At 47.3% G+C, this 143,294-nt stretch overlaps 4 protein-coding genes and 2 long non-coding RNA genes across 8 annotated transcripts in view; 2 read left to right on the forward strand and 4 right to left on the reverse strand.

Moving 5' to 3' along the window:
- LOC102165195 overlaps positions 1 to 964 on the reverse strand; it is a 3,265-nt gene extending 2,301 nt beyond the window's left edge. Inside the window, exon 1 of the long non-coding RNA XR_002336434.1 lies at positions 431 to 964. This is a non-coding gene — a long non-coding RNA (uncharacterized LOC102165195). The remainder of the gene's footprint in view (positions 1 to 430) is intronic.
- Positions 10,361 to 20,694, reverse strand: NET1 (neuroepithelial cell transforming 1). Its single transcript, XM_003130825.6, is given in 11 exon segments — positions 10,361 to 10,773; positions 11,100 to 11,286; positions 12,197 to 12,367; positions 12,788 to 12,885; positions 12,888 to 13,044; positions 14,002 to 14,078; positions 14,434 to 14,530; positions 14,850 to 14,912; positions 15,284 to 15,451; positions 15,868 to 15,975; positions 20,484 to 20,694. Coding segments are annotated over 11 exon segments (1,632 nt in total). The 5' UTR covers positions 20,577 to 20,694.
- Positions 24,028 to 52,443, reverse strand: LOC110255724. The gene is made up of 4 exons (XR_002336435.1): positions 51,777 to 52,443; positions 41,404 to 41,470; positions 34,751 to 34,810; positions 24,028 to 26,320 (listed from the first exon to the last, which is right to left on the reverse strand). It is a non-coding gene; the product is annotated as an uncharacterized LOC110255724 (long non-coding RNA).
- On the forward strand, positions 58,563 to 69,682 carry TUBAL3 (tubulin alpha like 3). The gene is made up of 4 exons (XM_021065058.1): positions 58,563 to 58,612; positions 64,221 to 64,461; positions 65,351 to 65,499; positions 66,817 to 69,682. Exons 1-4 carry the CDS (start codon positions 58,610 to 58,612, stop codon positions 67,759 to 67,761), a joined length of 1,338 nt encoding a protein of 445 aa, XP_020920717.1. The 5' UTR covers positions 58,563 to 58,609; the 3' UTR covers positions 67,762 to 69,682.
- On the reverse strand, positions 73,579 to 78,227 carry UCN3 (urocortin 3). Its single transcript, XM_003130826.4, is given in 3 exon segments — positions 73,579 to 74,272; positions 74,275 to 74,548; positions 77,887 to 78,227. Coding segments are annotated over 2 exon segments (495 nt in total). The 5' UTR covers positions 74,543 to 74,548; positions 77,887 to 78,227; the 3' UTR covers positions 73,579 to 74,045.
- The window catches only part of AKR1CL1 (aldo-keto reductase family 1, member C-like 1), a 13,385-nt gene continuing 11,946 nt past the window's right edge, over positions 141,856 to 143,294 (forward strand). The window contains 1 exon segment of one of the 3 annotated variants that reach the window (NM_001038626.2): positions 141,856 to 142,180. In NM_001038626.2, coding sequence (NP_001033715.2) covers positions 142,100 to 142,180 — 81 coding nt within the window. In that variant the 5' untranslated portion in view covers positions 141,856 to 142,099. 3 annotated transcript variants of the gene reach the window in all.

A 143,294-nucleotide genomic window follows, 5' to 3' on the forward strand; every position in this document is an offset into this window, starting at 1 on the left:
ACCTGGCTGTGTGGGTTGGGCACATGGGCGGCCCTCCCAGGGCAGGGCGAGCTGGGGTGGGGAGAAAAGAGGTCTGGGCTAGAGGCCTGTTACCCCTTCGACCCAAAGGGCAGGGCTGGGCTGTTCGCAGGCGGTGGAAACCTAAAATGGGGTGTGTGTCCTGTGCTTTTTTAAGGCTGCACCCGCATATGGAGGTTCCCAGGCTAAGGGTCAAATCGAAATTGTAGCCATTGGCCTACGCCAGAGCCACAGCAACACCAGATCCGAGCTGCGTCTGCAACCTACACCACAGCTCACGGCAACACCGGATCCTTAACCCACTGAGCGAGGCCAGGGATCTACCCGCAACCTCATGGGTCCTTGTAACCACTAAGCCACTAGCGGGAACTCCTAAAACGGTGGTTCTATGTTGTTGATCTACTGAGCTCACCTGTCTACGAGTCCTGCGTCATTGTCTGGGTCTCGGATTAAGATGCTCAGGAACTTTCTGTGGGGGAGGGGGGAAGGAGGGAGCTGGCAGGGGAGGAGATGGGAGGGAGGTGAAGTCTTTCCTCGGTGTGGCTGGTGCCACCGACTCCAGGGACACGTCAGGCTGCGGCCGTGAGGTCAGGAGGCTGAACAGAGGCGCCCGAGGGCAGCCCATGCGCTGCGTCCGGGAGAGCGGGACTCAAGGACAGAGGGCGGCCCGGCCCAGAGTGGGACCCCTCCCCCGCCCGCAGCCTCAGCTCCTCTTCCCGAGGTTAACTCGTCCCCTCCGTCTGGGCTGAGCCCCAGCCTGGGCTCTCCCTGCACCCCCACAGTAGCTCCAGCCCAGCTGAGCGCTTGGGGACTGTGCCACCTGCTGCCCGGTCCCCACCCCGTGACAACCCCCAGCGGGCCAGGCTCAGCGTGCGCAGTAGCCAGACGCCGAGGAGGAGGAGGGCCTGGACCCGAGGCGGCCAGCGACCACGAGCCGGCAGACAAGCCTCACTTCTGCCCGCACCCTCGGGCCTGGAGTATTTATGGGGAGGGATGCGGGGCTTGCTGGCCCTGGGCAGCGTGGGGACCGGCGACTGGAAATAAGAGAGAGCTGAGGTCACGGATGTTTCGCGCAGGCCTAACTGGGCTGCAGGCTTCCTCTCCGGATGCTTGTTCAGAAGATGGAGATAGCAGGTCCTGGAGGTGGTGTCTGGCCCCTCTGAAGTCAAAGGTGCATGACCAGTTGGAGGCTGGGGTCCCAACCCGTCTTAACTGGCTCCTGCTTGAACTAGACCCAGCTGACTCAAGTTCCTGGCTAACAGCTCCGGCAAACATCTTATTGTTTTGGCTCCGTGATGTATGGAGGACAAGCAATTAAGGCGAGTGCCCGTGAAGGCAGGTGACAGGTGTGATGGATTTAACTCTCGGTTACCCGTGGTTTCAACACTTTAACAAACGCGCGCAATCTCACAGCGGCTCAGGGAGCAGATCTGGGGGTCGTTCTGGCCCAGCTGCTTTGATGGGCTGCAGTCAAGAAGCCCATGGCTGGGCTGCATCATCCGAAGGCCTGGCTCGGGGCTCGGGGTCTGGCCCCCGGGGCTCCCCTTCACTGTGGACGAGCTGGTGCTGGCTGTGGGCAGGAGGCGTGGTTCACAGGGCAGCGTGAGGGGCCTCACCGCGTGGTGTCCAGGACAGAGCAGGGCAGAGTGGCTTGGCAGTCCCATGCTCTCAGGCCCATCGTGCAGACTAGCCCTGATGCACTAAGGTGTGGCTTCCAGGGCGGGCATGTCGCAGGCCCGGCAGTCACAAGCCCTCGCAGGGCTGCAAGTCTGTCTTTGACCACTGACTCTCGCTAAGGCAGAGCTGGGTGACAGCCTTCATGGCTCATTCAGCAAACACCCTGAGTCTTGAAGATGACGCTCTCGCGAGAAAGTGACACGAGTCACAGGGCAGCGAGAGACCCCGGGCGGTGGGGGCCGGGTGGGGGTGTGTCTACAGGGCAGCCAGGCCGCTGCCGAGAGCTGGTGAGGCCCAGCTGGTGGGTCTGAGGGCTGGAAACCGGGTAATCATTAGTTCAGCCATCGCACCTATCGCCTGCCGGTACCCATCACGGTGGCCTCTTTGTTGCTATAAAAGGCTGGCATGTCCTTCAGGCTCACGGAGCCCAAACAATAAGGCGTTTGCCTGAGTTGTTTTCCAGAAAGTTGGGGTCGGCTGTGTCTAGTTCAGCTGGGCAAGACTCAGCTGTGTCCAGTGAGAGCTGGGCTGGCTAAGACTGGATGGGGCCCCTGACGCTTCGGCTGGGCAGGCGCGTGTCCACTTGGGGCCCTTTTGAATGTGCACAGGCCTGTCGTCTGGTTACGTCTGTGCGACGACAATCATCGCATCTGTTCCCAGTCACCGTCCCCACGCTCCCTACTTCTTTAGGCTTCATCCCATAAGCAGCCTGAGCTGAGCCTGATTTGAGGTTTCTCTGCCTGTTTCCCTGTGTGGCTGCCCTGCCAATAAACCCTCTTTGCTGCAAACCTGGCATCTTGGCCGTTTGGTTCTGCCATGTGCAGGACAGAGCCAACCTGGTTTAGGATAGCGGGAGATGGGGACGGAAGGGGGAGTGGGGGGGGAGGAGGGGAGTGGGGAGGGGGAGGGAGGAACAGCTTCCAGAGTTGGGACCAGCCTGGCTGGTCAGGGGACTAAAGGTGCCAGGCACTGTGGGGTGGCCAGCATCACTTTTCACTGCTCCAGTTCCAGAACCTTCTCTCGCATCCCGTGGGCCCCTGCTGTTCAGCAGGCAGACGCCAGTGGCTGAACTTGATTGCCTGTCACTGCAACAAAGGAGCCCATTGGCGGGTTCTCGGGAGAGCCAGCCCTGGAGGACCTGACTGTCGGAGAAGCAGAGAAATGACCACGGAAACAGTTTCCGCTTGTGGAAGGGATTGTTCCAGGCTCTGCCCTCAGGCAAACGTGATTTCATTGTTGCAGAGCCTCTGCCCTGTGGCTCTCAGATGGGGGCTCGGGAGTGTGTGTTTACATGCCCGTGTGCCATTTTCCTTTGTTTTGGAGCAGCTTGCTGCCGCTGGGACCAGGCCCGCATAGGCTTGAGGGGACACGCCTGACAGGCCTGCGGGTCCCAGACGGTGTGAGGCCTGGGCTGAGCTTCCAGCTTCACCTGCTGCCCGGTGAGATGCGTGTACTTTGACGCTCTGGAAAGCTCCCGCGCTGGCTGCTCGTCTTCCGTGTGGTTTGTGAGGTCTTGGGTTGGCCTCACTGCTGTCAGAGCAGGCGCTCCCCCGGGGCTGGGGTCCTCCCCCTGTCCCGAGCCTGGAGGGCACTGAGCAGGGGCCTGATCCCTGGGTACCCCTGCCCTTCCCCCAGGCATCGCAGCTTCTGCGGGTTTCACTGAGGGCCGAGCTCACACCTGGAAGTGGCCCAGCATGGAGAGGGTCCAGGAGGGCCTTCGGCAGAGCCTGGCGGGCGGACAGAGCAGCTCTGCGCCGAGGTGGGTGCAGGTGCAGCGGCTCTGCACCGAGGTGGGTGCAGGTGCGTGGTGTCACGTAAAAGCCTCCCTTCCAGCCCTGGGGGGAGGCCTGGGGCCGGCCTGATGTCCCCTGACAGCTGCGGTCTGGGCGGCCTCACCCAGAGGGGTGCAGCCTGGCCCTCCCGCGCGGGGCGCTGCTGGGCAGGGAGCAGGCGCAGCAGCCTGGGCCCAGACGGAGGAGGAGAGATGGAGCCGGGCTGGTCTGCCCCGGCTTAGCTGGATCTGGAGTCTCTGTGAGGCAGGGGCTGCCCCAGACTCAGCTGGGAGAGGACAGAGGGCAGCAGGCCGTCCCCACCCAGACGGTGGTGGCGCTGCTCACACTGTCACCTCCGCCCCTGCGGAGGGAGGGGCGGCCTGGGATCAGAGCCTGAGGCGGCGTCCTCCTCAGCAGCCCTGGTCCGGAACCAGCGCGGGGCCAGACCCCCAGGCCCGTCCCTTCGTCCGCAGGACGTGTGCGGCGGCTGTAGCTCTGATCTCTGCAGACGGTCCTGACGGCCTGTACGTCCAGGGGCGTGCTTTCTTCCCCTTGATGTGGGTAATTTTTTAAAAAACAGACTATTTTCTTCGAGGAGCTTTAGGGTCACAGCTGCGCTAGGTGGCAAGTGTCGATCCCCCCGCGCCCGCTCCCTCACACCCAGAGCCTCTCCACCCATCAAAGTCCCCGCCAGAGGGGCGTGTGTTAACGACGGATGCACCCACAGCGACTCGTCATCATCGCCGAGTCCAGAGATGACGCTGGGGTCTGGTGGCGCAGGTCTGTAGGTTTGGACAGACGTGTAAGGACGAGGACCCATCCCCGTGGTGTCAGACCAGTCCCGGCGCCCTGAGCGCCCTCTGCTCTGCCGCCTCACCCTCCACTAACCGCTCCAAACCGCTGGTGTTTTCACGGTTCGCATAGAGTTGTGCCTTTTCTGTGACATCCGATTGTTGGACTCACACAGGCTGTGGCCTCAAGGTTCCTCCTGTCTTTTCATGGCTTGGCAGCTCATTTACTTGAGTGCTGAGTGACAGGCCTTTGGATGTGCCGTAGTCTAGCTGCCCCCTACGGAGGGACACTGGGCTCTTTCCACACGTGGGAGATCACGGGCGAAGCTGAGAAAGCGTCCGTGTGCGAGCTTTTGTGTAGATCTAAGCTTTCCACTCCGGCGGGCACCGGAAAGCACGATCCCGGGTCTTGTGGTTTACTGGCAGCGGTCTTCCAAAGCGGCGGCCCCAGGTTGCGTGGGCGCCAGCAGGCAGGAAGGGCGCCTGTTGCTCCACAGCCTGCCCGGCACTGGGTGCTGTCGGTGGTGCTCTGAACGGGGCCATTCAGGGAGAGGCGCGTCTCATTGTCTTAATTTCCATTTCCCCAACAACCGCGATGCTCAGCATCTTCTCATTTGCTTCCTTGCACTCGTGAGTCGTCTTAGGTGGCGTCTGCTCTGGTCCGTGGTCCATTTGTACCTGGCTCTGCCAGGGATGGCGCTGACATCGCAGGGCACGGGAGCACAGCAAGAATGGGGTCTCCGGGCTCGTGTTGGGACTGGGCAGAGTGGGGTGGGGCAAGGGAGACACCTTCCAACCGGGCGGCCTGTGTCCTGCCTGGGAACGCGGAGGTTCCAGCACCCTGGTTGGAGAGCTGGGACCCTCTGGTCTGCAGCCTTTAGGCCTCGGCGAAGGCAGAGAGCTCAGAGGCAGGGGGTCATAGAGCCAGGTCAAACCGCCATTATCTAAACCCGGGAAGGGGTCGCATCTTTTATTCCCCTTCATTCCCACAGCTGCTGCCAGCCCTGTGCCACCCTCTTCTGCTTCACGCTGAAACGAAAGAGCACCTGCGGCCAGCTGGGGGGCGGGTGGGGCACACTGAGGGGGCACCCTGCCGCTCAGGGCAGCAGAGCTCCAGCTTAGTAGCACCCCCACCCCCTCAGACCTCCTGGGGCCACGAGGGGAAGGCGTGAACACAGGAGTGGAGAAACAGGACGCATCTGAGCCTCGTTTCCAGCCTGTCTTTGTCACGTGCTTGCTGTGACCTGGGGAAGGGCCTAGATGCTGCCCCTGCATTTCTCTAACTCGGGGAGTCCCCATGCATGAGCCACCTGCCTTGAGAGGTGTCAAGGGGAGGGAGAGGGCTCTGGTTGGGCGTTTCTGACTTGAGGGCAGTGTTAGCTCCTGGGAACAGAATGAGATGTTTCTGCAGAGCTGTCCGAAGAAGTGAACGGACCAGGGTGGTACCTGTCTATTGGACGGAAACCAGACACGAACCTCCCCAGTGGTCACTGTTCATGACATACTCACTTCCAAGGTCTGCAGAAGTCCAGGGACAAGGCGGGCGAACTGACAGAAGCCTTACAGGGGGCTGGCAGCAGAGGCAGGGTCCTCAGGGGACACACACAGGCCTGGCACAGGTCTTTAACCTCAGCCTTGCCACAGCCGGCTCGGCGATTCTGGGATGTCTGGATGTCTTCAGATGCCCCAGCTGGTGCGGGGGATCCCACTGGGTGCTCTGCACGGGGTGCAGGCCTGGCCTTGTGGACCCATCTCTGCGGCCCCAGCCAGTGAAGGCGGGACAAAACCCCCACTCCTGCCCCCGGCTGCAGCTACAGAGGAGCCCCAATTCCGTGGGAGGTTGTCTAAGTCTTTGAAGACAGCTAGTTAGCCTCACTTTCCACTGTACTCAGCAGAAAGTATAAACGTCACCAGAAACTGTTACGCTGCCTCCTCTCCTATGGGGCGGGTGGCGGTTGACCAGCAGGCCCTTGCTGGATGTTCTCGGGTCGGGCTGCGTGGAGCTGCTGCCCTGGGGCACCTGCCAACACGCCTGCTTTCTCACTGCCCCAGCTCAGTGTGGGGAACGTCTGAGCCTGAGGAAGAGGGAAGGCGGAGGGGGCAGATGATGACAGGGGGACACACAGGGGAGGAAAGGAGAGGGTGGAAAGGCCTGAACGGATGAATTCAGAATCCAGATCAGTCCAATCCTGGGGTCTAACTGTAACAGAGGACGTGACCGTTGAGTTTAGGCAAAAGGTTTGCGTATCTGTGAGGGGCAGAGAGCAAATCATCTGTGTTTGAGAAACATTCTGCCTTTATTTTGAAAAGTGAAGGTGGTGGGTACAGAGGAGGTTAAAAGTTTGAGGAGTTGGAAACTTACTAGATCCTGGAATTCCATTAAGTTCTCTTTTAAACTTTTGCTTCTTTTCTTTTGGTCTCTTTTTTGTCTTTTTAGGGCCACACCTGTGGCACATGGAGGTTCCCAGGCTAGGGCGTGAACTGGAGCTGTAGCCGCCGGCCCACATCACAGCCACAGCAACACAGATCCGAGCCATGTCTTCACCCTACACCACAGCTCACGGCAACGCCAGATCCTTAATCCACTGAGCGAGGCCAGGGATCGAACCCCCATCCTCAAGAATACCAGTCGGATTCGTTAACCGCTGGGCCATGATGCGAACTCCAACTTTGGCTTTTTTAGTGAAAAATTTCAAGCCCATCTTCAACAAGACGTGCAGAGTATGATTTCTCATTCTCTCTCATCCTGCTTCAGCAGTTCTAACTTTACGGCCCATCTGGTTTCCTCTTTATCCCCAGCCATGCTCCTGCTCTGTCAATTTGGAGGAAATCTCAGACCTCAGACCATTTTATCTGTGACTGTTTCCGTCTGTGTCTCTAAAGGGACTGCGATCACGGCGCTACTGTGGGACATAAACCCTGCCAGTATCTGTGCGACTTTAAGTATCAGTCCCCCCTGGATGTTTCAGATTACCTTATTTAAAAGCAATTTGATTTTAGGATCCAAATAAATCCACACATTGTGATTGTTCATGTCTCTTGAGTCATATATCCCTCCACCTTTGACTTTTTTTTTTTTTTTTTTGCTTTTTGCTTTTCCAGGGCCACTCCTATGGCATACGGAGGTTCCCAGGCTAGGGGTCTAATCGGAGCTGTAGCTCTTAGCCTACACCACAGCAACTCGGGATCTGAGCCACGTCTGTGACTTACACCACAGCTCACGGCAACGCCGGATCCTTAATTCACTGAGCAAGGCCAACCTCGTGGTTCCTAGTCGGATTTGTTAACCACTGCGTCACGACGGGAACTCCTCCGTCTTTGTCTTTTTCAACTTTATTTTGTTGAAGAAACTGTCATTTCCCTTCATTTCCTCCAGATCCAACTCAGGCTGGTTTTCTTGGCGAGACTGCGTAAGTGGTGGGGGCACCCCCATTGGGGAGGGAAGCTGTGTATGGTGTCTTTATTTTTTTTCTTTTTCGGCCCCCCTGCGGCATATGGAGCCAGGATCAAGTGACCCAAGCCCAAGTCGTGACCCAGGCCACAGCCGCAGCAACGCCAGATCCTGAGCCCACCGTGCCCAGCCGGGGATTGAACCTGAATCCAAGCCCTCCCAAGACGCCACCAATCCCGCTGCGTCACAGTGGGAGCTCCTGGTGGTCTTTATTAGTGGCTGACGTCTAGATCCATCAGTGCGGGGGAGGGCTTACAAAACGGTGGCCTTCCTTCTTCACTGACTGGCTGGGCTCCTGCTATCCAGAAGGCCTTCCCTTCCTCAGCTCTGCAGCCCCCCCGAGATGTGTTCGTGGGAAAGGGCACAATAAATGCTTGATGCCTTCTCAGTTTTCAAAGGAGTAAGCTGGCTTCCTAGAGAGTCCAAAGGGGATGTCAATGGTGGAGCTTGTCCTCGCAGCATCACTGGGAAGCGCTGGACCCCACGTCTCCCTGTCATCCTGGACGCTGCTCCCACGGCCTCAGAGCGCTCAGGCCCCACTGGGCCTGAGGAGCCGCCCACGGCCGCCAGGCCCTCAGACGTGCAGTTGGCTCTGGACTTGTTCAGGTCTTGTTTTTTCCCCTGAGTGAACCCAAGGAAGCCAGAGTCTTCAATAAAACACTTCGTGAACGACAACATGTGAACTACGCTCACTTCCACAACCTCAGACGCCCATCGAGGCAATTCGGGAAGAAACGATCTCGTAGCATCCCTGGAAATGACCAGAAGTCTTGCATTCTGATTTTTCAGGTGACAGCAGTAAGCTACACTCTTGACTGTGATTTTCCAGAGTTAGAAACTTGAGATACCCACATTAAAGTCTGAAATGAATCAAATTAGTCAGGATGCTTTGTGATTGGCTTGACTGCAATATCCAGAAAGTGGCCGGATGTTCAGCCGTCTTCAGTTCAACTGCTAATTCTGATTATCACATGTTCTAAATGGTTAATGAGAGTCACACATTTGACCTGCCCGACTCCTCTTCCTCTTCAACGAATTTCAAAGGTCGACTGCCGACGACACCCTCTGTGGAGCTTGCTGTCATCTCCTTTGCTGCACCAACACCCTGCCAGACACCCCCAAATACCCACCAGCCAAGAAACCTCTAAGGGTGATTACGTGTGTGACTTTTTTTTTTAATTGTATAATTCATTTATACAGAGAAATCATTTGGATTTAACTATTTACAGTCTTTTCCAATTTTCATTTCCACTGGCCAAATAGAGTTCACATAATAGTCACCATTTACTTGAACTGATCACCGTTACAAATCTGCCCTGACACAGGGCTTTCAGAGCTCCCCCGAAAGACGCTGGTCTCACTGGAACAGAAACATTTCAGAGTAGAAGACGCACTAGTCTCTTTTCCCTCTTATGCATAAATCTGCCCAAATTGATCTGCTATGGTCAAATTTTCAACATGCCGTTTTCTTTCCAACCCCATTATTTCCAAGTATTGTAAACCAAGGCAAATACAGTTCACTTCCCCCAAGCCTTCTACGACTTACTACAAACTCTCAAGTCTGGCTTTTATCATCTCCTTTCGTAAATGTCTGACTCAACCAGACATTCTGCTTTAAGACAAGACTACTCTCTTTGTCCCTCTTTTTTTTTTTTTTTTTTTTTTTTTTTTTAAAAAAAAAACCTACTACCAGTCAGTTCCTTTCCGCCTGCTTTTTCAGACAACACGAACTTTCCATGAACGCGTTAAGGTGGTTTTCTTGCCGTAATCCAGAATACACCAAGTCATTTCACGTGTGCTCACCACCCCGCAATCCTACCCTTTAAAAAACTGCAATTTTCTGAATTGGCTCAAAAACAGTATGGCTTGGTTTCACTTGGTAAAGTTAATATGATGTAAAAAACACACACATGTATATACATACACACATACACACATTTTTAATCAAGGAAGAAAAATACTTTAGAGACATGCCAATTTGAAAAGGCATCAAAGTAAAAAAATAAAAGCAAATACTAAAAACTACTTTACAATAAAAAAAATTAAATAATCGGCAGGTTCAATCAATGAAAAATGAGGAATGTGCAGTGAAAAACAAACAAGAAAAAGCATTCCAGTTGGTAAAATGGAAAACCTATTAAGTTGTGTTCGTTTTCCAAGGAACTTATGTTTCAACGTAAATTCTGAAACACAAACATATATTTCCAAGTAGATCTTAGAGGCCAATGTTAAAATTTCAAATTCTGCATTCAGAATTTATCAAAGAAACACTGGTAAAATCCCAGTATTTGTAAAATTTTAGGCTTTGGCAAACATTGTAAATATCACAATTGGTATTAAAAAAATCATCATGAATACAGAATGAGGAGGAAATCCATTTTGTAAGCATTTCATCTGATTAAAAATACCAGGCTGCATGTTCTACATCTGAGAAAATATATTTTTTAAAAGACTGCAGTTTAACAGTAATCTGTATATGTACCTTTAGCTGCCATTAAAAAAAAAAAAAAAAAAAAAAAAGAGGAACAACCACCAAAACCAACCAAAAACACAGAGCACGTGTCGACTGGTACTGAGTAACCCTGAAACATCGCAAGGGCGACTGTACAGCATAAATAGAGTCTCTCCCCAAACGCTTCCCGGGGTGTCCTTTACACCAGAGTCTCCTTCCGCTGGCCACCAACCTGGGCTCTGTCCCTGGCTTTTCGGAAGCCGGCCTGGGCTCGACGGGCTTTCCCGCCCTTCACGTCATCCGCCGTGGGCGCTGGGGGGCCGCCCCGGGGAGCTTCTCCGTCAACTTCGACCTGCGTCAGGCTGGCCGCCGTGGATGCCCGTCTCTGGGCCCTGGTGCCCCCGGCGGGAGCAGGAGGGTGGTTCTCCCCGTACTCCTCGTGCAGCTCTGGCACACCCCGCAGCTCCGAGGGACTGGCGGCCCGCCGGAAAGGGGCGATGGCGGCGCGGATGCAGCTGAACCACTGCTGCTTGTGGAACACGTCGTTGGCCTGGAGAGTGTGGGACTGGCCTGCAGAGGCGTCTTGGAAGCGAACGCGAAAGATGTTTTTGGCTAGAAAAATAGAAATTAAAAAAAGGAGATCAGACTTAAGAGAGCGTGTTCCAGAGAGAGGGGTCAGGCGATCTGAACGTGGCTGCTGGTATTTCCCCCCCTCGCAGGTCCCTGAGGCGGAGACGGGAAAGGAGGCCCGACAGTGCTTAGTAGATACACGTGGTGGGGCTGGAGCAGCGGGCCTGACAGCTCGGGGAGCCTAACAGGGGGAGGACAGCAGAGCCCCTTTCCCCTTTAGTTTTTTGTGTGGGAACAGCCTTTTTAAAGGTTCAAACTGAAGTGGCTGGGTTGCGAGTTGGTCTAAACTGCTTTCCGCGGGCAGTTACCTTTATCGGAGGTGCCGAAAGCCCCTCGAAAGGACCCTCCCATCCTCACGTCCCCGTCCGGCAGGTCCTCCAGGACCAGCTCCTCCACCGGGATCGGCTGCCGGTAAACCTGGTAGGAGGGACGCTCGCTGCGAGTCACAGGCCGAGTCAAAACCAAGATGTCTTGAAACAGGAAAATGTAAAGTTTCTGGAGAAACGAGAAACGAACGCCTCCTAAACATGGAGCTTTGCGACTTTAAGCGATGAAAGCCGCCGCTGGAGTAACCTGACTTGATCCACCAACTTCCTCGCACTGATTTACTGCGATGTGCCTGACAAGGGACCTCATAAAGCCGTGAGGTGCACGCTGTGCGCGGTCGCCTCGGAGAGCCTTCTCATCACAGCCCACAGACCACTCTGGCATCCGCGTGTAACTTTAGACGCAGCAGCAGCTGAGCAAATGCTGCGCAGCACAAAGAGCTGCCTGTCGAGGGAAACGGGACAGGCAACACCAGGCTGGCTGGCACGGGCTTCTAACAGGGCCGGAATTTAAGAAGGGAAGCTGGTAAAACATTGAGGGTCTGGCCTGTCCCCACAAACGCAGGCTCTTATGGAACAATGAGGCCTCACGGTAGAAACTGGGGATGTCCGGTCTCAACTATTTCCAAAAAGAACCTCAGTTTGCAAAGTGGGCTACTGAAAAGCACCTAATGAAGGAAAAATACCTTTCTGAGCCTGTAGTTCATTCAAGCAGATGCCTTTGTAATTAAGATGTTAAAAGTAAGTTTTCTTTCATTCAATCTGCTGCAGAAATTTGTCTAGGCATGCTAAAAAAACACTTTAAATTTTTTTTTGAAGGCTCTGCTGCTCTGTATTAAACATTATAAAATAACTTATTTAGAAAGGAACCCCTACCCAAACGAGTTGATATATGCTTCAAAACTAAAAAATAACGTATTACGGTTTCTCCACTGAGACACTGAAGTCATTCCGTCATGAGACACCAGAGGTTTGCTTCATCAAAGCTGCTGCCTTGAAATCCAGCAACCTCACCTCCCGAGCGCGTTACAGACCCGCCTCGCGACGGCTCACGTCCCGTCCGTGCGCAGGGCACTCACGTGTCCGTTCTTGTTCTTCAGCTCCCCGTGGCAAAGCAAGACCTTGCTTGCTTCAATCCTGGGGTCCTTCTGCCTTTCGTCCAGGTACTCCAGCTTGTCAACGTAATACTGACACTCCGACTCTCCCTTCTTCAAGTTGATGTCAGAGAGGACTCCCTGTATGATCAGTATCTAAAATGCATCAAGAAAAATCAACAGAGCGTTTTCAGGGTGTTGGTTTATCCTGTTTTCCCACAGGACCGAAATGTCACATTAAAATTTTAAAGGGGGAAGGGACCCAGAAATCAGGTAATTCAGTCAATCCCTCACTTTACAGCCTGGGCCAAACTGGGTGATTTGCCAAAGCCACACACCTAGGTAACGGAAGGATCAGATCAGCGTCCAGGCGCTTGATTAAAGTCTAACACGAGCCGAGCTCCTCTTGGCCAGCGCACAGCGCAGCAACACACGGGACCCGGCAACAACCACAGAACCCGCTGTGCTGCCTCAACCACACGCAGAAGGCATGGGAATGTCCCTGCACACCTTGCTCAGACAAGACAAGCTGGCACTCAACGTGAGGGACGGAAGAGCCTCTGACTGGCCACTTACCGCCTCCTCCAGAAGCTGCTCATCAGGGTGGTCTTTGGGAGTGTGTCTAAGAATCTCCTTCAGCAGCAAAGGGTATTTGACGAGGCGGCTTCGAGGATATCCAGGAAGCTCCACAGATCTAGTTTGCGGCTGAAGGGGGACTCCAGGCATCGCTGGAGGAAGTCTTGGACTCTAGGGTCCTGTTTCTTTTGATCGAGGAGGGCTTTGGCTGCCAGCTGGTTGCTGCAGTAGCCTCGGTAGGCGTTCAGGCCCGGCAGCTGAAGGGGAAGAGGAGAACAAAGGATCATCAGTTCCTGCTGCGATTTAGTCCATTCGTGAGACTGGACACAAACCACAAAACGCAGAGCATGCTTGAAAGCTCTAAGAAGCTGTGAGAATGTTCCTGCAGGTCCTGTGGAATCGCGCAGTCCTCTGGGCCGCCATCAGATGCCCTTCCCGCTTTCCCTCACTTGGCTAAATCCAGCCAAAGCCTCACGACTCCTAGTGCCCCAGGCTCCATCAGATGCTGGTCCTCTGCGTTCCCAGGACACCTGGGCCTCCTCTGTCTCCTTCCTCTCCCGCCCTGAGACTGCCTGTTTACTGACTGTTCTCGCCACACTATAAATGCCCCTCTTTCACCCGAGTCCCCAGCCATCCCTCCTAGAACAATGCCTGGCAGCTTGGCAGACGCTCCAAGACTCACTGAGAGAAGAAAACAGGTGATTAACAGTAGGTGATTCTGTCCAAGGAGGAACATATTCTTAAAACAAATGAAATAGCATCATTCGTGAAGAATTTTTTTAAACTGAGACTATAACTTCTATAACAGCTATGTAAATGTGTTCAGTTTTAATGCTTATTATCTCATTTTAGAATCCAGTTACTGAATGAAACCAATGTGATATTCATCACAAATGACATGTATGAGAGGTCCCGTTGTGGCGCAGCAGAAACGACTCCAACCAGGAACCGTGAAGTTGCAGGTTTGATCCCTGGCCTCGCTCCATGGGTTAAGGATCCAGCGTTGCCATGAGCTGTGGTGTAGGTCGCAGATGTGGCTCAGATCAGGTGTTGCTGTGGCTGTGGCGGAAGCCGGCAGCTGTAGCTCCGAATGGACCCCTAGCCTGGGACCCTCCGTGTGCCACAGGTGCAGCCCTAAAAAGCAAAAACAAAAACAAGTGACAGGTACGGCGCATCTGTATGAACCTCTCAGAAGTAGACAACTTGCTACATACCCAGTTTACAAGAATGTGACCAATGTGCTCCACTGTCCCACCAGGCTTGGTTGCTTCTCCTATTCTTGCCAACAAATCTGAAGGGTAAAAACCAAAAATATCAACTACGTTTACCTAAAAAGTAGTTCAGGGAGGGCAAGATAGGCTAGAGGATTAAGAGGTTCAAACGACTGTGTATAATATAAACAAGCTACAGGACAGAGTGTACAGCACAAGGAATGCAGCCAGCATTTTATAATAACTTTAAATGGAGTATAATCTATAAAAGTATGAGTTACTATGCTGGACGCATGAGACTAAGATTGTAAATCAATTATACTCCAATAAAATGTAAAAATTTTTAAAAATCAGCACTAAATGAGAAGTTTGGATTTAAAATCACTTGTGCTACTCCTATTTAGTGGGTAACGCAGCTCTGGCGGCATTTCTCACCTTCGTGCAGAGGTATGTAAGCATCCAGATCACCAAATATATGCGTGAGCTCCTCCTCAGACATAATAGACAGCTTTAACATGGGGTCGTGGTAGGCCTGTCAGAGAGGAGACAGGTGTCATACAGAGATGGGGCAAGCAAAACACGACCAGAGGGGTCTACGTGAAGCAAGCACGACTGACTCCGTCAAAACAGCATGGATTCTGTTCTACACATAAACGAAATTAAGGTCTAATTAATCTCAAGATGGACTCTCTTACAATATTCACATTTGTCTAATAAACGTCCTCTACAAAAAGTATTCGACAGTAGGTATTTTCTACTTTTCAACGTCTAAAGGTAAGAAAGTCATCCTTTAGATTTTGTGAAATGCAATTCTTATAAGCCATGGCACATGATAAAAGTTATATACTTGCCTTTCTTGCAAGCTTGAGATCCTCAATTAAATCCTGTTCACCTCGGGACATTTCATATATTGCCTAAGGGGAAAAAAATCCAGCAAACATTAACAGTCACTCCCTTGAGAAAGTAAAACCGTATACGATTGATATTTACCATTATTTAACGAACATTCTGAACAGTGCTTTTTAAAGTGGCTCAGTCTAGCACTAGACTTCGGCACGCAATCTCGAGTGAGAGGATGCTGTGAGTTCTGTCACTGAACCCCATCGGGGTTGGCACATGCCGTGACCCCCACCCATCACAGGAGCTGCTCCACCGGGTCACGAATGACCACTAGAGCACAGACCCCATTAGGTCTGCAACTTGTCCGGCAAATATGTTTAAAATCCAAGGACTAGTTTTTGTTTCGCCCAAGCCGTGAGCGGTCTTGCTAGGGAGGGCAGCGCACCTCCTGACGCTTGATTTCTCTGGTCGTTAAGGACTCCTTCATGCCCACGTCTAACATCTCGGACCACAGAGCACTGCTTCGCCTTTTGGCAGGCGTGGGCACTGTGGATCTGCTCGAAAACTTCTGGGCAGAAGCTGGGGATCTGCTGTCACCACGAAGGGTGAATGACTGAAAAGGAAAAAGAGAAAGAGGTGACCAAGAAAAAAGATTTGGCAGATACAGGAATTATTTCCTTAAAAAAGTTAGACAAATTGAAAAAAAAGGTCCTGAGAATTTTTTAATGCTGGAAACAATCCTTTATCCAGGCTTCAATCTAGTATTCCAAAATATTTATCAACCAAAATTACTTTCTGGGAATAAAAACTATTCAAGACTGTGTTTTGGTATAAGATGCAAACTAATATGATGAGACGGTATGAACAACCGTTCTGGTAACAACATTCTTACCAGCACATCCCCCACCCCTCGACGTTTAAACACAACAGGACAGACCTGTTTGTACCTCGCACAGAAGACCGAGCTCTAGGCGTCTATGTATAAACACCTCCTCACTAATTACTCAGCCCTGGCCTTTCCCCTCTTACCTGTATTGTTTGACCAAAGCGCCTGACGGCTCCATTTCTTACAGGAGAGATTAAATTTGCCAAGGATGTGACCCGGGCTAGAGGTCGAACTCTTTTATTGCTTGGCTCCTGTGAAAACAAAAACAAATGGTACCAAATGTGTGTTTAGGTGTAATGATTTCAAACAAGTTTGGACAAAGTTAAGCCCTCTCAAAAACCAGATATTTGTACAGTATAAAATATAGACTCAATGAACTCTGAAAATGCATGTTGTTTTTCAGTGCTGACATACGAAGAACATTAATGAGTAACAGGGATTTATTAAAAAATAAGTGGCATAAGAAAGGCTAGTCAAATATCTAAACATCACTCTGAGAATGTAACAAATACTGTCATTAAACAGAAGAAAAACCAAAATTAAAGCAAATTAAGTTTTAAAATTCTATAGAAGTTTCTAGTTTACTATAGAAACTTAAGAAAGCCCAGCTTATTACTATGAAAAATTTCAAATACAGCACAATGAATCTCACGTACTTATCACTCAGCCTCAGCTATTTTGGGTATAACACTTTGTTTCATCTCTGCCCCTACTGAAATATTTTAAAGCAAGTGCCAAACATCCTATCATGTCACCCAAATACTTCGGAGTCAGCGAAGAGCTTTTAAATGGATGTGTCTGACACGGGAACGGGTCTGCTCTAAAGGCAGGGAGGTCTCTGTGATGGGAGGCACTCGAGCACAGGCAGGACCTGGTCAAGAGGCCACTCGGCCTCTGGAATCAGACGGACCGGGACCAGATCGTGGCTGGGGCTCTCGATGGGGAGCACCCCGGGTCTCCTGTTTTCTCGTCTGTAAAATGGGGCCAATAGCTGAACCTCTCTTACAAAGGTGTTATGAAGATGAAGTACGTTTAAAGGGCTCCGGACGGTTCTTGGGACATATAGTTTCAGTTACTACTAACGTTCTTTCTTAGGAATATTTCTACTTATTAAGTAAATGTTGGGGTTTATAAATAATTAGATCATCTCTCTTACATTTAATGAATTAACTTCAAGGAAAAATATACACAAATTCAGAAGACAGTCACTGTTCCACACGTATTGCTCTTAAAAAATAATACTAGCGTAGTGAACACATCACTTATCATTCAAGGATCTCAACTTCACCAACTGCAGCCCTCTCCCTTGACTGCCAGGAAAACGGAGGCACACCATTCGGTGACTCACACAGCTACAGAGATAAAGGCCGAACACAAAGCAGGCCTCTCCTTCGGAAAGTCTCTGAGGCGTTAGTATGTGTTCGTATTGGGTGCCTTTGACAACTGTGGCATACTGGACAACGTAATTTTAATGAGAATGCAGAAGGAAATATAACAAAAAATTACATTAAAATCACCACTTACAAAGTACCACTTAAAAATGGCAGATGAAAAAAACTCTTTTCTAAAAATTCTTTGAGATGACCAAAGTCATAGAAAAGAGACGAGTGAAAGTAACCCCCTTAGAGTGACTGAGGGGTAAAGAGGCGGCGCTGAAGTCCTCTGCAAAGAAACGTAAATGGTTTGACTATTCAAAGAAGCAGCCAGACGGATGGCAGCGCCTAAAGGTACAGGCCACAGGCCATGGGAGGAGGGCGTGCGACCCGCCCAGGTGAGGAGACCTCCTAGACCCGAGGGTCCACCCAGGCCCTGAGGTCTGCAAGGGGTGGTGTGGACCGACCCTCCCCCGCCGGAGTCAGCCTCCAAAGAAACTCTGAATAAAGCCACTAACGCGCACGTGTTCAGGGAAGCGAACCAGCGACCTTGGAGACGCGGGTAAAACGCGAGTGTGCAGGCCTCCCTCCCGCAGGCCCGCCTGCCAGACCCAAGGCGCGCGTGCCCGGGCAGCGCGAGGCATTCCTTTCCATTTAGTAAGGCCGGTACGAACATGCTTCCGCTTGGAGGGAGATAGAATTACCTCACAGAGTGCGATATGCCCACGTTAACCAGGAGAAAGCAGCTGGCAGTTCTGTGCCACCGTCTGGAGAGAGTGGTTAATTCCTCTTCCCTGTTTGGAGCATAACCAGCCTGACTCCTGAGTAAGCCCTAACATATTTCACTTTGAACATCTTTAAAAAGGTGCTCTTCCCAGTGACTTTCAAAGGAAAACTTACTTTAGCTGGGAGGGAAGGAAGTGTTGAAATCCATTTTAGCACATAAATTCAAAGTAATGATCCAAAATTCTTATTTGTAGGATCACTACCACTACTCATTTCCTGGTAGCTCAAAATTGTGATACAACTAAATGTAAATACATCTGAAGCATCTTCTGAAACGACACTCTCTTCAGGGTGGCAGGGTATTATGCTAAGCAGTGTTCGGTGTGAAGTCTGTTTCACAGGCCTTGGGAGCCCATCTATAATCTCACTTCTTCACAAAGGGTGTCAGCTCATCTCCTGCCGTCTGGGGGCGGAGGAGGACAGGGAGGAGGCCGGCGGCTCGGGCAAGGCCAGGGAGTGCTGAGTCAGGGACCCGCAGGCCGGGCGGGGAGGCCACCCCTGGACTCCTCCTCACACAGGCTTTCGGATGGGAAAGGACCGTCCCTGTGTGTGAAGAATGTTTGGCAGACACAGCACAAACTTTTAGCATGTATATTTCAAGATATGAAGAACTTTAATGATGAAATGGCAAGTGCGACTGAAATGTGAAGGCATGATTCCGGACGTGGCTAACTAACTCAGGATAATTGCGTTACTTGAAACAAATATCATATGGCCAACATTTGTGGAAAAGTGATATGAACTAGGCATTCATGGGCCACCTGTAAGACAGGGACAAAAATTGTCTCTCAATAGATTAGAATTTGGCGCACGCTGGCTACAACCAGAAGCAGTTTTTCTTTAGAGGTGGGTCTAGATGAGCCATTTTAGTTATCTTGGTTTGGGAATTAAGAACCTAAACATATTTTGAAGACCAAGTGTTTCGAGAAGTGGGGTCCACCTGCATCTGCCCTTCGGCAGACACAGGAGCAGGGACAGGGTTTGGAGGTGATGAAGGGGGTAAGGGGCCTTCTACATTTTCGTCACCCCCAAATAAGGTGGACATAGGGTTTGGTTATGGAGACCGTGAACAGCATCATGGTGGCTACAAGAAGCTTCAAGAATGAGCACAGATAACTGAAACTGCGCTCCTCAAAAGAGAATCTGAAAATCGACGGGAAGAGAGAAAGAACACCAACAAGTTTACATGCTCAAGGAACTTTCTACTGAAGGCAACCTTTCACCAGGGCTAAGGTTCACTTAGACAGGGGAAAAAACCCCAACACCCTCTAATATAAATTCATGTTGTTTATTTAGGTTAGCTTTTAACCAGCCTATCTAGTTTAAACTAGTAGGCAATCACATGCATTGTTATAGGGTCTGCCTTGAGACCAAATTTTTAATCAATCTATTTATTTTACTAATCTAGTTGCAGTCAGATTTCATACTTAAAAGATCTTGGGAAAATTCTATTGAGAACCCAGGTTTTTTGTAAAAAAGGTTTTTTCTCCTAATGTTGTCAAAAAAAGAAAAAGTCAAATTTAATTGTTTATTTAAGGCTGTGTTGCTAAAAACCCGGGAACACTCCTAGTGTTTTTAATCTTTGAATAAAGGTATGCCAGAAGCATGGCCAGTGTCTGATACCAAACAAAAAGACTAATTCTTGATGGTGCAGAAAATGATCTGTTTTAGTATTTACACCCATGACCACTTCTGAGAAAACTGAAACACATACACAAAAGCCAAGGCCAAACACACACAAAAACAAAACCCAAGCCAAATCACACCAAATGAAAGCCTACCTTCTAAAGATGGCAGCTAGTTTAACGACCAAAAGGTGTGTGCGCGACGCAGGGCTCTACCAAGACGGAGGATACACTGCCCTTACCAAGCACCAAGACAGTGTACACCACCGACATCTACCGTGGTGCACTGCAGAAACAATGCCCAGAGTCCCGCATCGACAATCAGAAGTAAATAAAATGGCATAAACGCCACTTATTTTGGTAAAGGTTCATAAAGACTTTAAAAAAGTATAATGGCTTCAGGTACTTGAAGGAAGGAAGGCAGGAGTGTCTGAATAATGACTCACTGGCTTAAATACTTTAACATGGTTTTCTTTCTGAAGAACAAAAGTCTCACATGAGGAATTTATTAGATGTGGAAAGAAAATTAAAAGTGAACACCAGGTCGGAGGGCTTTTTGTTCGCTAGCATGCACTTGCAAGGGAGGGTTTCTTATTTTCCTCTTACTCCACAAGGCAGCTCCTAAGACTTAACAGGTAATACACATAAATGCAGCTCAAGCAAACAACCCACCCCCGCAACCCAAATAAACAGCTGTAATAAGCAACAGAAATCTAACCAAATTGAACAGCATATATATTTAAAATCTTTCCTCTGTGTAAAAGTTTGTGTACACTCAAGCTATGCTATGTATAAATTTAATCTGTAGCATAGTCCCGAAACACATTTCAAACCCGCCTGTAAATCGAGGTCATACACTGCAATATTCGGTACGATCCAAGGTTACGTTTAAAATTCTACTGTCATAGCGGGTCAAAGCCGTCCCGGTCCCAGGGACCTAGAGGGCACGCCTTCGGCTTTGCTCTGCAGCCTTACCTCTTGCTCCCGGAAGGACTGACTGTTAACATCCAGGACTCGTATAGTCCTCTTAATAGGCAGGAGACCCCCGACCTCGTCATGCGCCACCATGCTTCCCGTCCCCGGCAGCCCTCGGACTGAGCCCGCCGAGTCGGCCCTGCAGGACGCCCCCCGCTCCCGTGGGCGCTCAGCCGTCCCAGGCAGCCATTTGCCCGCCTCCCCGGCGGCGCGGCTTCTGCGGGCGGCCGAGGATCCCGCAGCCCTCCAGGCTCCGTGGGCGGGGCCGGGCGCCGGCTCCGGGGGCGGCACCTGAGGCCACGTGACTGCTAACTGACAGCCCGGCACACCTAGGCCTCTGGCTGGCTCGCTGCGAGGGAGAGAGAAAGCTCTGAATCCAAGGGTTGGGAATTGGCAGGGTGAGCCCAGAGGGGAAGGGAAACTGGGTTAATGGGAGGCTTTTCCTGATGCAAAAAGCCTTTCCAGAGACCAGCCGATTGCTTATCGAGGTTGCTTGCCCTCCTTAGGACTTAGTTGCAGACAAGGATCCTTTTTCTATAAAACCTGAGTACCTAGAGAGTAGTTTAGTACGGACACCTTGACAACTTTAAGAAAATCGTAAGTCAGAGTTAAATAACGTATACACTAAAGAAAAGCCTAATTATCCAGGGACCTTGCTTTTATCTTACTTAAGTGCAAACATTTTCACAATTGTGAGATTATCCAAGCCTTTACAAACTGGTTCTCACCGTTCTCAAGACCAACAGAGTAAGCACAGTAGGCAGGCTTCAGTTCCCTCTCTTCCTAAAGTAAGTCTTCTGTGGGGCTATGGGCAGCAGTATAATTGAACTACCTCGAATTTTAAAGTTCAGTGTTTCTTACACTTACAGAATATAGATATTTCTTCTATATACGTAAAAAACATGATACCTGTGTAAGAGATTTTTTAATAAGAAATACATAAAAGATGATTTCTTCCCTAAAAATATATAACAGGTTGAAGAGTAAATACTACAGAATAATAGTGGTCAGAGACTATAAGGACAAATAATGTATAAAAAACAATTTACTGAAGTTTGCAGCACAGTGTTACTTCTTGCAGGAAGGACCAATGCTATCCTTCTATAAACACCAGTGTTTAGGATGCATTCAGGATGATATTAATAATCTGACTTTCTATTTTGCAATTTTTGAAAATCACAATAGCCAAGACATGGAAACAACCCTAAGGGTCCACTGACAGATGTATGGGTTCGGAAGATGTGGTATATATACACAATGGAATACTACTCAGCCACGAAAAAGAACAAAATAATGCCATTAGCAGCAGCATGGATGGAACTAGAGACTCCCATATTAAGTCAGAAAGACAAATACTATATGATATGATACCATATGATATGTGAAATCTAATAAATGGCACAATGAGCCTTTCCACAGAAAAAAAAATCATGGACATGGAGAACAGACTTGTGGTTGCCGAGGGGGAGGGGGAGGGAGTGGGATGGACTAGGAATTTGGGGTTAATAGATGCAAACTATTGCCTTTGGAATGGATAAGCAATGAGATCCTGCTCTCTGGCACTGGGAACTATATCTCGTCACTTATGATGGAGCATGATAATGTGAGAAAAAAGAATCTATACGTGTATGTGTAACTGGGTCACCATGCTGTACAGTAGAAAACTGACAGAACACTGTACACCGGCTATAATGGAAGAAAAAAATTAAAGAGAAATTTTTGAAAAAGTAATGGTGATTATACTTCATCTCTTCTTTATTACCAGGTCACACCTGGGCAAACGTGTGGTGCAGCTAGCCTTAAGAGTGGCTGTTTCTTGTAGACAGTTCTATTCTATATAGCATTAAAGTGGAAGTACCTTAGACATCACAGAATCTAGTGCCCTAATTTAACAGGTAAGAACATTGATCTGCCTGAGCCCTAGAGCTTACAAGAAGCCAGAAGTCTGGTTCAGTTAGTTTCAACAGTTAAAAAATAGTTGTGAGTAAGGCCAATACTTTACAGCTACTTAGTTTCATAGGGAATAAAGGACTGAGGCAGAGTAGCAGTTAGGTAAGAAGTTGCTAGGGTGTTCTCATGGGTCTCTCAAACTGTTTTTCTATTTAGTTCTGATACAGGTAAGGCCAAGGCCAGGAGGAGAAAGGGTATCTTTCACTTTTACTTCATTAAGGATCCAAGGGGCACAGGTAGAAAAATCTTACAAGTAAAAGCAGAAAGCCTACAGGAGCCAAGGAGGATCTAGTGGCTACAGTCCCAGAACAGAAATCCTAGCTCACCAAACCTAAAACCTTAGTTTCATTTTAGGTGTTCAGGTTTGTGGCCTAAATATAATTTAGACAACTGTAGACATTATTTGTAAAAGCAACAATGAACATGGGATGTTCAGTTAGCACTCTGAGAGAATCTTGACTCTAACATGCGCCATAAATCTCAAGGCTGAAAAGGCCCTTGTGATCATTGACTCATCCTCCCCAGTTTTCTTAGGAGGAAACTGGAGAGTGGTAACAAAGAAGAGGGAACTGTGACAGCTTATTCTGTGATGGGAGCTTTATGCATGTTGTTCAGCTAACTGTATCAAGTATGTATCAGTACCTTCGTTTTACAGATGGAAGAAATCAGGACTCAGAAAGTTTAAGAAGCTGCATGTTCATCACCTGGACAGGTGTGACTCCGGTCTGCTCGCTCAAGTGCTGCTGCAACATCCCTTCTGCATGAGACGGCCAATGGAGCAGCTGCAGCACAGGTTTGTAAGGCTTAGTGCTCAGTCCACACCACGTAGGTCTCTTGATCCTATTAGTTGCTTTGGCTGTGGTGTAGGCTTCAGCTGTAGCTCTGATTTGACCCTTAGCCAGGGAACTGCTGTATGTCACAGGTGTGGCCATTAAAGAATAAAAAAGCAGCTTTGTTAGAAGTTTGTATGAAGTTTTTGGTAAAATTATTGGTTTCCAAAAACCGGGTTTAGTTATAGCCTATATTCTTCTGTTTATATGGAGCTTTCAATGTTTTCTTTCCTAAAATATGAGTAAGGTAAAGAGAAAGGTAAGTTTCCCTTCTCTATAGAAAAAAGAATTACTGTTTTTTCTCCTTTTAATGTGATAATTAGAATTCCGGAATTTAGAAGTAAATTAGAGATGAAGAATAATCATTACTTTTTTTGGATTTAGATATTGTTTTTTAAAAATTTTTGTCTGGAACAATAACAAGCAATTGGAAATTAGAAAGAGAAAAAAAAAATCTAAGCTCTCTGCTGCCCTCTACAAAGGATATTGGGAAAGGCAGCAATTGACAACCTGCTTTTTTTCAACTTCATAATTATGTTTGCAAGGACCTTATATAGATGACAGCAAAAAAATGTTATCTTTAGCCATTGTGTAGCTCTCATGTTTTATATTAATTATGCATTTTATTTTTTTTTTCATTTTATAGCCACACCTGCAGCATATGGAAGATCCCAGGCTAGGGGTCAAATTGGAGCTGCAGCTCGGGCCTATGCCACAGACAGACCAAATCCCAGCTGTCTCTGTGACCTATTGTGCAGCTCATGGCAACATCCTTAATCCACTGAGTGAGGCCAGGGATTGAACCCGAATCCTAGTGGATAATAGTTGGGTTCTTAACCCACTGAGCCATGACACAAACTCCAAACATCTATTTTAAAATCATACAAGTGTATAAAAAAGATTCCACAGTTCACAAGAAATATTTTAAGGACTTTTTTAAACATTAAAAAACTATGTTTCACCTAAAAACTCTATAGAATTAAAAAAATCTATGGAGTTCAAGATAAGGAATAACTACTTTGTATTTCACTAAAAATAGTTTAGTTAAAATTAGAGTTTCAAATCTTACTAAAAAAGGAAACACTGATAGAAGTATTAGTAAAATGGTTCTGAGGAACCAGAGTTTTCCAAAACATCTAGTAATGAGTTAAAAACACCACCAAAAAAGGCAGTCACATTTGGAGATGAGTATGAAAGAAGTTAGTAATAAAGTTAAATGTGGATTTGAGTTTTTTAAAAAAATCACTTGGATTAAAATGTGAGTACGTCCAAGGCTTACTAAGAATTTATTTTGGGAAAAGATCAACTCCGATCAGTTAAACAGTATTAGAAAGACTATGAACAGAATTGCTGACAGACTAAGAAGTTTGGTACTAGCAAAACCATGATTCTTCTTACAATGGTAAAACAAGGAGCAAATAAAATTGGGTATTTGTGCTGGTTAGTCAAGACTTTTTCTCTCAAACACACATGGGAACAATTTCCGGTGTCCTGTAAGATCACCTGTGTTTATGCAGAGTGTTCAGTGGGATTTTCCCCACTTTTTCCTTTTGCTGCGGCAACCACCTCTGAGCCAGCACTTGCCTTGGCTGCACTAGGCGTCTTCTGCTCCCCACCTGGACGCCTCAGATGCCAGAGTGTACTGGAAGAATGGGATACCCACTGACCCTCGGAGAGCATAGGCACTGGTGGACAAAAGCTCCTGCCTCAGTCCCTTGGGGAGACACTTCTGTGTTGTATGTCAGATGTTTCTTTAGAAGGTCCCATAATTAGACACTTGCATTAGCTGCCCCCTTGCTCCACCTCAATTACCTCACGTCTCAGGCTCTGATTTCTGGAGGGAACACTGGCTGAGATACTGACTGACACTGAGCCTGGCCTAGAGATTAGAAGACACACAGTCTGGGATTCTGGAACTGGTCACTCATTGATAAGATGGTGATAAGGACCCAGCTATGGAGTTGGAACAGACGCAGCAGTGAAGCGATGGCTTCTGCAGTGGTGGTGGCAAATGAACAACAAAGGGGGCCACAGTATGGACGGCCTGGCTTTTGTTAATTGCTTTAAAAGCCTGAAAAAGCAGCTGGTAACCTTCGTGATGTTCTCAGAGTCATTACAGAGGGAAGGGCAAGTGGGAGCCTGAAGTCGCACCCCCTACTCCTGGGCCAAGGTAATAAACCGAAGAATGCTGCCCACGGAGAAACCGCTGGCATATCTGACCCAGCCTGAGGTATCCACGGCTAGGCAAGGATGCTGTGTGATGTCTCTGGCAAGGCCAGGAGGAGAAATGCAATGCAGATTCCCAGGGTTCTGCAGTCAGGCCTGCTTCCCATGAAGGAAACCACTTGCTGTTTGAACAGCAGCTCTAGTAAAGACTGAGGACCTGCCCCGGGTACGTCACGTGACTCATGCAGTTAGAGTTGCCCCAAATGAACACGGGGGAGAGTCTACTGAGTCCCAGGATTGGGCAGGCACAGTGGCAACCTATCATACAGTGGAAATGGCCCGTTTGGAAGCAGCCTGAGTAGGACCAAAGGGCACGAGGAAATTACTGAGCGGCCAGCCCAGTGCCCTGATGCCTCCTCCTCAGCTCCTCGTTTGGTGCTGGAGGTGGGTCTCCATAATCAGCTGAGAGGGGAGAACACAGCCCTTGTTTGCGGGTGGATTGGCTTCACCTGCTGTCATGAGGCATCGTCTAAGGACGGTCCTGAGGAGCGCAGCAAAGGGAACTATTTCCAGTGAGTAGAGCTGTGAGCAGCACTCCTGATGTTCACTGGACAGAGAGGCAGAAAGGGCACGAGGTACAGATACATACCGGCCCTGAGAGGCGGTGGATGGTTTGGCTGATTGGTCAGGGACTTGGAAGGAGCAAAAGCGGAACGGTTGAGACAAAACATTTTGGAGAAGAGGCTCGGCTGGGCCTAGGGCGTGTGCAGAGTGGGAGGGTCTGTCTTAGGTTAATGCTCATCCAGAGAACAAGGTACTGGTAGAGGAGGCAGCAGGTAGACAGCAGGATCTATCCTGTGCGTCTCAGCAGGTTTCTCCCTGAGGCCACCCCTGCGAATAAGAAAAGGCCTGAGAAATAAAGTTGTCGGTCCCTGGGGGCCTGTAGTTTTCATGGAAAGAGATCATTCTCTCTTCTCCCCAAGGCTTCCTTCCTCTAGGGACCCTCAAAAGCAGAGAGGGCCAGTATGGCACTGATTCCACATGGGTTTCTGGTCCCTCCAGTACGAGGGACAGAGAAGAGACTGGGGATGGGTCTTGCTGGGATGGCTGCACCAGGGCAGGCAAAGAAGAGCACACACCGGAAGGGCTGTTGGTGTCCGTCTTCCTAGAGGTCCTCTGAAAGTCGTGGCTTCTTCCTGCAAGAGACTACCAGTACCTGGAGGACTTTCCCAGGGTGGATCCCTTAGTAGCAGGGAGCCGTCACTCATTCTCACTGAGCTCACAGAGGGAAATTTAGGACCGACGTTGGAGTCACAATGAAGAGGACTGTAATCTCATCTGGTAAGGTAAAGAGACTATTATATTTAATGTCCTTTCTCCCTGCCTGACATCCTGGAGGAGCCTGGGTCTCAGGGAGGTGAGGCAAGGTATTCAAAGAGTAGGATACACATTCCCCTCAGTCGCAGACCGTCTATGCCCCCAACAGGATGTAAGCCTCACGAAGGGCAGACTTTGTTTTGCTCTGTGGCTGGCGCATAGTGGGAACTCCATAATACAGAAATGGATGAGTGAACAATGAATGAATGAAGACTGAATGTGCTGGCGAGCGGAGAAGAGCTATGATCAAGTTTGAGAACAAAATTTTATCATTAAATCCCCAAAACAGAGGCTTAGAATGGTTATATAATTTACACACTCATACAACTAGTAACACACAAAAACTCCAAAAGTTGAGTTTATAACTTCTAAACAATCTTCACCTGCTGTAGCATAATTTCATTTGATTTATGACTTATTTTATATTGGTTAACAGAGAAAACAGAGATGTCGAAAGAAACAATATCTCCAGAAAACTAATGGAGGAAAATATATTAAAGGAAAAAAAGACCTTTTGTCTTTTTAGGGCCACACTTGAGGCATATGTCAGGCTAGGAGCCAAACTGGAGCTACAACTGCTGGCCTATACCACAGCCACAGCCACCGCCAGATCTGAGCCCCATCTGTGACCTACACCACAGTTCACAGCAACGCTGGATCACAACTTAACTGAGTGAGGCCAGAGATCAAACCCGCATCCTCACGGATATGAGTTGGGTTCATTTCTGCTGAGCTACGACAGAAACTCCAAAAAAAAATCTATTATAAAAAGCAAACAAACAGAGTTCCTGTCGTGGCGCAGTGGTTAGCGAATCCGACTAGGAACCATGGGGTTGTGGGGTTGATCCGTGGCCCTGCTCAGCGGGTTAACAATCCGGCGTTGCTGTGAGCTGTGGTGTAGGCCAGCGGCTACAGCTCCGATTAGACCCCTAGCCTGGGAACCTCCATATGCCGCGGACACGGCCCTGTAAAGACAAAAGACACACCAAACACACACCACACAAACACACACACACAAATTATGGTGAAATATACATAAGATTTAACAGTGTAGCCATTTTTAAGGGTACGGTAGGTTCAGAGGCATTTGCACTCCTGTTGTTGGGCAGGCACCACTGCCATCCGCCTCTAGAACTTTTGAAACTCTGTCCTCACTAAACAATAACTCCCCGTTCCCCCTCTGCCCAGCCCCTATAATCACTACTCGACCTTTCCTTTCAATTAATTTGACAATTTTAGGTACGTCGGATAGGCAATACACATTTGTCCTGTCGTGCGTTACTTTTACAGCAGAAACGCAGACGAGTATTTAGATGCACACTGCAGTCTAGGAATGATTAGGCTTAAGGACGGACAGCTCTGGATCAATGGCTTTTCAGAGCATCATCAGGAATAACTGTTTTGTATTTAATTTTTATATTTTTGGTGAAAAAGAACGGTGTTGTTATATCTTTGGTTTCTTTTAACTTTCATCACCTGTACTAGCAGTTGGCTTTATTTTCTGGGCCGTGTCACAGAGAAACAGTGTGTCCTCTTTTCCAGGGCAAGCAGTAGGACCACAAGGGATGTGGACACGCGAGACGAAGGGCGGGGAGGTGGCCTTACTCATGAGGCACCAGCTTCGGCACGCCAGTTACCTTCAAACTCTTCAAATCTGCGCCTCAGGAAAATGACCACTTACCTGTCATTGTCACTGAGGAATAAAATACATAATTTATTATCATGTTTAACCTCAATCTGCAGAATATAGCAATACTCAAAATGTAACACTAGAAATTAGATTGCTAGACTGAACATTCAGAAAAACAATCAACCATTCACATATTTTAACACTTTTCCTTTGAGGTATTTTGGTTTGTTTTCTGGTCATTGACTATCAGCCTTAAAGAACTTCAGTCGTAGAAATGTGACTCAGTATCACTCATCCCAGTGCTTGCTCACGTTAACACACAACTCTTCCCAGCAGGGGAAAAAGGCAAGGTGATGGTTGCTAAGAAACAGCTGAGAAATACCTTTGGAAACAAATCCTGTGTTCTTTTTAAAATGCATAAATGTACACATGTCACAGTGGTAAGGCAATCTGATAACAACAGTGCTGAAATTTTCCTTAGAGACAAGTTTGGCAGGCAATCCCAGCTTCAAGACAAATAGCCAATGCTCCATCCCATGAGTACTCCAATTAACATTAGTATTAAATTCTTCATTGAAGATCCTAAGTCAAAATACATAACACAGTGCTTATGTCACTGCTTACTTAAGTCCGAGGTCTTATTTCATTTATTTGACCTTTATTACTTCATCTGTTCATTCATCAGATACTTACTGAACACCTATTAAGTGTCAGGCATGTGGCCAGGAGCTTGAAATACAGAGGTAAACAAAGGGAGTGACTTCCAGCAGCGGGCATCAAATGATCACACAAACTGATTATATTTAGCTTATTACATAATAATAGTTGTACTTAGATGAAAGTCCATTAAGAAAACAGGGGGTGAGGAGTTGGCAGAGTATCTGTTTTTGGGGGAAAGCATAACTTTAAGAATGTCAGGGTTAGTGGTTTTCGACCCTGGCTATAGGCAAGAATCATCAGGGCATCTTTCTTTTTTTTTTTTTTTGGCCCCCTGTGGCATATGGAGTTCCAAGGCCTGGGATCAGATCTGAGCCAGAGCTGTGATGTAGGCTGCAGCTGTGGCATGCTGGATCCTAACACACTGACAGGGACTGAACCTGCATCCCAGTGCTCCCAGGACACTGTGATCCCGTCTCACCACGGTGGGAACTCCTCGTCTGGACATCTCAACGAACCAACAAAACCCTGTCTGGGTTGGTTTTCCCCAGTTCACGTTTGCTTTCATAAAAACCCAACTCCAAATCAAGACCTTTGAAATATTTTTTTACTCCCATCCCTCCTTCTAATACCAACTGGTACTTCTGCACAGTCTATTGTAATCTACACAGGTATGATTCTGTCAAAGGTTCTTGTTTCGTTTGTATATAGTCTTATTTCTAAGGTCTAGTATAGTACTTGGAATATTATGGAATGTTTGTGGAATTAAAAATAAAAGAATAAAGGAAAGAATTTAGACCAGACCTCTGTGAAGTTTTGAGTATACAAAGATGATACTCAGTAAACCACTATTTCAGAGTCATTCTTTCCTTATCATAGTTGTATATAAATCCTTAGCTGAGTGTCATTGCATTATTCTCTTTGCAGTCGGGCATGTGTTTAATGGAACCAAAGTTTTATAAGGATTTCCTTCTTGAATAGAATTCTTTGATTTAAGGAAATTAACAATAGACATGACTAGTGCCCTAAAACATACTGAATTTTGAAGGACAATAGAAGTCTATCTTAGGCTAGGTGATGATATTAATTAAGAATATATTATCAACCCTAAAAATTGTAGTAATTCAAATAATTCCAGGAAATTAAATGTCAATAAACATTGCTAAAATTACATTAGGTTTAGAAGAAAGCTAAATGTGCCCTTCACCACAAATTGGGAACAAAATAACATGAGGCAGAATTCTGGAAGTAAGGCAATGGTATAGTTTACAACCGCTTCAAATCCTTCCATAAAAATGCAGAGAACAGGACAGCAAAGCCCCAACCCAGAGTCAATATGCACAGCACTCTGGACTAAGGTACACATCTCCACGAATCCAAAAACTCAGTTAATATGGATAAACTACCAATAACCATAAGCCCTCTATGACACTGGAAGAGAATGCAGAGAAAAGTAACAAAAGATCTGAGAAGAATCCCCAATCTATCAGCAGCGCCTCCCTGCGGAGTGAGGCAGGTCACTGTGAGATGAGCAGGGAAACTGGGGAGGACTTTCCGTACTCAGGGATGACCCGAAGGGGTTGTGACGGGAACACCTGAGCCTTAGGGACTTTCAAAGCTCATCCCCAGCACAAAGCTCAACTCAATGGACCGAGCTCTGGGAACAGATTTCAAGTAGAGTAGAGGTGACAGATGCAAAGGAAAGAGAAGATTTGGGTAAAAGCTGAGGAGGAAAACAGGTCCTGGCGAACTCATAAAATCGATTTACATTTATCATTTCTTAAAGGCAACAGAAGAGGGCATTTCAGAGTCATGAAACTCTGAAAAGCTCTCCTGACTCATTCCTCCTTTCTAAAACTATTTTCACATAACAATGACCAACAGAAGAAATCACAGTCAAATCCAATACAAAGTTTTCATAAGAAAAAAAAAGTATAAGGGAAAAAAAAACATCCCTACAAAAAATAAAAGCATGGTGGAAAAAATGCTCACAAAAACGTAATATTCCAAAGTCAGCTGTAAAGGAACATCAGTCAGAATTAGAAAGGTGATAAAATTAAGGAAAGAATTAGAAATAAAATATACAAAGACTGAAACCAGACAAAAAGGATGCCCGAATACCTTTTACTTGATCTTATTTTAAAGCTTTTTTTTTTTTTTGGTCTTTTTTGTCTTTTCAGGGCTGCACCCACGGCATATGGAGGTTCCCAGGCTAAGCGACAAATCGGGAAGCAGAGCTGTAGCCGCCGCCTACGCCACAGCCAGCCACATGGGATCTGAGCCATGTCTGCGACCTCCACCACAGCTCACGGCAATGCCAGATCTTAATCCACTGAGCAAGGCCAGGGATCGAACCCGCATCCTCATGGTTGTTTGTCGGGTTCATTAACCACTGAGCCACAGTGGGACCTCCAAAAGCCTTTTAATGGGATCAGCTCATTTTCTAGTACTGTACCTTTTGCTTGATTTCACTATTTGCTAGTGATTAGGCTTTTTTTTTTTTTCTTTTTACCAACTCTGTCAAGGTAGATGTTAATTCTGTAGCAATGCAAATACATTCTGTAGGCAGAGATGCAGATGGGACATTGATCTGTCTGGTATAAAATGTAGCAATCTTATTCCACCTCTCTCTGGGATTAGAATGCTTCAGTGTTTCCTATAGTCCTCGCACCAGCTTTACCATTCTGTTAGCTCACTCATCCATGTGTTAATCTTTGACAGGCGTTCCCTCTTTAAAGGAAAAAAAAAAAGAGATGTAGCAAGTAACATAGAACACAGAAAATCTAAAATATACACCAAAAAAGAACGTGTTTCCCCCAAACCTTCTGTTGGTCTAATGGAGGCACACGGAACAGCTACGAGACTCACAGGGTTTCAGTATCTGACAGAGAAGGAGAGGGAGGGCAGCAGGGCTTCTCTGATGGTCCCAAGAGTAGGGAACCCCTACCATGGCACCCTAGTCTGAGAACAGCGCTCTAAACTGGGAAGGACTCCGAGGACCAAAGCCTTAGGCCAAGGGCAAGGACACTGCCAGGTAACAAGGTTTACTGGTGCTGCAACAGTCGCCCTTGGCCATAGAAACTCTTGAAAAGAACACTGCACTGAGAAAAACTGCTAGGAGTAGGGTCCAAATTGAGCAGAAAAGGGCAACAGAAGCAAAGACAAGAAGTCCAGATAAAAGAGACGGGGAGCAGAAAGAAAGACCTCAGAAAACAAGGAGAAGAGAGGAAGAAGAGGTGCTAGTTGATTAAAATAACGCTCACGGGAATGAACAAATTTACTGCAGCCAAAGAGAGGGGACTGAAGGCATCCCATAAAGACAACCGACAGAACAAAACCATGAATCTTCCAAATACTGAAAGATATAGCAAAACATACAAGCAAAACCAAAAAGAGTGTAAAAATAGAACATGTAATGAAAGACAGTATGCTACTGTTTATCAAAAAAGTGGGATACATAAACATACATGCAACTGCTTATGACTTTAAAAAGTGGAAGAATAAACCATAAAATTGGTGAAAGAAACCAAAAACATTTTGTACAGAAGAAAGAAGTAGGAGAGGAGCCAGGGATAGAAACAAGAATCTTGCAGAGCTGACTTTAAAACTGTATACAATTTTGTTACACAATTCTAAGAAAAATTTAAAAAGGAGTAATTCTTAAATCTTGCAAATAAAAAAGTGCATTGGCATAATTACACATAGAAAAAAACTAACTCATGAGTAAATCGAGAGTAATTTTGTCTCATAGAACCCAGATTGTTGGTATAGTTGAAAAAGATCTAGATTGTTAAGATTAAGGAGATTAAGAAAAAGACCCTTTAGCACTGACTTTAAAAATCGCAATATAAACTCATAGTTAGTTATCTAAAAGTATCTATGTTTTCTAGCTCTGCCCATTAAAAGGCCTAGAAACAATGATTGATTAGTAGCAACAAGTGCTCCTCGTGCCCCGATTTTAGCCTCTAAAACTAGGGCTTTTGGAAATGACTGATTCCAGGTGTGGACAAGAGAAAAAAAAAAGTAGGTAGGTCTGGAATAACTTGTCATCCAGGAAGAAAAGGAGGCTATTTATTCAGCTTCTAGAGCTGAGGCAAGAGCCGTGACAAAAGGACACAGGAAATCAACACGCTGCACACTTAAATTTACACAATGTCCTATGTCAGCTACATCTTAAAGCTTGGGGAGCAAAGGACAAAGGTGCCACCTTGAGGCAGCAACCATGGTCAAAGACGGGATAATGCGAGCACAGTAAAACTAATAATTAAAGTGGATCGAGGCATATCAAATGTGTCCACATCCATGAGTTCGTAACATATCAAAAGAGAAAAAAATCATTACTTACTTTTAGAGAATTCAAATGAAGAAAATCCATAATTTTTGAAAACTAGTAAAAGGAAGGAATCAAGTACTGGCCTGCCTTTATTATAAATCAGTACCTTGGCGTAACCAGATGGTTGATGAAGGGAAGTTTCTCTTTACAGAAGTAGTCCAGTTAATAAAGAGGAATGATAGAGGCTCAATTTAACCACAACACCTTTTTCTTTCTTTGAAAACAAGATTTAAGAAAATGCAACTAAAGTTGTTTTGCAAAAAGCCTAAATTCTTCTATAAAGACATTATGTACACACCCTCCAAAAAATCTGGCTTGCCAGATTTGCTCAACTTTTGATGAGCAGACCTATAAAAATTTAATTTTTAGAAGATAGCTTATTGTTAAAAATAAGCAGAGGCTGTCATCATTAAATGTGTGTCAAACTTTTTTAAAAATCTCACTTAAAATGTATAACTTTTCGTAACAATCTTTTTAAAAAGATTTCTTAAAACTAACATGGTTCTGTAAAACTTGCCAACTGACAAAAAATGAAATAATTCCAAAGATACCAGATTTTTGGACTTAACTACAACTTTACAGAAGAATATACATAATTGTTTTGACGTGTGCATTGAGCTTTAGTTTATCATGTGTCACACTCCAGAAACCCCTGGGCCACATCTGGCCTCTAGACAAGTTGTTTGGTCTTCATGATTTTTTAGAAAAAAAATCCCACATTTAAAATTTAGGAGATTCCACAGAGCCCAGATGTGGACAATCCCGCCTCCAGCAGTGGGCTGGAGCACAGCAGCAGCGGTGCGGTGCCCTCCGCCCCTCTCCCTTCTGTGCACAAACCACAGGCCTGGTCTCTGCAGGCAGGGGAGTCTGAGACACCACTATTGGCCAACATTGTTTTGCGGGAGATTTTCTGCTCATTTTTTTTTTTTTTTTTTTTTTTTTTTTGTTTTTTGGGCTCCGGCATATGGTTCAGGCTAGGTGAATCGGAGCTGTAGCACGCTACGCAGAGCACAGCATGCGGATCGACCGGTCTGCCTACACCAAGCTCACGCAACGCGATCGTTAACACTGAGCAAGGCAGGACCGAACTCGCACTCATGCCTATCATTCGTACCACTGCCCACGGGAATCTTCTGCTCATTCTTAACAAAGAAGGCAAACTATCTGCAAGAGCCAGTATTATTCAGTTTTACATTTAAAAAATGCGAAGCGCTAAGAACCCCAAAGAAAACCCCCAGCACTCGCCCTCCTTGTAGTGCAAGAAATAAAACGGTATCTGCGTGTTCCTAAGTGCCTTCTCCTTCGCCAGAGTAGTAAGGCTTACCTTCAGATCAAGGCTGCTAAGGCTTACGACATCATCATCTTTTGCTCTTCTTTTCCTTTTCTGTGAAAAGAAAAGATTTCATTCTTACATGGAAGGAATGCGTGGTACTCCATAAACCAAGACCACATACAACTAGAAAAGTCCCCTTTAAAATTAGGCTGTTTAGGAGGGATGGTCACAAATTATCTCCGGCACCTATGACGTCATACTTTCTAAAAGCCCCCTCTGACGAAATGATCTCTTGTGAAGTGATTTTGCCCCATTAAAAAAAAACTTATCTCAAGTTTTCCATAACAGAACTCTTATGTAAGTTAATTCTACATTTACTTTTGTTAGAGAAAAAGTAAATATGTTTTATATATAAAGGCAATATGTTTTTTTAAAAACGGAACACATTTTATTTATCCTGTTGGGGGGTTCAGTAGGAAAAAACTATCCTTTACTCATGGCCCCAGTAATTAAGATTTGTTGCCTGAAGCAGGATTTACCAGCTGGAAGATGAATATGCCCACACCTGGAGTACCTTCCAGTAAGCATCCACCACCTTCATTCAGCACCACTGGTGCCAATAGTGACAAAAACTGAAGGTACAGCTTTCATTTCTGGTCCTTAAACAATGTTTCTTCTCTTCTATCTCAAGAAAACTTTTCAGATTACTTGTGATACAGCCTAGCTCTTGTGAACTGTCAAACCTGACCAGCAGGGACTCCCCTTCAAGAACCTCCCCCCCGCCCCCCTGCCCCCAGAGAACCTGGTGGGAGGCGAGTCAGCACGGAGCAGGAAGCGGACAACAGAGAAAGGAAAGAAGAGTCAGAAGGGGGGGATACACGGAGCCTGGATGTCTATCTCAGAAGCAAGCTGTCATGAAGACAACAGCAGAGGGAACTTCATGAAGTGAGAAAGGCCACCTGAACCAAGCCTCTTTGTGAAAGACCAGGAAAACTAATTCACATTAAAGTGAACAGAGGAGTTCCGTCGTGGCTCAGTGGTTAATGAATCTGACTAGGAACCATGAGGTTGCAGATTCAATCCCTGGCCTCACTCAGTGGGTTAAGGATCCGGTGTTGCCGTGAGCTGTGGTGTAGGTCGCAGATGCAGCTCTGATCTGGCGTTGCTGTGGCTCTGGCGTAGGCCGGTGGCTACAGCTCTGATTAGACCCCTAGCCTGGGAACCTCCATATGCTGAGGGTGCACCCTAGCAAAGACAATAAAAAATAATAATAATAATAAATGAACAGAAAAATCCTCCAAGTCAAATCCTACACAAACAACTCTGAGAGAAAGAGAGTGAGGGGAAGAATAATAGCTCTACAAGGAATGACGTCACCTCAGAAGGAAATGCTCAAAGAGGCAGAGCAAACCTATAAAGTACTATTTCAATTTTAGCTAAAAGACATTAAGAAAATGATACAAGACATGAACAAACATATAAATCAGAGGTGACAGAACTGAAGAAACCTTTACTGATCCTAAGGTTATATCCAGAAGATGCAGGAAAGTCTCATTAACATGACCCTAATTTGGAGACGGGATTAAGATGGCGGAACAGAAGGACTGGAGCTCAACTATTCTCCTAAAAACAACAAAATTCACAACAAAAGACTGAGCATTCTTCACCAAATGGACCAGAAACCTTAAGAAAGATAGCCTACTCCAGAAGAAAAAGAGGAGGACACATCAAGAGGTAGGAGGGGTGATTTCACGATATAAACAACCCCATACCTCCTGGGTGGGAAGCTCCATAGACTGGAAACTAACTGGTTCACAGAGACTCACCTACAGGCGTGAGAGTTCTGAGTCCCACATCAAACCCTCACATGCGGGGACCTGGCCCTGGGAGAAAGAGCCCCTGGAGCATCTGGCATTGAAGGCCAGTGGGGCTTGTGCGCAGGAGCTCCACTGGACTGGGGGAAACGGAGACCCCATTCTTAAAAGGCGCACACAGACTTTCACGTGTGCTGGGTCCAGGGCAAAGCAAAGTCTCCATAGAACTGGGTCAAACCTGACTGCAGTTCTTGGAGGACAACCTGGGAAAACAGGGGTGAACGTGGCTTGTTCTGAGGGAAGGACATTGAAAGCAAAGCTCTTGGGAATATTCAACAGCCTGCCTTTCTCTGGAGGGGGTCCTTTTGGGAAAATCTGGCCCCACCCGTCAGCCAGTGCTGAGAAGCCCCAGGGCAAACAACAACCCAGGTGGGCTCACAGCCCCGCCCCTCAGGAAACAGGCTGCCTAAAGACCCTTCAGGCACACAGCCGCCTCTAATCCCATCCAGAGACTAAGCCCCACCCACCAGAGGGATTAGAATCCACTCCACCGCCAGTGGGCAGGCATCAGCCCCTCCCATCAGGAAACCTACAACAAGCCCCCCATACTCACTTCAGCCACAAGGGGAGGAGACACCAGAAATAAGAGAGGCTACAACTCTATTATCTATAAAAAGGTCACCACACCAAAAATTTATAAAAATGAAAAGACAGAGAACTATAACTCAGATGAGGGAGAAAGGAAAACCCCCAGAAAATCAGCTAAGCCATGAGGAGATTCTCAGCCTCCAGGAAAAAGACTTTAGACTGTCGATGCTGAAGATGATGCAAGACATTGGAAATAAACTGGAGGCAAAGATGGATAACTTACAGGAAACACTGAGCAAAGAGATACAAGATATAAACTTAAACAAGAAGAGATGCAAAATACAATAACTGAAATAAAAAATTCACCAGAAGCAGCTAACAGCAGAAGACAGCAGGCAGAAGAACGAATAAGCAAGGTGGAGGATTAGTGGAAATTACGGATCGGGAACAGAAAAGAGAAAAAAGATTGAAAACAAATGAAGAGAGTCTCAGGGAACTCTGGGACAACGTTAAACGCACCAACATCCGTATTATAGGGGTGCCAGAAGGAGAAGAGAGAGAGAGAAGGGGACAGAAAAAATATTCCAAGAGATAATAGCCGAAAACTTGCCTCACATGGGAAAGGAACCACTCACTCAAATCCAGGAAGCACAACGAGTACCATATAAAATAAACCCAAGGAGGAACACCCCAAGACACATATTAATCAAACTGACCAAAACTAAAGACAAAGAGAAAATCTTGAAAGCAGCTAGGGAAAAGAAACAAATAACATACAAGGGAACCCCAAGGTTATCAGCAGATTTTTCAGCAGAAACTCTGCAGGCCAGAAGGGAATGATGAAAGGAAAAAACCTCCAACCAAGATTACTCTACCCAGCAAGGCTCTCATTCAGATTTGAAGGAGAAATCAAAACCTTCACAGATAAGCAAAAGCTGAGAGAATTCAGCAACACTAAACCAGCCTTACAACAAATACTAAAGAAACTTCTCTAGGCAGAAAAGAACAAGAGAAGAAGGAAAGAAAAAAGAGCAGCAAAAATAAATACAAAGCAATTAATAAAATGGCAATAAGAACGTACATATCAATAATTACCTTAAATGTTAATGGACTAAATGCCCCAACCAGAAAGACATAGACTGACTGGCTGAATGGATACAAAAACAAGACCCATATATATGCTGTCTTCAAGAGACCCACTTCACTTCTAGGGACACCTACACATTGAAAGTGAGAGGATGCAACATGATTCTAATTTTGAAAAGCAAACTAGCAAATATCCTTTGAGGCTGTGTGTCAATAACCCTAAGAGCCAAGGGTAGAGGGTATGTACAGTGCTCGTGACGTGGGTCAGAGTGGAAGTTGGGGGAGGAAGAACTTACACAGGGAGAAGAGAGGAAAGGGAGAGGAAACCACCACAAAAAGACGGTGCTGAAGGTAAAAAAGCACGTGCGGGGCCACACTTCCAGAGTATATGAAACTGTATACACATGTGGGCATATGTATGACGAAATTTAACAGATTTTTTAAATTCTACTGCTTTCTTTAAAATATTTTCAAATTTTGCTTTTCACATTTTCTGTTCAATCCATCTAGGACTTATTAACCCCATGTTGAGAGTGTGCTTCCTTCACAATGCCTAGGAGACAGTAAGGCCATTATACACGGGAGTTGGCTTCTGGGGTCTCCGTTTTATTCCATTGGTCTACTGAGCCATACCTGCACCCTTTTTATGCCGTGTAATTTCTGTACTTTTGGAGTAAGTCATATTCTCCCTGTGTGTACTCTACTTTTGCTGTTGTGTGTCTTCTACTTCCTTGTAAGAATTGTAGAATGAGATGTATTATACTCTAGTGAGGTTTCTATCAGAACTGCATTGAATGTATGAATTAATTTGGAGAGAATGGACATTTTTTATGCTCTTGAGCCTTTCCTTGCAGGAAATGGTAGAGCTGTTCATTTAATTAGGTGTTTAATGTTACTAGTGCTTTCCGATTTTTCCCATAAAAGTCTCACAGAGCTTTTCATAGATTTATTCCTAGTTAAATTTTTTTATGTCAATAAAAGCATCTTTAAAAATTGTATTTAATTATTTACTACTAATATATATACATTCTGTCGATTTTTTTAGAATAATTTTTATAGCCTTGCTCAAACTCTTAGTTTAATAGCTGCTCTTGATACCCTCTTGTATATTCTATGGAGACAGTGAAATCATGCTGTCTCTTCCTTTCTAATCTGTGTATCTTGGTCTTCCTGCTTTACTGGGTTGGCTCGGAGCACTGGTACAATGCTGAACGAACACGATGACAGCATGCTTTTTTCTCAATTTAAAGGGAATGTCTCTAACATTTTATCATTACCTATACTGTCTGTGGTAGGTCTCAGGATATGGAAGTTCTGTTCTATCCCTGGTTTGCCAAGAATCTTGCCAGGCTGCTGATTTTACTTTTTCTACTCTTACTTCTCCTATTTTTTTTTTTTTTTTTGGTTTACTCTATTGTTTTTTTCTCACCTGAATTAGATGCTTAATTTTTGTTCTTTTTCTTTCCTAACCTAGGTATTTAGAGTTATAAATCCCCTTCTTAGTATTCTTTAATTACATTCCAAAAGTTTTTTTTTTTTTCCTTTTTGGCCACCCCATAGCAATGCAGGATCCTTTAACCAAGGGTACCAGGCTGGGGATTGAACCTGTGTCCTGATGTTGCAGAGACAACACTGACCCTGTCGTGGTGCCACGGCAGGAACTCCCAAAGGTTTTAATACATGAACCATGAGATGTTTCTTTTGCTATAGAAACCTCTACAAAAGTGTTTTCCCAAGTTAGATCCGTTTATCCCAGAGGATATGCAAAATATCTTCCCTGGAATACAGGAGGAAAATGTTAGAGCTTCACTTTTATGCATTTCTTAATCCCTAAAATAAACTTTACTAAAATTTAATATACAGATGATAAGCTCATCATCACTCACATTTTTAAATGAGTGAAAGACAATGACAATCTAATCAGGTCCAATTTGGAAGCCAGCCCCCAACTGTGAAATTATTTTGGTTAGTTGAAATATACATTTGTGGCTACACCAGTAACCTCACCCTAGGTGAATATTGTTCTTTGAGATACGAACAGTGTATCTTTGGTAGATACCTAAAAATTAAAATAAACGCATCAGGGGTACTGCTCCAAATATTTTCGCTGGGAGTTCCCCCAGTGGCACATGGGATCGACAGGGTTTCTGCAGCAGCAGGAATGCAGGTTTGATCCCCGGCCCTGGCACAGTGGGTTAAGTGGTGCAGGTCACAGCTCCGGTTAGAATTTGATCCCTGGCCCAGAAACTCCGTATGCCTCAGGGTGGCCAAAAAAGGAAAAAAAATATTTGTTTTTTTTTTTTTTGCTGGTAGGCTTGCAAAATCATATTTAGAGACACTTCTCTGATAAAGTTTTTCTGTTTAAATTTAGGTTCTTCAACTAGTAAGGGAAAGGGATAAAGGTGAAAGACATCTCAAAGGAAAATGTGGAACTGCATTAAAATCAGGAGACTGTGCTAGGAATACTTTACTGAGGAATTAATGTATGCAAATGTTAAGGGTACAGAAATCTCAAACAGGAATCCCAGACACAGAAATTAAATACAACAGAATAGAATACAAATGAAATATGCATTGCTGAACCCATCGCACATCATCAACACGTGCACACAAGTTTGGCCAACCAGCAGAATCATTTTTGCTATTTCCTCCAAATAAGAAAAGCATAAGAATTATGCTCTATTTGTACATACTTTATTTATAGGAGTATCAGGAAGTAATAAGTTTTAATTACCAAAACCCTCCAATTTTCTGGTGTCACTTTGCACAAGATTAGATGCCTCTGTAAAGTCTCATTCTGAAAATAATGAAGCAGACTTCTATATTAAGATGATTTATAGCAGAAATCATTCATTCATTATATATATTATCTACCATCAGTTTTATGTTTTTCAACCAAGAAAAAAATTGTTAGAGTATGTGCATCAAAATAGCTTCACATTTCATAATATATTCTCTTAATTTTAACACTGGTAGGAATAAGAGAAAGAACTGCATAAAGATAAACAGATCTGATACTTTTCAAAATACATTTTAAATGTAACTGAAATAAAAACTCTTTCAGTTTGTTGGCAGAAAAAAATTATATCAGGTTGCCAAAGATGGTGACAGATCTCTACTTCAAGACTTTCAGACAACTGAGCTATTCACCAGCCTGAAAGACAACCCAGGAATTCTACCTAATGTCTTGAAATAAAAACCCAGGTCTCTACTCACCAAAGTTAAGTCCCAATGGGGGCCAGGTGTTAAAAATGTGAAGGAGCTACCTCTCCGAAGGGAGTATCTGTTAACAGAAAATTCAAACAATAAATACAGCGAGAGTAACTTCAGTAAAATAAAGCACTAGGCAGATAAAAAGCTATCTTTTTTCATAGTTTCAAAGCTGCTCAAAGTAGCCTTAGCAGTCATTCAGTTGTAGAAATAAGAGGGAGGTGTACATAACACACACACAAAACACCAAACAGGGTATAAGTTCTAGTCATTTTAAGAAACTTTACAAAAGTGGAGAATTCAGCAATCTTTTTTTTGGGGGGGGGGCTGTGCCCACGGCAAGCAGAAATTCCCAGGCCAGGGACTGAACCATGCCACGAATGTAACCAGAGCCATAGCAGTTGACACCACCAGATCCTTAACCTGAAGAGCCACTAGGGACCTCCAAAACTTTACAAAAGTAAAAGAGCCTTAACAAAATCAGTGAATAAATTAAAATATTAAAAAAAATAATTCACCAGAGTTCATTTTAGAAACATATACACAGCTCAATAATATGAAATATATTTATTAATATATTGCACTAATAGCTTAAAAAACAGTAAACGATGCGAAAAGTACTTGATAAAATTTAGCATTCATGCTTAAATTTTTTTTTTTTTTGGTCTTTTTAGGGCCACACCTATGACATATGGAGGTTCCCAGGCTACAGGTCAAATCAGAATTGTAGCTGCTAACCTACACCACAGCCACAGCAATGCAGAACCTGAGCCTCGCCTGCAACCTACACCACAGCTCATGGCAATGCCAGATCCTTAAGCCACTGAGCGAGGCCAGGGATGGAACCTGAATCCTCATGGATGCTAGTCAGATTTGTTTCCGCTGAGCCACGATGGGAACTCCTCATGCCTAATATTTTAAAAGCAAGAATAAAAGAATACTTAGATAATTAACAAAACCCAAATGCATTTATTTTCTATTTCATGTTTAAATCTCTTCCATGTACTGATTTTTTAAAAAATTATGGTTTAATAAACCAAAATGAAAAGCTTTGAATAACTATATCTGAGGCGGAGGTTTCAATGAAGATTGAAATTTGACTAGGATTTTGTTCTTTACTACTAAAATGACACATTTTTCTTCTGTGTCATCTTGCCATTCAATGTAAAGAAACAAAGCAAGAGAATCCTATAAACACGTCTTATAAATCTGCTTATAAGCATGTCTTCACCTTTATAAAACATAAACATCTATGTTTAAAAAACACGTAGGAAAATCACAAAACATAGCACAGGAAGTAAAGCTTTAAACTACACTTGTGAGAAGAACAAAGGCTGCTTATTCAGAGCCGGCAAGAGCAAGGCAGCTGCTCACCATCACCTGTGGCCAGGCAGCCCCAAAGGCAGGCTGAGGAATGGAGAAGAGGGAGGGCTGCAGGTGTGCCCAGACAGGAGGCTGCTGGCAGGGGGAAGCTGCAGGCAGGCTAACCAGCACCGCGGCATCCTACGGTATTTATTTGCTCTATCTGGTTTTAAGTTGGAAGCAGGGACAAAATTTAGGGAAGGTGATAGTTACGGATCAAGTCCTGGCCATTTGGGGCCAATTATTACAGAAGTTATTGCTTGGTTTCCTGGGTTATCAGGCCATTGTCCTTTGTATATTCTGTCTCTCACCCTTGACCCTCAAGGTCACTATAAGTTACAAAACACCAGAGACGACAGTTATTTCTACAAAAATTTACAAACTTAAACACAAGTTTTCTAAACTAAATATAAAGCAGACATTTACTTACTTTTTGACAAGGAACACAAGGGAAAACAGCTGTAAGAAGAGAAAGGCTAGCAAAAGAGCGTCACAAAAGAATGAACGGTTAAGTAATATTAAAGCTGAATCAAAGAGAGACCACAATGAGCAAAGCATAGAAGAGCCAGGAAGGTTCTGTGGGCAAGGGAATAGTACATGTTAAGGGGTAGTGCAATGAATTATATTCAGGAAACTGCAAGTAGTTGCTATGTTTGAGTATAACAAGAAATAAAGAAGGGCTGGGTCATGATAAAAGGCCTGACACACAACCCTTAGAGAGGATGGACTTGATCCTGAATATGTATGGCAGCGTCCGCAACTGCATTCTAAGTAACAAGAAGGATGGCCTGGAACAGGCAAGACTGGTCGGGAAGACCCGTGAAGAGGCAGCTCCAACACTGCTCACAGCAGATGGTCAGGGACGGAGGGACACAGCAAGGTTAGAGAGGAGCAGCAGAGCAGGAGGGCCCGCCCGCACAAAACGGTAGGCAGGAGGAGCTTCCTCTTCTTCCCCACGCCTGCTCAGGAACTGTTACGCTTCCTGGCATGGAGAAAGAGGATGCCACTAATAATAACTAGAAACAGACGCAGAAAGATCTTAAGCTATTTAAAGCAAACATTTCCTAAATAATTATTTGGAGCTCAAAAATTTATTTGAGAGTTCCCGTCGTGGCGCAGTGGTTAACGAATCCGACTAGGAACCATGAGGTTGCGGGTTCGGTCCCTGGCCTTGCTCAGTGGGTTAAAGATCTGGTGTTGCCGTGAGCTGTGGTGTAGGTTGCAGACGCGGCTCGGATCCTGTGTGGCTGTAGCTGTGGCGTAGGCTGGTGGCTACAGCTCCGGTTAGACCCCTAGCCTGGGAAACTCCATATGCGCAGGAGCGGACCAAGAAATGACAAAAAGACAAAAAAAAAAAAAAAAAAAAAAAATTTATTTGAGGGCCTCTGTAGTGGAGCAAAATAACTTAAAGAACTGATGATTTTTCTTGCTACTGCAGAAAAGTCAAGAAAGAATGAAGAAAATAGCATAATTTTTGATAAAACACGAAGACATCTGAAATAAATTATAATTCATATGACCAAAGAATACATATCATATTATAGTATACATACAATATTAAAAGAAAATGCCAAAAAAATTACAGGGAAAACAGGACCTTCATACCTTATGAGTCCACAGGTCACACTTTAAAAACACTGCTTACATACTACATAGTTCAAAGAGCCATCGGTGGGGACTGGGTTGAGAAGTAGTAATTATAATTTCTCAGAAGATTATTTTTTAATCTAATACCAATATTCGTCACAAAGTAGTCATCACAATGGCACTTAAAACAGTCAAAAACCATTTCCTTTCAGGTGTAAGACAAACATTGCGGAGAACACAAAACCAGAGCTACTCATTTCTTGATTCCCTAGAACTGTCCGTATTGACTTTGGAATGAATTAGATGTTTAAAAGCTGGAAAGAATTAGCTCGTAGGAATTTTAAACAGGTTAACAAAGTATTTCCAATTGGATGGCAAGATTCTTTTTAGCTCTAGCTGTAATCGGCTTTACAGTAATGCTATTTTTTCCCATTTCAATAACAAGTACTTATTTATCTTGAATACCCATGGAAAACAGGAACCCAAAAAAACAAATTGTACCCAGAAAGCATGTGAGTCAGTGCCAACTTTCAAAAATCTTGGAAAGACATATAGTCATTTTTTAACAGGGGTCAGACTCAAAATGTAAGAGCTATTTTAAATCCTTGTGGGAAAAAATTTTGACTTCAGAAAACATTAAAAGTAGCCTTTCTAGAAGATACCCAGTACAGTCCATTTACATGGGAGTTCAAAGCTGAAATAAGAAGTGATGGTCCCTCATCTTCTCAAGAATTTTTCTCCAGTCTTTTTTTTCATATACCCAAATAGTTACAGAATTTAAGGCATAAAATAAGCTGGTACTTGAAGGAGCTGGCTTGGTGTATTAAACTGAGTTTCCTATTAACCCCATGTGATTATTCCTTGGCCTCTAACATACTTCCTTTTGCATCATCTGGTGTGTTTTTGAATTCCATAGATTATTGCTACACTAAACTACATCTAGTCTAAACAAAGCATAGTTAACAATGGTAAAGTTGATGTTCAAAAGGAAACTGATCCTGTTAATTCATTCTTAAGCCAAGTTATATTTTCAGAGCTTATGACTTAGGTCACTGCCCTCCTCTACCACACAGGTAATTAGAGCTGAACTGGAATTATAAACGGTAGAAAAACAGCTCAATAACATTTTCATAAGGTGTATCAGACAATGGAAGTGACATGACTCTTCTAATTAAAAAGGAAAATAAACTAGAAAAATGATACTGGCTTATCAAAAGATACTCAGCGCTTTACAATGAAAACAACCAAAATTTTTAAGCAAGCAAAATAGAAGGACTAATGACAGGAGTATAGCAGAGCAGGTCACTGCCACTAGCAAGAAAGAAGACTCGAGGCATAGGGACACTTGAAATATGACAAAGTATAACTGAAAATTTTGGGGGATGCCTCAGACTGTTAACAAGAATTACTTCCTACGTGAAAACAAGAAAAGGCAGTAGTATTGAAATGTAGCTGTTGGGTGCAATTCAAAGACATTTCTTTATTTTTTATTTTTATTTTTGTCTTTTTGCCATTTCTCGGGCCGCTCCTGCGGCACATGGAGGTTCCCAGGCTAGGGGTCTAATGGGAGCTGTAGCTGCCAGCCTACTCCAGAGCCACAGCAATGCAGGATCCGAGCCGCGTCTGCGACCTACACCACAGCACACGATCGTTAACCCACTGAGCAAGGGCAGGGATGGAACCTGCAACCTCCTGGCTCCTAGTCAGATTCATTAACCACTGCGCCACGACGGGAACTCCAAAGATATTTCTTAGCCTAATTACAAACTATTATACATAACTCACAAGCAACTAAAATTGAAAATGTTAATCTGTAAATGCCAAGGGTGCCATGACGGTAGGAAGAATGATGCCAATGATTCTTTATGGTCAACACTTGTTTCTATTTGGGGTCTGAACTACTCAGGTTCTTGACTGCTTTGCATATCAGGCAAAAACAATGATAATTATTAGAGAAACGAATAACTTGGGTGTAATATCTGATGTAGTAGACATCACCTATTGTTTTTTTTAATTACACTATAGTTAATATACAACATTGTGCCAGTTTCTGATGTGCAGCAAAATGACCCAGTCATACATATACATAGATTCCTTTTCTGATATTATCTTCCATCACGTCCTATCCCAAGTGACTGGATATAGCTCCCTGTGCTGTACAGCAGGACCTCACTGGCCATCCCTTCTAAATGGAACAGTTTGCATCTACTAACCCCAACCCCAGTCCATCCCTCTCCCTCCCCCTCCCCCTTGCCAACCACAAGTCTGTTCTGTGTGCCCTTGAGTCTGTTTCTGTTCTGTCGATAGGTTCATTTGTGCCATATTTTAGATTCCACATGTAAGTGACACCATATGGTATTTAGCTTTCTCTCTGACTGACTTCCCTTAGTATGAGAGTCTGTAGTTGCATCCATGGTGTCTGCCTGTGGTTCTGACTGCCGAGCATCTCTGCCACTAAGGACCTGTCCCGTCCCCCGCCACCCCCCCGGAGAGTCTGGTGGAGCTGGTAATCATGGAGACTATCTCCTCTATCAAACTGGAGTTTCCTCACCTGTATCTGAGAGACCCAAATAGCAGACGCCTCTTGGAACATCTCTAGTCTAGAACACAGGGAGCATCTAGAAGCCAGTGTGCAAACACGCATTCCAGACATCACAACATCCTACACTGACACTCAGACGATCATTTGGCACCTTTACGTTATGCATTTCCAATAGACTTGCCAGGACGCCTTGCCCACAGCATCAAATTCTGGAGAGAGGTACAGGGATACCATCAGCAGCAAGTAACAGTGAAGGAAGGGAACAATATCTAAAAGCATACATCATGAAAAGTCTACTAACATTTGGGAGTTCCTGTCATGGCACAGTGGTTAACGAATCTGACTAGGAACCATGAGGTTGCGGGTTCGATCCCTGGCCTTGCTCAGTGGGTTACGGATCGGCGTTGCCGTGAGCTGTGGTGTAGGTCGCAGGCGAGGCTTGGATCCCATGTTGCTGTGGTGTAGGCTGGCGGCTACAGCTCCGATTGGACCCCTAGCCTGGGAACCTCCATATGCCTCAAGAGTGGCCCAAGAAATGGCAAAAAAAAAAAAAAAAAAGAAAAAAAGACACCCCCCCCCCAAAAAAAACTACTAACCTTTGGAAAACAGTCTGGCAATTCCTTAAAAAAGTTAAACACAGGCTTACCCTATGACCCAGCAATGCCAGTTCTAGGAATCCACCCATGAGAAATGAAAACGTGTTCACACACAGACTTGTGTGTAACGTATGTCAATGCTCCCAGCAGCATTACCCATGACAGCCAAACTGGAAACAGTTCAAATCTCCAACAACTGGTAAATAGAAGAAAATGTGGAATATTCATTTCATACAATGGAATATTATCTAGCAATAAAATGGAATGAAATAGGGAGTTCCCCGGTGGCCTAGCGATTAAGGATTTGGTGTTGTCACTGCTATGGTTAGGGTTCAGCCCCTGGCCCAGGAACTTCCACATGCCAAGGGTATAGCCAAATAAATAAATAAATAAATAATAGCCATTGTTTACCCATCTTAATTTAAAAATGTTTAAAAAAACCAGAATGAAATATTGATGCATGCCATAATATGGATTAACTTCAAAACATGCAGAGCCAAAAGATTACATATTACATGATTCTATTTATATGAGATGTCCAGAAATAGAAATTTTTAGACATGGAAAGCAGATCAGTGGCTGCCTAGGCCGGGGGTTGGGGCAAGGAGTGAATGCAAACAAACTTGAGAGGATATTGGGGTATAAATGTTCTGACAGTGGATTGTGTCATAAACTTACTAATAATCACTGAATCATATAATGGGTAAATGTTATGACATGCAAATTATATCTCAATTAAAATGGTTAAAAAGTGCAGTCTCCCCCTTTTTTTTTTTGGCTGCAGTATGCACTGGCTTGCTGTGGGTCTCAGTTCCCAGACCAGAGACTGAGCCAGGGCTGCAGAGGAGAAAGTGTCGAATATTAACCACTAGACTACCAGGCAACTCCAAAAGTGCAGTCATTTTGGTGTGGGAGCAGAGAACCTTAGGAGTTAATGGGTGCATTCTTTTATTTTCAGCAACTGTTAATATAAACAGTGATAATAATGACAATCCTGGGTTATCAAGGCTTGATCTGTGTTTATGTGCACTTAGTTTAAAAAATGTTTTGAATAACAGTCCACCCCAAAGTTAAATTCCCTTAAAGGGAACCAAATGATCTCTTGTGGGATTTTTAATTTGGTATCCATAGGTGGACTGCAGAGGCTCACAAATCTGAAATTTTATGAGCACTTTTGGGGGGGAATCGTTTTCCCGTGATTTTTTGACAAGGCATGCAAGACCCCTGGTGATGCAGCTCTTCCTTCTTCATTCTGTATAACCTCTCAGCACTTCCTCCTCTCTCTCCCTCTCAGTCCTCTCCCTCCACAGTGAGCCATCCGTGAACTAGGAACTCACTGTGCTCACTTGCATAAGGAAGGCCTTTTGAACATACTGCCCTGTCCTGACAGCACCTATTTCTATCCCTCTCTACAGGGCTCCTCCAAGACTCAGGGATTACAACAGGGGATCATTTCCTGTTTTCTCCAGGCAGGAGAGGGGTTCCTTTTATTTGCCTCTATGGCATCCTGTGTATAACCACTATGATAACTGGTACCATACACTATAATAATTACTGACTTTCTTCCCTATACCATTATAAGCTCCTGCAGAGTAAGGGCAGTATTTTCCGTCTCCATATTCCTAGTGTCTGACACATATTTCCTGAATAAATCATACCTCGTCCTCTTCTCAACCAGCTCCAAACATTCTAAATTCATTATTTAACTGTCTGATGGAAACTAAGATCAACTTGCTCCTCTCCAGCTGCAATGGTCTTTCATTCCTTACTGAACCGAAGTCTCCAGTCTCCCTCATCGTAACATTCCACATAGTTCACCATGTCCTTTCTTTCTTTCTTTTTTTGTCTTTTTGCCTTTTCTAGGGCTGCTTCCTGCGGCATATGGAGGTTCCCAGGCTAGGGGTCTAATCAGAGCTGTAGCTGCCGGCCTACGCCACAGCCATAGCAATGCAGGATCCAAGCCGCGTCTGCGACCTACACCACAGCCAGATCCTCAACCCACTGAGCAAGTCCAGGGATCAAACCTGCAACCTCATGGTTCCTAGTCGGATTCGTTAACCACTGCGCCACGACGGAACTCCCACCATGTCTTTTCTTGACTTATAAATATAAGACAAGACACCATAAAACTCCTAGAAGAGAAGCCATAAAAATGGGATAAAGTATAGAATAAATTTCCTATTTGTCTCAGCATATTTTCCATTCCACTTCTCCAGTGGGAGTAACTTAATCTGTTTCTTAAGATCCATGATATAATAATCTGTGTGAATGCAATTGTGTTTAAATGTATGCATTTTAATCTATAAAAAATAAAAATAAAATTTCACACACACACACAAAAAACTCCTGGAAGAGAACATATGCAAAACATTCTCTGACATAAACCTTATGAATATTTTCTCAGGTCAGTCTCCCAAAGCAACAGAGAACAAAAATAAACCAATGGGACTAATCAAACTGACAAGCTTTTGCACAGCAAAGGAAACCAAAAAGACCACTTACAGAATGGGAGAAAATAGTTTCAAATGATGCAACTGACAAGGGCTTAATCTCTAGAATATATAAACAACTTATACAACTCAACAGCAAAAAAGCCAACCACCCAATGGAAAAATGGGCAAAAAACATGAATAGACATTTCTCCGAGGAAGATATACAGATGGTCAACAAGCACATGAAAAAAGCTCAACATCCCTGATTATTGGAGAAATGCAAATCAAAACTACCACGAGATACCACCTCACACCAGTCAGAATGGCCATCATTCATAAGTCCACAAACAGCAAGTGTGGGAAGGGGTGTAGAGAAAAGAGAACCTCCTGCACTGTTGGTGGGAATGTAAGCTGGTACAACCACTATGGAGAACAGTATGGAGGTGCCTTAGAAATCTATATATAGAACTACCACATGACCTAGCAGTCCCACTCTTGGGCATATATCTGGGCAAAACTTTCCTTAAAAAAGACACATGCACCTGCATGTTCACTGCAGCACTATTCACAACAGCCAAGACATGGAAACAACTCAAATGTCCATCGACAGATGATTGGATTAGGAAGATGTGGTATATATACACAATGGAATACTACTCAGCCATAAAAAATGACATAATGCCATTTGCAGCAACATGGATTGAACTAGAGACTCATCCAGAGTGAAGTAAGTCAGAAAGAGAAAGACAAATACCACATGATATCACTTCTATCTGGAATCTAATACACAGTACAAATGAACCTTTCCACAGAAAAGAAAATCATGGTCTTGGAGAATAGACTTGCAGTTGCAAAGGGGGCGGGGGAGGGAGTGGGAGGGATCGGGAGCTTGGGGCTAATGGATGCAAACTATTGCTCTTGCAATGGATTTACAATGAGGTCCTGCTGTGTAGCACTAGGAACTATGTCTAGATGCTTATATCGCAACATGACAATGGGAGAAAAAAGTATGTATACATGTACGTGTAACTTGGTCCCCATGCTGTACAGTGGAAAAAAAATTAAAAAAAAAATTCTTTCTTCAGTTTGCCTCCTGGACACTGATCTCACTTGGTTCTTTCTTGCTTCACCAGCTGCTCCTAAGCATCCTCATTACCCTGACCTAGATGGGAGGGCTGGGGGGGCCTCAGGGTTTGATCCCCAAGCTCTTCTTCATTTAGACTCACTACCTAGATGACTTCCCAGTGCTATGACTTCAATCTATTTGCTGCTAACCCGAGTTATCCCTGGTGACACAGATGTGTTCACTTTATGAAATTTCACCAAGCAAAATACGATGCATGCACTCTTTCATTTGACCGTTATGCTTCAATAAAAGTTTTTTTAAAAAGAGAAAAAAGAAAAAAAGAAAAAGGAAAAAAAAATGTGATGAATTCCTTAGCAGTATCTCAGAATATATCCCAAAGCAAACTTCCCCCCCTGGTCTTTCCTTTCAGGGAACATGGAAACCCAACCTTCTGGTGCTCAGACCAAAAACCGTGGACTCATTCTTCATTCCTCTATTTCTCTCAACTCCATATTTAATCCATCTGCAAATCCTGTCAGCTGTATTTTCAAAACACATTCTAAAAAGAATATTTTCCACCACGTCTAGCACTCAGATGGCTCAAATGTGATAACCTGTTAACTGGTTTCCTCAATTTGTGTCCTTGCCACACATAAGCAAGGATTCTTTTGCAATATAGATCACATCATTTCCTTCTGCTTCCCCATCACGGATTCGAGGTTAAAGCCCCTTTTTGCGCGGTCTTCTCGTACTACCGGACCTGGCCCCAGTCACCCCTCGACCACATCGCCTACCTTTCTCCCCTTTATTTCACTCCACTCCAGTCATCCTGGCTTCCCTGCAGTCCTTGAACATACCAAATAGGACTCTAATTCAAAGCTTCTGCGTTTACTGCCTTTTTCTCCAAACAGTCACATGGCTTAGTTCCTTAATTTCTCCAGATTTCTGATTAAATGGCAGTACCATCAGGAGAGAGACTTTTCCTTGCGATCTTTTAAAAAAGAGCAGCATCGCTCTCTCCTTGTCTCTATCCCCCTACCAGGCCTTAGGTCTCTTCACTGTATGCCCACCTGATGTTTTAGTATTTATTTCATTACTGATTTCATCTCCAACCAGAACTTAAGCTTCGTGAGAGCAGGGACTTACTCCATCTGTTCACCAGAATCCCTGTTTCTACAATAATGCTGGCACAAGGCAGCGGCTCAAAAGCATCACTGAATGCATGCAGAATGAATTTAACACCACCTCTGCTACAGGTTTTTGAAATTCTATGTTCCTTTCTCCCTTAACCAGGCTTTCCTGATACTCCGATTTCTCAGCCTCTCTGCTCTTTTACTACTTCTTACACACAGCCTGTAATCGGTATAAAGGTTTCAGGCAAGGACTATCCTAAACTTCAAAATATAAAGCAATTATCCGGGAGTTCCCATCATGGCTCAGTGGTTAACGACTCTAAGAATCAAGAGGTTGCGGGTTTGATCCCTGGCCTCGCTCAGTGGGTTAAGGATCTGGCGTTGCCGTGAGTTGTGGTGTAGGTTGCAGACGTGGCTCAGATCTGGCGTTGCTGTAGCTGTAGCTGTAGCTCCAATTAGACCCCTAGCCTGGGAACCTCCCAACGCCTGCGGGTGCGGCCCTAGAAAAGGCAAAAAGAAAAAAAAAAAAAAAAAAAAAAAAAAAAGCAATTATCTCATGAAAACGTCTAGCTCTCCGCATGGCAACGTACAATGAGTTTATAAATGCCTTGTTATTTAGGTGTTTTCCTTTCTCTCAAAAAGGGATTGGCACATCCAGGCAGGACTGGAATGTAAATTATGTAAGGTCCTATAGTGTACCTGAAATAATAACGTGAGCGGACCGTAGGAACTTCTGAAAAGATGGAGCGGATGTGGAATTACTCTTAGAGAACCGACGAATAACAGGTAGCATTTGCTGAGAGCTCTCTGTGGCCTAACCTCACTGACGTTCCAACTCGCAGAAGTGGGTGCCAGTGTCACCCCGGACGGCTCAGGACACAACCCCAGCGATGAACGAGCAAGCCCTGCAGCCCGCCACCTCCTCTCGCAGCTCCGCCGCCGAGCTGGAGCAGCATCGCCTCCCGACGCGGCCTCGGAAGCCGCCGGCTCGCGTCCTCCCTTTGCAGACACACCGGACCCAACGGGAAATGGGTCAGCAGCTAAAAAGCCGGCGTCCGTCCTTCTGGGTCGCTTCACCCAGGAGGCTGGAGCCCTGAGCGGCGCTCTGACCACCGACGGGCAGGCCCCGGAACAGGGACTCTGGCCTCGGCAACACTCTCCGTTTAAGGCTGGCTTTTAGGCGGGAAGCCTGGTGTGTGTTAGACGTCGCCCGGCTCCAGTGACAACCCCCCCCCCCCCCCCGATCCCGCAGCTCCACGCTGGCCTTCCGGAAGCGTCCCAAAGCCAGCCCGAAACCTGCCACCTGCAGGGTGTGCGGGCGGACCTGGGGGCGGTGAAGGGAGGAGGTGGGCGGTGGTGGGGGGAGAGGACAAGGAAGGGGAAATACGAGGGGAGACCCGACGGGAAGAGGAGGGGGGAGGGGGGAGGGAGGGAAGATACAGGAGGGAGGAGGGGAGAGGGAGGGGGCGATAAGAAGTGGAGGAGGGCGGGGAGGAGGGGGAAGAGGAGGGAGGAGGACGAGGAGGGGAAATCCTGGAGGGAGGAGGGGAGGGGGACAGGGAAGGGGGCGGGACAGGGGGAGGGAGGAGGGGGAGGGGGACAGGGAAGGGGGCGGGACAGGGGGAGGGAGGAGGGGGAGGGGGACAGGGAAGGGGAGGGAGGAGGGGGACAAGGACGAGGAAGGGGAAATCCTGGAGGGAGGAGGGGGAGGGGGACAGGGAGGGGGGAGGGGGACAGGGAGGGGGAGGGAGGAGGGGGAGAAGAGGAGGGACGAGGACGAGGAAGGGGAAATCCTGGAGGGAGGTCAGTACGGGAGGGGGACGAAAAGAAGCGGAGGAGGGAGGAGAGGCGGCGGCGGGGGAAAGAGAGGAGAAGGAAGGCCGGGGAGGGGGCGGAGGAGAGGAGGGAGCGTAAGCCGCCCGGCCCTGCCCTCCCCCCGCTCGCCCCGACGCCGGGTCCCCAGGCGCCGCCGGCCCTGCGCTCACCTGCCGTCCGGCCCCGGCCCGGGGGTGTCCGCCAACAGCTCCGCGGCGCCGCCGCGCTGAGCCCCGAGGCCCGGCGGCTTCGCCTCCGCGGCCGGCTCTGCTCCTGGTTCGCCGGCTCGGACTCCATGGCGCGGGGAGGGAAGCGCGGTGGCCGGCTGCCCGGGAGGCCGGCAGGGAGCCGCACGGCGCCCGACCGCTGCGGCCCGGAGCGGGGTTCCTGTCAGGAGGGCGCCGCCGCCGCCGCCGCCATCTTCCGGGGTTTGAAAATGGCGGCCGCGCGGCGACCAGCCAATCAGGGGACGGCGCGCGGTTGCTAGGAAGTGCGGAGTCCCGCCCCCTCCCCTCGGACGGGAGGAGGATCGAAGGGGAGGGCTCTGCTGATAAATCTGCTGATAAATCCGCGTGGCCCCGGATTTAGTTCTGACGCCTCTCCTAAATCCCCAAGGCCTGGGGACTGTTCAGTGTTCATTAGGGCTTTCACCAGAGGCCAAGACAAATTGGAAGCATTTTAGATCTTTCTTAGCTTGTGGGGGAGAAGAGAGGTTGAAAGTCATCACCTAAAATGCGGCGTGTACGTGCTGAATTAATCATGGGAGATAAATCCCTATTACCAAAGGCAATGGAAATGTGTTCTCAACGCCGTTTCCAGGAAACCGGTAAAGTCTGATCCTGAGACCTGCTGTGTCCCACTGCAGAAGAGACAGCAGCTCCTCAGCAAAGGAGAGGTGAAAGTGCCTTCATCCTCTAATTCTGAGAAAGCAGCAAAGGGGGCCATGTCACATAAAGGACCCTCTCAAAAAAGGCGAATGCTAAATAGCCTATTCTTCGGTTGAAAATATTGCTTTGTATGTGTCAAGGCCTTTAAAAATAACCTTTATTGTGACACCGTGATTCCATTTCTGAGAATCTAGCATAAGGAATAAAATTACGTATACATTGATGGAGCCAGGATTTGCCACCCCCAAAAATGCTACTTTAGCCGTAGGATTATTTTGAGCGGCAGGCACCTGAAGAAACCAAGCAGGAGAGAAACCTCCCACGTGACAGCCGAGCTGCCCCTCTCCCCAGAGATAAGGGGCCCTTATCACCAGAGATAGGGGTGGGGTCAGAGGACAGAGAATTCTGTCCAGACAGACCTGGTTTAAATAACTCTTATCTTCTTTTGGTCTGCCCACGTGCTTTAGTTACTTTTCCATAATTCCCTCTCATCCTCCGACCTAGTAGTCATCACTAAAGTTTTGCTACTTCTTTGGTATTTGTTTTCCTGTGGGGGCTCCCCTGTTGGCGCTTCTGTTAATCCATCTTCTCGTGCCCAGCTGGATACTCCAAAAGGCTAGAAGTAAAGTTTTGTTTCCCCGACAACATGAAGATGTTGAGGGCACTGGTGTTCATAAGACCAGGTAGAACAAAGATGATCTAAATAAATTGTAATAGGAAAATGAGGAATTATGGTCGAGCCACTGGAAAGGATACTTTCAGCCAATGTAAGTTAACGGGGAAGTGTGTAATAGAAGAGCATATTGTAATTTCTAAAGAAAAATCTGGACCACAGTGGTATATTCAGTATATTCATTTTAGAGCTTTAGCAGAGGAAAAAGATGAAATCCAAGTATTCAAATGTCTCGAGGTGCTCAGACTTTAAGTATTGAAAATTCTCCAATTTCTCTTGTGGCTCAGCAGTAACAAACCCGACGAGCATCCATGTAGGATGAGGGTTCGATCCCCGGCCCTGGCTCAGTGGGTTAAGGATCTGTGAGCTGTGGTGTAGGTTGAAGATGCGACTGGGATCTGGTGTTGCTGTGGCTGTGGTGCAAGCCAGCAGCTGCAGCTCCAATTACACCCCTAGCCTGGGAACCTCCATATGCCACAGGTGCGGCCCTAAAAAACAAGCAAAAAAAATTTAACCTTCCTTCCTTCCTTCCTTCCTTTCTTTCTTTCTTTCTTTCTTTCTTTCTTTCTTTCTTTCTTTCTTTCTTTCTTTCTTTCTTCTTTTCTTCCTTCCTTCCTTCCTTCCTTCCTTCCTTCCTTCTTTTTTTCTCTCTCTTTCTTACTTTCCTGTATACTTTTTTAAACCCATGAGGTACTGAACTTGCACTACAATTATGGCACAAGGAAAAATGTTTTTGTGTTAAAAAGGGTAAGAACCAACTCTATTCTATCCCCACCCCCCCCTTTAAGAAAGTACTGCTTTGTAGCGGTTAGAATGAAACAGTACAAAAATGTGGTCCAGGCAGTTGGTCTCCACCTAGAGACAGCTTCCTAGGATTGAGGGGTTTAAACTGTGCAGTATGGAATCCCTCACATCAGACCTTTCTAGTCCCAGAAAGGGCAATTTCATCCTTTCAGCCTAGCACTGGAGACCTGCAGAGGTTGGAGTCTGTCCTTAGCTCTTTGACGGTATGGGAACGGAAGATTGTCCCGCGGGAACTTGTGATAATCACTTCCCGGAGGGGTAAGTAATCCAGGATGTGGATGTGGCGATTCTCGGTGGGGAGGGATTTCTTTTCGGGGACGTGGATCCTGTCATTTTAGGCAGAGCTCCCTTTGCAATTTTCAGACGCTCGGGAACTTACTCTTCTGTTCAATCACACACAAGTATGTATGGAATTCCTACTCTAAAGTGCCAGGCTCTGGGCTAGATTCTAGGAAAGCAATGAATAGAAAGCAAGCTGTAATCAGGAAAAGGCTGGGTACCATAGACGGAGGGAGCAAAGAGGAGTGGACGCTTCTGAGGGTTGACTGTTCAAGACACAGGAAAGTCTGGTGCACCGTCCTGATTTTATGAGAGATCGACTTTCTGCTGTCTGAACGCCCCGTCTTGCTCTGCCTTGGACAGCGCTGAGCACACACAAATGTTCCCTCCATCTTCCTTCCTCAGCCCTAGGCCACCTGTCCCCTCCATTAATATATTCTTCAGGACAGGGTTCGAGGAAATCAGTTATGGTTCAGTTTCCACGTGCATAAAATCAGGCTCCAGATTTCCCCCCCAGAGAAGCTATTCCCAGTATCTTAATTGGAACTAAACGATACCCACATGTCTCTCTAACCGCAGCTTTACATCCACAGACGGACAAATATGCTTTGGGAGAATTTCCTCAAAGATTATTCCCCAAGTCTCCAGCCACAGGCAATGACACCAGTCGTTACGTAGGTTGATAGTGCATATATTCCGCAACTGGTATTCTAATATAAATCACCACGTAAGTCAGGGTTCCCATTGTGGCTCAGCGGGTTAAGAACCTGACTAGTATCCATGAGGAAGCCAGTTGGATCCCTGGCCTCACTAAGTGGGTTACGGATCCGGCATTGCCACAAGTTGCAGTGCAGGTCAGAGATTTGGCTTGGATCTAGTGTTGCTGTGGCTGTGGTGTAGGCTAGTGGCTGCAGTTCCCTAGCCTGGGAACTTCCATATGCCGCAGGTGTGGCCCTAAAGAGAAAAAAAAATATGTAAGTCGATTATTCTAAAATCCATTCCCTTACATTAATCAAATAAATCAAACTTTGTAAAACTGCTTACCAAGTGATACATTTGCTGGTGTTCTTAGATTTTTTTTTTTTTTCTTGGCCGCATGTGTAAGTTCTGGGGCCAGGGATCAAACCCGAACTACAGCAGTGACCCAAACTGCTGCAGTGACAACAGTGGACACTTAACCGTTTTTTTTGTTTGTTTGTTTTTTAGGGCCATGTGTGCGGCATATGGAGGTTCCCAGGCAAGGGGTCAAATCAGAGCTGCAGCCGCTGACCTACACCACAACCACAGCAGCGCTGGATCCGAGCCCCATCTGCAATCTACACCACAGTTCACGGCAACGCCAGATCCTCAACCCACTGAGCAAGGCCAGGGATCGAACCTGCAACCTCATGGTTTCTAGTCGTGTTCCTAAGTTGATGAGCCACAACAGGAACTCCCCTTCATACATTCTTAATACGAGAGAGGGATTTTTTTCTTTGTTCTTTTTTTTTTCTTTTTGTCCTTCTAGGGCTACACCTGTGGCACATGGAGGGTCCCAGGCTAGGGGTCTAATTGGAGCTACAGCTGCTGGCCTACACCACAGCCACAGCAACACCAGATCCGAGCCCTATCTGCGACCTACACCACAGCTCACAGCATCGTCGGATCCTTAATCTGACAAGGCCAGGGATCGAACCTGCAACCTCATGGCTCCTAGTTGGATTCATTAACCACTGAGCCATAATGGGAACTCTGAGAGGGGGATTTTAAAAAATATATATATATGTTATTTTCAACCTAGGTCTGAGAAGTTGGAAGCAGACTGGGATAAACTTTAGCAAATTCATGCCCAGTGGTGCACAGACTTTATCACAGGGTGTCAGGCCCAGCACAGCTCCTTCGACACCAGAGAACTGAAAAGCTGAAAAGAGGTTGTGCTGCTTTAAGTGGAGCTGGCCTCTCAGGCCTCAGGTGGAGTCGTTTCCTGCCCTGTTATAAAGCTCACCTGGGCGGGCTCCTGTCATTACCGCGGGGCGGCAGGGCACCTTCAGATCAGCATGGTGAGTGGCTTTGGCACTTGTATGTTATTGACGATATTGCCATCAGCAGTGGGAGCAAATCTGATTCCTCAGATTTGAGCAAGGCCAGGGATTGTTTTCCCCACCAAACAATTCTTTATAGATTCTTAATATGAGAAGACAATTTTTAAAGAGATGTTAGTTTCTTCCGATAGACCCGTCTTGGGATCAGATTTGAATCTTTGTTTTTTTGTTTGTTTGTTTTTTTGCCTTTTTGCCTTTTCTAGGGCTGCTCCCACCATGTATGGAGGTTCCCAGGCTAGGGGACTAATCGAAGATGTAGCCACCAACCTACGCCAGAGCCACAGCAACGCCGGATCCTTAACTCATTGAGTGAGGCCAGGGATTGAACCTGCAACCTCATGGTTCCCAGTGGGATTCATTAACCACTGCGCCATGACGGGAACTCCAGATTTGAATCTTTGAATCTCATCTGTTCATCTACAATTCTACTGCTTTTAGGAAAAGCTTCATCGATATGTAATTGTCCCCTGCCTCTAATGGAAGCCCTGAGGCAAAATCCTCTCCTTCCTTAAGTTTTTACATTCGCTTTAGACCGAGTGCCAATTCTTCTGTAGAAATCAATTGCTTCGCTTTTAGTTATGCTTTCAGAGTTTCTGGGGACTTCAGACCCATGTCGGCCTTGCTAAGCTCATAAAGGTGTGGCAGGGGGAAGAGAGGGCACCTCTATCTCGTCCTCTCTTGAGTCTAGTTCTTTGGGAACAATAATGAATACAGTAACTGACACTAATTCTATCTGGGGACCACTTTTTAAGAGTCGCTTTCCTTTTACTCTCTTGTTAATTGGCAGGGAGTTGTTGTACAGTATGTAGGTACAGGCGTACAGTGCAGTGATGGGCGATTTTCAAAGGTCATACTCCACTTAGAGTTACTACGAAATGTTGGCTCTGTGCCCGGTGTTGTACCGTATATCCTTGCAGCTTATTTTATAGCTAATCGTTTGTGCCTTTTTATCCCTCTCTCCCCTTCCCCCTCCTCGTTGGTCACCACTGGTTTCTTCTCTATATCTGTGAGTTGGCTTGTTTTTTTTTTTATAGTCACTAGTTTCTTGTACTTTTTAAAAAAATTCCACGTGAATGCCATCATATAGCATTTGACTTTCTCTGTCTGACTTATTTCACTGAGCATCATGCCTTCCAAGTCCACTTATATTGCTGCATATGGCACAATTTCATTTTTGATGGCTGAGTAGTATTCCATTGTGTGTGTGGTATCTCTCTCTCTCTCTCTCTCTCTATCTATCTATCTCACATCTTCTTTATCATCTGCTGATGGACACTTAGGTTGCTTCCACATCTTGGCGATTGTAAATAAGGCTGCTATGAACACCGAGGTACATGTATCTTTTGGATTAGTATTTTTGCTTTTTTTGAACATATACCCAGGAGTGGAATTGCTGGATCATATGGCGGTTATATTTTTAGTTTTGTGAGAAACCTCCATATTGTTTTTCACAGTGGCTGCACCAATTTATACTCCTGCCAACAGTGTAACCTCCTATGTTCCAGTTATAGCAATTTTTAGTTATCTTAGAATTTTTAATTCTTAAATGGAAGCAAGCAAACTGTTTTTTCATCTTTGCTCTTCTCACCCCACTAGACTCTCTTTCCAACATTTTAAGGAAGTTTTATATTGTTTGGTTCTTAAAAATTATGCCTTCCTACATGAAGGATCCTTGCAGGAATGGAAGTGGCCTGTCCTGACTTGCCAATTTTGCTGTTCTGGGTGTGATCTGGGTGTGATTTCCACTGGGGGAAAATGGGCAAGGGGGCCACAAGCTGTTTCTGTATTATTTCTTACAACTGCACATGAATCTACAATTCAGATTTATCCCCCAATAAAAAGGTAATTAGAAAGCTGCGCTGTCCTTGGAGTTCCCTGGTAGCCTAGAGTTTAAGGACTTGGTGTTGTCACTTCTGTGCTCTGGTCACTGTTGTGGTTAGGGTTCGATCCCAGGCCTGGGAATTTCTGCATGCAGTGGGCACAGCCAAAAAAAAAAAAAATTTTGGCTGTCCTAGCAATTCCCATATGCTTTAAAGCAGCATCTATTAATTGATATTTAGGGCTATTTTACAGTCTTATTTAATAGTATGACTAATATCTTAACGGGCAGTTTGGGAAGGATGAAAGGCCAAGAGAAGAATAAGATGGAGAATAAGGGGGACACAGCTATGAGATAAATTCGTCTACTTCTCGAGCCAGAGGGTCAAGATCGATCCTTCTTTGGGTCAAGCATTCCTGCCAAGTTCAGAAAGCTCAGTTTTACTCCTGTGTCCGAACCACTTGGGGAACAGTCCCCACGAAGAGCAGTGGTTGTTTTCATGTCGGTAACTGTTTATACTGCGAATATTTTAAGTGCCCCGTGGCCACAGTGTATATGCCCCGTGGCCTGGGTGGTAAACAGCCAGGGAGGGAGGTGAAAGAAATCTACATGTAAGAGGCTTTAATGATGTAGAAACAAGGGAGCCCCCCTTTTAAGTTTTTAAAACTGACCACGCTTTAGGTAAGTTTTGATCTGATTACAGCAGGCAATGTACTGGGGTCATTTGAAGTCCATCAGGAGGGGTGAGGAATGGACTCTGCTTTGGAGATGGGGGCTGGGGGTGCTGGAAGGCTGCTGAGGGGGGGTGCCCTTTGGATGTTTCTGTTCCAGGTAGAGGTTGGAAAAGTGCTTGGTTCTATCTAAGTGAAGTGCTTCTTGAATTGAGTTTACTGCCTTTGTCATGCGAGTCATAGTTGCATAGAAAAGCAACAAGAGGGAAGTTCTATGCAAGTCATGAACCTGAATTCCTTGTAAAGCAGAGACCCGGCTGTGCTGTGCCCTGTGAATCCAGGAGACAAAGTACAGGGTTTGTGTGGCTGCGGCTGAGGCCGATCAGGGTCCGGGTCAGATTGCAGGGGTGTGACCGGCCACGCTCCCTATTCCCCGCCTTGGTCTTTTGGTTGCTCAGTCTCAGATCTTGAGAAAGGGCAGCTGTGCACAGACAAGGGGGCTCCCTATCAGCATATCAGGCACACAGCTTGAAGGGGCCTGATGATGCAAAGAACAGGTTTCTCACCCTGTAAGACTCTCTGCCTAGATTTGTTCCGTGGCCATTGGCTCTCAAACCACAATATTTAAGTCGGCAATTGCTGTCCCTTTAGATTTTTAGTTTTAACTTTTCTGCTCTTAGATGCGTAGATATTTAAATTACAGGAAATTACAGGGAAAAAATGTGTTTGCCTTAAAAAAAAAAAAGGGAATAGTGATTTAAAAGTGGGAGAGGAGAGTGGAGGCTGATGACGGTGAAGGGAAGTAGGAAGGTTTAAATAGGAAAAAAGAAATCACTACCCAGATATAACTAGAGTTAATATTTTGGTGCATTTAAGGAGTTCCCGTCCTGACGCAGTGGTTAACGATTCTGACTAGGAACCATGAGGTTGCGGGTTCGATCCCTGCCCTTGCTCAGTGGGTTAAGGATCCGGTGTTGCCGTGAGCTGTGGTGTAGGTGGCAGACGCAGCTCGGATCCGTGTTGCTGTGGCTCTGGCGTAGGCCGGTGGGCTACAGCTCCGATTCGACCCCTAGCCTGGGAACCTCCATATGCCGGGGGAGCAGCCCAAAGAAATGGCAAAAAGACCAAAAAAAAAAAAAAATTTGGTGCATTTAAAGGCTTTGTTCTAGGCTTATTTTTATTTTACTTATTGAAGTCTAATTGATTTACAAAGTTGTGTAAGTTTCTGGTGTAAAGTGATTCAGTTATGCACATACACGTTCTCCTCCACCCTGGTTTATTACCAGACACTGAATGTAGCTTCCTGTACTATGAGTAGGACCTTGTTGTTTATTTATTTTGTATGGAGTAGTTTAATGTCTACTAACCCCTAAATCTTAATTATCTCTTCCCCCTTCTCCTTTGGCCACGATAGGTTTATTTTCTACGTCCGTGAGAGGGATTCTGTTTTCTAAATAAGTTCATAGTGTCATGTTTCCATGTATAAAGGATATCATATGATATTTGTCTTTTTCTGATTTACTTCACTTAGTATGATAATTTCTAAGTCCATCCATGTGGCTGCAAAGGGTGTTATGTAATTCTTTTTCATGGTTGAGTATGCTTATTTTTAAATGTACCTGACAGCATATTTTGGTACAATTATATAACATATGCTTTTCCCTTAATATTTTAACACAAGCATTTCCCATGTCATATGCTTTTTTGGGGGTAAATATTGAAAGGTCGCATAACATGCCACTGTATTGATGTATTTAAGTGACTGACGACAGGTGAATGGTTAAGTAGATGGGTTCTTGGTTTTTACGCTTATAAATAGTGATCCTGTGAAGCCATTGTGCCTAAATCTGGGCGCTTTAGACTCTTTCTTTTGTAATTCATTTGTTAATGTCATTTGCCTATGTACCTAGTAGAGGTCTCAAGTGTTTTTTATTTTTTTGGGTCTTTTTTTGTCTTTTCCAGGCCGCACCCATGGCATATGGAGGTTCCCAGGCTAGGGGGCTAATTGGAGCTGTAGCTGCTGGCCTACACCACAGCCACGGCAACGAAGGGTCGGAGCCGTGTCTGCCACCTACACCACAGCTCGTGGCAATGCTGGATCCTTAATCCATTGAGTGAGGCCAGATATTAAACCCGCAACCTCATGGTTCCTAGTTGGATTCATTAACCATTGAGCCACGATGGGAACTCCTCAAGTCTTTTTTAACTGATGTATATAAAATTGCCTATATATATATAGCCCTTATGTATGAAGAACTGTACACAAGTCCTTTGTTTTTTTTTGGTCTTTTTAGGGCCACACCCACAGCATATGGAAGTTCCCAGGCTAGGGCCTGAATCAGAGCTGCAGCTGCCAGCCTGCGCCACAGCCAGAGCCACGTGCAGGATCCAAGCCGTGCCTGTGATCTACACCACAGCTCATGGCAACACCGGATCCTTAACCCACTAAGCGAGGCCAGGGATTGAACCCTTGTTCCAGCACTCCCAAGATGCCACCAATCCCATTGCACCACAGTGGGAGCTCCCATAAAGCCTTTTTAATATAATCAATATTTTTGTTTATTATGGTATAGAATTTTTACATTTTGGGGTTGTTAAATCTCTAGCATGTTCCCTGGGTAAATTTTGTACTACTTTGAGGCTTGTAACATCTTTCCTTATTTAGAACACATATGAATAGTAAATGTAAAATCTCAAGACATGAAAAGGTAACATCTTTAATTTACTTCAGTGGGTTTTATTATGTATCAGCCTGTATATCCATTTTGGTTTTATTCCTTTCCAATAAGTAGCTAATTTTTGTCTGGGTGAGAAAATATGTGATATGTTTCAACTCATTCTTAACCATCACATAATAGGTGCTTAATTTAAGTTGTTCGAACAGCGGTCTCTGGCTCAGATGTTCTTGAAGCTTGCCTGTACCCTGGTTTTTGGTCTCCCTGAGACAGTTTTCCTTAGCCATGTAGCTCATGCCAGCCTGGTTCGCATTAGTTATGAGCAGACGTGCTGAGCGATTAGCTCATGTTAGCAGGTTAAAGAAGCAGGGGCAGCTGTAACTTCGTACGTCTCATTTCAGAGGGAGTGCCTTTCTGTCCACATTGGCCAAGCTGGCGTCCAGATTGGGGATGCTTGTTGGGAACTCTATTGCCTGGAACATGGGATCCAGCCTGACGGCGTTGTTCTCGACGGTGGGAAGGATCGGGTGGCACATAAAATGGAGCTTGCGGGCGCATCTTTCGATTCCTTCTTTTGCGAGACAAGAGCTGGGAAGCACGTGCCCAGAGCCCTCTTCATGGACCTGGAGCCGACGGTTGTAGGTAACGTAAGCTTTCTGCTCTGGTGTACTCATAGGTCCACAACCCACATAAACCCGTCAGGTTTCGGCGGGTGGCCTCTTGAGACGACATGGCTGTATCTGAAGGGGGTCATGTGGCCCTTTTCCAAATCCAGAGGCTCTCTCAGTGGCCACTCGGGTGATTAGCATGACAAACATACCCACAGGGAAGCCCAGCTTAGCCTTCTTTTTCTGTGTGATGAAAAGAATGAAAACCTTGTTAATTTCCCCACACAAATCTATTGTAACAGAACAGTAAATCTTTTCCTGGATTTGAAAGCCAGTTGCTAGAACCTTCTGACAAAGCACCTGAAATTTGGCATTACCTGCTTATAAAGAGGAGAAGTTCCCACTGTGGCAAAGTGGGTTAATGATCCGCTTGACTCTGTGAAGGCGCTGGTTCGATCCCGAGAGCAGCGCAGTGGGTTAAGGATCCGGCATTGCTGAAGCCATGGCATAGGTCGCAATGCCTGCTCAGATTTGATGGGGGTCCCGGGAACTTTCATATGCCACGGGTGCAGCGGGAAAAGGGGGGGGGAGGGAAGATTTGAAAATGATTCCAAAAAAGCAAGGAGCCAAATGAATCTTCTAATTGTGGGGGAAATGATTACTAATGATTATAAAATAAGTATTTATGATTATTAATGACAGATGTTGTTGCTTTCAGTTTTATAGGAATAATACTAGACCAAGGAAGGCCAATTCAGCACTTTAAATCCACTTCTTTAAAAAAAATAAAATAAATCCATTTCTTTTCCACGACAGTGGGAGAGAGACGGGGGGGCGGGGGTGGGGGTAGGGAGAGGGCTGCGTAAATTAGCAGATTAGCGGCGGGATGGGGTGGAGGCACTGACCCTCCTTTCCCCTTGCAGACGGAATCCGCGCAGGCAGGTACCGCTCACTCTTCCACCCTGAGCAGCTGGTGAGCGGAAAGGAGGACGCTTCAAACAACTACGCCCGAGGTCGCTACACTGTGGGGCCTGAAATTGTCGAAATTGTGCTAGAGAGGCTCCGAAAGCTGGCAAGTAGCTCCGCTCTCTTTCCGGGGGCCGTGCCTGAGCGGCTGGGATCCCCCGGGACCCGCGCAGGCGGCCCCAGCCCTTTGCACCTGCGTCTCCATCCCTGCCCCACCGCTCACCTGGGAGCCTCCTGCGCATGCTCAGAGCTGGGCGGGGCCCGATGCGGGAGCTGATCAGGGTTCTTTACTAGGGAGCGGGAAGGAAGCCTCGGCGCTTGCAGCAGAAGCCCCGTCGACCCTTTGGTTTTTTTCTCCACCTTTGGGAGGAAATGTTTCATTTTACTCTGTCCCTGCTCTCCTGAGGTATACATGACCCTGTGTAAATATGCGGTGCTTCGATGTACGTGTATTTGCCGAACGATCTATCCCTCGAATAATCCCGGCCCCTCCTTTTTTGGTGGTGACAACCTTTAAGATCTATGCCCTCGGCAACTTTCGAGTGTACAAGACAGTGTTAATAGCTACATTCCGTGCTGTACACTAGATGCTCAGAACTGATGCATCTTCTGGCTGAAAGTTTCTCCCCTTCGACCACCAGCTCACTTCCCCCCAGACTCTGTTGCTGTGAGTTTGGCTCTTTTCGATGCCATTTCCAAGTGAACTGATACAGCATTTGTCTTTCTCTGGCTTATTTCCCTTAATTACCCACAAGGCCCATCCGTGTTGCTACAGATGGCAGGACTTCCTTCTTGTTCCTGACCCTACCTACTCTTGCTTCTGCTGGCTCATGGCTCATCTTATCAGAGACTTCCAAAGCACTCTCAAACCAGTCATTTTCCAGTGGTCACAATTAACAGGAAGTACATCCTACCTGACTAGTTACTCTGTTTATTGACAGCTAATTCTTCTTTAAGGACCTGTGTCTGGAGAATCTTTTTCTAGTAATTATTTTGGTGTTTGGCATAATCATTAGGGAATACAGTGCCTTTGACACTAGCACAGTAGATCCGGTGTGGAAGTGAAATTTACCACATCTTCCGAGGGGTCAGAAAATGACCTTGCTTCAACATTTTGCTTGTCATTTTCTTTGTTATCAATAGAGAACTCATTTTAGGGCCCATACAGGTACACGCATGAAGGGTAGCAAAAGACAGTTGAATATTTGTGCTTTTGCTTATGGTAAAACTCTAAAGCACTTCCCCCACTCCAGAATTCACCGCTCAGGTATGTGTCAAAGTAATATGTGGGTTTTGGGGTTAATAGTGGAAAACCAGTCCTTTCTGAAAGTTGGTTTGTTTGGGGGGACTGGTTGTGTCTGACCACGACCGCGGCTTCCGGGTTTATCTGGCCACACTCTCACATCCCACTTATTCTCCGCAGGCAGAACAGTGCAGTGGGCTTCAGGGATTTTTGATTTTCCGGAGCTTTGGAGGAGGCACTGGTTCGGGATTTACATCTCTTTTGATGGAGCAGCTCTTGCTGGAATACAGCGGGAAGACTAAACTGGAGTTCTCCGTCTACCCAGCCCCCAGGATCTCCACTGCCGTGGTGGAGCCTTATAACTCCGTCCTTACCACACACCCCACCATAGAGCACTCAGACTGCACCTTCCTGCTGGACAATGAGGCCGTCTATGACATATGCCACCACAAACTTGACATTGAACGCCCCTCTTACGCCAGCATTAACAGGCTGGTGAGCCAGGCGGTCTCCTCCATCACGGCTTCCCTCCGGTTTGAGGGGGCCCTCAACGTGGACCTAGTGGAATTCCAGACCAACCTGGTCCCTTACCCGAGAATACACTTCCCCATGACAAGCTTTGCCCCCATCCTCTCCCCCGACAACGCCCACCACGAGGAGCCCTCTGTGTTAGACATCACTGCTGCTTGCTTCCAGCGCTCCAACCAGCTGGTCAAGTGCGACCCTGGCCTGGGGAAGTACGTGGCCTGTTGCCTGCTCTACAGAGGGGACGTGGTCCCCAGAGAGGTCAACGCGGCGATCGCGGCCGTCAAGTCCAGGGACTCCGTTCAGTTTGTAGATTGGTGTCCCACTGGCTTCAAGGTGGGCATCAATGGTCATCCCCCCAGGGCGGTGCCAGGAGGGGACCTGGCCGAGGCCCAGCGGGCTGTCTGCATGCTGAGCAACACCACGGCGGTCGCGGAGGCCTGGGCCCGCCTGGGCCACAAGTTCGACCTCATGTTCGCGAAGAGAGCGTTTCTGCATTGGTACATCCGGGAGGGCATGGAGGAGGGCGAGTTTGAAGAGGCCAGGGAAGACTTGGCCGTGCTGGAGAAGGACTATGAGGAAGTGGGGCGGAGTTTCTGATGCACAGCCGACAGGTGCGCCTGAGCGCTCCGGTCAACGCGCATGCTCTACTCTCGATGGGTAGAGTTCCCCGGATTAGAAGAAAAAGGAACTGAAGCAAGACCCTGAGATCCACCCCCATCAGATGGGTCCGTGTGGACAGCGAGCGGACACGCCTGCCTCCGCAGGTGCCGCGCAGCCCCGCTCCCTGTGCGCCTCCAAGGTTTGGAGTCCTTTCAACTTCTGGGTCTCTTCTTTTCTTTTTCCTCCTTTTTGGTTGGAATGGAAACCTGGCTTTATTCTCCGCTTTTTCAGCCAAGTGTCTGTGGAACCGCAGAGTGAATGGTTCCCCTTCCCCGGAGCTGAGGCGGAAACCAGTGCAGCAGGATAATGGGTGTCATTCCCCCCGCGTCGCTGTCCTGTGCGTTGATGAAGCAGTGACTCTTTTCAGTCCTTTGCTTCCTCCAGATGTGGGCCTTCCCGTCTCAGTCTGCTCTCTATACAAACAAAGGAGCAGCATGTTCTCGGACATTTCAAACGTGAGAATCTGTGTGTCCTGCAGCTGGGACGGGCAAAGTCAGTTCTTTCAGCCCCTCTGTCCTTGAGGACATGTTCTTGACGCACAGCCAGCAGAGCCCTGCATCCGAACCATTTAAGAGGTTTAGGAAAAAAATGCAGATGCTCGAGCTTCACTGCGGACTTGCTGAGTGAGAAGCCCTGGTGTTTGGATGGAGGGGCACCTGAGGATTTAAGTTCAAAAACCACCTAATGGGATTAACTTTTTTGTATTAAACTGCCCCGTGTTTAAACAAGTGATAATTTAAAATGGACTCGGGAGTTCCCGTCATGGCTCAGTGGGTTATGAACCTGACTAATACCCATGAGGACTCAGATTTGATCCCTGGTCTTGCTCCGTGGTTAAGTGTTGCCATGAACTGCGGTGTAGGTTGCAGAGGAGGCTCGGATCCTGCGTTGCTGTGGCTGTGGTGCAGGCCGGCAGCTGTAGCTCTGATTCGACCTCTAGCATGGGAACTTCTGTATGCCACACAGGCGCCCCCCCTCCAAAAAAAGAAAAGGGACAGAACAGCTATAAATGCATTAAAACCAATAGCAAGATTTTAAAAAATCTGGGACATTTAGCCTACTGGTTGACAGGAAGGTGACCAGGTGAAGGAGATTCAGCAGGTGTGGCACTTGAGTGGCCTGTAGGTGGGTTTCAGGTGCCTCCTGCATTACAGGGCTTACCCGTCCGCTGGGGGCTTCCACGTGGTCAGTGCTTTGGGTCCGGGCAGGCAGCTGAAGTAACAGTCTCCAAAGCCTTGGCTGGAGGCCTAACGCTGAGGGTCTTGGTGTGAGATTTACTCAAGTGAAACGCTAGCACCTTCTTCCTCGAGCCACCTGGAGCCTGGAACTGCCCCTACATTTCGGACACTTTGCTGGGAGCTGCCCTTGCAAACCAGAATCACTGTGATGAGATTTGGCTTTCGAGAGCTCCATTCCAACAACCTACCACTTTCAACAGCTTTTCAACTCAAGCTGTTGTCTCCATGACTGCAGTTTGGTGGAAGTGACATTTCATTACTTTTCACCATGTTCTTCTGCATTCCCTTCAAACCAGGAGTCTCCCCTCTTCCCAGCACGTGCTTTCTCGCCTCTGCCGCTTCTCCTGGCGTTCTCTCTTCTTCCCACCTCTTTACACCGTGTGATGTAATTCCTACTCCAAACCCAGTTCAGGCGTCACCTGTTCCAAGTAGCCTCTTGGGAATCCATTTACTCTGACCCTGGGAGGTAGGCGGAGTGGAGAAACACCATGAAGTTTTTCACTATATTGAAAATACTGCAGTAAATACTCATTGATGGCGTGTCTTTTCCTGTGAATATCCTATATAGTGCTTTGAACTTTTATTAGGCTTTTATACTAAGTAAAATCTTCTTCTATGTGCTTGTGTTGTTTTTCTCTTCAGACACTGGAGGGCGCTAGTGAAATGCTTAAATAATTGCTGTTATTCATAGGATTTTTTGGTGTTCTGGAGGGTATTTGTTTTTGTGTATGTGTGCGTGTGCACACATGTGAAAAGACATTTAGAAAACTGAGAAAAGGCCATTTAGAAATTCGCTTTTGTTTTTTAAAAATAATAAACTACTAAAATTAAGATTAAATTCCTAATAGTTTCTTAAACTTTTAAGCTTGGCTTATAAATCTTTTTATTTCTAAGCTTAGCAAATTTATATAATCACTTTCAAAGGGGATATATATGAATTTTTGGTTTCCTTTGCAATCTTAGATAAATCTCAAATATTTTAGATTGTATTTATAAATTTATTTTATTCTAAGAACTTTGACAACCTTTCTCAAGTACTCTAAGTAATTCTTTTAAAATCTAATACATTAAACTATAAATATGGGGATTAGTATTCTTAAGTGTCCCAAACTGTCTATACACTAGTAAGATTTTTATTTAAGTTCACAGGTATAAAATATTTACTCAATTTGCATATTTAAATATTGGAATTATAAGGCTGAATATGATTCCATTAGGCCAAATACTCTTTTTAAAAAAGTTTTATTATAGTTGATTTGCTATGTTCTGTTAATTTCTGCTGTACAGCAAAGTAACCCAATTATACATATATATACATGGAAAAGAATATTTTTTCATATTTTGTTAACCATTTCTGTTTCCTTTTTTGTGATTTTCATATATATATATAAAGTCACAATTTCTTAAATGTGTCTGTTGTTATCTTCTCATTTTGTTTAAACATACAGAAACTTTTACATTTTATCCGTCAGCCTTTTCCTCTACGATTTCTTTCTTTTTTTATAATGGTTTTTATTTTTTTCTGTTATAGCTGATAGGCCAAATACTCTTAAATGTTATGCATACAGTCCTTTAAATGCTACATATGTACAGATTGCTTGTCACAAGAAATTTACTCATCCTCGTTTAAGTAACTGTATCATGAGCCATCCACTGAGCCCCAGTCATGTGCTCTTCACTATTCTGATCACCGGGAATAAACACTGGATCTAACAAATCAGCCCCTCCCTTTATGGCTTCCATGTCAGCGGAGGTGGGGCTGAAAGACAAGGAAACCATCACGTTAAAGTGACTGGTACCCTGGTGCACTGGTGAAACACTACAACCTGGTCAGAGGCGGGAGTTTGCAGTGTGGGAGGCTGTGGTCACAGAGGCCTCAGTGAGAAAGAGGCATTTCACAAGGACTTGGAGGGAGTGACCCAGAGAGGATGCAGGTATTTGGAGGAAGAACATTCCGGCAAAAGGAACCTGCAAAGGAGGTTCAGAGGGAGGGCTGTCGGGGAAGAAAGGAAACACTATGGTGTCCTGAAAGCCAGGTTGGACAAAGTGTGTGGGGGGCAGGTGCTGGTCCAGCAGGATGCTTTGTCAAGAGATGTGAAGGCTGTGGCCTGAATCCTGAATTCGGCAATATGGGGCTCTTAGCTGAGCTGGAGGAGCAGCGTCAGTGGAATGAGAGGGGGCACACCTGACTCAGGAGATGCTCTGTGATTGGCTGGACAGGGAGATTCAAACCTCTACCTCGGGAAGATGACAAATGATTGCACACTGAGGACTTAAGAAAGTCCCAATCCTGAGGTGAAATCCTTGAGTCCCAAGAGCCTGCTGTGTCACCCAGGGACTCCCACGGGCTTGCCGTAGCCTAGTAAAATACACTTTAACCCTGGCTACCTGCCACTGTGTTGCTATGATGGGTGAGAAATTCTGCATAAGTATTGTTTTATTTTATTTTTAAAAATTTTATTTATTTATTTATTTATTTTTATTTATTTATTTATTTTGTCTTTTTGCTATTTCTTGGGCCGCTCCCGCGGCATATGGAGGTTCCCAGGCTAGGGGTTGAATCGGAGCTGTAGCCACCGGCCTACGCCAGAGCCATAGCAACGCAGGATCTGAGCCGCGTCTGCGACCTACACCACAGCTCACAGCAACGCCGGATCGTTAACCCACTAAGCAAGGGCAGGGACCGAACCCGCAACCTCATGGTTCCTAGTCGGATTCGTTAACCACTGCGCCACGACGGGAACTCCTTATTTATTTATTTTAAGGCCACACCTGTGGCATGTGGAAGTTCCTTGGCTAGGGGTTGAATCAGAGCCACATCTGCAGGCCTACACCACAGCCACAGCAATGGGGGATCCAGCTATATGTCACAGCTTTAGCAAAGCTGGATCCTTAACCCACTGAGTGAGGCCAGGGACAGAACCTGAATCCTCACAGACACTATGTCGGGTTCTTAACCTTCTGAGCCACAATGGGAACTCCTGAGTGCAGTTTTGTTGTTCTTATTGGTTTTTCTTTTTTTTTCTTTTTCTTTTTTGAGGGCCGAACCTGTGGCATATAGAAGTTCCCAGGCTAGGGGTCCAATCAGAACTGTATCTGCTGGCCTACACCACAGCCACAACAATGCCAGATCCAAGCCACATCTGCGAACTACACCACAGCTTGTGGCAAAGCCAGATCATTAACCCACTGAATGAGGCCAGGGATCAAAACTGCATCCTCATGGATACTAGTGGGGTTCATTTCTGCTGAGCCACGACGGGAACTCCCTGAGAACAGTTTCAATTTGTCTTAGAAATGAAGTTTATGGAGTTCCCGTCGTGGCTCAGTGGAAATGAATCTGATTAGCATCCATGAGAATACAGGTTTAATCCCTGGCCTCTCTCAGTAGATTAAGGATCTGGCATTGCCGTGAGCTGTGGTGTAGGTTGCAGTTTCGGTTTGGATCCGGCATTGCTGTGGCTGTGGTGTAGGCTGGCAGCTACAGCTCTGATTCAACCCTTAGTCTGAGAACTTCCATATGCTGCAGGTGTGGCCCTAAAAGAGACAAAAAAAAAAAAAAAACAAAAGTTTATAATGTTTTCATAACACTTAAGGATTATTTGTATTTGTGTGTGTATGTGTGTGTCTATGATCTATTCATGTTCTTGATTATTTTTCTTTTGCATTTGTTCTTGTCAGTTTTTAGTAGCTCTATATATGTATAGACCAAGAAGACATTTGTCTTTTACACGAGAGGCAAACATTTCTCCAAACTTGTCATTCATGTGTCTTTGGAATTTGCTTCTGGCGGTGGTGGGGTTTGTTGCTGGTGTGTGTGCATGTGGTTTAGTTTATCGTGCAGAAGGTCCTTTCATGGGTTTATGAACTTATCTCTGTGCAGAAGGCTTTGGAGCCAGGGGCCATCAGAATTCTCACTGATGTCCATTTTTAGTGACTGTTATATTAAACCCTCTCATCTCACTCCAGATTCCTCGCTTTTTTACACTAGTTGCCCTCACCTTGCAGATCACCACTTAGATGGTCCCTGGTGGTCCCTGCTTTTCACACTTTGACTTTGTCTGTTCACCTAGACTTTTGACTTCCAGAGAGCAGAGGCCTTGCCTCCCACATCAGCCTCCCCACGGTGCCCAGCACTGGGCTGGACAGTGACATGGGTCCCAGAAGCACCTGTTACAGACTTAGTGGCCCAATCCCTAGCAAGCCCTGGGAGGTCGGGCTCTCCCAAGGGGGGTAACTGAAAGCGCCCTCTTCTACCAAGCTCAGGGGGGCCCACCCTGTGGCAGATGCCAGGCTGTGCCCCCGGGGACCAGGCCATGGAGAGCCCTGCCCATCTGGCCTTTCCCAGGCCCTTCTTCCCAGCTCCTACGGCCTCCAGGAACCAGTCCTGCCCAGAGCGAGGTCAGAAATGGACTTCCCTGTAACTCCCCTCAGTGGGTGTCCCCTGTCCCAGCCGGCAGAGGCTTGACGGCAGCTGGCTGACGGAAGAGGAACTGAAACAAGCCAGCGGTTGGAGAAGCCATCGTTTTTAATGGGGTGGGGATGCGGGTTGGGGACGGCGGGGCAGGGTGGGCAGGGGGTCTGGTGACAGGAGGGTGAGTCCTTGGTCTCCCAGCCTTGGCTGGGGTTGGTGGGCGGAAGGGGGCGGCTGCACGCCCTCTCCTGGGTCATCAGAGGGCCGCGTGGAGGGCAGGAGGGCGTGACCTCTGCCCTTCCCCGTGGGGGAGGAGGAAGGAGAGGCCGAAGGCAGGGAGCGACATCAGTGGCCTCGTAGCTGGGCAGCAGGGACAATGCTGCACGGCTGTGTGTCTGGACAGAGGAGGGGGAGCTGGGCGGGGGGCAGGAAGGGGCAGAGGGGCTCAGCGGTGGAGCGGCCTGCGAAGCAGGGCCGATGCCTGTCACCACAGACGGGCCGAGGGCGCATCCCTCCCGGCCCGCCTCCTCCTCCCCCTGGACCGCCCTCCCGCGGGCCTCAGCGTCCGTCTACTTCCTCCGCCCAATCTGGGCCATCAGGTGGGCGTTGGCGGCTGCCTTGGCTCGCAGGTTCTTGGCCTTGGCGATGTTGAAAAGGACGTTCATGATGTTTGTGGGGACGTCGAGGGACAGCGTGAACTTGGTGCGCCGGTCGCTCTTGGCCTTGTCCTGGTACAGCCTCCCCTTGAGCTGGGGCTGGGGCAGGTACTTGTACCGGGTGCTTCCGGCGCCCCCGCCCCCCCGGAGCCAGGGAAGGGCCGCTTCTCCTTGTCTTCCTCCTCCCCCTTCTCCTCGGCTGCTCCCGAGGGCGGGTCTTGGCTGGGGAGGAGCAGCGGGAAGCTTCTCTTGCTCGGCAGGGGCGCGCCCCCCAGCTGGCCCTTCTTGGCCTCAGTCAGGGCTGCGTTGATGCAGCTGAAGAGGGTCTCGGCTTTGTGGAGCTTTTGGGAGAGGCTTGTCCTGGGGGCCCCGAGGAGCAGCAGCAGCAGGAAGGGGGCTGCAATCAGCATCTCTCCCTGCAGCAGAAAAGAGCATCAGGGGAGGGGTGTGAGAGGGCCTTCGGGTCGGGAAGGAGTCGGATTCCCAGCCAGCAGGGCTTTGTTAATGTTGAACTCCAGTGGTTCTCAGAGAGAGGTCTCTGGACCAGCAGCATCAGGGAAAATGTGTCAGACATGCAAAGAATCCTCCCCTCTTGCTCAAGATCTAGTAAATCAAAAACTCTGGGGCCAGCAATCTGCATTGTCACAAGCCCTTCCGATGCTTCTGATGACAGGTGATCCTGGCTTTAGAGGATCCAAACGTAGGAACTAGCTCGTAGCATGCGGGGGGAAGCAGTGTGGACACAGGTGAGACAGATGGAGGTTCAAATTCCAACTGTGTCTTTATTTGCCTGCGGGCTATGGGCAGATTACTTAACCTCTGAGAATTTCGACTTCCTCATCCGATAATTGGGGATAATAGCCTCTACCTTATAAAGGTGAAGTGACAGGTGAAAATGGAAAAGCTTCTGGTCTAACCAAATAACGAAGAAGCTTGGTTCATATCTGTTTACATAAAAATAATCTCCAGGTCCAGTTAGGATAAAACTCGGTTCATGAACAGCCATCTCGGAAGTGATAGACCTCTACCTATACATATAATAGAAGTTGTGAAAATGGATAAATAAGAATATAAATAATACAATATAAATTGTGTAATGTGTATATAAATACAAAATAAATATAGATACACAGCTATGCTGCATCGTCTCATCCTGCAGACCAGTATCCTTGTTCTGCTGTGTTTCTGGCTTTTATGTTTGGGCTGCATACCGTTCTCTCCATCCTAACCCAGGCAGGCTCCCCTTGCCTTGAAGTCAGTCTAAGTAAGCGGCTCTCCAGCTTCAGAGTGTTCAGAATCCCTTGAAGGGGAGTTCCTGTCGTGGCGCAGTGGTTAACGAATCCGACTAGGAACCATGAGGTTGCGGGTTCGATCCCTGCCCTTGCTCAGTGGGTTAACGATCCGGCGTTGCCGTGAGCTGTGGTGTAGGTTGCAGACGCGGCTCGGATCCCGCGTTGCTGTGGCTCTGGCGTAGGCCGGTGGCTACAGCTCCAATTCAACCCCTAGCCTGGGAACCTCCATATGCCGCGGGAGCTGCCCAAGAAATAGCAACAATAACAACAACAACAACAACAACAAAAAAGAATCCCTTGAAGGGATTGTTCAAAGCCGAGCTGCTGGGCCCATCCCACGTGTTTCTGCATCAGCAGGTTTGGGTCGAGGCCTGAGAATCAGCATTGCTAACACCTCCCTAGAGGACGCGGATGCTGTGGGTCCAGGGACTGCACTTAGAGAACCACTGTCTCAGATTCCCAGCCAATCTCTGAGCTCCTTAGAATTGTGTGCCCAGTTCCCGGAGACTCTTCTACAAGGGTGTGTTGACTGTGGGAAAAGTGGCCTTCCTCTTTTTTTCCATAGGGTGTTCAATAACCGGACTTCCGGCTTTATCATTTACTGAGGAGCTCGTTGGCTGTTCTGCATAAACCTACCATGAATCATGGCTTGAGCTGCCTCGCACCTTGGAGGCATCTTAAAGCCTGGGAGCACTTTCAAAGATTAAACAACAACAACAAAACAAAACCACAAAACCCAAAAACGAATTCACGGAGAGAGGGTTGGTACTGGTGGGAAAGTTACCTTTCTCTGTCGCTCTCTCCCTTTGTCCTCTGCTCCTCGCAGGGACCAGACCCAGCCCTGGCCTCCCACTGTGGCCCTCCTCACTGGGCTCCCCTGGGGCCCAGTAGGGGATTGAGCATGTGTTTCTCTCTCTCTCTCTCTCTCTCGCTCATTCTCACTCTCTCACTCTCTGTTTAGCTTTGTCCAGTGTCTGCTCCTGACTAGAGTCGGATTCCTAAGCTAGTTTCTCTCTTACATCCTTTGGGGTTTTTTTTTGCCATCACCCCTAGGGCACCAGCACCAAGGCTTGGGATTTCCCTGCCACCTGCTCTGAAAACAAGTGCTCCCCATGTAGATGAGATTTCAGGAGTAAAATCCTGCATCTTTAGTTTTCTTGTTTGGAGACCTGAAACTCAGCCATTCGTTGAGGGCAGTGCTTCTCTGAAGACACACACTTCTGAGAGCTGTGACAGTCACCCCGGGATGAGAGGCAGGGAGGGGACCTGACATTCAGAGCACCTGTGAGGGAGAGTGCACGCAAAGGAAAAAGTGAAGCCAGAGGGCAGACGCGTGACCACAGCCATGCCCAGGGCCAGCCCCGTTTTCCAGTAGCAAAGAGACCGAGAGGGTCCCATTTGACCCAGTTCCTCTGCAGACACCAGCAAGGGGCTGAATTAAAAGACGCTTGCTGAAACTATGACCACTGAATGGAGGGAAGCATTAAGCGTTTCCAAAGGTGTTATAGTCATGCGCTGGGTAGAAGCCCCGAGTGTCACACGTATGCAAACCTCTAAGCAAATCGCCCTCCAAGTGAGCAGAGGGGGTTTATTCGTGAAAGGTCTTCCCTGCAAAGAGGGAGGAGCAGGCAGGAGAAAGTTGATATGCCGTAGAGAACACTTGTCATGGACAGCATTCATGTGCATTTTCTTAAGTCGTTCATTCTCAGAAGTGCTCTGTGTGTGTGTGTGTGTGTGTGTGTGTGTGTGCACACGCGCTAGATGGCAATGTCACAGGAGAACATTGAAAATAGGATTTCTCAGAACACTTGGACCTCGAATGCAGACCTCCAGCATCCTTCCCTTCGTGGGTGGCACCTAGTCATTGCAGGCATCTGTCCCCTTCCTCCAGTGTCCCCATTGTAGCCACAGGAAAGGGCCCTGGAATTTGAGGGCAGAGGTCCTGAGCTGGCAACGTCCCTCACCCTCAAATGCCCTCAGTGGACCCCGTAGCCTGTCAGTGGCCACCTCCTAAAGAGGAGACATCACCTGCCTCACAGGTGTGTGGGGAGAATGAAAGGAGATGCATCTGATCACCAGTGAGTGTGAGCATCCTCCTGCTCCGGCAGACGGGGAGGGGTCCTAGCCCGCAGTTTCTAAGCCCCCTGCCCTCATCCGCCTGCCCCTTTCACGTGATTTTCATGCTCAGAACTGGGCTCTGTTCAAAAAACTCTCTTCGTAAGCACCTATTCTGTCTCCCTTGGTAAAGGCAGATCTCCCTACCCACAAAGGGAGGATCCATTTGCCCCCCAGGAATCATCCCCGTGGTCCCTTGGGGACCGACCTCTCCTTGTTGGGAACACAGACCCTGCTGTTCAGCACTGCGCACCCCAGGTGCTTGCCACCCGGACCTCTCACCCCGTCCAGCCCCCAGCACCTCCTGCCTGACTCGGGGCAAATCAGCTTAGGCAGCCGAGCCTTACCTGTGAGCGGACTTCCCTCCGATCGTGGAAATGCCTGTGAGGTGGGTGGCAGCTTCAGGACCGGGGGGTCTGCTCCAGCAGCATCCCCCTGAACTCCTGTCTCCGCTGGGGTCGCCGGCTCCTCTTCTTGTATTGGTCCTAAGTGGGCCGTGATACTTCCTCTCTATGGAAACCACTCCACTCCCTCGTGTGCGAATATATAAAAGTGACAGGTCACAGGGTGGATCGTAAATCCACACGCGGGCATCTACACTGGGATGCAGTTCTGCTTAAAACACCACCCCACCAGCTGGCCGCGTCACGGAGCTGACAGGCTGTCTGCCTCGGCCACCCTCCTACCCACCTTCGCTCTCAGCCCTCCCGTCACCTCCCACTGCCCTTCCTGCCCTAGCAACTCGCTTGTTGATAAGAAGGAGAGGAAAAAACCTCCGCTGAGCGGAGAAGCAGCTTCTTGGAAGAGTTTTATGCCTGATCTTAGTTTGTATTCACTTCGGCCTTCCCCCATGCCCGTGCCTTTACCCCTCCTTCTGGAAACCTGGAGCCAGGACCTGCTTTGGGAGCAGAGAAGGCAGCTGTGCCTTCACCTGCTGCCCTGTGGTACCTGTGGGGTCTGACCTGCAGTGTTGTCCCCGGCTGCTCATAAGGCTCTAACTGTCCTGTTGATCTAAGATCACACTGAAAGGCCAGGTGTGCACCGGAGCTTTGGTGGGAAATCACTGGTGTTTCGCCCCTTTTTATTCATCATTCATCCAACATCTTTTGAGCACCTGCTGTGTGCCAGGTACTGCCAGGGCCCTCAGGAATTCAAAGTGAGTTAAGATCCCTGAGCTTGCAGGGCATCAGCAGTTTTAGCAAGAACTGTAAGAGCTGCTGAATTTCTGTGTGGCATATGCCATGGCACGAAGGGAGCATCCGTGTCCTGGGGACTCAGGAAAGGTGCTGGACCAGAGCAGAGAGGAGGGATTTCAGATGGAGGAGGTCTGGGATGGAGAAACGGAGGCAGAGAGCTTCAGCACAAGGCGGGGGCGAGACGGAGGGGCTGGGCTCACTCTGGGAAGACCTCTGAGCAGGGGTCTCACTCTGAATGCAAGGGTGCAGGAGCAGGGGAAGTAAGGCAGGTGACCCCTGAATCACAGTCGAGGACTGAGAGAGGTGACTGGCACTGCGGACAGTAGGGTGAGAATCCAGGTCTCACGTGGCCCCCGGGCTCTTTCCCCCTTGATCCTTGGGGCTTCCCTGTTGTGAGGGGCCGGGCTGGACCCAGATCTCTCCAGGTCTCCAGACCACAGCTCCCCGTCCTGGGTGGGCACCTGTAGCTCTTGAAACTCATCAGCCTCGGCCTTGGACGTGAGGGACTGGGCCTCACGCCTGCCCCCTCTCTTGGAGCTGCCTGGCTGGCGTCCTCCCGAGATGCGTGGCAACACGGAACTAGGAGATGCCAACTCACTCGTTCACATGTTCTGGTCTTTGGGAGAAGGTGGTGGGTTTTGTTCATTTTCCCCATTTCAGATCACTAGGCAATAATGGGATTTGTGTAGCTTGAGGGACAGATAGGAATCTGAGTTTAATTCCCTTCCGTGTGTTTCTGAGTCTGAAAGGCCAGGGAGGCAGCCTTATGAAGATGCCCAACGTGGCTGCTCTAGAGCAGGAATCTCAGCCTCGGCCCTGCTGACATTGCGTGGGCTGTCTGAGCTTTGCAGGTGTTTAGCACCTACCTGTTTGATGCAGTAGCTACCCTCCCTTGCCCAGCTGTGACAGCCAAAAATGCCTGCAGGTATGTCCCCCGGGGGGCAAATTCCTCCGCCACCCCTGCTGGGAACCACTGCCCTAGGGTGTGGGCTTTGGAGAAACAGAAAATGAACACTGGCTTCTTTTTGGCCATCTGCCCTGGCTCCACAGAACCACCCAGATCTTCGTATCAGGGGCGGGTGGGTGTCCTCTGTACACCACCTGGGTTCTCTCCGCCCATCCTGGGGGGGCTTTGGGATTAGCTGTAGGCTCCCAGGAGCTCTGAGGGTGAGCAGGCAGCCCCCCAGACAGGATGCCCACGGCGGGGTGGGGGGCAGGGGTACAGTCCGAAGGCCCTTTTCTTTCTTTCTTTTTTTTTTTTGCCATTTCTTGGGCCGCTCCTGCGGCACTGGAGGTTCCCAGGCTAGGGGTCGAATTGGAGCTGTAGCCACTGGCCTACACCAGAGCCACAGCAACGCCGGATCCGAGCCACGTCTGCCACCTACACCACAGGTCACGGCAACGCCGGATCCTTAACCCACTGAGCGAGGCCAGGGATCGAACCCGCAACCTCATGGTTCTTAGTCCGATTCGTTAACCACTGCGCCACGATGGGAACTCCCGAAGGCCCTTTTCTTGGAGATGAAAACCTCAAGAAGCCGTCTCTTTGCTTTACACTTGAAAACTGCTTCTGGCTGCATCTGACGGAGGACTGGGGAGAACCGTGGACAGAAAGAGGACTATTGGGGCACAAACATCACCGGGGCGCCGGGTCCTGTAAACCAGGACGTCCCTCCCCATCCTCCGTGAATCAGGGATGTAAATACTCTGTAGAGAGCACATGGAGGGTCCAGGTAGGGAGGAAATCGGATCCTCTTCATAGACAGACAGAAATGGCTTTTATTTCTTTATTTTATTAAAAACATTTTTTTTCACGGCCGCCCCCACGGCATGTGGACGTTCCTGGGCCAGGGGCTGACTCTGAGTTGTAGCTGTGACTTAGGCTGTAGCTGTAGCAATGCCAGATCCTTTAATCCACTGCGCAGGGCCGGGGTTGAACCTGCACCTCTGCAGGGCCCCAGCTACTGCAGTCAGATTCTTAACCCACTGTGCCGCAGCGGGAACTCAGAAATGGCTGTTATGTATAAACGTCATTTCACCAAAGTGCCCAAAGCACTTATACATAGTAACATAATTATTTTCTCAATGTCTGAACCAAGCAGTGAAAAAAAAGGGGGGGGGGGTGAGGGAATCTTAGGGACACTTGATTATAGAAGAGAGGGTTTACCTTGGCGCCGGGAGAGAGGGCGTGCACTTCTGCCTCTGTCGCTAGTTGGGCTGTTGAACGGTGACCGTCGCTTACATTCTCGGCTCTTGTTTCCTGTTTTATAAAATGTAGGATCATGTGCCTTCCACTTTTTCTAAGATTGACGACACAAGACAGTATTTGTTAAGAATTAGGTCAAGTTTTACATGGAGGCAGAGGTTTACTGTCATCCTTATTTTTTAAGTTGTCCCTTATGTCCCTTACTGATTTTTAGTTTACGTGACTCAGGTTTGGGAGGGTCTCGTACTCTCCCACTGGGTTTGCCAGTTTGTCAATTTCTTCTTGTAAGTCGGTCCATTTTTTGCTTTGTGTATTTGGAGTGTTGGATACATAACAATGGCCCCCTTTATCATCTTACTATCAATCCTTTTATGCCAAAGAACACTTTTTTTTGTCTTATAATCTGCTTTATCTGATATCAAAACAGCTATTCGGTTTTTTGTTGATTAACATTTGCTTGGTGGATTTTTTTCCGGTCTTTTATGTGTCAAAATTCTTTTGTAAATGGCGTATACTGAAGGTTAAATAAATCTACTCTAATGATCTCTGTATAAACAAGGCCTTTGACACGTGCGTGCTAATAATGATTACTGGTGTGTTTGGATTATTTTCTGCCACTTTACATTGCGTTTTTGTTTTTTTTTGTTTTTTTAATGGCTGCACCTGTTCCATATGGCAGTTCCCGGGCTAGGGGTTGAATTGGAGCTGCGACTGAGGCTTATGGCACAGCCACACAGGATCCCAGCCATTTCTGCGACCTGTGCCACAGCTTGTGGCAGTGCTGGATCCTTAACCCACTGAGCAAGGCCAGGGATCGAACCCTCATCCTCACGGAGGCTATATTGGGTTCTTAACCCACTGAGCCACAGTGGGAACTCCACATTGTGCTTTCTATTGGCTCTGTTTTTTCCCCTGTGTTTCTATATTCCTGTTTTTTCCTTTTTTCATATCCTAGTTTGATTAATTTTTCATTTTTCCTTCTATTAATTTATAAAATAAGCACTTAAAGCTGCAATTTGTCCTCTATGCACCGTTTCACTCCATCCTACAGCAGATGGAGCGGCGCCCCCTTTAACCCGGTGAAATTATTCTCATTTGCTGGGTCGGGAGACCCTTGCTTTGACTCCTTTTTCTCCCAACGGGCAGGGCTGACTTAATTACTAATATCTGCAATAACAGCACAGCCATTATACTGTGTTCACTTCCAGTCCTTTTTGATGTGGGTTCTTCAACGCTGCCTCCCACGGACCTGTCATAAACTGGTCTCAGTGGACTTTGCATCCAAAGCCTGTCTCCAAGTCCAGGTGCACGGGCGAGTTATAGACATTTTATGATCCCTCTAATGGACCCTTGGTGGCTGATTGATTCCTAGAGCAAAGCTCCCTGGGGGCCAGGGGGCAGGAAAGCTGCCTCCCTCAGGGCCACATCAAATGGAGAATCAAAGCTTTCCGTCTCTCTCCAGGGAGAGGGGACATCGGCTTCCTGGATGGCTTTGCGTGGCTTCCAGACTTGGATCCAGCCACGGTGGTCTGTTTACCTGATGTGTAGACAAAGGGATCAACACCCCCAGATCCACTTGGGGGTTACATTTTCTCTAGTGACAAAAGAATTGGAAACGCTTCCAAACTTCACGAAGCAGCAGACGGGGCATGTGCTCCTGGACGGAGGTCCAGGGCGACTGGCTCACCCACGGTTCTGCTCCCAGGCAGTCAGCAGTCACAGTGTCCGAGTAGCTCACAGTCTTCCAGGTGCAGTAAACCCTTCTCTGCCACCCCCAGCATGAAGCATGTGCTGGAAGCTCTGTCTACATGCCTGCAGGGTAGCCGGGTACAGTGCTCAATCAATTCACCAATCAATGAATCAATCAATCAATCAGAAAGAAAATCAGTGTGTTCCTACCTTTCGTGAGGTCTAATTCTGTCTCCCTTGGCAAGTCGAGGCTTTGGAGCCGGTTGTGGTCCACGCCTGCCTGTGTCTGTTTGTCTGTAAACTGCATGAGACTGAGATTGACCCGGGGGAAGGCACCGCTAACACAGCATCTGAACTTTAGTAGAGACTCAACAGATAAAGTCAGTTCTCCTTATTCAGGGAGCTGCGGTCTGTAAAGTTATCATGAATGAGAAAGTCGCAAAAACACTCTCCTTACTCTGAGGAATTGGGCTCCTGCCCGCCTCTGGCGACATTGTCATTAAAGAGTTCATACAGAACCTTGTTTTATGTGTGTCTCTGCTTAAAGACACCTTATCGAACATATATTGCTGATCCATTAACACGACCTCACAGCGACAGAGCTGTAGCTCATGCCTGGATGAGGCTGATCTGTGTGTTTGCACATCAGCCTTCTTACAGAACACTAGACACCCGAGAGCCACTTTTTTCTGGCGGGGGGGGGGTGCTGTGCCTGTGGCACATGTAAGTTCCTGGGCCAGGGATTGAACCGTGCCACAGCAGCGACCTGAGCTGCTGCAGTGACAATGCCGGATCCTTAACTGCTGAGCACAAAGAACCCTCATGGCCATTTTTTTTTTTTTTTTTTTGCCATTTCTTGGGCGCCCAGCGGCATATGGAGTCCAGGCTAGGGTCTATTGAGCTGCAGCCACTGCCTACGCAGAGCCACAGCAACGCGGATCCGAGCCGCGTCTGCACCTAACCACAGCTCATGGCATGCAGATCGTTAACCACTGAGCAAGGCTGGATCGAACCCACAACCTCATGATTCTTAGTCGTATTCGTTAACCACTGCCACGATGGAACTCCTCATGGTATTTAAACAGCAAAATCACCAACCAAAAAAGCACAAAAATGATAAAAATGGCAGGAAATATTTTGCCAAAAGGACACTTGTTTGCTGTGAGAACTAAAGCCAGATCATTTTGCCTTCCCTGGGACATGTGTATCGGATGACTCAAATTTTTCACCATGTACTGTTCCTGAATGATTGGGAAAGCGCCACCGGATTTAATTTTGGAGATATGAAAAAATGTTATGAGTGTTTTGTATTATTTTATGAGCTGGTCAGTCAGGTGCAGCCACAAAAGAATGCGGGAGAAAACAAAGTTTACTTTACTTGTAGGTCCTGGAGCAGGAGGCACGGCCGCCACGCAGGGCCACGTGGAGAAGCACCAGGCTGGTCAGGAGCAAGGGAGCGTGCAGAGTGAGGCCCTTCCTGGGCTCAAGGGGGGGGGGCCAGGCGGGCAGGAGAGCAGGGTGGGCTGACCAGCTTGAATAATGGGGGGCTTTGGGCTATCGGGCTGTCCCTGGGGGCCTGGCACCAGGCCCTGGACGAGGGCAGAGGGGATGGCCCCTGGGTGCTTGGCATGCAGAGGGGTCTGGCTGTGGGTGGCTGGTTTGCATTTTGCAGGTGTGCTCCCTGGGGGCCCTTTGCCATCTCTGAGACCTGGTTCATCCCAGGAGGCACCAGCTTTCTCCCCAGCGAGAAAGCTTCTTCGAGGTGACAAAAAATCATAATACACAGAAAGTTAAAACTACATTCAACCCAGTAAGCAACTGCAGTGCAGAATCTGTGAAAAATGAGGACAACTCTGTGTGGTAAATGGAAGAATGAAGACAGGAAACCGGAAGCTACCGCTGCAAGTTTTTCTTTTGCAACAAGTTCACCTTTTGACCAGAACAGGAGGAACCTAAAAATTCAAGCGACAAACGCATATGCTCACTTCTGCCACCTCTGCCCTGGGGTGAGGGTACCCAGGGACGTGGGTTCTTGCCTGAGACCAGTGGAGACAGGCTTGGACTTGTGCATAGTTAGCGGTTAGAACTGAAATCCCTACCAAATGCTCTCTGTGGGCGCTCACCCTACCTGGGACTCAACGAGGAAATGAAGAGAACTCGAGGATGCCTTAAACGGCAGGTGTAAACGCAGACTGAATGGACTGGGGACGTGAGGATGTTGGTGAGAATGGTCGAATCCCCAGGATTCGGAAGGCTGTGTGAGCGAAAGAGTCAGCACCGCTGGGGCTGTGCCCGGAGAGTCTTATCGCAGGAGTTAAATATCTCCTTACTAATTGCTAAAATTGAATGATTATTGAAGTATAGTTGGTTTACAACGCTTCTTCAAGTTCTTCTTCAAGCATTTCCCTGTGCTGTACAGTGGGTCCCACTGCTTATCCACTCCAGACATAACTGTTTGTGTCCCCAAAGCCCCCCCAAAGTCCATCCATCCCACTCCCTCCCCTTTCCCCCCCTGGGAACCCCAAGTCTGCTCTTCTTGGCCATGATCTGTTTCTGCTTTTTTTTTTTTTTTAGATAATTAAAAAAAATATTCTTATAGGTTGAAATGATAATATTTTGGATAGAGCGGGTTAAGAAAAATGTTATTCAAGTTAGTTTCACTTGTTTCTTTTTACTTTAGAAAATGTGGCTATGAGGACGTTAACACTACACATAACGTTACCGCCTTCTGTCTCTATTGGACAGTGTTCTTCCAGCTAAATCATGATGTATTTGGGGAGGCCGAACTGCGCCGTGGGAAAATCTTGCACTTTGAAATCAGATAAGTTTGTTTTTACAACATGAATGTGGATGATTTTTTTTTTTTTTGGGCCAGTGTTTTAGATTTTTGGGGGCCAGAGATTCCTCATCAGCAAAAGTGAGGGCGACGGTACCCAACACGTTTGGCTGCTGTGAGATTTGTGCCACAGTGTCGTTACTGGCCCAGCTCTGCGCCTAAGCAAGGGGCTTATGAGGTGTGTGGGTCCTCCCTCTTCTTGGCAACTGAGCTAGAACGCTCTTGACTTGAGCCAATCATGTGCCAGTGCGTGAGAGAAACTGTCTCTTCACACGCTTGTCAGCTTCGAATGTTAACACAAGAAAATGTTTCCCATTTGTGTTCATTTGCTTCTCTTCACATGGCTGAGGCTGAAGCTTTTCCAGACACTGCTGGTGGTCGTGTAAGCTTTCTAAAATGATTCATCAAGAATCTTGTAAAAGTTTTTTACCCTTTTATCCAATAATTTCTTTCTGCAAATCTTTAGGCCAGTTAGTCAGCAGTAAGGATCAAGATACCTGTTTGACACCCGGGGCATATGCTGGGGAATCTTGATCCGGTTCAAAAGGTTACGTCTAAGTGACAGTGGGACGTTGTTTCTACCATCCCACAGGTGAGGAAAGTGGAGAGATGGCCGTGTGGCCCTAGGGGTGGGGATGCCAGCTGCATGGTTAGGGTTAGGTGCTGGTGCTGGTGTGAGTGTGTGTGTGTGTAACTCTTGTTGAGTCACACTAGGAATCCATGGCAGACTGAGGAAAGAAGGCAAAAGCCATCTGACTCCTAGAACTGTGTCAAATACATGTTAATCTGTTTAATCTGCAAAATCTAGAACAAGGTAGAGCTACTAAAAATTTGCACATACATATATGCTAATATCTATTATATATGTATAATATACAGTATTATAGTATATAGTATATTTTGCATTTCTGCTAGTATATACTATGTGATATATAATATGTATTTCTAGCATATATTTCATAGTATAACCATTTCTCACACATACACACACACACATATATGAAATGAGGCTGACCATTTGAAAAAATATACATATACGCAATTGCAGTCGATCCCACATAGTTGAACAGGTATTCTTTAGGTCTTCTAAGTGGCTTTGTCTCCGTGAACTTTTCTAGAACTCTAAAACGCTTGTCCTAAAAGAGACCTCACGGTCTGGTTCAAGCACTTGGCTAGGGTCACACACAGGTCACCCTCAGGGCGCAGGCTCCTGCACGAACATTCTCGAGGGTTCTCTCTCTTGAAAAGCTGGCTGAGGCTGCGTTTCTGTCCATGGGGAGGGAACAGAACTCGCCTTGAGTGGGAGAGATTGTTTTAGACATGGAGCCCATAATTGAAGATAATAGTATTGAAATGAAATTAAAAGGAGAGATTATGAGATATTTATTCAAAAAGATAAGTGTAGGGAGTCCAGTTGCATTGAGATTCCATTTCGTCTCGAATAATCAAGGAAGGATGAAGAATGTGTGTTTGGGTTTACGCAGCTCGATGCCTGGGTGAGAGGGCAGTGCTACCCGCTAGTTCGCTTTCAGAGTGTGAAATCATGCAGTCAATTTCCATTATAGAAGCGAAGGAGCAACTCAAGTTTCAAGGCGTGTGCTGGTGTGTGTATACATGTGTGCAGGACGGGGAAAGGAGGGAGAGTAAATGATGGATAAATCTGCAGTTTGGGCCGGTGGTTGTAATGAGGGTCGGGAGAGAAGCTGCTACAAGCAGGAAGACCAGATTCATCTGTGATGCCAGGTCACTGGCGGGAATGGGCCCGCACCCCCCCTCTTTGATGCCTTCCCTTGTTTTGCGCCCTAAGCCGGAAAATGAACACCCCTTTGCCGTTCTGCCTGCACCCAACAATGCCCTGGATTCCTTACTCTGAGAAAAAAGAAGAGGAACATAAGCAGAATGAAAGGCAGATATCATGATAGAACGTTCCCTCTTTATCCTACTATAGTAGAAACAGTCAGTAAATCCAATCATCCCTCAAATCATGTCTATTGGAGCCCCGCGAAGCACAAGGAACATAGGTGCTAAATACTTGGTCCTAAGTCCTACAGTAAGTATTAAGTCCTAGAGGAGCCTGATGCTCAAAGTGTGGTCCATGGACCCACAGCCTCAGCATCCCTGGGAGCTTGTTACAGATGCAGAATCCCAGATCTCGCCCCAGACCGCATGAATCAAAATCTGCCTTTTCATAAGCAGTGGGAAGGGCAAACAAATGGCTTCAGCACAGGAATGTGTCTATAGACAAGTTCGAGGAATCAGGTGATCGAATGGGAAGTGAGTCTGGCAAGACGGGGATTCGTAGATGCAAACTGTTAGGTTTGGGCTGGGGAAGCCATGAGGTCCTACTGTACAGCACTGGGAACTATGTCCAAGCTCTTGGGTTAGAACACGATGGAAGAGAGTATGAAAAAAAAGAAGTACATATGTGCATGACTGGGCTGCTCCGCTGTGCAGCAGAATTTGAAGGAACACTGTAAATTAACTATTCTTTCACATTTTTTTTTTTTAAAGGGAAACTATCAGCTTTTTAAACTCTTTGTGAAACCCAGCTTGACTTCATTCCAGTGAAAGCTGAGGGGAAGCGTGTCCCTTGCGTCCTGTTAGGGTCCGTCACTTTGGGAAGGACATAGTGTTCCCATGGTGGGGGGCTGGAAGTGGGTGAATTAGAGATATTGTTCAGTAAGACACCCCCAGAAATAGCTGAGCCACTCTCAGGGGCGGTGAGGATGGCAGGTCCTCGTAGCCGGAGGACATGGGGGTACAGTATTCACAGCCATAGCGAGAGCTTATTTTATATCCTGCCCTTTCCCCCCTCTCACTGCATTTCTGAACACTTCAAAATCTGCTTCTCTTCCTGCTCACCCAAGACTGATGTTCCCACCTTGTGTCCCATGAATAATAACATTCTTGCCTTCACTTTGCACCTGCGTATCAGGTGCGTGGCTCCTGGGCTGCTCCTGCTCCCCTGCAGGAAAGGGGGGTCTGAAGAGCCATCTCGGTTAGCAGCAGGCACCCGAGCCATCCCAGGGTTTGCAGAAAAATAACTGCTAACATTGTACCGCGTAGAAGCAGGCAGAGAAGCCTGGGTGAAACTGAGCTGCTAATGAGAGCATCCCTGCTCTTTGGAATCTTCCTGCAGAAGCTCAGAGGTGAAAATGAGATCATCCCAGACAACAATTCCTTGTTCATCCTTCTCTCCCAGGGTTATTTTCAAATGTCTGCACTGTGTTATGGAAGAGATGGCTGGCTTGTCACTGCTGTGCCCCGATGGTGGCTCCACTACCCCCTTGTCAAATAAGAGAGTAGCCCAAATAAGTCTCTGGGCACTCGTTCTCTTAAATTGGAGCTACAGCTGCAGGCCTGAACCACAGCCACAGCAACACGGGATCCGAGCTGTGTCTACAACCTACACCCATCTCTCGGCAACGCTGGATCCTTAACCCACTGAGCAAGGCCAGGGATCAAATCTGCGTCCTCATGGATGCTAGTCAGATTTGTTTCTGCTGAGCTGCGACAGGAACTCCAGAATACCTATTAATTTAAGTGCACATGAACTAGTCACCAGATACATCATATTCTGAGTCATAAATAAGCTTTAATAAATTAAACAAATACTACAAACTACGTTGTTAGACTATAAAATAATTAGACTGTGGAAATAACACAATGATGCCTGGAAAAATCCCCTGATTTTTGGAAGTTAAACAAAAGCAATTCTAAATAATCCATAAAACAAAGAGGAAGCCACAGGAAAAGTAAGAACTATTTATAATTAAATGAAAACTAAAAAAACCAATGTAGTAAGAATTGTGGTATGCATCTTTCTTTCTTTCTTTCTTTCTTTCTTTCTTTCTTCTTTCTTTCTTTCTTCCTTCCTTCCTTCCTTCCTTTCCTTCTTCCATCCATCCTTCCTTCCTTCCTTCCTTCCTTCCTTCCTGGGGGCTGTCCCTGCAGCATACAGAAGTTCCCAAGCCAGGGGTCAAATCAGAGCTTCAGTTGCCGGCCTACACCACAGCCACAGCAACGCAGGATCCTTAACCCAACGAGAAAGGCTAGGGATCGAACCTGTGTCCTCATGGATAGTAGTTGAGTTCATTACCACTGAACCACTAGGGGAATTTCTGTGGTATGTATTTAAAGCAGTGCAAAAATACATAAATGCTTATATTAGAGAAGAAGAAAGGCCTTATACATGACTCCACATATAAAAATTAGCTCAAAATTAAATATTAAGACCTAAATGTAAAACCTAAAACTATAAAACTCCTGAAGAAAATACGGGAAAAATATTTTATGGCATTGGATTAGGCAAATATTTTAAGATACAATGTCAAAGGCTTGATCCATTAAAAAAAAAAGATTTATTAAGATCAAGAGTTTTGCTCTTCAAAGATCACCTGTGAGAGAATGAAAAGGTAAGACACAGACTAAAAATATTTACACGTCGAAGACTTATAAACAAGCCTTCTCAAATATTAAAAAGGTTTTCAGCACTACAGAACCATGCTGCTCTTCCCACTAAATTTAGTTTGTGGTTTGGATTCTATGGTTATTTTTTTCATTAGATATTCTTACTTATATCAGCAGGTGATAGGTTTATTATTGTTACTTTGAAGTGCATTAATACATATTAAAAATTTCCTGTTTTGATGTTGATTGGGATGCTTATTGATAGATATCACCCATGTAAATGAAAGCTCTCTGGTGTTCTCTTTAGAGTATGAATGGGTCCTGAGACCAGGATGTTTGAGATTCACTGTTACAGGCAGGAGATACTACAGCGGTTTAGCACCAGAATGTTCTATAGTTGTTTTAGCCGAGGGTTCAATGGGAGAGGCTCCTGCGAAAATCGAGGAATATTTGTTTTAAGATCGGTGTGTTTTTTGTTAAATGCCCAGGTTGGCTCAAGCTCTAAGACGGCCCTTCCGTGCCCATGTTCCATTCCTGCTATTTATTTTAGTCTCATAGGCATCACCAGTTACTCCAGCAGGTGCTTCAGGCGCACTTTATTCCAGAATGATGCTAAGTGGAAAAAAGCGGCATCTTCCTAGGGAGTGGTGGAGGCCCCATTTGCTCTGCTCCTGGTCACACTGGTGAGGGTCAGACTGCTGTGCTCACCTGTTCACGTGCTGCCTTAAGGCTCTTTCTGGATTCGTGTGCATCCGTGGATCTGGAGTCCCAGACAGGGGACTTGCGTTCTGTGTTCTCTACAACTCTCCGTCACAGTGCATAGTTCTTTGCTACGTGCAGAACAGGCTTCTGGTTCTTTAGCTCTTTCTCCACTCTGACTCATTGCAATTAGAGTGCAGCATTCACTTGATTGTTTGGTTGTCACATTTCCCCGATGCCCTAACCTTTGCTGGCACTCCTCCACTGAGCATAATCAGAAGGGAATGAGATGTAAGTGAGGATGAATCCATCAGGAAACGGACTTTCTTCAGAAATATTTTTGAAGGGGGAGTAGGTGGGAGAAACACTTAAATGTCAGTAATAAATCTGTTTCAGTTTCCAACAAAGGAAGAGCTTCAGAGATGCCCTACGCTGCCATTTCAAAATTGCAGGACGAGTTAATTGTCTCACTTGGAGGAGAAACACGTGGCATTTATAAAAATGGATTTTACATGATAAAGGAAATCTGAGTTTTTGGTAAGGTCATCTGTTCACTTAAATATTTATTGAAGCCCTGTGGGTGTGAGGGACAGCCTTGACCTCTGGAGATTAAGGACCACATGGGACAGTCACGATCCTGGCCTTTAAAGCAGTGTCTTTCAGAACAAATGAAGGACTCACTTCTTGTTGAGAAGGAATAAATCCTATTCACTCTTCACTCCAAAGATTAAGTGTTAGGTGAGACGTCTAAGAACTGCTGGATCAGCCACAAATATCAACATTATACATGGTCTCAAAAGTATAAAACTACAAAAGGGAAAAACGCACAACATTTATTTCAAAACCAGTAAATAAAATTTGCTACTCGCTTCTCAACTTGTGTAGCAATTAGCAATGAATTTCTTATGTAATGACGTAGAATCTTAAAGTAAGAGGTATATGGAGATTAAAATTAGTCTTGCATTTAGTTATAATCATTATTAAGGATCAAATGTTAAAATAAAGAAGATTGACTTTCAGGCATGCCAACTTATCAATTAAAAATATATAATTTTCAGGAGTTCCCATTGTGACATGGCGGCACTGTTTCTGACTAGTATCCATGAGGATGCAGGTTCGATCCCTGGCCTCGCTCAGTGGCTCGCTCATCTGGTGTCACCATGAGCTGTGGTGTAGCTCGCAGACACGGCTCAGATCCTGCGTTGTGGTGGCTATGGTGTAAGTTGGCAGCTGCAGCTCTGATTTGACCCCATAGCCTGGGAACGTGCATAGGCCATGGGTGCAACCCTAAAAGGCAAAACATATATATAATTTTCTGCTTTAAAAAAAAAAAAGAACTGCTGGATCAAAGAGTCTATCCTTTCATAATTTTAAAAGACAGTATACTATTTGAAAAATATTGCCAATTGTCCCCCACTGTGATTACACCAATTTGCACTTATTTTTCTTCTGTACCCAAGGCATATGGAAGTTCCAGGGCCAGGGATCAAGTCGGAGCTGCAGCTGCAACCTACACCACAGTGACAGGAGATCGGGAAGACCCACTACCGCCTGAGGGGGAGAGCAGGCGCTGAGGGACATCCCAGGGCCCCTCGTCCAGTCTCAGGGGCACAGAACATTCTTAGATGTGGAAGCTCACACTTACGATGAGCGCTGAGGGAGGAACAGGCTGACCCATCTCCCAGAGGCAATAAACCCACATCTACTCCACGAGATGCTGCTGTGGACACTCCGTCCCTAATGTTCCTTCCTCCAAATCCCGCCGGAAGGGAAGATTTCCTGTCTCCCTGCGTCCACGGAGGGATCGCGTCTGTCCCCCTCTTTCTGGATCACGCACCTAAAAAGAAAGCACTCCAGCCATCATAACTGAGTTTCCCTCCAGCAAAGACCTTTGATGGATGGTTTAATAACCCCCCGTGGCATCAGCTTCCGACGCACTGTCTGGGAAAGCAGAAGAATCCTGCGAACACGGAGTAGCTGGCTGCTTCTCGGTGTGATCTGTCAAGCCTTCACTGCACATCTTGTACGGCCCTGACATCCTTAGAACATCCGAGAACCCTTGCTTGCATCCGGCCTGCGCGGGAGGAAAGCTGAGCGAGCTGTCCCCAGGGCAGAGAAGCCATGACCAGGTGGAAGTGGGGAGCTGTCCAGGCTCGGCCGGGCCCCTGGCTGGGCTGAGACCCATCCAGTGCTTCTCCTCCCTTGGAAGCTTCACTAAGAAATGGGAATGAGGTTCTGGCTCAATGATGTGCAGAAAGCATTTTCTGGAACAGTGTTGGATCAGGTTCTGTTCATGGGTCCATGGCCACCAAGACGTGATGGAGCCACTCGGCTGTCCTCCATGACCCACACGCAAAGGAGGAAGGGAGAGGACGTAATTCCGCCTATGAGAAATACCATGAAGCTTTGCAGTTTATATTATTATTATTATTATTATTATTGGTTTTTAGGGCCACAGCAGCAGCATATGGGACGTTCCCAGGCTGGGGGTCGAATAGGAGCTACGGTTGCCAACCTACACCACAGCCACAGTGATGCCCGCATCTGTGATCTTTGCCCAGCTCACAGCAATGCTGGGCCCTTAACCCACTCAGCGAAGCCAGGGATCAAACCCGAGTCCTCGTGGTTACAGGTCAGGTTCGTTACCACGGAGCCACGACTGGGACTCCATGCAGTGTTTTGTATGCTATAAAAATTGAGCAATGATGATATCAGTTGGGTGTATGTTGGTGTCCTTATTAGGAAAGACAATCCCTGCTCTGTCACCAACAAACTACGCAAGAAGAGAAAAGAAATATATTCATGAAGGCTGGGTGTATTGACAAAGTGGGTGAGTTACTCCTCTTCTCAAAGCTTCTTCTCCCCTGCTTGCTCGGCACTGATGTTTCAGGAGTTCCTGCGGTGGTGCAGTGGGTCAAAATCTGACTGCAGCGGCTCGGGTCACTGCAGAGGTGGGGGTTCCATCCCCGGCCCTGTGCGGTGGGTTAAAGGATCCGGCGTTGTCACTGCCGAGGCTCGGACTCAACCCCTGGCCCGGGAACTTCCATGTGCTGCGTGTGCAGCCACGAAAGGAAAAAGAAGAGCTCGTGTTTCAGTTGGGACGCTGGCATTTCCAATTCAATCGATGTTTTTTGAGGATATACTATGTGAGAGGTTCTGCAAAAAGGATCCAAAGATTAGCAGGGTTGGCTCCTGTCCTCAAGAGCTTACTCTGTGTGTGTGTGTGTGTGTGTTTGTGTGTTGCTAGGGAGAAAAAGTTGCTCCCAGAAAAGCTACCATACACTGAGCTCTTCCTATATGCCAGGCACTACTCGAAGTTATTTTTAATCCTTTCCATAAGCATGTAAGGCAGGTATTACTCTCGATTTATGGTTAAGTTAAAGAGAAAGGTCACATAATTCCAGACAAAGTGCGACGGGGGCTCAGAGGAGGAAATCTCGCACGTGAATAAGAAGGTGTTTCTTTGGGGAGGGTGTTTCTGCAAGGTTTTTGAAAGGCAGAGGTGGTGTGTGCAGGGTGTGGGGTGTCTTCTCAGTGGAGGGGGCACGAGCAAAAGCTGAAGGTGTTCGTGGAGCAGCCTGGCTGGCTGTCGGGATGGGTTGGGGTGCTAGCGATGGACCAGGCTGGGAAGACAGAACGTTTTGGGAAATGGCAGCTGCATTAATGGATGAGGCGCAGACCTGGTGCTGTGGCCATTGCTCTGCCTTGAAGGTGACGGTGCCAGGGTTAATCCTGGAGAATAGCAATGCAGGAAGCAGTGAGACACGTTAGGAGATCGCCACAAGGTTCATTAAAGGTAATGAGAGCCCTAAGTAGGGCAGCGCCTTTGGGAGTGGACAGCGTTATGACTTTTAAGATGAGCATCATGTGAGTTATTTGGGTTTAGGATTCCCAGGGAAGAAATGGTGCCTGTTTCCACCAAGTAAACCCTTAATATAGATGCTTTGATTGATAATACTCTTCTACTGATTTATCTAAAATTATGTATGCCAGGAATTCCCGCTGTGGCTCAGTGTGTTCCCAACCTATCTAGTCTCCAAAACGACGCAGGTTTGATCCCCGGCTTTGCTCAGTGGGTTAAGGATCTCGAGTTGCCATGAGCTGCAGTGTAGGTTGCAGATGAGGCTCGGATCCAGCGTTGTGGTGGCTGTGATGCAGGCTGGCAGCTGCAGCTCTGATTTGATCCCTAGCCTGGGAACTTCCATATGCTCCAGGGGTGGCCATAAAAAAAAAAAAAAAAAAAAAAAATCTATGCCAGTACTTTCCAAGCAATGTTGTTTGCAAATAGCTCCAGTAGCCATCTGCTGATGTTTAAGGCCAAGCACAGGTCACATGTGGCCGGCCAGCAGCACAGCCCCTTACTCACAGGCTGACCGTGGCAGCTGTGCCACTCCAGGGGTTACTCCCAGGGGCCATGCCAGGTCATACAGAGGACCTTTTTTTTTTGAAATTCTTTTTTTCTTTTTAGGGCCGCACCCATGGAATATGGACATTCCCAGGCTAGGGGTCGAATTGGGGCTACCGCTTCCAGCCTACACCACAGCCACAGCAACGCCAGATCTGCGCTATGTCTGTGACCTACGCCACAGCCCATGGCTACACCGGATCCTTAACCCACTGAGCAAGGCCAGGGATTGAACTGCATCCTCATGGATACTCGTAGGGTTTGTACCACCAAGGCATGACGGGAACTCCCCAGAGGTCCTTCTTTTGAGACATTGACCTTATAGGCCCTTTTCCTTGGTTGGATGGGGACAGAGGATGAGCGAGAGAAGGGGAGGAGTGACAAGTTGCCACCCAAAGGCTGAGCTGGGAGTTAGTGTGGAGAGAGGTTACGTGCATAGACTGGGGAGTCAGGGGGACCCCGTTCCAATGCCAGCGCTGGGCCTGTCTGGCTGTGTGACTTTGGAAAGATGGACCCTTGGTCTTAGGTTCCTCTCTTCCAGTGGGATTAAGAATATACCACTACCTCAATACTGATTTCCTGAAAGTTGCCTGTTCAATTCCCATCTCTCCCACAAGCCCACCTCTTTAATCCCTCACAGAGTTGTTGAGGAAGACGGCAGACACACAGAAATGTCCAAAATTGTTGGACATTGTTATTATTATATAATTATTGCTTTGACATTTTTAAGTGATATTGTCAAAAGGATAAGAACCGTTTCTGTAAACCAGCTTTATGTAACCAGCTTGGATCCTGAGTTGTTGTGAGCTGTGGTGTAGGCTGGCTGATGCAGCTCCGATTCAACCCCTATCCTGGGAACGTCCATATGCCATGGGTGCTGCCCTAAAAAGCAAAAACAAACAAACAAGTTAAAAGCTTTAGAAATACTATTTGGTCTTAAAAACAGTAGTGTATGGTCTTAGGGTTACTAAAGGGAAAACGTTGACGGGGGAGAGAGAAAGCAGGCGTTTGGGGTCAACATATACACATTACTGTAGATAAATGAGGTAACCAACAAGGACCTAGCACAGGGAACTCTACTCAGTATTCAGTAATACCCCATACGGAAAAAGAATCTGAAAAAGAACGCATGTATGTATATACAAAACTGAGTCACTTCACTGTACACCTGAAACTAACCCAACATTGGAGATCAACTAGACGCCAATAAAAATTTTTTAAAAATGTTTGGTGATGACAATGAAAAATTTAAAAAGATGTTTGGGTAGCTCAGTGCAAAGTAAACACTCCCTGGGAGCAAAGGTCTACCAGTGAAAAAAGCCACCATCACAGAGTCGATCACATGTCCCCACGTATATAGACGCAGTTGACTGCAGACTCTCTGGAAAGCACTAGCTGGGGAAGGGGTGGCGAAGAGGAGCTGCCCAGAGGAAGGGGTGGGATGCTCTCGCTGGTTTTGATTAGGATGAAGGACGAACACCTCCTGGTCCACAGTGTGAACATGCATGTCACGGGGTCAGGATCCGCGCCTCGAGTCGAGGGAGATCGCCCCGTGGCCTGGTGGTGAGACGTGGTCTGCAGGATGCGCCTGCAACTTCACCGGCAGGATGCCCGGTCCACCTTGGGCTCAATGTACATTTATTTATCCAGTCTTTTGTCTTTCTAGAGCCACGCCCGTAGCATATGGAGGCTCCCAGGCTAGGGGTCCAATTGGAGCTGTAGCTGCCAGCCTACACCACAGCCACAGCAACGCTGGATCCTTAACCCACTGAGCGAGGCCAGGGATTGAACCCACGTCCTCGTGGGTACTAGTCAGGTTCGCTAACCATTGAGCCACACTGGGAACTCCCGTCGACACACATTTAAACTAGAGGAGAGAAGGAAGAAGCGAGGACCTCCAATTCCCTGACCCAGGAAGGAAATTTACCGATGAGGAAACCTAGAGGGGATTTCACCACCTAGGGAATTTACCAAAAAACCCCTCCCTCTGGTTGGTCGTTAGCACAACTAAAACGCTGGTGGGGTTTGAGGGCAAGGAAAGGGCCCTTGTACCCAAAGGAGCCTCCTGACACATGTCTCATGCTGCTGCAGAGGCCCCGGGAGACAGCGTGTTCCTTTTCAGTTTATCACCCATCTGCAGCCTAGTTTGAATGGACTTGTAAGCCTGCTTTCCTGGGATCCAGACCAGGCATCAGAGAGGTGCTTGGCTTCTGGGATGAGAGCCATGCAAGAGGGAGGGTGAAGGGAGGACCAGAAAAGCAGGATGCTGGGGCCGTCGCTTCTCCCACCGTTTCTTCCTAGGACTGGCCTTCAGTCCTTCCCATCCTCAGATAGCGCTGACTCCTTTGGATGGTTCCTCTGCTGCAGCTTTAGGATGTCCAGCATCTGTTTTCATCAAATGATTTCAGTTAGATGCACAGACTTTTGGGGGAGATAAAATCCCTGCTTGCTGTTGGCCTTCCCAGCCTAAAAGTAAGCTCACTGGGCTGACCTGTTTCCCGACCTGGGACATGGACCTAAAACTTCTAATTCCTTCTTAGGGCTCCACCATCTCCAGATGCCAGGACAAGATGTCCGGCCTGGGCTCCTCCAGGACTCAGCACAGACGGGAAAAGGAAAATCAGACGAGCCCCTCTTGGGCCTCCCTAGCCCCCGGCTCTGGTCCACGGCCACCTGCCCTGTCTGCACCGAGGCCCCATCCTCAGGGATCCTGGGTGACCAGCTCTGTGAGAAGCTTATCCATCGCCAATACAGAATGGCCCAGGCAGAAAAAGACGATTGTTTAAAAAGCTCAAATGGATCAGGAAAAGGGGTGGTGTGGAGACGTGGTGGAAAATTACTTCCCCTCCCAAAGTCTTCTGCAGGCTGGAATTTTCCGTCTTCACCGATGCTCCCGTGTCACCTGCTATGGATTCTGATGAGACCTCTTCTCACATTTGTTTGTTCTTATCTCTTTACCCAGCTGACTCCTTCCCAAGGGCAGGGACTGTGCCCTCTTCACCCCAAAGCCCTGTGCTGAGGAGCCAAAGCCCTCAGGATGTGCTGTCTGAACGAGGATGGGTGAATGTCAGAAGGAGCACAGCACTTTGGGGACCAACTGTGATCATAGGACAAGGGTCAGGGTGAGAGAAGCCTGGTGGGGGAGGGCAGACCCTGGGAGGAGAACATGGGCCCCTTGCATGCTGCATCCACGAGGCCTCTGCTACCCACCACTTTTCTGTTCACACCTGGAGGGTGTTGAGTTTGCTTTTGATCACAGAGGTCATTTCTCTTTCAAAACTGGGGGAGTTTGTCTGGTTGCACCTGAAAACCATGCCTTTCACCATGACAAAGCCAAACTCCTCCAGCCACAGGGAAGGAAGCTTTAGACCTTCTTGGTGTGATAAAGAGGAAGGAGGTGAGTATTGGGCAGCAACCAGTAAAATCTACGGGGTACCCACCTTTCAATCTTGGAGGAGATGTTGGGCAGAACGCATCTGACTCAGCTCTGTTCTTGGGAGCTGGTAAGGTTTTAGGATCCTAATTTTACTGCAGATGGAATTGGACTCAAGGTTAAGAAGTTAAATGGTTTGCTCATTAGCTAGTAAGAAACCCAGATCTTAGGACTTCTAAGGCAAGACTCTTTGCTCAAACTCTCTGAAACTACTTGAGCAATAAAATAAAGAGATCACTTGAGGTTTCTTCTAGGAGTGAGTCAACTTCCCAACTATTTCACATTGACGTAAATGCCTTTCATTTCTGGGCTCTGGAATGATCAGAAGTCATCTGAGATGTAGACACAGCAGGTAGTTACAGTTAAGGGGAGGAGACATGGACCCCCCATGTGTAAAGCAACTTCCTGCTATTCTCTCACCCTTTACTAGGAAGGCATTACACAGAACAGTGCTCTAGAGGAATGACATCCTTTTCTGAAAGTTCAGTATCTTGTAACTTTGCTAAATACGCACTAATTCTATTTCTTTTTGTTACAAACTCCATGACACACTCATTAGCATCTTATTAGGCAGGACTGGTGGAGCTGAGCCGAGGACGGTTAAGGAAAATTAGTTTGCGGAACTTCAGTCGATGGCCGGAAGTGATCCTTGCCCAGGCTAACGAAAGCTTGATCAATGCCACAGCCCAATTGGCAAATGTCAGCAATTAGAGGCAATACGACCACTAATGAATTCCGATGATGCCATCAAAAAAGGGCACACATTAGTCAGAGGTGGGATGAGCAGAGGGAGGATGTAGGAGTCAGGGAGTAATTTCATCAGGAATCCAATAAATTTGTCAGGTTTTGGAAAGGAGACAAAACGATGTTGAAGCAGAAACTTCCGGGCAAAGTAAATGTATTGCAGGAATCCTGATGTTAAATATTAAAGAAATATGGGTGTTGCTGTGGCTGTGGCGTAGGCTGGCAGCTCCAGCTCCCATTCGACCCCTCGCCTGGGAACTCCAGATGCCGCAGGTGTGGCCCTAAAAAGACAAAAAAATCATTAAAGAAATATGTTGCTTCTTGGTAACTTTAGGATCTTGGCTTCCTTGCTGGTACAGCAGACATGGTTGGTAAATTTGAATTCACGGCGAAAGGTAAGACGAAGAAAGTTTTCCACGTGGAAGGCTCTCCAGTCTGTTCGTAACCACTGCGCCTCTTACGTGACTCATGGTAATTCCATGAGAAGTTAAGGTGTCTCAGTCTAGGGTGGCTTACGTGTCACAGACTAGGTGACTGTGCCACTTCAGCCTCTAGTTTTGATGTGATAACCTACGGAATGAGGGGGTTTCGGCTTTGGCTCAATTAGACACCACACATAGTTTCATCAAAGTGATACGGAGAAGTCACAGCTGCCCCACTTTATAGATCCCTGCCCTTTCCGTCTCACCTGAACAGGTCTTTGCTTCTCTTTATGCTGATTGGTACCCCTGGAAGCCTTCAAAGGCAGCACCTGTGAGGCTGAGGCCCTTAAAAATACAGTTTAAATTTACATGCAGTAAATTGACACGTGTGTGTATGATGTTTCAACTCTGCTTTCCATGTAGCACAATTTCCACCATATTTTACAGAGCAACAGATACCTGAAGGCAACCTATCGGACACAATAACTACCACCAGAGAGAAACGAGCCTGCCTGGTGAGGGACGTCAGCTCAGCCGGGAGCAAAAGCCTCTGCTGGGTAATAATCGCGATACATTGCCTGTGCACTTTCTCCAAAGCGAGAGAAGCGACAAGCCTTTCGCAGGTCATTTTGAGACCTAGTTCCCCTTGTAAATGCACATTCTCAGGAATGTTTCCTCCAGCTCAGTTTCCTCAGAGGCTACGATGTCCGTATTTATAAATTCATATCTTTGGCTGTACCTGTCTTCTGACTCTGTATTTCCAACTGCCTTTTCCATGTCTTTCCCGCATCTCACATTTCACATAGACAAAACGGAGCTCTGATTTGTAAACCCTCCCCTTCCCTTCTCCCCACCCACCCAAATCAAACCTTCTCCCCAACGCTTTCTCTGTCTGGATTAATGGCAATTTTATTCACTCACCTGCTTTGGAAAAAACATTAGGCATCATACCTGATGACTCTCTTTCTCTCCCGTATCACATCTCAACTCTTAACAAATCCTGTAGACTTGATCTTCAGAATATATTTGGAATATATATATATTTTTGAAAATCTATAAATGTAATTCATCATATGCATAGATTAAAGGACAAAACGCCACGATTATCTTAATAGCTACAGGAAAAGCATTTAATAGTACTTACCATAATTTTTGATTAAAAAGACACTTTGTTAAGAATGGAAGGAGGAGTTCCTGTCGTGGCGCAGTGGTTAACAAATCTGACTAGGAACCATGAGGTTGCGGGTTCGATCCCTGCCCTTGCTCAGTGGGTTAACGATCCGGCGTTGCCGTGAGCTGTGGTGTAGGTGGCAGACGCGGCTCGGATCCCACGTTGCTGTGGCTCTGGCGTAGGCTGGTGGCTACAGCTCCGATTCAACCCCTAGCCTGGGAACCTTCATATGCCGCGGGAGCGGCCCAAGAAATAGCAAAAAAGACAAAAAAAAAAAAAAGAATGGAAGGAATTTAACTGGGTAAAGTATATAAAAATCTGTAAGTATCATCAGCCTAAATGGAGAAATATAAGTGACGTTATCTTTAAATCAGGAACAAAACAAGAATGATTATTATCAGCACTTCTACTCAACATTACACTGGAGGTCCTGGTCAGATTGTAAGGAAAGAAGAAAAAAAAAAAAGAATGAAGAAGCTGGAGTTCCCACTGTGGCTCAGCGTGTTAAGAACCTGACTGGTATCAGTGAGGATGCAGGTTTGATCCCTGGCCTCGCTCCGTGCGTTAAGGACCTGGCATTGCTGCCAGCTGTGCTGTAGGTCACAGACCCAGCTCGGATACCGTGTTGCTGGGGCTGTGGTGTAGGCTGGCAGCTGCAGCTTGGATTCGACCCTGGAGCAGAAGAGCGCGTTGACGGAGCTTGTTCAGGTCAACCTCTGGGGCCGCAGAGGAGGGCAAAGGGGAGGGAGCGCAGGGGCAGATGGGGGAACCAGCACACCCTTTGTCATTTTCCCTCCTGACTTGTTCCTGCCTGAGATGTAAGGTACCCTGGGGCCCTGGGATCGATGAGATCCCCCTGAGCCTGGCCCAGGCAGATGCTCACACACAGTAAGGCTTCAGGGAATAACTGGTGAATACGGGAACAGATGAATTCATGAAGATTAGTCCAGGTGTATCAAAGTCACTTAGGTAGCTGGATAGAATCTTTGACCTCACTGAACAGAGGGGGGTGTTTCACCCAAGTGTGAGAAACAAATTCCATCCTGTTCCAAAAAGGTAAGTCAGGTGCGCTGAACCCGCCCCCCAAGATGCCCCTCCCCCAGCTCAGATGCCAGTCCCAAGTGCAGGTTGTCACTTGTGCTTCCGACCAGCTGGCTACATAGCTGGGTTCCCACAGCCCCCTGCTCAGGTCTGATGATTTGCTAGAACAGCTCAAAGATCTGAGAAAAACAGTCTTCTCCCTAGATGACCAGCTCATTATAAAGGGATACAACTCAGGAACGGCCAGATGGTAGAGACCCACAGGGCAAAGCCTGGGGAGAGGCAGGTGCTCTCTGGGGGCACCTCCCTCCCAGCACCTCCACCTGTTCACCAACTTGGAAGCTCCGCCTACAGGCAGGTTTTTTATGGAGGCTGCATAAGAGGCATGATTGGCTGCCTCCTTGGCCATTGGTGGTCATCTCAACCTTTAGCCCTTCTCCTTCTCCCAGAGGCTGGGGGGTTCTGACCCTCTAATCAGTGGCTGGTTCCCCTGGCAACCAGCTCCCATCCTTAGAGGTTTTCCCAAAGTCACCTCATTAGCATAAGTGTGGGGTTGAAAGGGGCTTCACCTCTTTGGGTCTGGTCACTTAGGAAATCACAGGGTTTTAGTTGCTCTGTGGAAAGAACTGGAGGAGAACCAAATGTGGATTTCTTATTATAAATCGCAATGTCACAATGACCAGAAAGAAAATAAAAAACTTCAGCTGTAAGAGGGCTGTGTCAGGAGGACTCGTGTTCGCAGTACTTTGTGGCATCTGGTTCCCCTGCTGTTCCGCTGGACTGCCAGGTGCCCTCAGGCTTACCTGAGATAACATGCGAAAGCTCATCAGGGGACACGTGACAACAGTTATTATCATCTTACACATCACAGATGAATTAGAAATAGCAGACAGGTATCAGGTGGCGTTTGATTGGCAAATACCTCTCCTCAAGTACAAGGTCAGGCAGGAAGGCTTGAGTGGGAACAACTAGAACACGGTAGCTGCAGCTGGATTCTAAGCCCATGGAAAGGACGGGTTAGGTAGAGGGGCTGTAAGTTACAAGGACAAATCCTTGTTGAGCGAGGAATGGAGGGTTAGGGTCTAGTTCCCGGCACCTGCTATGTAATATCTATTTGTTGTGTGGATTTGTTATTGTTGGCCATTTCATTTATGGGCTTACATTGCAGGCACAAATTTATAGATTTACACAAGTCCATTTAATGGCCAGGGGAGTCCTCACGGTCTTAGTTGAAGACAGGGTCTAAATCAAATCCTATAAACTAACAAGAAGCTAAAAGAAGCAGTAGAAGGTTGGGTCCAGGCCTGGGAACTCACTACCTGGAAGAGCCACTCAGGGTACCATTCTGGGGTGTGTGATCAGCATATTTTAAGAATGTGTAAGGGGGCAATTGAAGTGACAGAGGTAATTAAGAGGAAAGGCACAGAGGTGGGAAGCTTGAATCACAATCTAGGATGACCATGTAGCACTTGAAAATATGAAAACAGAGCTCCAGACCCGTTTGGCTAAAATTTTCCATTTCATTGTGTCAGCTCTTCTGCCTAACTCTTTCCTTTAAATTAAAAAAAAAAAAAAAATTGGCTATTATTACATCACCTTTAAACCTTGATGACATTTTAAAAGATTATATATTTGTCTCAAACTCACATAGAGCTCCTTTCAATTAAGTATCCTTTTAATCTATTCCTACCTGAATGAATACTTTGCTATAACTTTAGAGCAACGTACAGCTACGTTTGTTCCAGTTTATATTACATGCTAAGCATCTTGCTGTGTCTCTACATCTTCAGGTATCTTTTTTTAAAAATGGCTGTAGAATATTCTTGAAGTTGCTATACATAGTCCCTCATCAGTTTGTGGGTATTTTCTATTTAAAGATTTTTTTTCTCTCTCCTGTGATTGCCTCACACAAACTCTCTTTAGCTTTATTTCTTTTCTTGCTTTTGAAGCATTGACTTGAGAATAAATCCACAGGTTTGGGTTTAGAGGTTCAGGGCACAGCATTTTGATGGCTTGAGTGGCTCTGCCCTTCTTGTCGTCATTTTTGTACTTCACGTGGCGATTTGACCTTCGTGACTGCGTTTCTCTCCTCACGTGCATCGGGATGCACTTTGGGCTTCAGTGGGGCCGTCTCCCGGATGCTCCCAGCCCCTGTCCCGTTCACTGTCCTGAAACTCATTCCTGTTTCTAAGGCTTGATCTCCCCTGTTCCCACCCACCCTTCCCAAACAGTGGCCTCGCTGCTCATCCCTGCTGGAAGAACAGCCTTCTTTGTTGGATCACACGCTACTGTGAACTAGTTTCATTCTCAATTTTACAACTTGAAGCTCCTCGGATTTTCAGCTGCCTTCACAGCAAAGGCTGTGAGTTATAGATGTCTATACTCTGATTGTTTCTAGCAGAAGTACTGGGCCCACTTTTTTTTTTCTTTTCTTTTTTTTGGCCACACGCATGGCATATGGGAGTTCTCAGGCCAGGGACTGAATCCAAGAGCCACAGCTGTGATCTTCGCTACAGCTGCAGCAACGCTGGGTCCTTAACCCCCTGTGCCAGGCCAGGGATAGAGGATGGAACCCGCGTCTCCACAGGGACAAGCTGGATCATTAACCCACTTCACCACAGCGGGAACGCCCTGGGACCCACTTTTGAAACTCGGCAAATACTTGTCGATCCCCAGGAAGTAGTTTTTACTTATATGCTATTTCTTCCAATAGCTCTTTGAGTTATTCCTTCAAAACTTGCAATAGACTCCTGTTTTATTATTACTGGCGGATAGTAGAGAAGGAAGTAAGACTTTGGGGTGTGTGTGGCTTAACTGCTCTAAAGGAAATGCACAGAAGTTGGCCATAAAATCAGGAAAATGGCAAGGAACATAGAAATAGGAGGAAATTGAATTCAAACCCTGAACACAATGTTGGTGAATATAAGCGGTTACTGGTTTGCACACACAGGGTTATGTAACACCCCCAAACTCAGCTGGTTTCAAATCATAACCATTCAGCTCACAATGCTGGGGGCCAGCGAGTTCGGCTGGTGGTTCTTTTTCTTTTTCTTTCTTTTTTTTTTTTTTGGCCTTTTTTAAAATTTTTTTATTTTTTAATTTTTTTTAATTTTATTTTTATTTTTTATTTTTTGTCTTTTTAGCTATTTCTTGGGCCGCTCCTGCGGCATATGGAAGTTCCCAGGCTAGGGGTCGAATCAGAGCTGTAGCCACCAGCCTACGCCAGAGCCACAGCAACGCGGGATCCGAGCCGCATCTGCAACCTACACCACAGCTCACGGCAACGCTGGATCGTTAACCCACTGAGCAAGGGCAGGGATCGAACCCGCAACCTCATGGTTCCTAGTCGGACTCGTTAACCACTGCGCCACAATGGGAACTCCAAATTTATTTTTTTAAATTATTTCCCCAATACAATTTTTTTTTCCTACTGTATAGCATGGTGACTCAGTTATGCATACATGTACACATTCTGTTTTCTCACATTATCATGTGACTAGGCATAGTTCCGAGTGCTATGCAGCAGGATCTCATTGCTAATCCATTCCAAAGAAAATAGTTTGCATCCATTAACCCCAAGCTCCCAGTCCACCCTACTCCCTCCCCCTCCCCCTTGGCAACCACAAGTCTATTCTCCAAGTCCATGATTTTCTTTTCTGTGGAAAGGTTCATTCATGCTGTGTATTAGATTCCAGATATAAGTGATATCATAAGGTATTTGTCTTTCTCTTTTTGACTTACTTCACTCATTATGAGAGTCTCTAGTTCCATCCATGTTGCTGCAAATGGCATTATTTCGTTCTTTTTTACGGCTGAGTAGTATTCCCCCATGTATATATACCACATCTTCCTAATCCAATCATCTGTCGATGGGCATTTGGGTTGTTTCCATGTCTTGGCTATTGTGAATAGTGCTTTAGTGAACATGTGGGTGCATGTGTCTTTTTTAAGGAAAGTTTTGTCCGGATGTGTGCCCAAGGGTGGGATTGCTGGGTCATGTGGTAGTTCTAGATATAGATTTCTAAGGCACCTCCATACTGTTCTCCATAGTGGCTGTAGGGCTGGTGGTTCTTCTGGTCCCCACTGGGCTCAGGTACAGGTCTGGAGGTCAGTGGACTGTGAGCTGAGCTACTTAGTTCTTCTCTACACGCTTCTCGTACTTTTCCAGTACATCCGCACCTGAGATCCTATTCGAGCTGTGGATTTTGACCAAAATGTGGATGGAAGTGGGCCAGAAGGAGGTGGACACAGCACCTGAGGTGTGAAAGAAAGCCTTCTGAGGGTCCCATGGCCCTCCGAGCTGGCACTAGTTCAGAAGCTCATGGGACAGTGACAGTTGGAGTTGGAGGAATTGAGAGGCAGGAAAACCTGGGTTCAGTAGTCAGACTGGAAAGGGGTCAGCAGCAGGGAGAGGCGGGAGGCAGGTGGCTGAAATCTCGGCTAAAGGAGCCGGGAGATGTGCGGGAGCAGATGGGGATGGGGGAGCCGGGGGCAGGTGCTGCAGGCAGGGAGCTGCGAAAGGGTCTGCCCGCCGGAAATCCATCCATCTCAGCAACGTGATGTGTCTGGGAAAGGCAGGCATCAATTTCCTGGCGGGGCTGTGGTTTCCTTCTCCATCCTGGACCGCCAGACAGACTCATATTTCAAGTTCTCTCTCTCTTCTCTCCTGTCAGCATGTGGACGCGAGGCAAAGACGGCAGCCGTGTTAAGCCCCAGCGCCGTGAGTGATCTGTGTTCTCTGCATTCGGAAATCAAATCACAGTCAAATCTGATCACCGAGGAACAGAAAACCTCATTTAAGTCGTGGGCTGTGCTGGGCAGTTCCATCACTTTCAGTATCAAAGGAAGCGCTGCTGGCCCCACGCACGGGAGACAGGATAAGGCTTTATGGGAAGGATTTACAAGAGAGCTTGAAACAGACGAGCTTGAAATCTTCCCACCTGCTCGAGGTTCAGGAGCAGTGCTGTGTTCGGTCCCTGGGAGGACCTGTGTCTCTGCTCTGTGTCCTCATCAAGGGGACCCGAGAGCAGGCGCACTGCTCTTCTACCTGTAGGACCACAGCTCAAAATGATCCTTCCCTCTGGATCATCTAAGTGCCTGGAATCAAACCCTTAGAGATTCTGGCTCTGAAGCTTGAGGCTTCTCAGTCTTCTGGGAACTTAGACGCAAAAGCCGTGTAACTCTTCTGACCATCACTGGCGGGAGGCGGGCCTTGAAGAGCTAAGCAAGGAGGTAACGAGACAAAGCCTTTTGGGGAGGAGGAAGAGGAGCTGAGAGTCAGTTCCGGACCAGCTTCACACCTTTGTCCAGGGGTGGCTCCAATGCCAAACACTGCTGGGGTGATTATTATTTTTTTCTAAAGTCGGTGATTCTGGCAATAAGGAGAATGAGCTAGGCTGTTGGAGCCTCTGGTCCATGGGAGCTCACACTCTTAAGATGTAGATCTAGTGTGTGAAGGATTCCCTCCTTGCTTTGCTGAGTTTGGATCTCCTTCTTGATGCTTTTCTTTCAATTCTATTAAAAAAAAAGCAAGCTCCGTGCAGTAAGAATCATGCACATCTTATGGGCACTGTAACCCTGTCACAGGCACTCAATGAATACGTGAACCATCGTGTTTTTCAACCTGTGACACCTCCAAGGGAAGCAGGTTCCAAAGGTTGGCTGCCCGCTATGGAAAGTTAACACTTCCTTTGCTCTGTTCTTAAAAAAGAAATCAGTATTTCAGGTTCAGAATAGGTGGTCAGCTTGTAAGTGGTTTTTAATTTCTCCCTTTCCTGTTTTTTAAATTGTTTTGGTTGTCGTTTAAAGCAGTGAAACTACCTTACCAAATGCAAGTTTATGTGGAACTTTAATAGATATAATTATATATAATGATACATAACTAACTATATATAACTAAATAACTATGTAACTTTATACAACTGTATAGATACACCTATATATAACTACATATGTAACTAATATATATTATGTGTATAACTATATATGTAGTTATATATATTTTGCTGATTAGTTCATGGTGAGGCAAACCTCCCCTTCCTCAACTCCATAAGGCAGCTCAGAGGGAATGAGAATCCCATCACTCTGGGAATGTGAAAGGCCCTGGACCTTCTAACTTCAGCACTCTCCATATGATGATCTATCTCAACAACTCCCCATAACTGTCTAGAGAAGCAGAGTTCACATTCTCCTTCTTTCTGCCATTTTAAAATTTTATCCTCATCAGTGTTAGGAAATGTTCTTTTTTTTTCTTTAAGTCTAAGCCCATTAAAAAAAATACTTCATCTCTCTTTAGGAGAGAGAGTATATGACTCTGAAGTGACTTGACATTCAGTTACGTCTTTTCAAAATCTGGCCATAGTCTTTTTTTTTTCCTCTCTCTTTTTTTTCTCTTAGAGTCAAGCTCCAAACAAAAAACAGTGGCGAGATATAAGGTTCTTGGTTGTTTTATCTAATTATATATCTGACTTGATAGGACTGTTTCTGGAATGGGTTGAAATACAACATTTTTTTAAAAAATCTATTTTTGTCCTCCTAAAAACTAAAAAATCACACTTTTTAAGCGCAGCTTTAGGTTCACAGCAAAATTGAAGGGAGGGTGCCGAGATGTCCCATTTACCCTCTGCCCCCACGTACACAGCCGCCCCACCCTCAGCATCCCCACCAGGGGGGATGTTTGTTACAATCAGGGAACCCCGACTGACGCGTCACCATCACCTAAACTCCATAGTTCACATTAGGGGCCACTCGTATTCCGTGGGTGTATATTCTGGGGATTTGGACAGATGCGTGATGACGTCTGACCACCACTAACAGCAAACAGGACTATCTCACTGCTCTGAAAATCCTTGCTCCACCTCGCGTCCTTGTGTTTCCCTCGCCCCGGCACCCATGGATCATTTGCCTGTCTCCTTACTTTGATCTTTTCCAGGATGTTATGTAACCGGTGACCCACGGTCTTTTCCGACAGGCTTCTTTCGCTGAGGACTATGGACTTACGCTTCCTCTATGTCTTATCAGGGCTGGATAGCTCATTTCTTTTTAGTAACGAATAACACCCCATGGTCTGGATGAACCACAATTTCTTTGTCCATTTGCCCTCGGAAGAACGTCATGGCTGCTTCCAGTTTTGTGTGGACACATGTTTTCAGTTCCTTTGGATAAACACCAAGGCATATGATTGTGTAAGAGTGTGTTTAGTTTTGCAAGAAGCAGCTAGGCTGTCTTCCAAAGTAAAGCTCCCAGGCGGTCACTGCTTTTTGTGCCTTTGAATCTCATTCCGGCACCCAACCCAATAAACAGGCAACTTTTGGAAGCAAAGAGACTTGAGCTCAAGTTCCAGTTCTCTCATTGACCATGTATCCAAGCTTCTGTTTCTTTGTTTATATGATGGAGAGGACAGTACTTATTTGGCAGGATTTCTGTGAAGATTAATGAGGCTGAGTATATACACGGAGTGATTTACATGTGGTAGGAACCCAGGAAGTGGTAGCTGTTCTTGGTGGTCCTTCCGCCCCCTCCTCTGAACAACGAAGCACTTTCCACCAGTGCTCAGTCTCCACCTTGGTGGGGAAAGCGGGTGCTACCATTCCAGGGCCCATCACCCACAGGGAAAGGGGCAACTTGGCAAAGTGCCCATGCACCGTGCTGCAGAATATTTCCCATTCTGAGCTTCCCTGCAGACCTTTAGGCGAAAGTACCTTTACTCTCCTCCCGGTTCCTCCTCCCCTACCCCCCCCCCCACCGCCTTGCAATATTTTGACTTTCTCTCCCAATGTCTCATCTCAAAGTCTAGGTTTTGTGAAACAATCTTGTGGTGTTAGAATTTTCCTTATAATTTATTTATCTCTTCTGGTGCAAAGGTTCTTATTTATATGTTCTCAGAGAATCTATTCTTAACCTTTAACGTTTAACTATATATTGCAGGGTTTGCTCCCCCTGTTTTCTCTCCTCTTCATCTTTCCCCATCTTTCCTCCCCCCCCACTCTTTTTACAGCTGCACCTGCGGCAGAGGGAAGTTCCCAGGTTAGGGGTCGAATCAGACCTGCAGCTGCCAGCCTACGCCACAGTCACAGTAACACCAGATCCAAACTTCATCTGTGAACCATGCTGCAGCTTGCAGCTACACCGGATCCTTAATCCACTGAGCGAGGCCAGGGATTGAACCTGCATCCTCATGGACACTATGTTGCTTCTTAACCTGCTGAGCCACAGCGGGAACACCTACCTTCCCCATCTCCAAGTGTTTCTCTTTGGCTCATGGAGTGTTTAGCTAGTTTTTTTTTTTTTTTTTTCCCTCATGTATTTTTTTTAAAAGAGAAGTTTGAATCTATCATTAAAAATCTTTCTCTTACCTGGTTAGGAAGTGGTATCTTGGCTGCTTAGAGGGTCCTTGGGTGGGAGCTTCTTTCTAGAAAGTCTCTAGATGCTTCTTTACTGTCTTCTCCTCAATGTGCCTACTAGTCACTGGGGATCTTGTTATATGTGGATTCTAATCCAGTAGGATTGGGGGGGCCTGAGACGCTGCATTTTTATGAAGCTCCCAGTTGATGCAACAGCTGTCAGTGAATCATACTCAAAGTTTGAGGTTGTTGTAGCCAAAGGAAAGTTCCAGACAAGCCGGATTCCCCACCACCCCACTTTATGGATAACTGGTTCTTTTTCGAGGAAGTGTGTAAATTTCCCCTCTGATCGTTGTAATCAAGAATTTCACAAGGATATTCTGAGTTATGTGGCCTTTCTCCTCAATCCAAGCTAGGATCTGATGAGCCCTTAAACAATTGCACTAGTGCTTCTTCTTGAAAGGACCATCTGGCTGTGGATGTGGTGGTGTTCTTCCCATTTTGTCACACAGAATATTAAAAAGATGCTCAGCCTATGGAGTTCCTGTTGCGGCTCAGTGGTTAACGAATCCAGCTAGGAACCATGGGGTTGCAGGTTTGATCCTTGGCCTTGCTCAGTGGGTTGAGGATCTGGCATTGCCATGAGCTATAGTGTAGTTTGCAGACACGGCTTGGATCCCATGTTGCTGCGGCTCTGGCATAGGCCTGGCAGCTACAGCTCCGATTAGACCCCTAGCCCGGGAACCTCCATATGCCGAACCATCCAATGTCAGAAATACTTTTGGTAGACAAATACCATATGATATCACATGTGTGGAATCTAAAATATGGCACAAATGAACCTATCGACAGAACAGAAACAGACTCAAGGGCACACAGAACAGACTTGTGGTTGACAAGGGGAAAGGGGAGGGGGAGGGATGGACTGGGGTTGGGGTTAGTAGATGCAAACTGTTCCATTTAGAAGGGATGGCCAGTGAGGTCCTGCTGTACAGCACAGGGAGCTATAATCAATATCCTGTGATCGACCATAGTGGAGAAGCATATGAAAAAGAACCTATAGCTGAATCTCTTTGTTATATGGTAGAAATTAATGCAACCTTGTAAATCAGCTGTACCTCTATAAAATTAAAAAAGAAACACTAATACATTAAAAAAAGGAAATACCTTTCATGCATGTTGGTTTTCTAGTTACTTGCTTAAGGTAGGAGGGCAAAGTGGTCCCTGTCATTCCCTGGTAACCTCTTTCTCGTCTTCTGGGAAAGGCTAGTCATCCAACTTAGCTCTCCTGGGAGCCATCTTCAGTATCCTCTCTTTCCCTCTGATTTTTTGGCACGTTGACACGTATCTTATACTTGGTCTCAGTCGCAGGTCATATCCTCCTCTTTAATTCATACACCAAACTCCAACACTCAAAGCACGTTTTTGGGAAAGCCCTTGCAAGTTTTTCTGGGTTCTTCTTTCATTTTCTCAGGTGCTTCTATTACCTTTCACTGCAGGTGTTCATTTTTCTTCCACTCTGGCTGATGGGTCCTTTGCACGTGCTGTGATTTTCCTTCTGCCAGCTCCTTGGGATCATACCTGGTTGCTAGAAGTGGCACAGAAAGGCAGGGATGCTGACATCATTTTGTACTAGATGAGTATCTTTTTTTAATGGACGTAAAATTGGATATATTTAGGGCGTACGATTTGATGATGTGATATATATGTACTTTGTGAAATAATTACCACCATCAGGCTGATTGACATGTCACCTCGTTACCGTTTCCTCTGTGTGTGTGTGTGTGTGTGTGTGTGTGTGTGTGTGTGAAGAACACAAGCTCTGCATTTAAGGGTACAAGAGAGCTTTTCCTTACAGTCACCATGCTGCCCATCCGATCTCCAGAATGTACTGATCTTGTGCAATGAACTTGGCATCCCTTAACTTGGCATCCCTTCCCTCCCTCCCGCCACACCCCAGACCCCTGGCAACCACCCTTCTGCCTCTTCTTTTCGATCCCACATTTAAGTGAGACCACACACAATTTGTCTTTGGCTCATCTCACGTAGCATAATGTCCTCTGCAGCATCCTAATTGTCCGTGGCATCATCCAGCTTGACTCGAATGGCAGGAGCTCCTTCTTTTTAAGGATTATATTAGGATCAGTATCTTTTTTCCTGGACCTTAACCTTTCAGGAAACTAAACTTAAGGAGAATTAGGGTCAGAGGTAATTTTTCCCTCTCTCTCTCTGTGTGTGTGTGTGTGTGTGTGTGTGTGTGTTTAAACAGGCTCTGAGTCATGAAATCCTTGCCTAGCTTTTATCAGGGATCAGAAGCGGAGATCCAGGGGGGACATCACTGTCGTCAGAGAGATTATCAACCTTCCATGGGATTCTTAACCATTGCTGGGCACCAAGGTAAATGATCTTCACATATTCTTTACGTTGTATTGACATATAGCTGATTGACAATATTGTATTAGTTTCAGGTGTACAGCAAGTCATTCAGTTATATATACACGTATTTTTTTCAGATAGTTTTCCATTGTAGGTTATTACAAGATACTGAATGTAGTTCCCTATTACGCACATTATTTTAATTAAAGTTTCTATGAAGCTAAGTTGTCTGGATGTCAGCACACGACTTTTGCCCTGTGACGTGGGCACCGTAACTCCTCCCAGTCGGGGAGGAAGACATTGCCTTCCCCTGTGGTCCCACAGCAGGAAGTGGAGAAATGGGCACCTGGCTTCCGGCCTGTCTCTGAATTCTTGATTGCTCTTGACCCCTCTGTTCTCTTGTCCAGGCTTTGGCCGCCGCCGTCCGCCCTGGACGAGAATGGGAGCGGCTTCCCTCCTCGGCTGCTACCCGCCCCCCCTTTGCTCCCAGGGTGGTGGTTCCACTTTGAGAAACATCCTCCATCTCTCAGCGCAGGAGGTCAAGGGCGCCGCCTCCTCGTCTCCTACACATTCTTCCCAGCACAATGGCCCAGCTCTTACTATTGTTATTTTAAATTACTTTCCTATTTAATGCCTGGTTAAGGAGACTGGGGGGTGGGAGGGTGTGCTCAGGGGAAGGAGCCTGAGCTCGCTTTTGCTTTAAACATCTCCGCCCCTTGCCCTTTAGATTAGCTGATTCACAGGCTGTCTTATTACCATGAAATCCGGGGGTGGGGGTGGGCCAGAACTTCCTAGCTCAGGTGGCCATCAGCATTTTTAGCATAAAGACGTTTGAGCGATGGGTGTGGCATACTCAAAAGTTCTCTGCGGGATGCTGTGGTCTGTGCCAAAGGAGTTTCCGAGCACAGCCTAAGAGAGAGAAGAGACGTTGGATAATCCGAACCGGAGTTTAACCCCAGTCCCTTGTAGAAAAGCTCTGGGATGCAGCCTGTGGGACAAGATGGGAGGAGGAAGCCAGAGACGCAGGGCGTCACAGGTGGCAGTTCCTGCAGGGGCTGAAAGGCGGGAGAAGGTGTTGGTTTCTCCCCCGTCTTGTGGGATTTTGGTCAAACCAGGACGAGTCCAGAGCCCAGGTCAGCAGCTCTGAGCCAGGCGTCACCATCTGTCTGGGGATGTGTGGGGTCCTGGCACACAGGTTTTGACAAAGGTCCCCTCCAGGTTCTGAGGCACAGACCTTGGTCAGACGGCACATCCGTCACCGCTCCCCAGAGGCAGGCCCTGAGGTCTGTGGTCATTCACCACTGACCTGAGAGATCCAGGTTAGGGTTTATTACGATTTTTTTTTTCTTTTTAGGGCCACACCTGCAGCATAGGGTTCCCAGACTAGGGAGGAATCAGAGCCGTAGGTGCCGGCCTGCAGCCACAGCCACAGCCACAGCAACGCAGGATCTGAGCGGTATTTGTGACCTACACCACAGCTCCCAGACAACACCGGATCCTTAACCCACTGAGGGAGGCCAGGGATTGAACTCGAAACCTCACGGGTAATAATTGGGTTCATAAGCTGCCCAGCCACACCAGGAACTCCCATGATCCAGGGTTTATTAGGTAACTCACGGAGGGTGCTTGCACTGTGCCTCGTCCTGACCGAAGGGCAGTTATTACCGTTACTGGGGGGAGCGGGTGGGTGCTCCCAGGACACAAATAGGAAGTGGTTCAGAAACCCTGAGGATCCGATTATCAAGCGGAAGACAGCGGGAGTCAGGCAGGCAGGACAGGGGAGCCCAGGATTCAGGTTTTAAGGCTGGAACACTCTAGAAAAGCAGACACAGGTGAACAAGGGACACAGGCGATCCAGGGCCTTGAACACCTGCCTTGGCCTCTGCCTCTCGCTGCTCTGCTGCTCAGCTTCTGCTTGTTCAGCCTGACTGGTTCCCCGCCTGCTCCTGATGTGACTTCCGCAGACACGTGAGCATCCATTCACTCTCTGTGCCCCAGTCTGCGTCGAGGGAGATTCTCAATTTCCTGGGTGACCAAGGCTTAAATGACTTTACCTTCCCATCGGGCCCCCACTGCACCCTCTCTGGCCACAGCGAACCGAGGAAGGGCATGGAGAGTGAGTCACAGCCCGAGGTTGGGAGGTCGTCGCCCCGGAGCTTGGCCGTGGGTGGGAGGGGACAGGTGGTGATGAAGGACACGCAGAGTCTCTTCCTGGCAGAGTCAGCTGTTTCCTTTGGCCCCGAGTGACTACTGCCCCTCAGAATTGCTTCCCTTGACCACCTGAAATAAATTCACCGCTGAGTTTGGAAAAGGAGAGAACACGATGGCAACCCTGCCTTTGCTGCCTGGAACAGCCAGGGAGGCAGCGGCATGGCACGAGGGACGAGACCCTGCCCCGAGGCCGGCCTCCCTCTCCTCCTGCTCAGGTTCCGGCTCTGCAGGTGCCCTGACCCGGCCCCACCCGCAGGCTGAGATGCAAACAGCTGCCAACATCCTTCCCGGCCCCGATCCCAGTCTGATGTCTAGTCTCTAATTTTTGGTCGCAGGGACTCTCTTTATTGCAAGAGGGAGACGTAAAGTGTTCATTTGCTTCAGCGTGAAAGTGAAAATGGGGGGCGTTAGCTTCAGCGGATTTTACTAACCTGCCCTCGACGAGACTAGCTTTTCCTTCCACCAGGTACGAACGTCTGAGTCCCACATGCTCTGTGTCATTAAACATTTTCTCCAGGCGGATGAGCGGGAAGAAATCTCTCTCGGTGCCTTTGTCGGCATCTCCCTGGTCAGGAGTTGACCGCCCCTTGTATGTTGATTGGGTGTTTTTGTTTCCTCTTCTCTGAGTCCCTTGCTTGTTTCCTTTGCTGGTGTTTTCTATTTTGGTCATCTTTTGGTATTGATTTTAGGAGGTCTTGATCTTTTATGGCTCTAAGTCATATCTATTTCTGCTGGCTTATCCCTTGATTTTAATTTTCTATGTGGTCTCTATGATAGAACAGGAGTTTTAAATTCTCTCTCTCTTTTTTTGCTAAATTTTCAGGGCCACACTTTCAGCACATGTAAGTTCCCAGGCTAGGGGTTGAATCGGAGCTGCTGCTGCTGGCCTACACCACAGCCACAGCCACAGCAACACCAGATCCGAACCATATCTGCGACCTGCACCACAGCTCAGGGCAACGCGGCATCCTTAACCCACTGAGCGAGGCCAGGGATGGAACCCGCATCCTAATGGATACTAGTCAGGTTCATTACCATTGAGCCACAACGGGAAGTCCTAAATTCATTTTTTAATTAAAAGAGATTTTTAGGCATTTTAAATTCTGATGCTGTAAATTTGTTTTGTTTGTTTGTTTTTTTAGGGCCACACCCACGGTGTATGGAAGTTCCCAGGCTAGTGGTTGACTTGGAGCCAAACGCTTGTCAGTTTGATTAGATCCAATTGGTTTATTTTTGCTTTTATTTCTGTTGCCTTGGGAGACTGACCTAAGAAAACATTTGCATGGTTGATGTCAGAGAATGTTTAGCCTATGTTCTCTTCTAGGAGTTTGATGGTGTCTTTTGACTTACGTTTAAGTCTTCAAGCCATTTTGAGTGTATTTTTGTGCATGGCGTGAGGGTGTGTTCCAGTTTCATTGATTTGCATGCAGCTGTCTAGGTTTCCCAGCAATACATGCTGAAAAGACTCTCTTTTCCTCATTTTATGTTCTTGCCTCCCTTGTCAAAGATTAATTGACTGTAGGTGTCTGGCTCTATTTCTGGGTTCTCTATTCTGTTCCATTGGTCTGTCTGTTTGTTTTGGTACCAGTACCACACTGACTTGATGACTGTGGCTTTGTAATATTGTCTGAGGTCTGGGAGAGTGTTGCCTCCTGCTTGGTTTTTGTTCCTCAGGATTGCTTTGGCAATTCTCTGTCTTTTGTGGATCCACATACATTTTTGGATTATTTGTTCTAGCTCTGTGAAAAATGTCATGGGTCATTTGATAGAGATTGCATTGAATCTGTAGATTGCTTTGGATAGTATGGCCATTTTTTTATATAACGATTTTTATTTTTTCATTATAGCTGGTTTACAGTGTTCTGTCAATTTTCTACTATACAGCATAATGACCAGTTGCACATATATGTATACATTCTTTTTTCTCACATTATCACATGCTCCATCATAAGTGACTAGACATAGTTTCCAGTGCTGTACAGCAGGATCTTATTGCCTATCCATTCCAAAGGCTATAGTCTGCATCTATGAACCCCAAGCTCCCCATCCATCCCATTCCCTCCCTCTCCCCCTTGGCAACCACAAATCTATTCTCCAAGTCCATGATTTTCTTTTCTGTGGAAAGGTTCATTCATGCTGTGTATTAGATTCCAGATATAAGTGATATCATAAGGTATTTGTCTTTCTCTTTCTGACTTACTTCTCTCAGGATGAGAGTCTCTAGTTCCATCCACGTTGCTGCAAATGGCATTATTTCGTTCTTTTTTATGGCTGAGTAGTATTCCGTTGTGTATATATATACACCATATCTTCCTAATCCAATCATCTGTCGATGGGCATTTGGGTTGTTTCCATGTCTTGGCTATTGTGAATAGTGCTGCAATGAACGTGCAGGTACATGTGTCTTTTTAAAGGAAAATTTTGTCTAGATATATGCCCAGGAGTGGGATTGCTGGGTCATATGGTAGTTCTATGTATAGATTTCTAAGGCACCTCCATACTGTTCTCCATAGTGGCTGTACCAGCTTACATTCCCACAACAGTGCAGGAGGTTCTCTTTTCTCCACACCCCTTCCCACACTTGTTATTTGTGGACCTATTAATGATGGCCATTCTGACTGGTGTGAGGTGGTATCTCGTGGTAATTTTGATTTGCATTTCTCTAATGATCAGTGTGACTGTGTGACTTGGGTACATGATTCCTCCTCTCTGGGTTTTAGTGTCTTTTTCTACAAAACAAAGACATGGACTAGAGCAGCTCTGCTCTCCTTCCTTCGCGGGACAGCTCATCCTTCCACATGACTCAGCTCTGCTCTCGTGTTGTAGGTCACAGCAAAACCCCCTTGCTCTGCAGCCTCCCACCCCGCCTGCACCTGCCCCACCCACATCCAGGTGTGTGATGACCTGAGCTGCAGACCAAGAGGCTTGCACTCAGTATTTTCAGCCTGCTGCTCAGGGACCGTCGGGGTGCTGCCATGGGGAAGCTTAATCCTTCCAACAGGTAGATCCGGCTCCCCTTTCCCTGGGTCCTGCTTGAAGACACAGTGGGACTCTCAGTCCTGCTCACCTGGGCAGGATCAGCTGACAACTGGCTGCCCAAGTAACCACCAGCTGTCAGCAGTGAGGCCTCCATCTTCAACCCTGCAAATGGCTGGGTTGTGTTTGCCTTGACCGGCTGCTCTGTTTGGCTTTCTAACTGCAATGGTCCCAGCTGGAGAGTTAATGAGGCAATAGGTGCTCTTCTGGGCCATTAAGCTCCCAGCAGGTGAAGCATTAGCTCACGCTGTGCCCACCCTCATTCATCTGGGGGAAAATGCTGCCAGGCCACCCTGCTGTCTGAATTTTCTAAGGTTGGGGGGGGCGGGGGTGGGTGGGGGAAGGTCTGGTCCATTCACTCGGGAATTGCGGGAATTGCGGGAATTGCGGAAGCTCGTCACACCATTTAAACGGCGAGGGCGTGGCCACTGTGGCTTGGCGGTTTTATCTTCAGTTCCAGAAATTCTTGGAGGGCAGGATGGTTCACGGCTGTATCCCCCACTGGAGAGTTTTAAATTTTTAATATTTATACGATTTTTAATTTTTATTTATTTTTTGCCCCCCCCCCCAAGGTTGCACCCACGGCATATGGAAGTTCCCAGGCTAGGAGGCCAATCAGAGCTGCAGCTGCCAGCCCACACCACAGCCACAGACATGCTGGATCTGAGCCCCATCAGTGACCTATGCCCGCAGCCATAGCACCTCGGAATCCTCAACCCACAGAGCAAGGCCAGAGATCGAACACACGTCCTCGTGGATACCAGTCTGGTTTGTTACCTGCTGACGGGAGTTCCCACGACGGGAACTCCCCTTCCCATCCTTCCTTAGAGCCACTTTCCCGGGACGTTCTCCTCCTCAACCCCATGAAATCCTTCTTGAGAACACCAGCGACGCCCCTGTGGCCAGATCTCAGGTCTGTTCTATATTCCTGCTCTGGCTGATGTCAGCATTCCTGACATTCTGGGGACCTGGCTGGAGTCCCGCACACAGGGCGAGGCGGGGGCGGGGGCGGGGCGGGGGCGGGGGCTGGGCAGCGCTGAGCTGGGGGATTCACCCCTTTCTCAGCAAGTGGAGGCGGCCCCCTGTGTGTTACTCCGCCCTGCAAACTGCTTGCTGGGAGCACCACCCAGGGCACAGCCTTGGAGACAGTCAGTGAGGCCACGTGTTCCCAGGGTCCCTGGAGGACATCCAGGGCCCAGGGCCATCGTCTGTCCTAGCAGCGTGTGTTCTGAAGGCAGTGATTCTCAAATTTTCCAACCTCGGGTCCAAGCCTCTTCCCTCTTAGTCTCTCGCGTGCCCTTCAGGCAACGCTGCAGATGCACTCAGGCCGTGGGATGATGCATGGAGCCTTTGGAGTCAGGCAGACCCAGCTAAGGATCTCTGTTCCACCACTGGCTGTTCACTGATTGAATGACTGGCCGGGTCGAGCCAGGAAATGTGGCCCATCCTTGGCTGTGGAGTAAGGAGGCCACAGCCAGGATCCCCCCATGGCAGCCCATCCACGCATCAGTCAATACATCACGGGAGGACGCGTCTTTTAATGTTGGGATATTTGCTAGTGGTTCCTACTCAGGGCTGGGCTGGAGGCCCTGAACCCAGGGAGGCGCCAGGGAACTCCAGACCCTATTGTTAATTTGAGTTTCCACTTAGGGCTCTGGGAGTGCAAATGTTTCGCATGATGAAAAGCTGCATTTCCCTCCGTGAAGAATGTGACAGTGATCAGGGGACAGACCCCCTTTCCTCCAGGATGGGCCTGTTATGCCGGGACACTTCCTCAAGGGTCCCTGGACGCTGTCTTATCCTGGGCTCCCCCCCTCCTTTGGGGAAACTGTCATGTTACAGGACCGTTGATGTCTTTTACCAGAAGCCCCTTGATGGATCATGGGCACTGTGGGGTTTCTTTGGGGGGGGGCAGTGTGTGACACTATGTAGCACTTTTTTTCTTTGTTTTAAATGTTTTAAAATTATAGTTGATTTACAGTGTTGTGTCCATTTCTCCTGTACAGCAAAGTGACCCAGTTACATGTATACATACATCCTTTTTCTCATCATCTTCCCTCTCGTTCTATCCCGAGACTTTGGTTATAGCTCCCTGCACTGCACAGCCGGCTCTCATTGCTTACGCATTCTAACTGTGAGAGTTCGCATCTCCTAACCCCAAACTCCCCGTCCACCCCCCTCCGCCTCCCTCCCCCTTGGCAACCACAACGCTGTTCTCCACGTCTGTGGCACATTTTTTCTTGAAACTGCTCCCCTCTCTTCTGCGGTGTGAGGCCTCGCTGCTCTCCTGACAGCCAAGACCCCCCTGCCTCCACGTGGACTCTCCCACCCCCCTCTTTAAAAAAAAAAATCATTGGCGTATAGTTGCTTACGGTGTTGTGTTACTTTCAGGTAGGACAAAATGATTCGGTTCCACATATGCACACACATACACATTCTTTTTCAGATTCTTTTCCCACATATGGTATTAGAGAGTCCTGAGAATTCGCTGTGCTCTTAAGTAGGTCCTTGTTAGGTGTCTGTGTTATTCATAGCTGTGTGCCTTTGTTAATCCCCAACTCCTAATTTATCTACCCCCCCCCAGTTTAAGCCTTTGGTAACCATAAATTTGATTTCAAAATTGGTGAGTCTGTTTCTGTTTTGTAAATAAGTTCCTTTGCATCGTTAAAAATTAGATTCTCCAGGAGTGCCTGTCGTAGCTCAGCGGAAACAAATCTGACTCGTATCCATGAGGATGCAGGTTCGATTCCTGGCCACGCTCAGTGGGCTAAGGATCCCGCGTTGTCGTGAGCTGTGGTGTAGATTGCAGAGGCGGCTCAGATCCGTGTTGCCATGGCTGTGGTGTAAGCCGGCCGCTGCAGCTGTGATCAGCCCCTCAGCCTGGGGACCTCCAGGTGCCTCCAGTGCAGCCCTAAGAAAGACAAAAAGAAACCTAGATTCTCCATATAAGTGATCCCACAGGACATTCGTCTTTTCTGTCTGACTGCTTCACTCAGGATGATCATCTCTCTAGGTCCGTCCAAGTCGCTGCGAGTGGCAAAGCACAGGCTGAGTTGTAGCTTTCGCACTGAGATGGCAGCTGAGCCCTGGGGACCGGTGGGGTAGCCCGAGGGAGCCCACCCTCTTGCCTTCTCATTCCGCCCCATCCCCTCGGCAGCCGCCCCCCTCCCCCGTCCCCAGGGCTCAGCTATGATCTCAGTGCAAAACCTGCAACTCAGTCTACACTTTGCCACTGAGGTCCAGACCAGCGGGTTTAATGAACCCACTAGATATTCCACCTGCATGTCCTATAGGGCCTTTACACTCGGCATGTCCCAAGCAGAAGGGATTATTTCTATGACCTGACAAACCTTCTCGCGCCTCCTTCTGGCTCCTCCATGCAGCTCGATAGTACTGTCAACACCTTGGTTCTTTAAGCTAGAAAACGAGGAGGCTGACGTCCTTGCAATGCCTGCCCCACATTGTCCAAGCCAAGCGTCACGTGTCTTTTCAACTCCGGGCCTGGCATCCTTCACATGTTAGCCAGAATGGACTTCCTAAATTTGATACCAGGTAATCGTTCTCCTCTGCCTAAGATCCTTCCTTAGCCATCCCAGTTGCCAGGATGAAGCTAGAAATGCTCCTTGGTCTCCGCTACCTCTCTGGTTTTGTGGTTTAACAGGCAAACCCTCTCTCCCAAGGACCCTGGCTTGGGTGGGTTTGGATGGGTTTTTACTGGAGCAGTGGCATCGTTTTCTTCTCCGCTTTCAGTGACAAATTCCTAGGGGGTGAGTGCTGTGTTTTACTGTTTGTGGAATTTCCTAAAGCCTAACAGGGAGACAGGCAGCCTGTCTGGAGCCCTTTGTTACAGGGTCCGCCCTGCCCCGCTGTTGCCCGACCAGGCAGCAAAGACAGGAGCCAGGCATCCGGTGACACAGCCCATCGCCAGCCTCGGCTGTGGGTTTTGCCCCAGGTCTTTTCAGTTTCCTCACCTGCGACGTAAGCTGGCTGATGGGAGTTTGGAAATGGTTGGTCGCTAGGCTTTCCTCATAGTTGAATGTTTATGGTCGCCGTCCTGGGCTCATGCAATGTCACAGACACACACTAGAGGGCGGCATTGACCGACATGCGTGAGAAACCCAGCGCTAGACTCCACCTTGGAAGTGTCTTTTGCTTTGTTTCGGTAAATATTAGCGATGAAGACCACGGAGGAGTGAATGCACTTTATCTGTTCAGAGCATTAGGTTGCCTCAAATGAACCTACCTACAAACCAGAAACAGACCCACGGACAGGGACAGACTGTGGTTGCCATGGGGGACGGGGGAGGGAGGGGGATGGACTAGGAGTTGGGGGGGGGGTAGATGCAAACGATTCCATTGAGAATGGGTAAGCCGTGAGGCCCCACTGTACAGCACAGAACTATATCCAGAATCCTGGGATAAACCCTAGTGGAAAGGGATATTTTTAAAAAGAATGTATATATGTGCATAACTAAGCCACTTTGCTATGCAACAGAAATCAGCATAACGTCGTAAATCAACTATACTTTAGCACACACACACAAAAAAAAGTCCAGAGCGTTAGGGTTGCCTGATGTCATTATTTGTCTGGACCAGAGACTCCCTTCCCCAGAAGAGTGGAGGTGATGGGAGTCCCCCCCCAACCCCCGTGAGTGACACAAGTGACGATGCTGAACTTCTTGCAGCCTTTGAGCCAGGATCACGTTCCTTGTGGCCTTCTTTTTTTTTTTTTTTTTTTTTTTTTTTTTTTTTTTTTTTTTTGTCTTTTGTCTTTTTTTTTGGTTGTTGTTGTTGTTGCTATTTCTTGGGCCGCTCCCGCGGCATATGGAGGTTCCCAGGCTAGGGGTTGAATTGGAGCTGTAGCCACCGGCCTACGCCAGAGCCACAGCAACGCGGGATCCGAGCCATGTCTGCAACCTACACCACAGCTCGCAGCAACGCCGGATCGTTAACCCACTGAGCAAGGGCAGGGACCGAACCCGCAACCTCATGGTTCCTAGTCGGATTCGTTAACCACTGCGCCACGACGGGAACTCCCCCTTGTGGCCTTCTGATCCTGTCCCCGGGGGAGGGGGGGGTGGATAACGGATCGGGGGACCTTATAAGAAAACCTCAAATATCTAAAATGATTCCTTGTCAATATTTTGTCGTTGTTTCAGGATGGACATTTTCAGTTTACTCAGACTCTTTTCCTTGCAGGCTCTTTGTGGCCATGGACGAGAACTTGGACGAGAACTTGCTCATAGGGATCCCAAGGGAGCTACGGGGAGATGGGTGTCTCATCGAGCAGCTTGGAGCCGTTCCCGCTGCTGGGGAAGCCGCAGGTTTTGGAAGTACCTGTTATCTTTATTTGTGCAGCACGAAGGGCACAGGCCCTCTGCAGGCTCCAGGGTCCTTCCTGCCTCTCCCGTTCCTGCCTGTTTCAGGGGCTCCTGGGTTTGGGCTGCGTCACTCCACCCTCTGCCTCCAACTATTTTTTTCTTTTTACAGCCACACCTGCAGCATGTGGGAGTTCCAGGGCTAGGGGTTGAATGGGAGCTGCAGCTGCCAGCCTACACCACAGCCACAGCAAGATGGGATCCTTAACCCACTGAGCGAGGCCAGGGCTGGAACCCGTGTCCTCACAGAGACAATCTTGAGTCCTGACCCTGCAGAGCCACCACGGGAACGCCTGCCTCCGTCTTCACAGGCCTCCTCTGTTTTCTCCTCTTAAGCCTCTTACAAGGACCCTTATTCTTGCTTTGGGGCCACCCGGATAATCCAGGATGATCTCTTCTCGAGATCCTTACCTGAATGACATCTGCAAAGACCCTTCTCCCAAACATCCATTTGCAGGGTGCACACGGCTTTTGGGGGCTGCCATTCAATCCACTCTAAGGCCTCCTCACTTCAGCGTGGAGCCCTGTGTTATGTCCTCTCCTAAGACTTTTAGACGTGATTTGTGTATGAGGGTGGATTTGCAGTCCCCACCCACCAAAACTAGTCCTATTACTTTATGTGCTACATAAGAGATAAAAAAAAAAACAAAAAAGTGCCTCCATTTTTATGATGTATTCTGACTTGATTTTTTGTGAAAAAATGTGCAGCTAATGCAGTGCAGCAGAATTTATAAAAGTCAACATGAATCATGAAAATGGTAAACATTTGTTACCAAGAATGACTAAAGGAACAGTGGTTGTTTTGCCAGAAGAAACTATTCAGAGTAGAGCTATTCAACTATCTTAGTAGATTTCCTGTAAAAGGCTGATTAGACTAGTTTTGTCAAGCTTTGGGACATATGCCAATTGCCTGATGGTGCTTATTAAATGCATGGATTCTCACCTCCATTAATGTATTATGTATAAGATAGTTAGCCAGTGGTACACGATACATCACTGCACAATGCTGGTGCAGTCCCCTAATCTGCATTTTTAATAGGCAGCCTTGAGATTCTAAAGGAGGTAATCTATAAATCAGTCTTTGAGGAATGTCAGATCAGATTTATTCTTTTTAGTCCCAAGTATTCCAACTAAGACTTTGCAGCAATAACAAGGAACAAAGTACTGGTCCATGCAGCAACATGGATGACTCTCAAAAATATTTTGGTAAAAGAAAAAGGAAGATAAAAGACTATGTATTTTATATTTCCATTTGTATGAAATCTGTGGAAGAGGCAAAACTTTTTAGACAGAAAGGAGGCCAGAGGTTGCTTAGAACTGGGGTTTGGGAGCAATAATTGCCTTCCAATGGGCACAAAGGAACCTTTTGGGGGTGATGGGAGTGTTCTAAATAGGTCTGTGGCCGTGATGACAAAACTCTAAATTTTTTTCTAAAAAGTCACTGGGCTGTGTATTTAGAATGGGTGAAGTTCCTAATAATTATACTTCATTAAAAATGATGAAGAATATAATATTGCCATTGCTATGACTATTTCTGTTATTCCAGGACTGGTCTAAACTTCCTAGGCGAGAAAAACAGAATGGTGATGGCTATAGGTGTAAAGGGTTGCCACACAGGCTCTGGTCTTGGTCGGGATGGTGGCCTTGGTCTGGATGGTGGCCTTGGTCTGGATGGTGGCCTTGGTCTGGACGGTGGCCTTGGTCTGGACGGTGGCCTTGGTCTGGACGGTGGCCTTGGTCTGGACGTTGGCCTTGGTCTGGACGGTGGACTTGGTCTGGACGGTGGCCTTGGTCTGGATGGTGCTCTTGGTCTGGATGGTGGACTTGGTTTTGATGGTGCTCTTGGTCTGATGGTGGCCTTGGTCTTGGTGGTGCTCTTGCTCTAGATGACGCTCTTGGAGTGGGCCAAGAGACCTGGGTCTCCTCAGGTCTTGAGCGTGTCTCCTGATTATTCTTCCTTGGACTCCAGGTGGCTCTCTCCTTTCTGTAAGTCATGGATTGTGTATGGTCTGGGAGATGAGAAAACTCAGGATGCTGAATCAGCTAGATTTTTGGTGTCAAAGGGAAGCTCCATTGTCTGACGTCAGAGGGACTTTATTTTGGGGTGATCCTCCAGCAACTAGCACAAATTCTCTTGACATGGATTCTGAGTTAGCTCTGGGTGAAGAATGTGGGCTCCTAGACCAGCCCAAACTCTGTACCTTAGAAGAGCCAGATACTCTGTCTGTTGGGCTCCCTTGTCCAAGTACCTTACAACCAAAAGATAACAGAGCCAACTGCATCCAATTACTGATGTTTTTCTGTGGCATAATCCACAGCGTACTCCTTAGTCTTCCAGGCCATGGTCTGAGAAGTTTGCCTCTGGACCAGGGGCTTCAAGATCCAGCCATAACTACATCTACAGTTTTCATTTCTAAGACATTCGCTGTCATGTAAGCGCCAGGGAAGAACTTGAGGATATCATCCTGCAAAAGTGAATTTCAAAACTGTTAGGATGGTGGAGTGGAGAGGAACAGAGGCTGGAACAGTGAGATCACAAGCAGGTTTATGGATCAGCAGAGTGGCCGGGAGCACTGAGCAGAGAGCACTCAGGCTCACTGTTGGGCCAGGGCTTGTTGATAGTTGGGGTTTCATGTGATGGGTCACATAGTCTCAAGGAGAAAGGGACGGGGGCTCGGGGAAACAGGGGAGGAGGATTTAGGTCAGTAAGTGTGAATTTTAACAGTCTTTTTGGTTCTATTTATTCTGAGGTTTAACAGCTCCTTAAATTGTCTTGGTCCTGGGGCGGTCATTCGTGGCAGAGTCTGTTTCCTGTTTGTTTGCTCGGCTAAAATGGAGTCTGGAGGTTGGGTGGGATCTTGACACTATGGTTGTTTCACGTGCTGCATTTGGTCTTCTCCCTCCAGTTTATAGACACTGCCCAACAGAAACTCTTAGGCTTGTTTTTATGTGCATGTCCTTAAAACATTTAGGAGCAGCATTTTGCATACAGGAGGGACTCAGGAAATATTTGCTGCACTCAATTTTAGTTAGACAGCTTCCACAGCCCACCTTTGCCCATCCCAGCTTTGGTTCAAGAATGCTAGAGACCTTTTGAATTTTGGGAGCAAGCACTAATGTATCTGGTTACACGTTCAATTCACTTTCTTACACTAACATAATCCGGTGCTCTGCCCCAACTCCATGGGGTCCAAAAGAAGACTCTATTTCACCAACAGGTAATGTTTACCTAAAATGTTAAACTGCTTAGAGAGGCTCTGTGGAAACTCTCCCTAAGGACCAGCACCCTCATTAAAGCATTCATGTTTGTTCACCAAGTGTTATCACTTAAGAATGTTTCTGTAGCAATTTAACTCCAACTCTCTCTTTCAAAAATATTGCTGAGTCACAATGAACAGAGGCCTTTGGTAGCAGGACGGCACTGCTGAAAGTACAAGCTGGTCTCGCCTGCTCATGCTCTGAGACACACCCTTTCTCTCCTTTGCTGCCACTGGATGGAAAGAAGCTCATGAGAGGAAAGCTGTCACTTTAAAAATTATTCTGTTCCTTCTCTTTTTCTTGCAGAGTTTCCACGGCTGGTGTCCGGCTTCCCAGGGGGCAGGGAGTGGGGCCCTTGACTGCGGCTCTGGGGGTACCCTTCTGTCTCTAAGGGGGGTCCTAGGCTGTGTCTGCACTGGCGTGGCAACCAGAGGAGATACGGGAAAATAATGCCTGGCAGTCCTGGAAGCAGCAGCCGTTACTCAGAAAAGGGCCCGAGGAAGTGGTGCACCGCCCCCAGAGATGTGTTTAGATAACGGGGGGCGGAAAGGGTGACCCCTCTGTCAGGGAGGCAGAGGCAAAGCTCTGTAGCCACAGCAAAAGGGCTGGTTAAGGAGAAAAGACTGGAAATCCTGTGTGTGTGTGACTCTGTGTGTGTGTGTGTGACTCTGTGTGTGTGACTGAGTGTGTGTGACTGTGTGTGTGTGAATGTATGTGTGTCTGTGACTGTGTGTGTGAGATTGAGTGTGTGCGACTGTGTGTGCGTGTGTGTGAGAGAAAGACACGAGTTGTGTTGAGCAAAAACATCATGGGCGCCATCCTTTCTTCTTGAAAAGAAAGGGAGCCTTTGCGCTGGGAGCGGGCTGAGGTCTGCAGCGGGCCGTTGGGTCCGAGGCCCCCCAGGCCCGGCTCTTCTCCGCAGGGCGGGTGGCCTGGGCCCCCGAGGCCGGCTCGGACGGAGGCCGCTGCCGGAGCCGGCTCGGCCCTGCGCTCGGTTAGGCCGCAGGGGCCGCGGGCCGCCTGGCTGACATGCGGGCCGCCAGCGGGAACCTTCCTCCACCGCGAGCGGCAGGTGCTGCGCGGCTCTGCAAACCCTCGTGGGGGGGGGGGGGCGGCGAGAGAAGAAACACCTGCCGTGGCAAGACCCACCTTTCGCTCCCTCGGGGCAACACGGTTCCTTCCACCGGGTCGGTCGGGGCCCAGCCCTTGCCGGGTCCCCAGAGCTCTGCCCTGGGGGAGCAGCTCCCGGGTCGGGGTGGGTCGTGCAGGAGAGCTGCCCGCCTCTTCTCCAGGTTCGGATTCAGAGTGGGCACCCTCCTGCTCTGCCCCCTTTCCTCTGGGCCTCTGGGACGGAGGCCGTTGCCCAGCCTGGAGGGTCTCTCCTGGGGGTGGTGGAAGGGTCTGGGGGGGGGGGCACTGCCTTGTACCATTTGCTCCTGATGGGAACGAGAAGACAGAGCTTGTGCCCCAGGTTTGTTTCTCCTTCGTGTGGGATTTTCCTTCCAGGGTCCCCTGATTGCAACAGAGAGGTTGAGGCTACAGAAGTGCCCCCCAATCCTCATTCTGCACCGCAGCTTGAACTCTCACATGTCCTTGTTTCAAAGAGGGTTGCTGTCATTTTAGAGCCAGGGAAAGATTTGAGGCTATCGTCCTGCCAAAGCAAATCTCAAAACGCTTAGGCTTCTTCTTATGTGCACGACCTGAAAAAAATTAGGAGGAGTGTTTTGCATGAAAGAAAAACTCAGTAAATATTTGGTTAGCTTACTTCAAATTAGGACATCTAGTGAGCGCCACCTGGGCGAGTCCCAACTTTTTTTTTTTTGTCTTTTCTAGGGCCACTCCCGCAGCATACGGAGGTTCCCAGGCTAGGGGTCTAATCAGAGCTGTAGCCACCGGCCTACGCCAGAGCCACAGCAATGCGGGATCCAAGCCACGTCTGCGACCTACACCACAGGTCATGGCAACGCCGAGTCCTTAACCCACTGAACAAGGCCAAGGATCAAACCCGAAACCTCATGGTTCCTAGTCGGATTAGTTAATCACTGAGCCATGAAGGGAACTCCGAGTCCCAACTTTGGCAAAGGTGAATGTCATAAAAGTGAAAGAAGTTTTGCATTTGCCCAGGGGTAAGTTTCCACATCTTCCAGTTATCCCACTCAGGCCTCTCACACCAACATGCCCTTTGGGTGTTCTGGCTTTATCTGCATGGAGTAGGAAAGAAGGCTGCATTTCCCCAACACCCGGTGTGGACCCTGCGCTGGGACCGCCTGGGTGATTGACAAAGGACGGCTGGACACAGAGCCCCGCCTCCTCACCCCAGGGCTGACAGCTGCGGGCTGTGACCTGGCTTCCCTGAGTGCTGGCTTCTGTCTGGACCTGGTATTGGTCCAACCTGGGTTGACAAGAGACTGGAAATGGAGGGAGGTGTTGAGTGCCTCCCCCCTTTTTTGGATACAGCTGCAGCGTGGTCTTTTCAGTAGCTCAAGCTCTTACCCATTGGGCACAATGTGGCAGCATCTTCTGCCAGGGGACAACTGCTCCAGCTCTGTCCCGAGTATCTGTTCTCTTCTTTGTTTCTCTCTTTTCTTTCTCTCTCCCTTCCTTTCTTTCTTTCTTTCTTTCTTTCTTTCTTTCTTTCTTTCTTTCTTTCTTTCTTTCTTTCTTTCCTTCCTTCCTTCCTTCCTTCCTTCCTTCCTTCCTTCCTTCCTTCCTTTTTTCTTTTTCTTTCTTTCTTCTTTGCTTTTTAGGGCTGCACTTCTGGCATATGGAGGTTCCCAAGTGAAGGGTCTAATCGGAGCTACAGCCGCCAGCCTAGGCCACAGTCCACAGCAACACGGGATCTGAGCCACGTCTGTGACCTACACCACAGCTCACAGCAACGCCAGATCCTTAACCCACGGAGCGAGGCCAGGGATCAAACCCCCAACCTCATGGTTCCCAGCTGGATTTGTTTCCACTGTGCCACGATGGGAACTCCCCCCCCCCTTTTTTTTTAAATTTTTTGCAGATTTTTTCTTTTCTTCTTTTTTCATTTTTAAAGTTTTATTGAAGTACAGTTGATTTACAACGTCGTGCCAATTTCTGCTGTACAGCACAGTGACCCTGCCACACACACACATACATCCATTCCCTTTCTTATATTCTCTCCCACCAGGGTCTATCTCAAGAGGATGGAAAGGCCCCTGGGCTGTGCAGGAGGACCTCACTGCTTATCCATTCTAAATGTAACAGTTTGCATCTACTAGACTTTGTGGTTGAAGTGTAGCTGCTCTACCATACTGTGTGTTATAGGTGTATGCTGTAGTGATTCCTCGTTTTTAAAGGTTATGCTCCATTCATGGTTATAGGAAAATATTGGCTATATTGTCTGTGCTGTACAGTACGTCCCTGTAGCTTATTTTATACATAATAGTGTGTGTACCTCTTAACCCCCTCGCCCATATTGCTCCCCCCCCTTCCCACTGGTAACCACTAGTTCGTTCTGCATATCTGCTTCCTTTTTGTTATATTCACTGGTTCGTTTTATTTTCACCTTCATGTCTTTACCTAGTTGAACAGCAAGCATTGGCCTCCTGTTTTGTTTTTTTTTTTGTTTTTTTTTTAAATGCCTAGGTGGCTATGTTGTTCCCTGTTTGGCTTCCCATGTGAACACTGGGCCGTTGGCATAATCAGCAGGGTTTGTTTTCTTCTGGCTGGTTCCTGGCTGAAGCCAGGTCCTTAAGGTGCCTGCAGCAGCCTGTGGAGCCTGAGGTCTGCTGCCTGGCTCGGGTTGTGTTCGCCAGCCATTGGCTCTTGTTCCTCCCCAGGTCACCTGCCCCGCCAGGCTGTTGCTGCTTCCTCTCCCCAGGTGTGTCGCTCAGCTGGGCATAGCTGTGCCTGCTGGAAATGGTTGCTGCTGTTACTGGTCTGGTCTTGAGGGGAGAGATGAAAATTGCTTAGCTCCTCTGTTACCTGAGGGAGGCAGGCCTGTCAGTGTCCTGGAGCCCAGCAGAGTTTTGGAAGCAACTTTTAATAAGGCCTCAGAGACAGGGTGGGGCTCACAGGATCTAAAGACAGAACGGAGAATAACTTCAGAACATTAAACGTGGCCATGGGAATTCCTACTGTGGCTCGGTGGGTTAAGAATCCGATGAGTAACCATGAGTTCGGGGGTTTGATCCTTGGCCTTGCTCAGTGGGTTAAGGATCAGGCATTGCAATGAGCTTTGGTGTAGTTCGAAGGTGCAGCTCGGATCTGGCATTGCTGTGGCTGTACCATTCAACCCCTAGCCTGGGAACTTCCATATGCTGCAGGTGCAGCCCTAAAAAGACAAAACAAAACAAAACAAAAACAAAAGCAACTAAAAAATCCCCCAAAAGTGGCCACGTTCAGAGCTCAATGTCATCCATCCCACAAATATTTCTTAAGCTCCAGCTGAGTGCTACAGAGCCTTTCTAGGTATGGAGGTGGCTGTGTGGAATAACTGGATACATTTGAAAACGCACCAGCAAATAAATGAGAAGATAAGACTCTTCTGGAGAACAGCCGCCGTTTGGAAGAAATGCAGATGGGATGGGAGATGGGGAGGCTGTGGGGACGGGAGTTACGTTGCTTGAGGTGAAACAGCAGATTTGCTCTCTCTGAGCAGGTGGCACTGAGGCTGAGACCCAGGGGGTGGAGGACGTATTCTGTGCAGCCCTGGGGGAACCTCTGCTGGGGGTGCAAGCCTGGGAATGACTCAGATGCTCCCCTAGCCGAGAGCTTGGCAAGGGCTCAGTCCTAAGGTGCAGGGAGGGTGTCTAAGCTAAGTCCACTGGGAGCCAGAGCCTCTCCTTGGGGTGGCGGCCCGGGAGAGGTGGCCCAGAGGATGACGGCCTGAGGGCCCCTTTGGGAAGGGGGTGCACCCTGGAGTGCGGGGCCGGGAGCAGACCGGAACACAGACGGCTTGTTGCAGGTGACCTGCTGTTTCCGCCCCGTGAGAAGCTGGCGGGAGCTTTTCCAGGTTCTCCAGAGGTTCTTTTTAAGGCTGTCTTTTGTCTGCTCTGATTGTCCGGGTGGGTTGCGGGGGCGACGTGGGCTGTTCCAGCCCATTAGGCCAGGGAGGATCTACACGCGGGAGACTTACGGGCGCGGGAGGACCGCACATGCGGGAGGAGAGCGTAGACGTCTGGCGTTTAATTCCCACTCACAGTGAAGAATCCAACCAGCCTGGGTCACCCTTTCCTCCAGACTCTCAGCGCCCTCGTTCACTGTGTCTGCTTTTTGGTCAAATCCTCCTCCCATGTCTCTTGGGCTCCATCCAACTCTTCTCACTTTTTGTGTAAATCGTATTGTTCTTCCTTTGCAGCAAAGGTTTTTAAAACAGCCTTTCCTCAGACGGTGCTTGATAGTGGAAGGCGGGGATGTCGTTCTTCCTCTGGGGAAGCCTTGGGACAGAAAGAAGCAACTCCTCACCCCACCCTCTCTGCGGGGCCAGCAAGGAAACACCGCCCAGGAGCTCCGTGCGTGGAGCTGGACGGGAGAGGCTCGGAGCTGGGTTTCCTCTTAGAGGAGAAGCAACCCCCCTTCATTCTTGGGAGGACTCGGGTGCCTGTGGTGAGCAGCAGCCACTGCTCAGTCCTGGGAAACAGAGGAGGGGATGAGCGGATGGGGGGAACTGCTCCAACATCCCAATAAGTAAAAGCTGCGCAGATTCCATAGGAGGAGCCAGGCGAGGCAAGGCGTCCGGGACACAGACGACGACATACCGCCGGGAACTCACTTCGCCCTGAGTGAAGACCTGGCGGAACTACTTCCTCAGCCTCAGGTGTCTGTTCCTTGTCACGTCCTCCATCCCGCTGCTCAGCCTAACCTGTTCCCCCTCCAGAAAACTAAGCCAAACAACGAGCCAACAAAGCCCCCTGCCCTCTGGAGGGGCTGCTCGGTTCCTTTGGGGGCAGAGCGCGATTACCAAAGGGCAGGACACAGGAGTCCTGATGCCCACCAGAGGAGGCGAGCCGAGGGAAGGTGAACCAAGAGGATGCTTTATTTTTCTGCTGCATTTTTCACAAGGAGGATGTCCTGTAAGAGGCAGGTGGAATTATAACTAGATTCCAGGCAGCAGATTGGGGAGCTGTCAGGGACGCTGGCTAGGAGCTTGTGTCCCCCCAGATTCCTATGTTGAAGCCCTAATCCCCAGTGTGACTGAATATGGAGCTGAGGCCTTTAGGGAGGTGATGCAGGTTGAACAGGTCATGAAGGTGGGGCCCTGATGCAACAGGACTGGTGTCCTTATAAGAGACACCAGGGAGTTCCTATCTTGGCTCCACAGAAATGAATCTGACTAGTATCCATGAGGACAAAAGTTTGATCCCTGGCCTTGCTCAGTGGGTTAAGGATCCAGCGTGGCCGTGAGCTGTGGTGTAGGTTGGTGGCCACAGCTCCGTGGTAACAGCTCTGATTAAACCCCCTAGCCTGGGAACCTCCATAGGCTTCATGTGTGGCCCTAAAAGGACAAAAGACAAAAATAAATAAATAAAAATAAAAATAAAAAATAAAGTGCTGTTGAATTTAGTCTGCTAACGACGTGTGAGAGAGAGAGTGTGTGTGTGTGTGTGTCTGTGAATTTTTGCATCTATGTTCTTCAGGACCATTGGCCTGCAGTTTTTTTTTGTTTTTTTTTTTTTTGGAGTGTCATTGTTTTCCTTTGTATTAGGATAGTGCTAGCCTTATAAAATGAGTTTGAGGGTTTCCCTCCCTTTCAATTTTTTGGAAAGAGTTTGGGAGGAACTGGTGTTAATTCCTCTTTGTATGTTTGATAGACTTCACTGGTAAAGCCTTCCCACTGTGCTTTTCTTTGTTAGGAATTTGTGATTACTGATCCAGTCTCCTTATTTGTTATTGATTTGATTCAGATTTTCTGTTTCTTCATGAGGCAGTCTTGGTAGGTTATATATTTCCAGGAATTCACCTGTCTGTCCAATGTGTTGGTGTATAGTTTGTACCAGCCTCTTATAGTCCTTGTGTTTCTGCGGTATCAATTATATTGTCTCCTCTTTCACTTATAATTTTATTTATCTGGACCCTCTTTCTTATTGGTTAGTCTAGCTAAAAGTGTAGCAGCTTTGCAAATTTTTCTTAAAGGACCAGGAGCGATAGCTTTAAAATATAAACATCAGAGAATACAGGTTCCTGTTTCTCTGGGCACTTTGATCCAAGATACAGTTGCCTGTTGCCATAGAAGTTTCTTTTTCTTTCTTTTCTCTTTTGGATAAAGGCAATTAACTAGAGTAAATGGCTGCCCCAGTTACCAGGTACATTTAGGATTGAACTATGAAATAATGTGTCACAAATGGTGCATTATCTCATCTGAAGATATTTATCATTTATCTTGGGATGATACCTGTAAAGGATATCTATATAAATACTTGATGCTTTATAAAGGTGGTTTTGGGTTTTTTTTGCCATTTCTTGGGGCGCTCCCGCAGCATATGTAGGTTCCCAGGCTAGGGGTCGAATCAGAGCTGTAGTGGCCAGCCTACGCCCAAGCCACAGCAACGGGGGATCCGAGCTGCATCTGCAACCTACACCACAGCTCACGGCAACGCCAGATCCTTAACCCACTGAGCAAGGGCAGGGATCGAACCCGCAACCTCATGGTTCCTAGTTGGAGTCGTTAACTACTGTGCCACGACGGGAACTCCTAAAGGTGTTCTTTAAAGATACTCTATAAAGGGATGCGGTTTCTTCCTGTCTTTTTTTTTTTTTTTTTTTTTTTTGTCTTTTTAGGCGCACCTGCAACACATGGAGGTTCCCAGGCTAGGGGCTGAAAAAGAATCAAGAGTTGTAGCTGCCAGCCTACACCACAGCCACAGCAATGCAGGATCCGGGCCGAGTATGCGACCTACACCACAGTTCAAGGCAACGCTGGCTCCTCAACTCACTGAGTGAGGTCAGGGATCAAGCCCGCATCCTCATGGATGCTAGTCAGATTCGTTTCTGCCGTGCTGCAAAGGGAACTCTGGCAGGAGATTTTCTCTCTCTCTCTCTCTCTCTCTTTCTTTCTTTCTTTCTTTCTTTCTCTCTCTCTCTCTCTCTCTCTCTCTCTCTCTCTTCTTTTTAGGGCCACACCCACAGCATATGGATGCTATGGAACAGGGTTGAATTGGAACTGCAGCTGCCAGCCTATGCCACAGCCACAGCGATGCCAGATCCAAGCCACGTCTTTGACCTATGCCATAGCTCATGGCAATGACAGATCCTTAACCCACTGAGCAAGGCCAGGGGTCAAACCCTCATGGATACGCGTTGGATTCGTTTCCGCGGTGCCACAAAGGGAACTCCCACGATTTTCTTTTTAATTGTTCCTCAAAAGTAACTGTGGGGAAGGTGGGCAGTCAGTGTTCCACAAAAGGTAAAAGAAGATTGCCATTGGATGTCACCACGGGGCACCTTTTCTATTTTCAGTGACATAATAAAGGACACAGAACTATCCCCTTCCAGAGTCCTCACCGGGGGGCTGTCCAGTTCTGATGTGGGCATGTGGGACCCCTTGTCTCCTCCCCCACTCATCTCACCGATGGAGCAATGCCAGCCTTGGCTCCTAGAACCACCAGGCAGTTGCGAAACCCTGTGTTTTCACTAAGGGCCGAGGGCCAAGGTCCACAGACACAGTTGCTTAGATCCTGGCACTGCAATCTAAGGAAATATGAGAAAAGGAAACTTTGACCTGCCTGTGTTTTTAGCATCCTGAAATTTCTGCGTCCTTGCTATCAAGAACACCGCCCCACCCCTCTTTCAAAAATATAGCTGAGTCACAGTGAGCAAGGATCTGTGAAGTCAGGGTGGAAATGATGAAAGCTCAGCCCTGGCTTGTCTGTTTGGTACTGCTGGATGGAAAGAAGCTCATGAGAGGAACGCTGTCACTTTAAAAATTATTCTGTTCCTTCTCTTTTTCTTCCAGAGTTTCCACGGCTGGTGTCCAGCTTCCCAGGGGGCAGGGAGTGGGGCTCTTGACTGTGGCCCAGGGGGTACCCTTCTGTCTCTAAGGGGGGTCCTAGTGTGTCTGCACTGGCGTGGCAACCAGAGGAGATACGGGAAAATAATGCCTGGCAGTCCTGGAAGCAGCAGCCGTTACTCAGAAAGGGCCGGAGGAAGTGGTGCACCGCCCCAGAGATGTGTTTAGATAACGGGGGGCGGAAAGGGTGACCCCTCTGTCAGGGAGGCAGAGGCAAAGCTCTGTAGCCACAGCAAAAGGGCTGGTTAAGGAGAAAAGACTGGAAGTTGTGTGTGTGTGTGTGTGTGTGTGTGTGTGTGTGTGTGACTGTGTGTGACTGTGTGTGTGTGAATGTATGTGTGTCTGTGACTGTGTGTGTGTGTGTGAGAGAGAGACACGAGTTGTGTTGAGCAAATACATCATGGGCTCCATCCTTTCTTCTTGAAGAGACAAGGGAGCCTTTGCGCTGGGAGCGGGCTGAGGTCTGCAGCGGGCCGTTGGGTCCGAGGCCCCCCAGGCCCGGCTCTTCTCCGCGGGGCAGGTGGCCTGGGCCCCGAGGCCGGCTCGGACGGAGGCCGCTGCCGGAGCCGGCTCGGCCCTGCGCTCGGTTAGGCCGCAGGGGCCGCGGGCCGCCTGGCTGACACGCGGGCCGCCAGCGGGAACCTTCCTCCACCGCGAGGGGCAGGTGCTGCGCGGCTCTGCAAACCCTCGTGGGGGTGGGGGGCGGCGAGAGAAGAAACACCTGCCGTGGCAAGACCCACCTTTCGCTCCCTCGGGGCAACACGGTTCCTTCCACCGGGTCGGTCGGGGCCCAGCCCTTGCCGGGTCCCCAGAGCTCTGCCCGGGGGAGCAGCTCCCGGGTCGGGGGTGGGTCGTGCAGGAGAGCTGCCCGCCTCTTTTCCAGGTTCGGATTCAGAGTGGGCGCCCTCCTGCTCTGCCCCCTTTCCTCTGGGCCTCTGGGCTGGAGGCCGTTGCCCAGCCTGGAGGGTCTCTCCTGGGGGTGATGGAAGGGTCTGGGGGGGGGGCACTGCCTTGTACCATTTGCTCCTGATGGGAACGAGAAGACAGAGCTTGTGCCCCAGGTTTGTTCCTCCTTCGTGTGGGATTTTCCTTCCAGGGTCCCCAGGTTGCAACAGAGACGTCTAAACAACGAGCCGCCTCCCGCCCCTCCCCCCACCTGTCCCCATGTGGGTTTCTTTATCATTTAGCAGGGAAGTCACATTTCACTGTGAGAGGAGGAAATTCTCCACCTTATCGAATCTCGAGCCGTGTCTCGATTAAACGGGGGTTTCTGGCTGGGCTGAGCCCTCCACATTGTCAGGAGTCGAGAAAGCTTGCAGAGCTCTGCCTGCGGCTGGGCATCCCGGCTCCTTCACGGCCCCACTCCAAAGGACACCTCAGGGTGAATGTCACTGTGCTCCTGACCCCTACGTTTTCAGTCGCCAGGAGAGCCTGGGACACCCGTCTCCTCCCAACCCGCAAAGCTTCATTCACTGAAGCGCTGCGCCTCCACTTCCACGCCTGCCCCTTCCCGCCCTTCTGAAACCCTCCAATGTCCCTCATGGAACCTGTGTTCTAAATCCTGCTTCCCCGAACATTCCCTGCTGCTTCTTTTTGTCTTTCTTTCTTTTTTATAAAATTTTTATTTTATTTCATTTTTTAAATTGAAGTATAGGGAATTCACAATATTGTGTTTGTTTGAGGTGTACCATATAGTGATTCAGTATTTTTTCAGATGATATTTTATTATAGGTTATTATAGAATAAAGTGTATAATTCCCTGTGCTACACAGTATATCCTTGTTGCTTATTTATTTTACACACAATAGTTTGGCTCTTTTGAAAAAAATTTTTTAAAAGTGCAGCTGGTTTACAATGTTGTCTCAATTTCTGCCATACAACATAGCCACCCAGTCAAATATATATATATATATACAATTTTTTTTTCTCATGTTATCTCCCATCATGTTCTATCTCAAGAGAATGGATAAATACATATTCTCTTTGGGCATTTTTTGGGGGGGACTGTGCCCATGGCATGCAGAAGTTCCCGGGCTAGGGACTGAACCTGCACCACAGCAGTGACACATGCCACAACAGCGATAATGCCAGATCCTTAACCTGCTGAGCCACCAGGAACTCCTAACTTGTGTCCTAAATCCTTATTCTGTGAGTATTCCCACCCTCTTCCCTTTTTCTTCAGCTGTGAACAGAGTTCTGCCTTGAGGAAGCTCCCTTTCAGAGGAGGCTGCTGGCTCTCCCACCCCGTCCGCCAGGGAGCCTGGAGGGGCAGGTGCCTCCTTTCTCCTCATGGCTTCTTTGGACTCCTCCCTCCCCTGCCCCCCATAAGCACCTACCTTTCAAGCCACCTCCCCTATGGCAGATACCTGCCAGCCACCCCCGAGCACCCTCTCATCCCTGGAAGATACGGAGCCCCGCTTCTGGCTCGTTTAGCAGCACGACTTCTTCACCGTCCCTGGGTCTTCAATATCCCTGTAGACACTGTATCAAACCTTGACCTTCTCTGGTAGAGCACACATTCCTTCCCCTTTCGCAACACCCTCCAGCCTCTGCATCTCCCCAGTTAAATTCCTGGAACACTTTGTCTCTGTTTACTAACTTCAAGTCCCATATCTCAGCCCACTGGGATTTTTGTCCTTATCATCCCTCTAAAACGGTTTCATTAAGGTCACTACTGAGTTCCATGTTGCTAAATTTTTTAAATATTTCATTGTTATAAGAGATAGTGTATATGACTGGGTCACTACGCTCTTCATCAGAAGTAGACAAAACACCATGTTGCTCAGCTGAATCGCTCCTTCTCAGTCCTTGACAGGCTTAGTCAACGAGCAGTGTCAGTCCCTGTGGACTTCATCCTCCTTGAAACCACTTGGCTCTTCCCTTGGCTGTCACGATGTCAAGTTCTCTTGGTCCCTGCCCCCACCACCAATCTTATCTCCTTCCTGACTGCTCCTGGTTTTCCTCCCTTCTAACTGCTGAAGTGCCCACAGCATCGTCCTTGGACCCTTTCCTGTCCTTCCTTGTCCTCCTGTTGATCTTAGACAGCCTCATGGGTTTGGACACCATTGATAGGCTACACGCTCCAAGTCAATACCTCTAGGTCAGCCCTCTGCCCAGAAATCTGGACTCGAGTATCAAATCACCTACTGAGGGGATCCTGGACCTCCCAGCCCAATATACCTCAGACAAAACTGCTTTAACTCCCCTGTCTTCCTGCTCCATTTTCTATTTTGATAAATGATGCCTCCTTTCTTCTGGTCATAAAGATGAAAACTTGGGGTTGATCCTTGCTTTCTTCTGCTTTCCCTCATCCAAGCGAAATCTGTGATCAAGCTCTGCCATGTTGACCTTCAAAAGGATCCAGAGCCTGATCACTTTTTATGACCTGTCCTTCAGATGCCCTTGTCCAAGGCTTTCCACCTCCTGCCTGCATATTACCACCGCCTCTCCCCGGCTTGCCTCCTCTGCCCACACCACTCGGCGTTATTTGCTCTACAGCAGGTCAGCATCTTCTGATCTCTTCCCATATAACACAGAGGAGAAGCCCAAGTCCTTGCTTAAAGGGCCGTCCACAAGTTGCCCCCCCCCACCCGCTGCCATGGCCTCTGGACATCTTTTCCTAACTCTGCTCTTTCTAACATGCTTGGCACGTTCTTGCTCAGGGAATTTTCCCCTGGATGCTTCTTTTCTCAGATGTCTGTAAGCCTTGCCTCCCTCGCTCTTGAGGTCTTTGCTGACCTATCAGTTTCTCTGTGCGGATTTTCCTGATTATGCTCCTTAAACAATTCACTTGATCCCCAACCCTCCAACTCCCTGGATGCTGGCTCCCTTTCCCTGCTTTCCTTCCCTCCTCAGTACTTCTCATCATATAACACAGTTTTCATTATATGCATTAATCAGCTAATTGCCTTACTGCTGGCGAATAAGTTCCATGAGATTTTTTGTTGTTGTTTATTTCATTGCTGTTTTGTTCATGGTGCCTACAACAGTGTCCTCTACATCCTAGCTGCTCAATAAATGACTATTTTTTCAATGAGATGCACTTTCAAACAATTCTTGAATATTCAGAGGTCGTTGTAAAGCCATGTGGGGATGATTGTAAAAGCTTCTCCAACATGTGTGGGCTGGATTGGCGGTCTTCCATCATGTGTTCTCCTAGGATTCTACGTGTCCTTCTGCCATGGTTAATTGCCATTTGATCTGTCTCCCTGTATTATTGTGTCAAGCTGCTAAGTTTGCAGTAACGTGTTATGCAGCATGGCACAGCCTAGCTAGATTCTCTGCTTAGGTTCTTCAGTGAACTGCAATCAAGATGTTAACTAAATCTGGAGTCACATCTGAAGGCTAGACTGGGGAAGAATCTGCTTGTAGTTCACATGGCGATTGGCAGAATTTGGTCCTTATGGGCTGTTGGCATGAAGACCTCCGTCCTTTGTTGCTAGTGTCCAGAGTTTGCCTTCAACTCTTTGCCATGTGGGACTCTCCAGACTGGCCCCATGTTTTACCAAAGTATGCAAGCTGGGCGGACAATGGAGTTTCCTGGGGAGGTGGAGGTCACAGCCTTGTATGACTTCATACAGGCGATCATACCCCTTTTCCTTACAGTATTCTATGGGTCAGAAGCAAGGCACAAGGACTACCCACCCTCCAGGGGAGGGCATTTCACAGAGGCCTGAGTTCCAGGAGGCAGAGATCGGGGGAGGGGGGGAACGGACCTTCTTGCCATGTGCCCACTACTTCTCTAATGGACCAGGAGCATCCTGTCTCCTGGTTGGATGCTTCCTATGGTAGTCTTTGAGAAATCTTAGAAAGGGAGCGATCTCTGAAGCGGAGGATACATTTCTTCTCACTGCAAAGGGAAGCTGGATTCTGAAAAGCATTTGCCGTAAGGCATGATATTAATCTCTAAACGTGTTTCAGGATAATGTTTAAATGCAGGTTTTATGAGACCATTTAAAAAGAGAAGCAGGGAGCATGATAGTCTGATGGGACTTCTCCAAGGAAAAGACTGACCCATTCTCTTTTACCGACAATATTCCTAGGCTGCTCTTTCAGGAAGTAAGGAGGAAACAGTGCCCCTGCATTCAATGAAGCATGCAGTGCAAAATATAGGCAAACGTTGCAAGAGGTATTTGACAAGTCTGTAACCTGTTGAATGATATGCTCAAGGCTATTAACATTGAGAAAATTTTCTTGTGACCTGACTCCTATTTTTTTTTTTTTTGCTTTTCAGGGCTGCACCCTGTGGCTTATAGAAGTTCCCAGGCTAGGGGTCAAATCGGAGCTGTAGCCGCCAGCCTACACCACAGCCACAGCAATGCAGGATCTGAGCCGTGTCTGCAACCTACACCATAGCTCACGGCAACACCAGATCCTTAACCCACTGAGCAAGGCCAGGGATCGAACCTGCGTCCTTGTGGATTCTAGTCGGGTTCTTACCACTGAGCCACAAGGGGAACTCCTGACTCCTAATTTTTAATAATAGAAATATAAAGGGTACACTCATAAGAGTTACAGCTGACACAATGTTAAAGAAAAAAAATACTAACGTAACCACAAGAAATAACAGAATCAGAGTACTTACCTTGACCAGCCAGAGGGATGCGTTGAAAATAAGATAAAGGGCAATGTTGCCTTCCGTAGTTTTCTCTAAAATATCAACTGTACAAATACTGGATGGGAGAAGCATGGCCTGAGAGTTACATTAAGCAAACACTACTTAGTGTTTTTCTCTAGAAGTTCTTTTTTGGTTGTGAGTTTAATTTCACTAATAGAAGGTTTTGAGCTGGTTTAACAGAAGCGGTAAGGTGAGGGCACACGGAGAGAGTGACTGATGCTACCTGGTGAGGCCGCTGAAGGAGTTATAAAGGATACGGGCAGGAGCACACGCTTCTTTTCATACTTTTAATTTTTTTAATTGGAGTGTTAGTTTCTGGCATGTAGCAAAACGATTCAGTTTAACACAGACTTTGTTTCTATTCATCCCGTTATAATTTGTTACAAGGTATTGAATATAGTTCCCTGTGCAATACATTAGGACCACGTTGTTCATCTATTTTATTTTATTTTATTTTATTTTATTTTATTTTTTATTTTTTAGCCTTCATACACCTATTGGATATGTTTAGAAGGCTGACAGGTTAATTTTTTAAAAATTGAAGTGTAGTTGATGTACAATATGTCGGGTATACAGCAAAATGATTCCTATATATAATATGTTTTTTCAGATTCTGTTGCATTAAAATTATTTTATTGAATATAGTTTCACGTGCTGTACAGTGGGTCCTTGCTGCTCATCAGTTTTATACACAGTGGTATGTACCTGTTGATCCCAACTTCCTAATTTACCCCTCCTCCTTTACTTTTTTTTTTTTTTCACTTTTTAAAAGTTTTGTTGACCTTTAGTTGATCTACAAGGTCGAGATAATTTCTGCTGTGCCACAAAGTGTCTCAATCTTTTTTTTTTTTTTTAATTTAAGAGATAAGGGTGAGTAGTGGGGAAGAGACGTTCAAACCCCTGTAGCATGCATGCTGTATCCTGTGAAATATGCCTGCAGAGACTTGAAAGAACTAGTGGGACAGCAGTGAGTCGATTCCAGTTTCACTGTGGAAACATTGGCAGCTGACCCGGCCCCGCCTATCTTTGGGGGTTGGTGGGGATAAAGTACACGTGGCCTGCAAACAAGAGAAGGAAAGCAAGACAGAGTGAGCCCAGCCGGGGCTGTGGATAAAGATGGCACTCAGCCGTTGCGTGAAGCTGAATGATGGGCACCTCATGCCCGTTCTTGGACTTGGCACTCTCGTCTCTGAAGGGGTAAGCTGCACCCGGGGGGCTGAAGGTTGATGCACGCAGCCTGGAAGGGCTGTCGGCAGACAGATGGTCTTGGGCCAAGGGCACTCTGGTCATTTGGAAGGACTCACCTGAACTTTCATTTCACCATTTCTAACTCTGCCTGAAGTGGAATGACAAGCTGCGGACTCTGGGGATTTGGTGGGTGGATTATCCTTATTGTTATTATTATTATGTTGGTTACTTAATGTAGATTGAACTCTTACCATGCATCTTAAGTACTTTACGTGTATTATCCTTTAATTTAAGTACTTTAATTCCTCAACAGTATCCTAGGTTAGTACCATTTTTTCTTCTTTCTTGCACTTTGGTTTAAAGCCTCAGCTCAGGCAGCTCTTCCAGCCCCCATCTGCTGCCTCCGTCAGAGCCACCCTGAGCCAGATCTCCTCCTGTGGGCAGAGGGCACAGATGGAGAGGCTCATTCACAGAACGACTGCATAGCAGCTTTGCTGTAGGTTCTTGGGGGCTGCGAATTTGGGCAGAGAATTTGCATCTTCAAAACCTGTTATCATATGATAAGCCATTATTATTCTGAGCATTAGGTATTTCGAAAGGAAGACTTAAAAGGCAAAAAGTACCAATGGAGACAGAATTATGCTTCTCATCAAATGGATTATTCACAGAGAATTATAGGCAATCTCTTGGGCTCGAACATGATAGAAGATAGTATGAGAAAAAGAATATGTATGTATGACTGGGTCACTATGCTGCACAGCAGAAATTGGCACAACGCTGTAAGTCAACTATACTTTCATAAACAAATAATAAAAACTGTATTATTCACATAGCCACCTGATCGGTTACCACGCCCTAAAAGTGTCAAGGTCTGGTCATGGTGAGACTGGGGCAGCTTTGGGCCAGCTGGGGAATATTTGCTCCCATAAGTGACGGAGACCAATGGCCCAATTTTGCAGAGCTAGGACATGAAATGTTAGTAACTAAGAGCTGCAGACAGGCCTGCTTGATTGCAGTGGGTAACATAGTTAACATATCCATTGCACCCGCCATTATAGCTTAAGCATAGGGTACATCTTACGTATGTTTTATCCAACTTCTATTACTTTTTAAAATGATTTTT

Source organism: Sus scrofa, chromosome 10 (genome assembly GCF_000003025.6).
Source record: "Sus scrofa isolate TJ Tabasco breed Duroc chromosome 10, Sscrofa11.1, whole genome shotgun sequence".
NCBI lineage: Eukaryota > Metazoa > Chordata > Mammalia > Artiodactyla > Suidae > Sus > Sus scrofa.

Excerpts from the sequence above, each read along its gene's own strand:
- TUBAL3 (XM_021065058.1), top strand. Across the intron at positions 64,462-65,350 it reads CCTGGAGCCGACGGTTGTAG|ACGGAATCCGCGCAGGCAGG; the intron begins GTAACGTAAGCT and ends TTCCCCTTGCAG. Across the intron at positions 65,500-66,816 it reads TAGAGAGGCTCCGAAAGCTG|GCAGAACAGTGCAGTGGGCT; the intron begins GCAAGTAGCTCC and ends TATTCTCCGCAG.